Raw genomic sequence first — 144,179 nt, forward strand, 5'->3', positions numbered from 1 at the left:
CTTCTTCCTGCTGGCGGTGTGGTGGTAAAGTTGGGACATTGCTTCATGTTTTCTGGTCCTGTCCAGTGTTGATGTGGTGACCACTGGGAGTAAGATGTTATCTGTGCAGGGGCGTAGCTAGGGGTTCAGCCTAGGGGGGGCGAGTGAGTCTGAGTGGGCCCCCAACCATTGTTACCCATAGGGAACCTCAGCAGGTGACAAGGATTTCTGAATAATAATATAATAATAATAATAATAATATAGGGAATATTCTTTTACATTTCTTATAGTGAATAAGGATACAGAGCCGTGTAAGAGGTTTCTACATCTGGAATATAGAACCACAAAAAAAGTAAAAGGGCTTAACATTAGAAAAATATAGCTGCCTTCTTCCACAGACAGCACCACTCTTGTCCTCAGTTTGTGTGTGGTATTCGACTAAAGTGAATAGAGCCAAGTTGTGATACCACACACAACCTAAGAGCAGGGGTGGCGCTGTTTTTGGAACAAAACAATTATGGTTTTTTTTTTTAATTCTGGAGAACCCTTTTAACCAGATTATCTTTGCCTAAAAATAATAGTGGTATAGGTAATAGGCTTTTAGACATTAAAAGGGGTGAGCTGGTATGTACAATCCAAGATATGTGATGAGCTGCTAGATATCCATCTCCTATCTATCTATTATCTATCTATCTATTATCTATCTATCTATCTTTTATCTATCTATCTATCTATCTCCTATCTATCTATCTATCTCCTATCTATCTATCTATCTATCTCCTATCTATCTATCTCCTATCTATCTATCTATCCATCTTTTATCTATCTATCTATCTATCTCCTATCTATCTATCTATCTATCTCCTATCTATCTATCTATTATCTATCTATCTATTTTTCATCTATCTATCTATCTATCTATCTATCTATCTATCTATCTCCTATCTATCTCCTATCTATCTATCTATCTATCTATCTATCTATCTATCTTTTATCTATCTATATAGACCACCTCTTCATAGATGACCACCACTCTATACAGACCATTCCTCTATATATATATGGATATATATATCTGGCGGCTGTGTCTGGTCAGTGGTGTGGGTGGTTGTGTGTGTGTGTGTTGTCACTCCCCTCACTCCTCACTCCTCTCACAGTCCTCACCCCTCTCACAGTCCTCACCCCTCTCACAGTCCTCACCCCTCTCACTCCTCACAGTCCTCACTCCCCTCACTGCCCTCACTCCTCACCCCTCTCACAGTCCTCACCCCTCTCACAGTCCTCACCCCTCTCACTCCCCTCACTCCTCTCACAGTCCTCACCCCTCTCACAGTCCTCACTCCTCTCACAGTCCTCACTCCCCTCACTGTCCTCACCCCTCTCACTCCTCACTCCCCTCACTCCTCTCACAGTCCTCACTCCTCTCACAGTCCTCACTCCTCTCACAGTCCTCACCCCTCTCACAGTCCTCACCCCTCTCACAGTCCTCACTCCTCTCACAGTCCTCACTCCCCTCACTGTCCTCACCCCTCTCACTCCTCACTCCTCTCACAGTCCTCACTCCCCTCACTGTCCTCACCCCTCTCACTCCTCACTCCCCTCACAGTCCTTACTCCCCTCACTGTCCTCACCCCTCTCACTCCTCACTCCCCTCACTGTCCTCACCCCTCTCACTCCTCACTCCCCTCCTCTCACAGTCCTCACTCCTCTCTCCCCTCACAGTCCTCACCCCTCTCACAGTCCTCACCCCTCTCACAGTCCTCACCCCTCTCACAGTCCTCACCCCTCTCACAGTCCTCACCCCTCTCACAGTCCTCACCCCTCTCACAGTCCTCACTCCCCTCAGTCCCCTCACTGTCCTCACCCCTCTCACTCCCCTCACTCCTCTCACAGTCCTCACCCCTCTCACAGTCCTCACCCCTCTCACAGTCCCCACTCCCCTCACCCCACTCACAGTCCTCACCCCTCTCACAGTCCTCACCCCTCTCACAGTCCTCACTCCCCTCAGTCCTCACTCCCCTCACAGTCCTCACTCCTCACACAGTCCTCACTCCTCTCACAGTCCTCTCACAGTCCTCACTCCTCTCACAGTCCTCACTCCCCTCTCACAGTCCTCACTCCCCTCTCACAGTCCTCACTCCCCTCTCACAGTCCTCACTCCCCTCACACAGTCCTCACTCCCCTCTCACAGTCCTCTCAGTCCTCACACAGTCATCACTCCTCTCACAGTCCTCACTCAGTCCTCATTCTGTACCTGACAACTTCCAGAGCTGCTGCTGGACGTCTTCACAGTCCCCCCTGGCAGCCATAGACGGTGAGGATCACTCCAGCTGCCGTCCTCCCTCCTCATACGTTTTGCAGCCAGTGAGGGAGAGGAGGGGGAGGGGCCAGCAGCAGCAGCGTGTAGGAGGAAGAAGCAGGAAGAAGATCCAGCCCTGGCCGGGCTCGGCATCTGACAGCTGAGCGGGCCCCTCAGGAGCAGGGGCCCGCTATTCCCAGGTGCAGTTGCCCTCTTGGGGGCCACTACAGACATGTGTTAAGGCTGTCTGCAAAAGCAATAGCTTTTGCATACAGCGTTAACTGTCTGAGACCTCAGTGGGCCCCTGCCTGAGTGGGCCCGGGGGCGACCGCCCCCTTTGCCCCCGCCTATTTTCGCTACTGTATCTGTGGTATGATACAGCTCAGCCAAAGGTGGTAATGTCGTGATGCCAGTGCTAGTCCAGCACACAGGTATGGTGATAGTACCTGTTTTATAGAGTGGCTGGCTGAATCCCCCTGAAATGGTCGGTGACCTGCCGGGTTGTAGTGGGTCCCTTGGGCTCTTGTCACAGTAGTCCTGAGTGGCAATTAACCAACCCGGACTATCAGTACCACCACCCACAGAAAGGGGAAAAATAACCCAAGGTGTGTGGCAAAGGTGTATAGGTGCTGGTGCAAAGTAAAAGATGACTGAGTCGCGGTAATAAAAATAGAACAGCTTTACTGTGCAGTCCCTGGATAATACAAAACACTTTGGCAGCAAACAGCAAATTAATCTTTGTACAGACGTGAGTGCTCAGCTTGGTTTGTGCTACAGAGAAACTTAGAAGTGTTGAATATAGTAGAGGTAGTTGTAGCGGTGCTTGGAGAGTTTAGAGTGGAGTAGAGCAGCGTAGAGGAGTTTGTCAAGGAAGTCCCAACCCAAAGTAGTACTATGCTCTGCTGGAACATTTGAGGGATACTTGAGACTAGTGTCTGACCACCTTCTGCCCTACAGTGTCAAGGTACTCGTCCTACTAGGGTCATACAAGCTAAGTGTTTAAGCCTTCCTGGGTTTACTTGCACTGCGAGATAGAATATGTAGACCTTTTGGTATCTTTGTTCTATCCAGGCTAGTTCCTCTGTACATCAGGATACTGCCTTGCATGTTGTAAAGTGGTTCTCGGTGTGGGCTGGGTTTATCCCAGACTTTTCTCCCTCTTGAAGTGTCTAGCACTGCATAGTGGGAATAATGGATAGACTGGAGAAACTAAGTGTCTCTGGTTGCTTCATACACGTGTGTCTTAGACTCACTATCACACTCAACTGAACACTAAACACACTCTGCACTTGTCCCAGGCAGGGGTCCTGGCAGAGCCAGGCCCTGGCTTGGCTACAGCAGGGACGTCTGCTCGGTGTGTCCTCCTCCTCCGACGAGAAACTAAGACTGACGCTACACTTCCTCCCACCAAGTGGCTACTTACTACAGGGGTGTGTAAGAGACCCTGTGAGTGGTGGAAAGGAATGTGTGCAAAGAAAAGAGGAGAAATGATAGATCAGAAAAGAAGAGTATCTCCATTGGACAATAAAAGTGCATAATACGTAAGAAACACTAACCCTTTACTTACTTTAGATGTGCAACAGATAAGGGTTTATATAAAACACTGACATCTAGTGGTGAAACTAAAGAATGCTACCTTCATCACCACTTAACCTAGAGAAGAAGCATTTGCGACAGGTGTGAAACACAAAACACCCGTGGTGGGACACCACATTGAGATCATTCTGAGAGGATTTCCAATAAATACTCCAACCTTTTTCCTATTACACCTCTCGATATTACATTGGCCCATGGGATAGAACCCTTAGGGCCTGAGGGGAATGGGTAAGGTTTGTTTAATCATTTGGGTGTCTTGGCTCCTCCTCTTTCCCATTTTTTTTCTCTCTCGTCTATTGTTCTTTTCTCTCTTTTTTGGGTTACATACATGATATATTTATGACTTTTATCACATGCTGTATTATATGCTTCCTTCTTGTGTTTTTACAAAAAAAAAGAATATATTTATTATGTCATTTTAACCTCGCATGGGAAAAAATTTTATATGCAAAAAAATTGCATTTTTTTTTTTCATTATCCCTTCCCCCATAAAATGGTTAATCAAAATTAATCAATAGGTTATATGAGTCCCAAAATGGCGCCATTAAAAAAGTACATTTGTCCTGCAAAAAACAAGCCTACCTATAGCTACGTTGACAAAAAATGTTTAAAAAAAGCTGTGGCTCCTGGAAGCGATAAAGAAAACTGCTTGGTGATTAAGAAAATAGCGGTAGCAAGAGCACTGTGTTAAAGTGGAGAAAATACACCCCTTCCTGCGGGATATACAGCAGCTGATAAGTACTGAAAGACTTGAGATTTTTTTAAGTAGAAGTAACTTACAGGTCTCTATAACTTACTGACATTAAAAAAAAAATTCTCAAGAGTACCCCTCTCTGCTGCCACCTCTGTCTATACCAGGAACTGTCCAGAGCAGGAGAGGTTTTCTATGGGGATTTGCTTCTGCTCTGGACAGTTCCTGACACGGACAGAGGTGGCAGCAGAGAGCACTGTGTCAGGCTGAAAAGAATACACCACTTTCTGTAGGGCATACAGCAGCTGATAAATAACGGAAGACTTGAGATTTTTAAATAGAAGTAAATTACAAATCTATATATCTGTATATAGCGTTCGCACACCAGTTGATTTGAAAGAAAAAAAAAATTGAATGCCTGAGTTCCACTTTAAGTGAAAGGAGCTACATTGTAATACCACACAAAACCTGAGGACAGGGGAGGAGCTATTTTTGCAAAAAATAAAATAAAATACCAAATCCGACAACCTGCTATAGGAAACCATGATGTGCAAAAGGTTTAACGTAACCTGGAGATGTAGATGAAGCTGACTGTGTAATGTATGTCATCATCATGTAAGTATGGCGTGAATATACTCTGACTGCATCCTGAAATCCCATAGGGGAAGCAGAAAAACTGAATACGGAGAACATGTTTGCCCTTCTGAACTGCTATCCAGAGATATTTTCTGCCAGCTTGCGGTATGTGTGGTAAGACAGCTGCCCCCTTGATGGCTATAACAGAGCGGATGGTTCCCATTATGAAGCTCTTCTCTAAAAGAAAGATGTTTTGTAATGTTAACTGTATGATAAGGCTTTACTTCTCATCTAGGATAGGATAGACCCCTGCGCCTTTGAGATGACTCGGGGCTGCTTCCAATACACCTTTACGAATAAATTCTTGAACAAGATGATGAATAACAGAATTTCTTCAAACAGTCCGGAAGAACGACTGTGAATTCCCTGGAGAAACCCCTGCTGATGACTGAGGAAAGCCAGACATCTGAGGAGGAAGCCGAGCAGATGTGAGAGAATCTTCCTCCAACTAGGGGAAGGTGAGGCTGGTTTTCTGGGTTAGGGTACATGCACACTGAGTAAATGTAACGGATAACCCGCCCATCACATAGGCTCGGGTGGATTCCGTTGCCTGCCCAAAGACATGTCACTTATTTGGGCGGACAGCGGAATCCGCATGACCATATAATGGAGTCTATGTGATGGGCGGAAAAACAAGCGGGAGTAAGCAAGGACGAGTGGTGGAATCTGCACAGTTATCCACTACATTTCAGTGTTACTCAGTGTGCATATACTCAAACTTACGGCCAGGGCCGTATTTGCCACTAGGTACCCGTGGTCCAATGCCTAGGGCGGCGCCCTCCGCAGGGAACAAAATATTTATTTTTTTTTAGAAAAAAAATAAATTTTCAACCCCCGCCGTCACAGGCACCGGACCACAGGTGCCCAGTCGGACCCCGGGGGGGGGGGGGGGGGGACGTTGTTCAGCTTCGGGGCTGGCCGTGCTGAGCTTCCGGCACACACTGCCTCTATTACAAGCCGGAAGCTCATAGCTGCAGCCCCGTGGTCCCAGACTTCTCTCCCGCTCGGCGCGATGACGTCACGTATGCCGCCGAGTGGGAGAGAAGTCTGGGACCGCAGGGCTGCACTGTGCCGGAAGCTCAGCACGGCCGGCCCTGAAGCAGCATGAGAGGGGACCTGCCCAGCCTGCCCAGCCTGACCTGCAGTCATTAGTAACTGCACTGTAATCACTTCTATAGCGAGCAGAGCCTGTGTACAATTGGGGTCTAAATGGGTCAGTGTATTGTTTGCGGTAGTGTACTGACACAGCCCGGCTGTCATTACAGTACACTAGCGCAAACTTTTAAACTAGGACCCAACTACAAGAGCTGCAGGCAAAAAACGTTAGAAGCACTGTTGCGTCATCCGGCCCACCCCCTCCATCGATTATCATTAGAAGGGGCAGCAGTGCATCTAAGGGTGCTCTGGAGCAGAGTTTACTGCAACTAACAGTGTGGGACTGGCACCGAGGAGGAAGGTAACAGACACACTTTCCTCCTCTGTGTCCCCTGAGCTATAGGGGGATAGAAGCAGGTTAGTTCATCTAACCTGCTGATAGTTCTCCTTTAATCCTCTAAAATTGCTAACTAGAGATGAGCAAATTTCCTTTAAAAATTAAGCAAGGTGGTCGGCTTATAAGTCTGCTACCTTTGAACTTTGTGCCGCTTCGCCCCAGGAAAAGCTGGATCCAGTCCTGGGAAACTAGGAGAAGATTCTCAGAACTGGATCCTGCTTTTCCCAACCCCCAGAGCAGAGCGGCCACAAACTGTGCTACAAATTCTGACTCTCTTAGTACCTGCCATCTTCAAAGTTTTGATATTTCATAGAGACATGATATGTTATGCTTCTGTCTGCGGTGGGGGGGGGGGGGGGGGGGGGGGTGTTGCAAAACATTGCGGTTTCTTGTGGTGTCACCAGAATGAGGTAAAGGGCAGCAGGCTGCCTGGGAACCAGAAGCTGTAGCAGAGCAGGACAGGTAATAATACCGCACTGTTGTGTCCCCCAAAGCCCCAACAGAAACATTGTTTTGTAATTTAGGTCGGACGACCCCTTTAAGCTGTTGTTCATGAGATGATAACTGGCACCGATGAGCCTGCATATGTGCAGACATACTTGGTCTTCACACTTCATACAGTAACCCTGATAGTTTCAATTATAGATCTTCATACCTCAGAAGAAACTTGTGGCACTCACCAATCGGAAATTTCTCGCTCATATCAGTGGATAACACAGACACAGTGGGTATAGGCTGGTGCCACTAGGAGGTGACACTAAGCAAAGGAAAAAGTGTTGGCCCCTCCCACCAGGCTATACCCCGCCTACAGGCACTGAGCTAATCAGTTCTTCAATCCATCTCATCTACTTCAACCCATGATCCCTTGCAGTATCCTCCCTTGAAATACTAGGGCCCTGTTGTCTGGAGCCCTAGTTTTCTTTTGGCTTTGCATAACATGACAGAAATGTCCCTATTTGGTCCTGCTGTGCTAGAGGTCACACATTTCATTTAAAGTGAGCAACAAAAGAGGAACCCCTTCAAGTTCTTCTATGCTGACAGAATATCTGAGGGGTGTTGTTGCCTTTCTTTCCTACTGCAGACCACATGAGGTCCTGCTCGGGGAGATCAGTGAAAACATTTCAATGAAGTACTCAGTCAAGAGGATCCATAAAATTTAAATATGCAAAAAAGGAGTCTGTGGAGCCTCAGTTGCAAGTCTCAAAACACATGAATAGCCAGATATCCCTAGCCTGTTGCCAAGGGGTGCCTCCAGATGGGGAGAGCACCAAACCACCCTGGTAGGTAGCCCCTTAAGTCCCACTCGGTTGTGAGTATTGGAACATAAATAGGAAAACACCAAGATGGCCCCTTTTTGGCAAAGTCTTACTATGAGTACTTCATTTAAAGAGGGTGTACCACCAGGTACATCCTCTTTAAGCTGAACCCACGGATCTGTTTTTCGGACCGCGGCCCAGTTCCCATGCATGGCGCCGTATTATGCCCCGGAACCGGCTGGTGCTCAAGCACTGGAGGCGGACAGGGCCGCCACCAGTGGGAGGGAATTTCCTACCCTGTATGACGCGGCTCCCTTTGAATGGAGCCGCGTCATACAGGGGAGGGAATTCCCTCCCACTGGGGGCGGCCCGGCCTGGTTCCAGTGCATAGTACGGCGCCGTGCACGGGAATCGGCGTCGTTCGATCTATGTGTTCAGCTTAAAGAGGATGTACTTGATGGTACATCCTCTTTAAATTTTTTCACTGATTTCCCTGAGCTCAGTGATTGCCGTGTTTTGTCGGTCTATTTTTCATTGCTTCCGCTGCTTCACACTGACGAGGGGCAAATACCCTGAAACAGCTGTCTGTAGATGGATTGGTAAACCCTTGTCATGTCGCAGTACTCGCATCTACCAGACCCCACTCTCCCTCAATGTGTTCCTTCACTCCGTTTTTTTTTTTTTGTCTCTGGGTTTATTGAGACGGTGTAAAATCCCTCCTGGTGTCTTCCTCCTGCTCCATTTGGATGCGACCTGTCGCTTTGTTGTTTCGCTCAACATTTTACACATGGGTTTCCCTATCATCCTCCTGTGTTCCCTATGACTCCAGCCTAGGTCTGGCTCGGGTAGTCGTCCTGTCCTTAGGCTTTCTTTTCGCTATCTCTCTAATTTTCTGGATACATAGCTTTTGTTGGTTTTCTCCTCTCTGCAGTGGTGGTAGTTTTTTTTCCTACTGTTTTCATCTGGCTCCTGCCCTTTCTCCATGCACGTCCTTCCTGTCCCAGGCGATGTCCTCTTCCTCCTCTTGTGGTGCACTACAGTGGTAGAGTGGGGCGCCACTACTGTGGTGGTTGATTGAAATATAGCTCAGGCAGATGGTATACTGTCGTGACGCCAGTGCCAGTTGGGCACACAGGTATGGAGACACACCTGCTTTTATTTTATGGAAGTGAGCTATATCCTTTCCACTGTGGTCGGTGACCTGCCAGGCTGTGAGGGGGTCCCTTGGGTACTTATGGTGGTCCGGAGTGGAGCTGTGACCCACCCAAACTATCGGTACCGCCACCCACAGAAAGGGGAGAATACCCAAGGATGGTGTAGTGACTGTGTAGGTGCCAGAACAATAATCACTGAGTCCTGTTACCATAAATAAAATCTTTACTGTGAGAATACTTTGTACAATAGCTGATCATAGACTGTAGATGTGACTGAACAGAATCTGTGCTAAGAGCCTAGATTAGAAGAGTTGAGAGAAGGTTGTGCTGCAAGTTCAGAGTAGCGGAGAGGAGTTCTACCCAGGGTAGAAGTGTGCTCCGCCGGAACTTTGGAAGAAGAAGTATAATACTGAAGAATACTTGAAATAGAAGACTACTTGTGCCCATGTTTCGACCTTTGTTGTCGTGATACCACCTGTTCCCCTACAGTTTCGGGTGACCCGTCCTAACAGGGTGACACAAGCCCCAGGCCATGTCATCTGAGTTGAGTAGGGTGGCCAAATTACCTGGTTACATCCACGCTGCGAGATAGAGTACGTAGGCTTGTAGCAATTTTGCTCTATCCGGAACAGTTCCTCTTGTTTCAGGATACTATCCTGCACCTTTAGACGTGTGGGTTGGGGTGTTCTCTGACTTGTCCTCTCCTTAGTAGTTTAGCACTGCATACTGGTAATAGGTATAGCTTTGAAGAAGAAAAGAGTCTCTGCACTGTCCCTATGTCTGTCCACAACCACACAATAAACTAGACTACTCTGGATTTGTGGGGACCTGGCAGAGCCAGGGCCCAGCTGAGCTACAGCAGGAACCGTCTAGTCTTGCGTCCTCCCTCTAAGATTCACTAAGTGTAGGCATGTACTTCCTCTCCCCATGTGACAACTTCCTACAAGAGGTGTAATGTTCCCTGTGAGTGGTGGAGAAGAAAGTGCAAAGAGAAGAAGGAGAATACAGATAGGTGAAGAGGAGAGCTCTTATTGGTGCGCAGATCACAACAAACAATAACCTTTTGTTCACTACAGCTGTGCAATATACAAGTGCATATACAGATAATAGCGACATCTAGTGGTAAAACTTAAGTATCACTTTAATACCACTTTAACTTGGAGTACAGGCTTTTGCGAGGGGTGTATAGAATAGCAACAGAATATTAGATGCCTCCAACCGCTCCTTGATCTCTGTACACCTTACTTTGGTCGTAGATGCAGTCTTTCCATCTCTGTTGGCTTCCTGATCACCATTTTCTGCAGGTGTCAGTATGTTAGCTGGATGATTGGGTTATGTCTGTCTGTTCCCACCCTTGGGGACTGCTTTAGGACATCCCACTGTGTCTGTGTCCCCTAATGATATGAGCGAGAAAATGGGATTTTGTGAGTACTCACCATAAAATCCTTTTCTCAAGAAGTTCATTGGGTGACAGAGCTCCCACCCAGTTCTCTCTTTCTGGGCATTGAACGTTTGAAGGTTCTCCTGGATAGTGTCCTTTCTTCCTGCTGATCTGTCTGGACCACCCAAGCTTTATGTAACCACTGCCCCAACATCTGCTAACAGCTGGTTCAGAATGACCTAGATAAAGGCATCATGGAAACTCACAGTCTGTCAAGCGGGTAAAGTGCTAGACATGTTGCTACAATGCACTTTAAGACCAATTGGTACACTACCCATAAGTAGCCTCAGAGAGCCTTCTATGGAGCAGTGGGGGAAGCACTTTTATGCCCTCTTGTGGCAAGACCCGGTGTTACACCTGTAATCGTTTACATATCATGTTTGGAAGCAATCCGATATTTCTATCTGGGGGAATAAACGTGACAATTTCTAAATGAATACTTTGAATAATGTACAGGAAAACTCCTCATTCATTATCTATAGGGGTCATTCAAGTCACAGCACCATATTGGCTCGGGACAGTTCACAAGGAGATGGTACGAAGCAGAACAACATGCACCAGAAGAGTCAGGTACACAGGATTTTCTTCTGTTTATTGGACTTTCAGGTACGGCCTATGTGTAAATATCAACAATGAAGATACAATGTATATAGGAGGATTCCAATCTCAACTAACAGGTTATATATGAAGGATTCCTTACGTTAAATATCTCGGCAAATACATTCATTTACTTGGCTCCTTCTCCTGATATGCTGCTCTTTCTGTCCCATTGTTGACAGCTCGTTGCCTACGTTACCGACCACCACTCTGCTCTAAAAGCAGTGGTCTGACTGATCTCTCTATCTATACACGCACATTATATATATATATATATATATATATATATATATATATATATATATATATATTTAGAGAGAGAGAGAGAGATCAGTCAGACCACTGCTTTTAGAGCAGAGTGGTGGTCGGTAACCTAGACAACAAGCTGTCAACAATGAGATGGAAAGAGCAGCATATCAGGAGAAGGAGGCAAGTTTGCTATATGATTATTTTTGTAAGAATATATTACTTGGAGTCCGACAAGATTAAACGATATTACTTGAGATGGAAATATCTCTTTAAATAAGAAAATATATTGTTTCGCTGCACCCACAGACACATCTTTATATAGATAATTTTCTTTTTTTTATTAAATACACAGAGCTGTCCAATAAGAAAACAAAATGTAAGGATTCTCTCCTCCTTTTATGTTTGGATTAAAAATGTAAAAGTGACACACCGTATTTACTTTGGTCAAAAAAAGCAAAAAAACAAAAACAAAAAAAAAAACACTCTGTTAATAGATGGAAAGTGATATAATGGGTAATGCAAGCAAATGGGAGTGCTGAGAGGGATGGTTGCCAGTGCCGCCTATTCTTTTCCGATATCCAGGCGGCCGTAACAACAACTTAAACAGTAGCGTAAAGAAACCGCTAGAGAACGAACCAATATATATGGATGTATGAAGATTTACATCCCGCTATGTGTAAAGCTATAGCAGATAGACAGACAAAAACAAAAAAAAAACATGGCACTGTCCATTCACAACTCTGGTAAAGAACGGTATTATTTTCGTGTGTAAAAAAAAAAATCATAAAACAAATTTATTGATATAAACAAGGTCTTAATATCACTTAAAGGGGAGATTCCCGTCACGGTATCGACTATTAAAAACAAAAATATAGAATTCCGTTGTAAAGAACCATTGCACATGGGCTAGTGGCGTTCCTTAGAAAAATATCAGCGGCCACTTATACTGCGGGATGAGATACTTACCCGCGGACCGTGATGCGGGCATGCACGGCAGAGATTTACATCATCGGACTGAACTTTAATTCCATATACAAGAAGAAAAATCTACATTTTACACATCCGTGTTTGCAAGCTCTTCCGGGGGGGGGGGGGGGGGGTTTGCCTATTGCGTTATTCCACACACATTAAAGTAGTAGTTGACGCCTTTGTACAGATCTCGCTTTTGTTCTCTCGCTCTCGGAGCTTCATAAAACATAGTCAGAGGTAGGTCATTGTCATAAAGCTTTCCATCGGCCTCCGCGGTAAAGAAGCTTGCTAATACTGTCAGGTACACTCGCCTCCTGGTAGTGTCTATATAGGGTCTCCGTAACGTAGGAGCTGGAGGGTCAGAAGGCCGTGCTCGCCATTGCTCCAGGTGCAAAAAGTCGAGGCAGACTTCCCAGAGTTTCCTCCAAATGCCGGCAAGCGATTTTACCGTCTTCTCCTATGTTGAGATGCGAAACGACAACACATTGGAGCATGAAATACAACCGCTATAGACGGTAATGTAAACTTTAGATAGTTAAAAAAAAAAAAAATTCAGCAACAGCGCCACTCTGGTCCTCAGTTTGGGTGTGGTATTGTGGATCCCCATTGAAGTGAATGAAGTCATTGAAATACCACTCACAACCTGATGATAGGGGTGGCACTGTTTTTGGAAAAAAAGCCATTTTTTTCTAGTCCTGGATAACCCCTTTAAAGATTATGGGCACCTTCCTTATTGAAGATTCAATATTTAAATTTTGCAAGACTAGACTAGACTAGACCTGGAGTGACTAGTACAATAGGTTCATGTCACCGTTTGCTCCATGCGTTCTGTGTATACGTTATATATATGTTAAACAGGGATGCAGATGTATGCTGTGGCTTTTGGATAGTGGGACAACAAAGCTTAAAGGGGTTGGTCACTTTATAGTAAAAATAGCTCAATGTACAGTAGTAGTAACTATACTCACTGGGGGAGATTTATCAAACATGGTGTAAAGTGAAACTGGCTCAGTTGCCCCTAGCAACCAATCAGATTCCACCTTTCATTTTCCAAAAAGTCTGTGAGGAATGAAAAGTGGAATCTGATTGGTTGCTAGGGGCAACTGAGCCAGTTTCACTTTACACCATGTTTGATAAATCTCCCCCATTGTATATAATGACAGCAGCTCCCTGTGAACCTTAGAGCTAAAATCATACACCCCTCCTCCAAACTGTGCTGTCCTGCTCTGTGGTGAGTCTGTCCATAAGACCATGCCCCGCCCCCAGTGTCCACCACTGAGCCTGTATATGCCTATGGAGGACACTGGGGGTGGGGCATGGTCACATGCTCTTCCGTCTTATAGACAGACTCAACACAGAGCAGGACAGCACAGCCTGAAGGAGGGGAGTATGATTTTAGCTCTATGAGGTACACAGGGAGTAAGTACACTTACTAATACTATATACTAAACTATTTTACTATAAAGTGGCCAACCTCTTTAATGAGCTCAACATATTCAATTTGTGACATGTTCAACCAATTCATTAAATGTATAGGTTTATTTTGCAGGACTGAAATGCGTGGCTGCTTGCACTATTCAGTCCTGCCAAATACACGTACATGTTTGGAAAATAGGCTGAACATGTCACTATTTGACAACCTGAATCTAATGAATCTAGAGACTCCGGTCTTTGTCTGTGCTTTATAGCCTTCCAAACAACTCAACCAGTTGATCCCAAATTTGACAGGTAGGCGCATTGGGTGTCCAGGAAGGTTTATGTGAAGGTCCTGACCTTGCTGGACTTAACAGCACTCACCGTGGTTCTCTGTTATCAGCCATTATCACAGCCTGTCCTTATTATTGGATTATTTGAACCCAAATTTGGCAATTAGGTTTCAATAAAGATCCTGACCTTGCTGGAGGTATACAGCACTTGCTAACTTGTTCTCTGTTATCATCCAATATCATGGCCTGTTCTTTATAGGCACTATGGACGTTGTTTTTTTCATCCTTTAGATTCCTATCCTGCCATCATTAACTCTAGGCTACAAGGTGATTTCTTTTTGCATTACCGATTCAAGCTGCGACCTACAAGTGTCCTTGACCACGACCTAGCAGTTAGAAAAAATTTTTTTTTGCAGCAGCAGCCATTTGTGGTAACATAATTCCATTCACATCAGTCGTGTGACCAGGAATCACTGTGTAGCCCGATCCTAACCTCCACTGTGAATGAAAACTGGATCCACCTGCATTTAGTTTAGTTTAAATTATTGTGGAAAGCAAAAAAAAAAACTTACCAAAAAGTATCAGACTGTGTTTGGCCGCCTCCTTTACTTCCTCTTTGTCCGTTTGGCACAAGTAGACAAGCTGTTCTATACTTTCTTTCGCCTGTGGATGTAGAATAAAAAAAAAAGACATGTAAAATGTTGGGTAATGGGGATCTAGGGGGGCGGTGCAAACATAGCAAACCATTGCCCCTCAGAGGGGACCAGCGGGAGTTGGTATCTCCCAATTCCTGTGACATCATGGTCCTGCAGGAGCTGCCTGCTCAGCCAATCAGTACACAGCTGGACACCGGTGCCACCAATGATAGGCAGAGCAACAAAGAGACATGGGAGCGGCAGACTAGGACGTTTGGATACTTGTATTTTGCAAGAATTTTTTTTCGCTTTAATGGAAACCATTTTAGGATTCATATATTGTATAGAGTAGTTTTACAAATTCTTTTCTACCACATTTTTTTTGCTATTATTTAGGCCTCCTGCCCACGTCTTGTAATTGTATCCAGATTCTTATCAGGAAATCTGAATAAATTTCTGCACCTATGGTCTTCCATTGGGCATGGACACCCTTCAGTTTTATTTTTCCTGAAAGGTGTCCATTTCAGAAAACAGGTTAGGAAATTATATAACCTGTTCTATCTTTGTTAGGAATTCCAGCACACGTGGCCCCATAGAAGTCTATAGGAGCATCCGGAATTCTGGACAGCTCTGGATGAGTTGATAGGCACCCCGGACTAAGGTTAGCACTTAAAGTACCGCTGGATGCTGTGCCGTTTTCGCTTCTGATTAGAAGCATATAGAGTTAAATGGGGCTCTGTGATTGACAGTGTGAGGAACCATTGGCTACCCATCCTGTCAATCACTCCAGAGGCTGGAGATAGCATTATTCCTTCAGCCACAAGAGTGGAATCACTCGTATACTCACTAAGCAGGAAGGGAGAGAGAGAAGCCGGAAGAGAGCAACACTGCAGCAGGTAAGTATTGTTTTTTTTTTTTCTTTTTAGTTTTCACTGTCAAGGACCCCACCTGTGCTAAATTTATGTGAGCATTTCAGCAAGGATGCAACATTACATGCGCCTGGATTTACATTTACATTTACATTTTCAGTCCATTATCTGGACTTTTTTGTTTTATACTTTGTTTAGTCATTTTTTTGTTGGTACCTTTTTTATTCTTCATAGCGCGTGTTTTTTTTTTTTTTTTTTTTTTTGCAGGGTGACTGGTTTTTATTGGTATACATACAATTTATCGATACCATTTTATTAAAAAAAAATAAAAAAAAAGACGTGACTGTGCAATTTTAATGACACGTTAAAAGAAACAATTTTTTTTTTTCCGACTGTGCCTCTATAGGAAAGGGAAAACAAGAGGACAGGAATGTTTACTGCAGGGAGATATGAGAAGCCACAGGGGAGCTGAGCACAGGAGGAATCATATGTAAGGGTGTTAACCCTTTCCTTGCTCTCTACGTACAGTATATAAGGAATAGCACACAAGCTGGATGTGAAGGAGATGGAAAGGGTTAAAGGAAAGAGAAGATAAGGCGGTATGGATAATGGAGGGGAGGCATGGGGGCTATTACTGCAGGGGGAGGCACAGATAGGAGCTGGATTACACTATTATATCTCCTGCCATTCTGAGCCGGGAGACAAAGCTGCTTCTGACTCACCACTCTCTCCACACTTAGCTCATGTTCACACACATTTCTGTAGGTTAAATTGGACAGAAACCCTAACCAGCGCAACATAAGTTGGGTATGGCTGGGGTTCCTCTTTAGATCCTCTGTATATACTATTAAAGGCTCCATGTTCCTTTATATGGTGACTACTGGCCAATATATGGCATATGAATTATATCTATTCATCATTGTTCACAAAAAAAAAATTCTTTCAGATCAAGAGCCATAGATTTGTAATTTATTTCTATAAAAAAAATCTTAAGTCTTCCAGAACTTATCAGCTGCTGTATGTCCTGCAGGAAGTGATGTTTTCTTTCCTGTCTGGAGAGCAGGATAAGATTTGCTACTGCTCTGGACAGTTCCTGACATGGACAGAGGTGGCAGCAGAGAGCACTGTGTCAGACTAGAGAGAATGCACCACTTTCTGCAGGACATACAGCAGCTGATAAGTACTGGAAGACTGGAAATTTTATACTAGAAGTAAATTACAAGTCTCTGGCACCATTTAATTTAGAGAAAAAATGTTTTTGTGAACTATTGTTTAAAACAGTGTTTAAAAAAAAAAATAAAAAAAAAATCATATTTTAATACGTCCATGGACGCCCTGAGTTTTTTGGTTTTGTCAAGGTGTAAGGGCGTGGATTTTATTGGTGAGTGACCTATTGGTGTTATATTTCATCAATGTGTCAGACAATTTATTTGTTTTCATAAAATTTTTCTCACCTTCAAACATCCCAGTGCCGCACAACCCGCAACACGCACACTTACATCTTCATCTTCCAGCAGCTCCAAGTAAGACACGAGAGCCTGCAAGACACATATACATAATATGAGCACCTAACTATGGGGCTTTCTTTCCTTATGAAAGAAAAAAATATTTGAACAATCCCTTTAATTCCTATCAACAGTTCCTGACATGGACAGACGTGGCAGCAGAGAGCAGTGTGTCAGACTGGAAAGAACACACCACTTCCTGAAGGACATACAGCAGCTGATAAGTACTGGAAGACTTGAGATTTTTGAAGAGAATTAAATTACAAATCGCGTATATATATATATATATATATATATATATATATATATATATATATATTTAATTTATGTATGTGTGTGTATTTGTCAAGAAGGTTGACCTGTCGTTCAATTCATTATAACTGTGTGACATAAGCTGTATTATTATAATCAATAACTTTAACAGGAGTTTCTGTCTCCCCCCCCCCCCCCCTGTTAAAAGCTTGAGTGGAACAGTCCATGCAGTTCCATCATACAGTGGGTTAAGCTGGCTGAGATGAAGGACACAGAAACACATTTAATTTCTAGGGTGTCATCATAAGATCACATGACCTAACTGAAGGTAAAGGAATGTAAGATTTTTTTTTAGATGTAAAGTAATAACTACATGAGGTAATACTAGCTGAATTATATATAGCTGCATAATAAATCAAAAGTACCTTTTTTAAGCAAATAAATAACTTTATTGTTCTTACCCGTTCCCTAAAATGCTGTGTTTCAGAGAAGCTTCTGAGCAGTGAAGAAGCAGCTGCAATAACTCGGCTGTTCCCATTAGTCAGCAACAGGCTGAGCGTCTTAAAGCCTTCCTTTTGGATCTGGCTCTCAGATACTTTCTTCAAGGCTTTGAGAACCACATTCTGATCGTCTGAATTCAATCTCTGCACAAACAATACTGAAAAACATAGTTGGTTATAGTGAGAGCTGCAATGAAAGACATCCTCCACCCAAAGCTAAAGTGTTATAAGGAATACGCATCAAAATAGTCCCTTTATTGGGAACATCCTATTTTCTGACTTTTGTTTTGTACATTGTTTTGGGGGCTGCCATCTTGCCAGAGCTGTTTTTAACAGCATTTAGTGACATGCTTTACAACAAGACTCATGGACATAGATGACAATAGACACTGTCCCTTTGAGATGAATGTGAGACATTACTGGGCATGCTCTGTGACCTGTGAAGAGGTCATTCCACAGGGAGCTGCTATTGTCGCCTCTATCTACTGGTGTCACATGTTGCTGCAATGCTGTACAGATCACTTTACAGCAGCCTCCTCTTATCACCACAGAGACAACAGGAAGTCTCAGCTTAGTTTTAGCCCCAGTGGTGGGAATGAAAATTTCAAGATCTCAGGATTATTTTATAATATAGATAGAGAAATGGAAATTTAAAACAAAGTCACTATAAATTTTTAAGTTTTTTTAAAAATATTTATTCAATAAGTCATTTTCTGATGACACCTTCCCTTTAATAGGAAATACAAGGATTTGCTAATACTGACAAACCAGGAGTGACAACAGATTCCCTTCAAATTCTTTCATTGTCAAATACTTTGTGCATAACGCCCTAAAACGTGACTAACCCATTGAAATGTGATTTTACCTTCTTTGGACAAATCGGAAATCAAAGCATCCAAATTAGTAACCGAGACCGACTCAAAGTATCTCCAATACTGGAAGATTGTTAGCTGTTCACTGTAAGTGGTCCTGGACCTTCTGGGCAACTTCTGATCCAAAATGTCTTCAACAAGCTTTACGAACACTGAAAAAAAAAAGAGCAGAGTATGTAAAATATTTTTAAATGTAAGATGTTTAAAAGGGGCACTGTCACCCAAAATAAACAAACAAATTTTTTTTGACATGTTAGAGAGACAAATCAAAAGTTTTGATTGGTCAGGGTTTGAGTTTTCAGACCACGACCGATCGGAAGAAGAAGTCAGGAGAAGCCACACTCAGCACCTTCTTGTAATAAAAAGGGCCCTATTACACAGAGCAATAAATTGGTCGAATCGGCCCAAATCAGCCAGTTATCACACTCTGTAATAGAGACAACGATCAGCTGATGGAACGATCATCAGCTGATCATTTCTTTTGGTCTAGACCTAAAATCATTGGTCGCCGAAGTGTAATAGCAATACACAACCAACGGCTCAGGTTTGAACAAACAGTAAATATTTGTCTTCTCCTACGCTCTGTATGTGTTCCAGCACCACCTGCTGCAGTTTCAGAGCAGGCTGTCTCAGCTGACAGGCCGCTCAGCCAATCACTGACTAGGAACGCCCCTGTCAGCTGCTCTAAAGCTGCAGCTCATGGTGCTGGAACACTTACAGAGCGCAGGAGAAGATGGGGGCGTGGACAGGTGAAGTATTTACTGCTTGGGCAAGGGCTGCACAGATATCGCTAGCGATGTCCATGCAGCCCTATATAAACAATTATCGGGGCCGTGTAATAGGCTCAGTAAATGAGTGCCGACCTAGCAGATTGGCACTTGTTTACAATATTGATCGGGTGTTATAGTACCCAAAGTCTATGGGGCATGTCTATTGTCACTGACAGTTATCCTGGAGACATTCCTTCCCAGAACAATCCATTTTACCTGCTGCCTTATCCTGCATTAATGTTATACTCACCAGCATCAGAAAGGCCTTGGTGTTGAGAATTGATTTGTTCAGCATATCGCACACCCAGGGAATGCAGAACTGTCTCCACCGAGCATACAAACACATCTGAGACCTGGACACATTCATTCCAAAACTCCACAATTCCTTCTTTAGGTGTTGAAAATTTCAAAACTGAAAAAAAACAAAATTGGTGATGTATGGAGGTCTACTTCTCAAAAGATTAAGGTGGATGTGCACATTAGTATACATGTTGAACACCAGGTGGCAGCATACTAATAAATATATAAATAAATAAATACTAATAAATTAATGGGGTCACACATAGCTAAGGTCATCCCTAATTCCAGTGATGTCTTCCCTGATCTATCCTACCACCTCTATGGACGACAGATATAGGGAATTCTCCCTCGATACCAGTTATACTCTTCAATCACACCAATAAGAATTATGTTCACAGCTATTGAATTATGCCTTTATTTAATTTATACACAAAAATTGTTTTTTTGTTTTTTTTTTTATTTAAACATCAGATAAAGGGGTTAATTAGAGGTAAAACATGGCAGCTTTCTTCCATAAACAGTGCCACGCCTGTCTCCAGGTTGTGTGTGGTATTACAACACTGCTTTATTTTATTCAATAAAACTGAGCTGCAGTACTGTAAGCAAACTGAAGGACACGTGTGGCACTGTTTCTGGAGGAAGAAAATCCCTTTAAAAGCATTACTGTCAGTTTTTAAAATGTCAAACTTTTCACATGTCAAAGTTTTGGGCTATATGGTCAGACCACTATTGACCAGCTGAGCGCTTCACTCACTGGTTTGCTGCTCTCCCAGTCTCATTGAAGGAGTTGGGTTTTATAGTGGAAGTATAAAACTGCTCACAGATTCTCTCACCTTCTGCTGCGGTATGTGCTCTCCCGGACTTTTCCTCAGTTAGCGTGCAGACCATCTCTAAGATTTGGACTTCCCGCATTAATTTATCAAGTGCATATAATTCACGACATCGAAGGGGTCCGAATGTACCCAAATGCTGCGGGGAATTAAAGCATGTATCGATTAAAGGGGCAAATTAAAAGTTTTGTTTACATTTGCTAAAAGTCATACAAATTTGTAACGTTATTTCTAAAAAATTTTTTTCTTTTTTACACTAATTGGCAGTAGTAAGGGGTGACACAGACCCTTATGTTAGTATTAGAATAGACATTACAATGGGGGAAGCTGTATGTGTCACCAGAGCTGCAGCCTCCCCTGATGTCTATTCTAATACTATCATGTATTGTATACAAATTACACTGGGGGAAGCTGTCTGTGTCACTATTGCTACAGCCTCCCCTGGTGTGTATATTATACATGTTGGTATTAGAATAGACATTACACTGGGGGAAGCTGTATGTGTCACCAGAGCTGCAGCCTCCCCTGATGTCTATTCTAATACTATCATGTATTGTATACAAATTACACTGGGGGAAGCTGTCTGTGTCACTAGTGCTACAGCCTCCCCTGGTGTGTATATTATACATGTTGGTATTAGAATAGACATTACACTGGGGGAAGCTGTATGTGTCACCAGAGCTGCAGCCTCCCCTGATGTCTATTCTAATACTATCATGTATTGTATACAAATTACACTGGGGGAAGCTGTCTGTGTCACTAGTTCTGCAGCCTCCCCTGGTGTGTATATTATACATGTTGGTATTAGAATAGGCATTACACCGGGGAACACTGTATATGTCATTTAGGCTACAGCCACATCAGTATGTAGCAGAAATAATGGTAATTACTGCCACTCTGCAACTGCAGCACTAGTGACACAGACAGCTTTACCAAGAGTTATGCCTATTCCACTGCTGATATGTATTATATAGACACCCGGGGAGGCTCAGCAGGGCCGCCGATAGGGCAGTACAAGTGGTACTGCCGTATGGGGCCCGGACCCTAAGAGACATGGGGGGGGGCCGCCGCCCCCCGTCCGCTACGCTAGGGGGGCCCGCACGGCCCCCCTTGCCACCTGTTTAAGCATCCCGAGAAGCTGCGGCCGCGCAGCTTTTCGGGATGCACAGATCGCTTTGATGTTCCGCCCGCACAGTGAGCGGGCGGAACATTACAGCGATCAGAATACAGGAGCAGGACCTGTCAGCGTCCTCCTCCTGTATTCCCTCCCATAGGCTGCCGGCACTTCATACCAGCAGCCTATGGGAGGCCGGGCCGTGACCTCTGCGGCTCGCAAGATGGAGCCAGAAGAGGAGGAAGAGCTGCTGCCTGCAGCCACAGTGCGGATTAGGTGAGTAGGATGTTCGTTTTTTTACAGGCAGAGCAGGGGGCATTATTAGTTCATGGGGGGCACCTCTGGGGGCATTATTAGTGTATGGGGGCACCTCTGGGGGCATTATTAGTGTATGGGGGCACCTCTGGGGGCATTATTAGTGGATGGGGGCACCACTGGGGGCATTATTAGCTCATGGGGGTACCACTGGGGGCATTATTAGTATATGGGGGGCACCACTGGGGGCATTATTAGCTCATGGGGTTACCTCTAGGGGCATTATTAGCTCATGGGGGCACAGCAGGGAATCCTACATACAGGGGGCACAGCAGGGGATCCTACATACAGGGGGCACAGCAGGGGATCCTACATACAGGGGGCACAGTAGGGAATCCTACATACAGGGGGCATCCCACACAGCGCAGTTACTATGGGAGCCTACAGGAGGGAGGAAGGGAAGGAAGCTGCTAGAAATGTGCGGAGCCTAAATTGTTTGTCTCGCAGGTTCTGAAAAGATGAAACGTATCTGGAAGGACTCATCATGGAGGTCTGGGCCGGATGGAGAGGAAAAGGGAAAGTGACGCCTCAGATCAAAGAAGACCTCACCTGTGAGTCCCTGTATGACACTTTTCTTATTTTGTAGAACATCATTTAGTAGGGGCGCCCCGAGGTGACAGCTACTACATTATCTGTACTCAGAGATATCACTGTGTTATCTGTTGTGTTACATAGGACTGCAGGTGACTACTACATTATCTGTACTCAGAGATATCACTGTGTTATCTGTGGTGTTACATAGGACTGCAGGTGACTACTACATTATCTGTACTCAGAGATATCACTGTGTTATCTGTGGTGTTACATAGGACTGCAGGTGACAGCTACTGCATTATCTGTACTCAGAGATATCACTGTGTTATCTGTGGTGTTACATAGGACTGCAGGTGACTACTACATTATCTGTACTCAGAGGGATATCACTGTGTTATCTGTGCTGTTACATAGGACTGCAGGTGACTACTACATTATCTGTACTCAGAGATATCACTGTGTTATCTGTGCTGTTACATAGGACTGCAGGTGACATCTACTACATGATCTATACTCAGAGATATCACTGTGTTATCTGTGCTGTTACATAGGACTGCAGGTGAAATCTACTACATTATCTGTACTCAGAGATACCACTGTGTTATGTGGTGTTACATAGGACTGCAGGTGATATTAGGTGATTTCTCCAGGTTGCAGAAGTTCAAACTTCATCGTGCCCTGGTGTGCTGGTGTCTGTATGTGTGTATACATGTGTGCTGGTGCCTGTATGTGTGTATACATGTGTGCTGGTGCCTGTATGTGTGTATACATGTGTGCTGGTGCCTGTATGTGTGTATACATGTGTGCTGGTGTGTGTATACATGTGTGCTGGTGTGTGTATACATGTGTGCTGGTGTGTGTATACATGTGTGCTGGTGTGTGTATACATGTGTGCTGGTGTGTGTATACATGTGTGCTGGTGTGTGTATACATGTGTGCTGGTGTGTGTATACATGTGTGCTGGTGTCTGTATACATGTGTGCTGGTGTCTGTATACATGTGTGCTGGTGTCTGTATACATGTGTGCTGGTGTCTGTATACATGTGTGCTGGTGTCTGTATACATGTGTGCTGGTGTCTGTATACATGTGTGCTGGTGTGTGTATACATGTGTGCTGGTGTGTGTATACATGTGTGCTGGTGTCTGTATACATGTGTGCTGGTGTCTGTATACATGTGTGCTGGTGTCTGTATACATGTGTGCTGGTGTCTGTATACATGTGTGCTGGTGTCTGTATACATGTGTGCTGGTGTCTGTATACATGTGTGCTGGTGTCTGTATACATGTGTGCTGGTGTCTGTATACATGTGTGCTGGTGTCTGTATACATGTGTGCTGGTGTCTGTATACATGTGTGCTGGTGTCTGTATACATGTGTGCTGGTGTCTGTGTGTGAGATCAATTCTAGAGAACTGGCTCATATACCCCATTTTCCCCAGTGGCTTAAAATGTAACCTCTGTTATATAGTTATAAAATTGTAGAACCTAAATGTGAACAAGGTGCAATTCAAATAGACACTTACTTGTATAGCTGTCTCTTGGGCTCTGTATGCAGTGCATTATATTCACCCTTGCAACGTACAATTTATAGCGTGTCTACAAGCCCAGCCGGGCTCATTATGATGGAGACTAAAACTTATACAAGAGTGGGGTAGGGGTTCCCCTGTATTCCGAATGCTGTTGAGTGCTAGGCAATGCCCCATCTGGGATTATTGAATTTCGAGGGTCTATGCAGAGCAGGATAAAGACACCTCTGCTGCACAAACAGGTTCTCCTAGAAAGCGTTCTCACCGCCAAGTATTCGCTATCACTGTCTTGGGTGAGCTAAACCAGTCTGCCTGGGGGGGGATGATTTGTATATGCTCACTAACATGGAACAGCCTCATTATATTAGCCTTATCAACATATTCTATGTTAGTGAGCATACCGGGGGGGGGGGGGGGGGGATATTGGTGAACATATACAAATCAAACAGCCCCCCAGACCCTCGAAATTCAATAACCCCAAACGGGGCATTGCCTAGTACTCAACAGCATTCTGAATACAGGGGAACCCCTACCCCACTCTTGTATAAGTTTTAGTCTCCATCATAATGAGCCCCGCTGGGCTTGTAGACACGCTATAAATTGTACGTTGCAAGGGTGAGTATAATGCACTGCATACAGAGCACAAGAGGCAGCTATACAAGTAAGTGTCTGTATGGTGACATATAAATTGCACCTTGTTCACATTTAGTTTCTACAATTCTATAACTGTATAACAGAGGTTACATTTTAAGCCACTGGGGAAAATGGGGTATATGAGCCAGTTCTCTAGAATTGATCGGAACCAAATTATACCTCCCAGCAAGGCGTGGGGCGAACACACTATTATTTTTTTTTATTAATGTGGGGGGCCCAGACACTTTGGTTGTATGGGGCCCCGAAATTCCTGATGGCGGCCCTGAGGCTCAGTATCACTAGTTACATGTAACTGTGCTAGGACTAGGGCTTGAGCAACCCTGCAGTTCCTGACACAGCCAGTGGCAGCAGTAAGGCTGTGTCGCCCCTTACAGCAGCCACACAATGTAAAAATACAATCTCGTCCTTTTCTTTCTTGGCGGTCACATACGCATTTACAATTAATCTCTTACCAGCAGCAGCCTATTGCAGTTGTGCAGGTGCATAACCAGGGCCCTGTCCAGCTGTTCACTACCAGTGGTCAGAGGATTGGACAGTCCTTCAGAGGGACAGCACACCACATCCTCAATTTTAGTTTTTTTGTGTTCCGGCGTTGTCACAGGGACATCTTCACTGCTCTCCATCCTAAAAGAAAGGACAAGATTTGGTTATAAACAGTTTTCTGAATTCAGCATGTAGATTACTATAAGACGATTCCCATATAATGGTGGCACATTTTTTTAAGACTATGGACACATTGGATTTTTTTTTCTGAATACTTGCTAGGTACATTACGGTATAAAAAAAAAAAAAAAACATTTCCCCCATATGTCATTATTAAAAATTTTGCTCAGTTTCTCTTTTACAGCCTCCTACAGTGTCCCATTCAGAGCCCTTTTCTGATGGGTTTGTTATTGGTCCTTCGCTCCTTTCCTAAAGGAATTTTAGGAGCCATTAAAGTTGACATTAGATCTGGTCATCTATCAGTTGAGAAGTTCCTGAAGGACAGACCTGTAGGATCCCTGATGGCCTTTACTCTAAATAGGACAACAAGGGGCTATAGAAGAGAATGTAAACAAAATTGGTAATATAGGAAGAATTAGCCATAAAGGGCCTACCAAGAGAGTGAAAAACATATAGATAATTTTAATGAAACGCTTTAGTCTTGCCTTTCGCTTTTACCGCCTTCTTCCTCCGAGCATTCCGAGTCCTCCATGTCAGAAGTCGTATTTAAGAAGTCGAAACTTTCAAGGGCGTTCTCTACCGTGAGGCTTATGCTGGATGCTCTGCTTCTGAATACACCTTGCTTCTGCTGTAAAAATAAGAAAAGACAGGCGGGTCTGTCACCATTAGACTTGTGATTTAGTTTTATTCCCCCACAGGACACAGTAGGGCAGAAACAACTGTTCCAATGAGATAGAGGGATAGGCCATCCATATTAGAACCCTGGGGATTTCATGCCTTTATGGACCTTGCTAGGAGATAGATAGATAGATAGATAGATAGATAGAGAGATAGATAGATAGGAGATAGAGAGATAGATAGATAGATAGATGATAAATAGATAGATAGGCGATAGATAGGAGATAGATAGATAGATAGATAGATAGATAGATAGATAGGAGATAGATGATAAATAGATAGGAGATAGATAGGAGATCTTACAATCGTAATTACACTGGGTAGTTGTCTCACAGGGGCTTTAAACAAGGGAGAGGGCAAGCATATACCATGACCTTGCGGAAATCCTACTGAGCCTAGACCTAGTGACTACATTTGGTCCATGCAGGACTGTGTGATCTGCTTTGCTTTTAAATCCCGCAAAATAACCTGAATGTACGTGCTACCATGTTTCTCTAAAAATAAGACCTACCCCGAAAATAAGACCTAGCTTCATTTTGCAGGCTTTTTGGAGAAGGCTTGCAATATAAGCCCTAGTTACAGTCAGCTGACCAGTTCCCTTACACTGGGTGGCTGAGTATCAGCCAATCAGGGCCAGACTTTTATGCTCCACCCCCACCTGCTCAACATAAGCTGCAGGGGAGGCAGGAGGGGTTAGAAGATGTACAATAGGCGACATTGAATGTGGGGGTGACAGAGTGTATGTGGGACAACTACAGATGGGGAGGGAGGTATAATGTATGGGGGCCTTACTGCAAAGAGGGGTATGCATACAGTATGGGGGGGGATACACAGAATGGGGAAGGCCTAACTACAGTATAAGGAGCCTAAAAACAGTGCAACATACAATATGGTGGCTGACTAACGTATAGAGTGGGGGTACTGTGTATTTTTCCGATGACCTACCCAAAAAATAAGCCCTAGCCCTTTATCAGAGAAAAGAATAATATAAGACCCGGGCTTATTTTTGGAGAAAAACGGTAGTTGACCATCTCCACTGCAACACGCTCAAAGGGCCCACTGCCAGTAGGCCACAGTATATGTCCATACTACTAGAGCTAACTTACCAAGAGGACTTCTTCTAGATCCTTGATTTTATTCTCAAGTGCCTGAAGTTCAGGGAACTGCCCCCGATAGTCGTCCAGTGATGAACTCAAGGAATTAATCGCCTCATCCAAACCAGAGTCAACAATCTTCCTTTTTGTGGAGTCAGAGGTTAATACTTCACAGATGGGGCTCTCCCTCTCTTCGGGAACAGTGTCCAAACATGGAGCATTAATGGGAGAACAATGAATCGCCGGCCGCAGTGGTTCCGTCTCAACCACTTCCTCCAGCACAAGCTCCGGCTCCTCCGCACAAGGCACTACCTCCGCTACTGGAGTTTGTCCATTCGATGATTGACCGAAATCAATGATCTCCTGCTGTAGACCCGATTCTGGTTTTACGTGTAGCATTTCACTTTCCTCCTCTTGAACACCGGCCGACTGTACAGTGATCTGTAAATCATCGACTTTTTCACAACTAACAGGAACAGCAGCAGCAGTGTTTTCAGAGACTACGTCCGTGTCCGATGGTAGTGTTATCTGAGATTCATCCAAGGTGGGGAAGTCTGAACCCGAAGCGTCAAAGCTTACTTCACTGATATGGCTTAATGTCCTAGAGTATACTACATGACCATTGGCCACAGATTCTTTTGTCGATGCAACGTTTTCGTTAACCGATTTGCCACCGCTTTCCACCTCCTGGATGGAAGTATCAGCTGCAGTGTCCGTGCTCTCCTCTTTTTGTGTAAAGGATATTTCTATGTCTGGGGCGGATGCCTGAAGTTCGGGTTGGACAATGTTCTTGGGAGCGTGCCGGACACTGCTAGATAACTGTGGGCTGGAGGAATCATCGGAAGATTCAGAAGAAATCGACCAGGCGGCTCCATTTTCTAAGTCTTCCTGGCGTCGTATCATATTCTAGAAGTATGCAAATTAAAAAAAAAAAAGATTAAATTTCAATTATGTAAAGGTGATCTCTGGGACTTTATTGATAACCTTACTTAAAGGAGAAGTCTGGGGGTTGGGGGTAAAAATATCATTACGGGCAGTGAGAAAATTACAGGAAAAAAAAAAAGACACTATGCCTATCGCTTCCAGTGCCAGCGCGGTGCCACATCACTAAGCTCCCAGACCCTGTTGGCTGTCATCTTCTCCCAGGTAAGTCACAGCCCGCGTTTGACATCACAGATGGATGGGATTTAGCCTGCTCAGCCAATCAGCGACTGCAGCGGTGTCCCGCCCCAGTCCTTGTCTGGTTGAGCGGGACACTCGTCAGCAGAGTCCTGACATAGCCGGAAAGGAGCTCAGAAGACAGCCGGCAGCGTCTAGGAGTGGGACACGGCTCTGAGCTGGCACCAGGATTTCCCCTTTAAAAAAAAAAAAAAAAAAGGCCATCAATACCTGATCAGTGGGGGGGGGGGGGCGGGGTCAATACCTGGCACTCCCATGGATCAGTTGTTTGGTAGCGGTAGACAAAGTCAAAAGAGATGGAGGCAGATGGCTGTAGTGGTCATGCTGGATTGAGAGGCTCTAGTAACCAAGCACGCCCACTACAGATGCACAGACTAATGCACATTTCCATTATATTCTTTGTAGCAAGTGTGACTACCAGAGGCTTTCAAAGAGGATAAGCGGTGAACTATCCAGTAGCGATGAGTAAACGCGAGCGTGCAGAATATGATTACTGGTGGTTGAAGAAGTTGCATGCAGCCCTATAAAGTCTATGACTGTATCCATGTTTTCTGGGCAGACTTAGGGCTACATCCAACACTAATCCAATGCTGCACGCTCGAGTTTGGACGAACCACAGTGTGTTCAAGGTTTGCTCATCTCTACTATCCAACTATCCATTAAAGCTTCTACAAAGCAGAATATTTCTGGAGCAAACTTACATAGTAGTCCTGCTCATAAGTATTAATATGGACAGAGGAGACATCATTGCACGAACTGCAAGTCTGAGACAATTTGTCACTTAGCGTGTCTCGAAGCATGACAAGCATTGGCCAGCTGTGCTTTCCCAGATCTGGCAACAAGGAACTCTTTCCATGGGCATAAATAAAAAGAATAAGCATCATACAGGGGACAGAATAATAGCAGGTACATTACGGTGGGGGTGGGGTGGGTATGCATTTTGTTGGAACGGGTACCTTCAACAGTATTGGCATGAGCGGATATGGACCAACTTTGTATCCTAAGGATATTGTAACATGTGCAAAACACTCACAAAAGTACAGATAATAGCACTTCAAGGAAGTAAAACTTAAAGCATCAAAACTACTATTTGTATGCTAAAGGAGGTCATGTGAACACCAACCAGGTTGATCTGTTTCTGTCCTTTGTTTCACAGTGAATACAGGGGGCCGTTAATCATGTTTGGCATTGTTCTCTATTTTGTAACCAACTTTTATTGTATTCTTGTGTCATTTCTATGAAACAACAAGTACAGTGGTCCCTCAACTTACAATGGCCTCAGGTTAGAATATTTTCAACAAACAATGGCCCTTTCTGGACCATCGTTACTGGAGTCTAGTCTCAACATAGTACATACAATAGTACAGGCAGTCCGGATCTGCAACACGTGAATAACTGGATGATTGACCAATAAAAGTGGCCATTTTACTGGTAAAACCCCAGTATTAGTGAAGTGCATGCAGTGAATGGCCATCTAGTATCTTCTCTCTACAGTACAGTGTGATACTACATGTCCTGTACTGCTGTGTCTAGTATCTCCTCTCTACAGAACAGTGTGATACGTCATGTCCTGCACTGTTGTGTGTGTCTAGTATATGCTCTCTACAGTACAGTGTGATACTACATGTCCTGTACTGCTGTGTGTGTCTAGTAGGCCCCTCACTCCTCATGTACTGTATGGATAATTATATGTATATCTCTGTGATCTCTTCTCTACAGTACAGTGTGATACTACATGTCCTGTACTGCTGTGTGTGTCTAGTATCTCCTTTCTACAGTACAGTGTGATACTACATGTCCTGTACTGCTGTGTGTCTAGTATCTCCTCTCTACAGTACAGTGTGATACTACATGTCCTGTACTGCTGTGTGTCTAGTATCTGCTCTCTACAGTACAGTGTGATACTACATGTCCTGTACTGCTGTGTGTGTCTAGTAGGCCCCTCACTACTCATGTACTGTATGGATAATTATATGTATATCTCAGTGATCTCTTCTCTACAGTACAGTGTGATACTACATGTCCTGTACTGCTGTGTGTGTCTAGTATCTCCTTTCTACAGTACAGTGTGATACTACATGTCCTGTACTGCTGTGTGTCTAGTATCTCCTCTCTACAGTATAGTGGGATACTACATATCCTGTACTGCTTTGTGTGTCTAGTAGGCCCCTCACTCCTCATGTACTTATGGATAATTATATGTATATCTCTGTGATGTCTGATTTTTGTCTATGTATGTACCCCCAGAATTGTAAAGTGCTCCAGAATCTGTTGGCGCTATATTAACAAAAATTATTATTAACTATTATTATCTCTTCTCTACAGTATAGTGTGATACTACATGCCCTGTACTGCTGTGTGTGTCTAGCATGGGCGTAGCTAGGATTCATGGGGCCCCATAGCAAAAAACTGTACGGGGCCCCATGAATCCTGTACGCTCCCCCCCGCGCGCCAAACACAGACAATGACGCACATATACACACACAGAGGCACCATTAACATATATACAGATACGCCACTGACATACACACATATATATACGCTGTAATGTGATTACACTAGTGCTGATGTATACACCATGAATAGACTGTACACAGGGAAATCATCTCAGTGTAATACGAAATACTCAACCAGAAATAAAATAAAATGCAGCAGATATTAATGGTGGGTTCTTTTATTAGAGCCCAGCATTAATAGAAGCTGCTGCAGAACATCTTTGGGAGCAAACCTGTCAATCACTTGAGACACTACTGACATACACAAACACACATATACACCAGTGTTACAGACATATATATATATATATATATAATGTCTGTAACACTGGTGTATATGTGTGTGTATGTATCTGTGTCATATATATATATATATATATATATATATATATATATATATATATATATAGCCACAGATACATACACACACACACACACACACACACACCAGTGTTACAGACATTGCTGACATACACACACACATATAGCCACAGATACAGGCACATGCTGACATATAAATATACACACAGATACATATATACACACACTGATATATACATATACCCACAGACACATATATACACTCACTGATACACATACACAGCACTTACAGCTCCCAGGCTTCCCCTCCTCCTCCTGTAGTCCGGGCTGATCTTCACATAGGTATTGAGCACCTTTGGGTCATGTGACCCAAAGGTCCTTCATCCCTCTCCTGTGCAGTCTGGCAGGTCCTGCTCCTCTGTTCAGCCCACTCACCCGGCACTAGAGTCAGTGAGGGGGCTGAACAGTGCAGTGGGGGTCCCTCTTCCTCTCTGGACCCCTGGGGGAGCGGGGTACCTACCATGAAGGCAGGGCAGGCTTCCTCGGGCCCCCTTCATGCAGGGGCCCCATAGCAGTCGCCTTCCCTGCCTTCATAGTAGCTACGCCACTGGTGTCTAGTATCTCCTCTCTACAGTACAGTGTGATACTACATGTCCTGTGCTGCTGTGTGTATCTAGTATCTCCTCTCTATGGTATAGTGTGATACTATATGTCCTGTACTGCTGTGTGCGCCTAGTATCTCCTCTCTACGTACAGTGTGATACTACATGTCCTGTACAGTGTGATACTACATGTCCTGTACTGCTGTGTGTGTCTAGTATCTCCTCTCTACGTACAGTGTGATACTACATGTCCTGTACAGTGTGATACTACATGTCCTGTACTGCTGTGTTTGTCTAGTATCTCCTCTCTACAGAATAGTGTGATACTACATCTCAAGAGGTGCTGGTCCCAGAGGTGCGAGTATATGCCATCAATGTCCCTGAAGGGAATACCCCTTTAAAGAATGAGTAGTCTTCTGCAAGCTCACCCTTATATGTCCTATATAAAACCAGTCCCTGCCAAAAGGGCTACTTACATAAAATGCTTGTTCCCGCAAGGAGGGGGTATCTGGAGGACTAGGATTATATGTGGAAAACCGCTTGTTGACAGTAGAAGTTTTATTTACAGTACTGGCCGCCGAAGGTTGGTCTTCCTTGTCAAATGGACTGAAAAATAAAATCATACATGAACATTTACAAAAATAACGCAAAATATAAAAATTACAAAAATATTAAATACACGTATTTAAAAGTATTAACTTTAATAAATAAATAATTAAATATTAATTATTAAATGTTATTAATTAAATATTATTATTATTATCATCATCATTGTTATTAAGCCCTGAATGTCTGAGCAAGAGCTACTACTTCCCAAACTATTGATCTATATGTTAACGTTACATTTAAAGGGGTTATCCAGTGCTACAAAAACATGGTCACTTTCTTTCAGAGACAGCACGACTCTTGTATCCAGTTCAGGTGCGGTTTGCAATTAAGCTCCATTCACTTCAATGGAACTGAGCAGCAAAACCTCACCCAAGCTGGAGACAAGAGTGGTGCTGTCTATGGAAGTAAGCGGCCATGTTTTTGTCTGCTGGATAACCCCTTTAAAAAAAAATAGTTTCAGAATATATTGGATATATTTCTGCAAATTTATTCAGTCTTCCACCATTATGGTATATTAGACTGCTGTTGCTGTTTTAAGCAAAATCGTGGTGCAGAATAAAAAAAATTGATAATAATTAAAAAAAAAATTATAATTATATATATATATATATATATATATATATATATATTATACTATATATATATATATATATATACATACATATATATATATATATATATATATACACACATATATATACATATACATACATATATATATATATATATATACACACACATATATATATACATACATATATATATACATATACATATATATATACACATATATATACACATATGCATATATATATATATATATATATATACACACACACATATTATACACATATATATACACACACACACACACACATACATACATACATACATACATACATACATACACAGCCTTATCAATCAGCAGCCCTTGTATGTGTCTTAGCTATTCTCTGCCCACCTCACCATCTGGTCTTTTTAGCTCAGAAATCCCCTTTATGTCCGCTATTGTTCGCACAGGCTGATCCATCATGACACTAAAACCACTGACAGGTGCAGTAAATTACATGGATTACCAGGTGACAATGGCGCCTGTCATGGGGAGGGATATGTAAAGCAATAAGTGACCGCTCAGTGTTCAAAGCTTAAAAATGGCTGAATGGGTCTACCCAGCTCCAACACTCTTATATCTTCTCTTTATGTAGATTTGTTTAAATCAACACAGAAGCAGGAGCAGACTCTCTTATGTTAATACTTAAAAGGGTAATCAACTGGTGGCAGAAAGTTATACTAAATCATTCAGGTCTTCCAGTACTTATCAGCTGCTGTATGTCCTGCAGGAAGTGGTGTAATCTCTCCAGTCTGACACAGTGCTCTCTGCTGCCACCTCTGTCCATGTCAGGAACTGTCCAGAGCAGGAGAGGTTTTCTATGGGGATTTGCTACTGCTCTGGACAGTTCTTGACATGGACAGAGGTGGCAGCAGAGAGCACTGTGTCAGACTGAAAAGAATACACCACTTCCTGCAGGACATACAGCAGCTCGCACCAGTTGTTTTGAAAACATTTTTCTCTGGAGGGCCCCTTTAACGCTTTGGTCACCTGACCTTTAACAAAAGCATATCCCTGTTCTGAGCAAAAGTGGTCACAGGTGGGACAACGGGTGAACTAGTGACGGGAGCATAGGCTTCTCTATTCATTCTGATCGAAAAGAAGAGCTTCAGTATCAAAAGTCTGCTAATGTTCCAAAAAAAAACCAAAAAAAACAATGATAATGACAATAGTCACAGTCGACTCTGCTGCCTTCACTTACTTCCAGTTGACCTCCAAATTTAGTTTGATTGTTCCCAAATCGTTAATATCCACCGCTACCACCTGGGGAAGGGCTGCAAAGAGATCTTTCGTTTCACACGAGACACTGCCCACAATGACATGGTTTGCTAGGCTCTTCAATTCAGTGACCTGTAATAAGAGCACAGTCCGTTATGCTTAGAATTGGACTTTATTAGTGACAGATCATCTTCATTGATTAGGCGTTGACTCCCAGTTTGCAGCATCACCCTATTTACAGTGAACAGAACTGGGAGTAGACAGCGCCATACATTGTGTAGTGGCCGTGCTGGGTTACTGCAGCTCAGCTCCTACTGAAGTGAATAGAGGCCAAATTGCAGTAACTCAGCATGGCCACTATACAATGTATGGAGCTGTCTGCTTCTGGCTTAAAGCGAATGTATCGTCAGGAAATGACATTTTTTAAATAAAATATTTACATTGAATATATTTAAGAATTTTTGGTGCCGTTTTTTCTCATTTTCCATTTCCCTATCTATTTTGTAGTTTTTATTCTCATGACTGGGACTAAAACTAAGCTGAGACTTCCTGTTTTGTCTGTGGTGATAAGAGGAGGCTGCTGTAAAGTGATCTGTACAGCATTGCAGCATCATGTGACACCAGTAGATAGAGGAGACAATAGCAGCAGCTCGCTGTAAAATGACCTTTTCAAAGGTCACAGAGCAGGCTCGATGAACTTTCACATTTATCTCAAGGGCACAGACTATTGTCGTCTATGTCTATGAGTCTTGCTGTGAAACGTGTCACTAAATGCTGTTAACGTTACAAATGTACCATGTACAAAAACCGAAGTAAATCGGATTGGGTATAACATCTTCAGATGGGAATACCCCTTTAAGATCATATTATTTCCTAGTCTTTTACCATCCCCATTGTAACTGTGTAAGCAATAAAGCAAGAAATGACTTTTAAGGGAAAATTTATTCACAGCAAAAATGATCTCGTATAAACGCTGCACTTTATGGCATGTGCTGAATTTATACAGAAACGAATCATAAAAATGCCTGAACCCAGCAGGCGGCCGTGAGTGACCGAGGCCAAGAGAGTCTCCATACCTTTATAGAGAGGAACTCTGTGATTAGAGGAAGAAACACCATGTCCTCGCTGTCCCAAACCTGCTTGCCATTTACTTCTATGCGTCCCTTTAATTTCCAGCGTTGTCGGCCATACTTCATAAAAATCTACACAACATAAATCAAAGATTCAATTAAAAGACTGCAGCAACAACGAGGAACTGTTGTGTGTCTAACACCAGGGTCTGGAGGGTTCCAGGTAACTGAACTACAGAAGCGAGAGGTGCCTGTACACCTTCACTATCTCTCCCATCCTCACATACATGACCATTAAGGCACTGCCCATAGAGAAAGGTAAGTCACAGCCAGAACATTCTAGTGCTGGCTTGTCTGTCCGAGAACAAAGGGGTCAGTTGGGCTCTATTCAACAATTCTATTTTTATCTTCCGTTAAGTGGTCATGTCCCTCACATAAGCACGGCAGGTCATGGGGGGGGGGGTTAGGGCATAAGGCCAGCGGAGATGCTGGAGGATGACTTCTGCACCGAGACACTCACTGTCTGGGTGGAGATAGCGGGATAGATGGGGAGGCAATGGTAACTTGCTGTTTGAGAGCTGTTGAGTCAATCATGGTAGAAGCGGGGGATGGCTGTCTCTGTCTGGGGGAGGGGAGAAGTACAGGTCGAAGATGGTGCCAGCGGCTGCAGCATCGGGACACAGTCACTGCTGGGGGGCAGGGGTTAGGTCGCTGCCTCTGTCCGTGGTGTGTGGGGGGTACATAGTGCCGCGCTGAAGCACGTTCATTGTCGGGAAGGGGGGGGGGGGGCGTAGCTTGCATCAGAGTACCATGGCAGCAGGCCACGTGTTTTGCAGTGTGGTCTGTCTCCATGGTAGCTACACCACTGCTCCCAGCTATAATTCCATGCAGCAGTGACAGGTCCACCTTACCTCATACTGGTCTCCAGCACACAACCTTGCAAATCCTGCCAGTCCTAAATATGAGAACAAGAGGTAGTAAGTACAAGAGAAAAAACTCTTTTTCCCTCCTGTCCTTTATTTGAGCTAATGTGGAAACCCACCACCACTCTGCTATCTAACACTCAGAGTTCTTTTAACACACACAGATTATCTTACAGATTATTGAAGCCAAAGCCAGGAATGGAGTTGAAAAGAGGAAAAAAATCACAGTCTTTCCTTTATGACCTGTTCTCTGCTTATAGTCTGTTTTTGACTTTGGCTTCAAAAACTGTCATTGTAAAAAGGCACTGAGAGAACAGAAAGTCTGTCTGACCAAAGCAGCTAAATGGTAGGGAATTTTTAATAAAGATCTGAAAGGTTACTTTATTTTGCATTTAGGAACAAAACAATATATATATATATATATATATATATATATACATATATATATATATAGTATAAATGATGTCCTTTAAGAAGAACATGTGCAAGGGAATACTTACCCTTCATTTTAATGCGAAACTCCCCCAGCTGATTCTCTAAATCATTCTCCAAAACACACATATTCTGTAACGGAGCATGAGGATAAGAATTAACAACAAAATGGGCTAAAATTACACACACACACACACACACACACACACACATTATATATATATATATATATATATATATATATATATAACAGGGTTATCAAGGGTCAGGGCAGGGGCCAGGCTTACATCACCGCAATGGGGGATCACGGGGAAGGGGCAAGAAGTAAGCCGGGTCCCGCTTGGTGAGGAATATTTAAAAGGGTTGGTATGGTGCTAGTTCCCATCAGGTTATGAAACCATGTTACCTACAGGATATATGCATATTAAATTAAAGGGGTACAAAAAAAAAAATATTTTTTATCAAATCAACTGGTGTGAAAAATCCCCATAGAAAACCTCTCCTGCTCTGGACAGTCCTTGATATGGACAGAGGCTGCAGCAGAGAGCACTGTGCCAGACTCAAAAGAATACACCACATACAGCAGCTGATAAGTCCTGGTAGAATGGAGATTTTTTTTTAAAAATAGATTACAAATAGATTACATTTTTTTAAGTAAATTACAAATCTATATAATTTTCTGACACCAGTTGAATTAAATAAAATGTCAAAGTACTCCTTTAAAACATGCTTTCCTCTGTAGGCCTCGAGTTATTGGCGAGTCCTATAGTCTCAGTGTTCTGTATTCATCTATCACATCCCATTGGTTTTGCAGTTACAGATATAGTTATGCAGTACGTCACCTCTGTGTACTCTTTGTATCCTTTTCCAGCCTCGGTCATGCTCTCACGGGCCTCCTTGCTACTTGGAGAGGCTGAATAAGCCCTCACCATGTTATGTGCGCCATCTCTCAGTCTACGCTGGATACAGTAAGCTTCATATACTTCATCTATCTAAAGGGAAAAAAATAAATGTAATGTTCAATCTACCATACAACGTGTTGATTCCAATGAGGCTCACCAAACCTCAGTCACTTACAGTCACGGTCAAAAGTTTTGATTGGTCAAGGTCTGGATGTTCCAACCCCCACCAACTGCTGAACAGGGAGAAGTGCTCAGCTGAGTGCTTCATTGCCCAATCACTACTCTGACTCCTTGTAAGAGATGGGTTTCATAGCCTTGTACAGAACCAGACAGCGTTGGACTGGCCCACCAGAGGATTGGAGGATCCTCCGGTGGGCCCCCAGTTTTAGAACCTGCACTAACACTGACTGACAAGTCTTTTCTCCCTGGTTCTTCATTGGTGGGCCCCCAGGATCATTTCCTCTAGTGGGCCCCAGATACCCCAGTCCGACACTGGAATCAGTCTTCTGCAATGAGATGGATAGAGTAGCGAGCCAGTAAGAGAAGCTCTAAACCGTGTGCTTCTCCCTGCTCTATTTAGTGATTGGCTGAGGTATGAATACCCAGACCCAGATAGTTATTCCCCATCTTTAAAAGATGGAACGACCCCTTTACAGGGCAGAGCATTGACATGCTACCTCCAATAGGTGGCAGGAGAGAGCAAGCTCTTTAGGAGGAGGGCCACTTTGCATATTTCTTTTTCCCCAGTGGAGCATTGCATGGCCTAAAAGACACCCAATGCCTCAAAGAGAAAAGTACACCTCATTAGTCCAAACATCACACGGACGTTCTGAAAGGGAATAGAAAGACCACCAGGGGGCACCATAACAAGTATCCAGGCACAGAAACAATGACTCAATTTGAAACATTCCAATCAGAGATTGAGTAAGGCTGGGTTCACACTGCGTTTTTAGCATACGTTTAACGGATCAGTTTTTTTAACGGACAAAAAAATAGTGTCAGCAACGTTTTTGTGTCTGTCAAAAAAAAAACCGGATCCGCTTTGATCCGTTTTTTTATTATGAAGTCAATAAAAAAACGGATCAAAACGGATGCACACAAATGCACACAAAAAAAACGGCCTAAATCAATAGACATTTCTCTGTTTTGAAAACAAAATCAGCCGCGTGAAATCAAATATTCAAACAAAATTTTTATTAAAAAATTAAAAAAATTCTGGAATTAAGCAAATATTTTATAGAAAACTATAGTTCTTTTATACAAGAAATAAGTAACAAAAGTACTAACCTTACTTGTGTGGAATTCTAATTTTCGGATAAATCTTTCAATAGACTTTACTTGCTTTGTTAAAAAAGAGAACAGATGTATTTTTAGGTTTACAATGTAGACTGGAAAAATGATTTCCCATGCTTCTGTTTGTATGGGCAATCCACAGCATGATTCAACTAAACCAGACCCATAACCAAAGCTTAGTACTGAAACCCTCTGCGCTGCAGCCAACACTAAACAAGACCCATAACCAGAGCTTAGTACTGAAAACCTCTGCGCTGCAGCCAACACTAAACAAGACCCATAACTAGAGCTTAGTACTGAAACCCTCTGCGCTGCAGCCAACACTTATCAAGACCCATAACTAGAGCTTATAACTGAAACCCTCTGCGCTGCAGCCAACACTAAACAAGACCCATAACTAGAGCTTAGTACTGAAACCCTCTGCGCTGCAGCCAACACTTATCAAGACCCATAACTAGAGCTTATAACTGAAACCCTCTGCGCTGCAGCCAACACTAAAGCAGACCTGTAAAGCGTGTTGGGCTATGACAATATATGTGCCCCATATACACGGTGTGAACATATTCACTATTGCATTGTGTTTGAACCTCTCTACTTTTGTTACTACTAGGTCAATATAACAGAATACATGTTCTGTATGTCCAAGCCACAAACTGATCAACTTACCTTGTCCAAGTCATATAAAAAACCCTAAAAAAAAACAAAAAAACCCCTATTAATTAAATTATAATAAACTATAAATGTAACCTTGTTACACACAAACACAGCTGCCAAAGATCTGAAGCCAAAGCCAGAAACAGACTATAGACAGAGATAAGGTCATATAGGAAAGCCTGAGATTTCTCCTCTTTTCAAATCCACTCCTAGCTTTGGCTTCAAATCTTTGGCAGATAATCTGTCAGATAATCTTTCTGTGTAAATGGACCCTTAGGGTGCATTTACACAGAAAGATTTATCTGACAGATTTTGAAAGCCAAAGCCAGGAATGGATTTAAAAAGAGGATATGACCTGATCCCTGTTTATAGTCTGCTCCTTGTTTTGGCTTCAAAGATCTGTCAGATAAATCTGTCTGTGTAAACGCACCATTAGCCTTCCAGTCATCCAGCTGCTGTATGTCCTGCAGAAAGTGGTGTATTCTTTCCAGTTGAGAGAGCAGGAGAAGTTTTCTATGGGGATTTGCTACTTGCTCTGGACAGTTCCTGACATGGACAGAGGTGGCAGCAGAGAGCACTGTGTCAGACTGGAAAGAATACACCACTTTCTGCAGGGCATACAGCAGTTGATAAGTACTGGAAGACTAGAGATGTTTTAATAGAAGTAAATTACAAATCTCTGACACTAGTTGATTTAAAAATAAAAAACTTTTTTTTTTTCCGCTGGAGTACCCCTTTAAAATCACAGCTTATTGTAATGAGGGAATCGGTGCGGCTTCATGTTGCCCATTATTTTAGAGGGGTTGTCCAGCGAAAATCTTTTTCCTTCAAATCAACTGATATCAGAAAGTTATATAGATTTGTAGTTTACTTCTATTAAAAAATCTCAAGTTTTCCCATACTTATCAGCTGCTGTATGTCCTGCAGGAAATGGCGTTTTATTTTCAGTGCTCTCTGCTGACCTCTCTGGCCGAGACAGGAACTCTGTCTTGGTTTTCTATAAATCCCCATAGAAAACTTCTCCTACTCAGGACAGTTCCTGTCTTGGCCAGAGATGTCAGCAGAGAGCACTGTGTCAAGACTGAAAATAAAACACCACTTCATGCAGGACATACAGCAGCTGATAAGTATGGGAAGACTTGAGATTTTTTAATAGAAGTAAATTACAAATCTATAGAACTTTCTGATATCAGTTGATTTAAAAGAAAAAGATTTTTGCTGGAGTACTCCTTTAATCTCTCTACATCTAAACATACGACTGGTCCACTTAGTAAGGGTGTGAGTATAATAGACTATGAACAAAGAGAATGGCTTAATGCAGGAAAGTAATCTAGAACTTACCAGTCTGGAGTTCCTTTTGGATTCTTTGATCTGGATTGTCAGCTTATCCTGTTCGATTTGGTGAACTTCTAAGTATGCACTAAAAATAAAAAAAATTAAAATAGTATAGTATAGTCTATTGTCTCTGTTTACAGACCCTGGAGGAGCAGAAATACTGGCCCCAATCTCTCAACCAAAATATTTTTGCTGATTTTTTTTTTCAAATTCTCCATTTTACTATCTATATTATAAAAAAAAAAAAAAAAACTGAAATCCTGCAGTTTTAATTCTGACCACTAGGCCTAAAACTAAGCTGAGACTTCCTGTTCCGTCTGTGATAAGGAGGAGGGTGCTGAAAAGTGACCTATATACCCTTAGGGTACTATTACACAAATCGATTTTTCGAGAATCAACGATTAACGATAAACAAACGCTATGGCGAACGACCTGTAATCGTTCACCCAATTACAAGGAACGATGATCGTTACTTATGATCGTTCTTGCTCTCGTCCTGTTGTCGCCACTGCATTTGCCGCTACTGAAAAACGTCTTATTACATGCAAACAATGAACAATAAAAATATGTCCAAATTCTATTAAACGAAAAACGATTTCTCGGTTGTTTAATCGTTGTCTGCTATTATGCGATTTGAACGATAATCTGCGATTATCGTTCAAATCCGGTGATTTAACGATTTTTTTGAACGATAATTGTTCTGTGTAATACCACCCTTAGGCTGGGCTCACACTATTCACTGTTCACACTATTTTTGCAATCCGTTTTTTTTTTTAAAAACAGATGGAAAAAAACAGATTCATGTGTGTGCATCCGTTTTTCCATTGAACCCCATTCTAAAAAAAAATAAAAAATAACGGATCCGTTTTTTTAACGTACACAAAAACGTAGTTAGCTTATTTTTGTGTCCGTTAAAAAAAAAACAGATCCGTTTTGATCCTTTCCTTTATAACGGAATTCAACGAAAAAACGGATCAAAACGGATGCACACACATAAATCCGTTTTTCCCCATCCATAGTGTGAACCCAGCATTACAGTGAAACAAGAAGACAATAGAAGAGGATCATAGCTCAGTCTTCCCTTTTTTTAAAAGTCACTCAGTAATGTTAGCCATTCATGTTAATGGGATAGGCCCTGTCCGTTGTTGTTTATGCTCATGGGGCTCACTGTAAAGCAGGGATTAGTGAACCTCTTCAGGCACAATGGGAATTGTAGTTTTGCAACAGCTGGAGGGCCGAAGGCTCCCCATCCCTGCTGTAAAGCACATTACTAAATACTGTTTAAAAAAACAACACTAGCAATATGGCGGCCTCTAAAATAATGTACCAAAAAATTTAATTAAAAAAATATACTGTTCTGTCAATAAATCCCACTAACATAGTGAGAACATACCCTTAGCTCCAAAGCGATGCTACACACTTTCTTTTCTCTTAAGTTTTCTTACCCCAGTCCCTTCTTTAAAGCATTATAGACCTCATCCACTCTGTCAGGCTGAGGCACCTTAGGAGGAGGGGACTTGTGCGACATAGAGAACATTCTACGAACTTTGGATCCAGACCTTCGAGAAACTGTGGGTGTATGGAAGGGCTGACGGTGTCTAAAAGAAGAAATACTTAAAGTTAGATGTAATACTTGACTGTGGACTAATGTAAATTTCTTAAAAACAACTACATGAATATCTCTAGCCAACACGAGACATAACATAACGCCTACTGGGACTTTTAGGGGGAATAAGGTGTATTTACAGCATGCTGCCTTGTGACGGATTATGTTACAGAGACAGGGAGTGAAAGCAGCAGGTGCTGCAATCTCACTGTTCAATAGTCTGCAGCAAAAGGAGTTCTGCAATAGCTTTGGGCCGGTAACTGACAGGAGTGCTGGGGGAGGGGAGTAGGCAGGGTGGGAAGATTGTGATGGAGAGCTTAGGGAAAGCAATGCATTCTGGGAATTGTAGTACTGAGCAACTGCTCAACCAGTAAGTACAGGACTAAGATGCCAAACATTATTTTTTTTTGCTTCAAGCCCACTCCTCAAAAATTGCAAGCATGTACTAGCAGGGTCCTCTTTCCTCTAGTTTCAGTAATTAGTATCTAATTTGCCCCAAATGCATTAAAACAACAAACAAGCAAGTACTCACCTGGCCTATTCTGCTCCGGACAGCACACAGGTCTTCCTTCTGGAGTGGACGTCACACAACCACTGCATGACTGAGTTTGCGGACCATAATTCTGCCAGCATGGTACCCATCGCTGAGCGGTAATGCCAGGAGTACAGCCTGTTCTGATGTCACATGACCGCTGCAACCACTCCAGAAGGAAGAAGAATCCTATTCTCCTGCATATTAGGAGAACGGCTAAACAGAATGAAGTAAGTAATCCATCTGTTCAGCATTTCTGTCACTAGTTTATTCCGGCCTCATTTAGGACTGAATAAACCTAGTGACAGATACCCTTTAAAGAACATGAGTAGTCCCTCTAAAGTCCTAGGACATGCTTACAATCGCCTAGAGGTGCCTTAAAAAGTGCAGTGTGCCACACAAGTAGTACACAAGATATGGTCTATTGCCGGTCCTAAAAGAAATGGGGCCACACAAGCCATTCCCTTTGGGACATGCAAGAATTTAGGACTGATGGCTTCCAACTTGCTCTTGGCTTCCACTTGGCCAGTGTCCACCAAGGAGCCAGGTAAGTGGTTCCTCCTCCTTACAGAGAGGCGAAGAACTAGTATACAGATATAAATACATTTCTACAACAACAACAACAAGCCTCCATCAAACAGGATCTTACTCGGATGCCAAGAGCCAACAAATGTTATTATGACTCAGGAGACTCGTGCTGTGTCGGAGACATGAGGAATCTGAGGTCTTTAGTCGGCCTACCAGCAATGGTTGCCAAATAACACAGGGCAATTAGCCTTCATTGCCTGGATACTGTTGCTTCGATAGAGACTTGACTGTGCAAATCGATTTCCAGATTGACTTCAAACAAGCCCTACATGTCCCCGAGGATCTGTGTTGCCTCTGGTGGATACTCGTACTGTCAGTATACATTTGATCTTCATGATATAAGGAGATGTTTGCATAGTATGCCATGTGATATTTATCCAACTTTATGTTTATATGTTTACATATTTGTAAATTTATAAAATTTTACCAAAAATAACCCTAAAGAAAAAAAACAAACTACATTTTGCCCCTAGGTGTCTCTTTTCCCCTTTACCTTCCTGTTCACTGGCTGTTAGGATAAGTTTGTCTCTAGTAACAGCTAAGTCAGGACAGAACAAGTGGAGGCGGGGCTTAGATTGTGCTATGTGCAGTAGAGGGAGAGCTCCAGATTATCCACTCTGTTCCTGAAAGGTAAATTCAGGCTTCCCTGCCATTTGTAACCACATATTCTGGACAGCTGTGCCTTATGTAAATACCAGTGTATCTAGTGCTGTATGTCCACAGTGCTCTTCCTCTCCCTCCTCCCCTTAGCTTGTCAGATGTATTTTAGGGCTCAGTGTAATCCCTTACTTGCTGTAACACACAGCAGAGAAGAAGTAGGTGCTATGTTGTGCTGTAATTGGCCCGAGAAGTAAGGAAAAGAAAGACCTGTGTGTGCACTACTGGCAACAGCCCAGCTCTGTGCACAGAAATATCTGAGCACCATGGAGAAGCTATCTATATATCTACCTATAAACCTCTATATAGAAAAAAAACAACAACACAAAATATACACAGGAAAGAGCAAAATCCCATAACACAAATCAGTTAAAGACTATAGAGATTAATAAGACATGGTGACAATGGACAAACCTTGTCTTATCGTAGTTTGAGTTAACACCTGCAAACGATTGACTTCTAGTAATGGACGTGGATATGACCCTCGAAGACTGCACGGAGAGGGACATGGTGGAGTGGGCCTTGTGGGTGCTCCCTAAAAGAGAGAGGGGAAAAAAAAAAACACATTAACACGTCTTCCAATGAAACAATTATGGAACAGAAATACTTAACTTGAAGACAATGGGGGAATTTATCAAACATGGTGTAAAGTGAAACTGTCTCAGTTGCCCCTAGCAACCAATCAGATTCCACCTTTCATTTTCCAAAGAGTCTGTGAGGGATGAAAGGTGGAATCTGATTGGTTGCTAGGGGCAACTGAGGCAGTGTCACTTTACACCATGTTTGATAAATCTCCCCCAATGTGTTATGAGGAAATAATTTTTTGAAGAATTTGTTCTATATTTTTTTTCTGTTATCTAGATTGTAAAATAATCCTGAAATTCTGCAGTTTTCATTCTCACTACTAAGCCTAAACCTAAGCTAAGGCTTCCTGTTCTGACTTTGATGATAAGAAGGAGGCTGCTGTAAAGCGATCTGTACAGTAAAAGGGGACACCACTAGAAAAAGAAGACAATAGATGAAATTCCACTGCAGTACTAGCTGTATGATCTTTGCAGCCGCATCCGTGCACGCCTGCATCAGAACTCCCCACTGCACACTATGGAGCGTACGGCTGCAGCTGCTCGCTCCATAGTGTGCACTAACAGGGTTTTCTGCGGCCGCTATTCAATGAATAGCGGCCGCAGAAAACTGACGTCAGTTGTTTGCGGCACCGCTAGGGATCCTGGCCAGAGCGTACGCTATGGGGGGATTTACAAAGCGTACGCCTCCCGTGCGCCCCACTTGCCCGATGGGCGGGCTGGCAGAGCTTGCGGGAGCGTGATGAGGCGGGGAGGAGGCGTGGCCTCCTCCCGTGCCTCATTTATCATGATTTACGCCTGCTCGCAGGCGCAAATCTACCCCATGCTGGAAGGTGTAAATTTGGTACGCCGGGCAAAGATTCGGGCACCTAGCCGGCCGGATTCACTAAGAGGCGTACGCCTCTTAGTGAATCCTGCCATGAAAAAGGGACGGGGCTTAATATAAGACCGGCGTACTTGTACGCCGGTCTTCATTAATCCCCCCCCTACGTGTATATGTTCCGGCCAGGATTCCTAGGCCGCAATGGCACATATAATTCTGTATAAATCACGGCCGTGGTTTTACGAAAATATACGGTCTCTGAACATAGCCTAATAATGTACAATAATTTAATAAAAAAAAAAAAAATCTGAAAAATAATCAGAATAAAATAAGATAGAGAAGAAAGTCAAACGTTCCAGTAAAAAAAAAAAAATAAAATAAAAATTACGACATCTAACATGCATGTGGGGGTTGCTGACTTTCCAATGAGAACAGGGGAGAAGGATCAGGCATCTTAGTTTTCAGCATCCCTTATAATACAGTCTTTACATTATATTATAGTCTTTTGCATATTTTAAAAATGTGCCATCTAGGCCATGGAGAGAAATGCCTAAAAGTGATGAAGAAAAAGAATTAAAAAAAGGAATAGCTGGCACTTCTGTAGATTAGTGAAGCTGTCCCATTATAATGCAGCCCTCAATGATGCCAAGAATGATGCAAGCCTCCAATGTATTCTAATCTCCAAACTCTAATTTACATAGATAGATTTCTCAACGTCGCCCTGCAGAGCTTCCCTTACATTAAGAAATGTGCTCTCTGTTCTATAAATGACCCGGCAATTACATATCATAAATCAAGATATAAATATAGCCGCCTAATAATTCATATGTCTGCAATAATTAAAAGGTTTCTTTATTCTGCATATCATTCAAGATGCATCATAGTGTATATACCAAGGAACTTATATCAATAGGATACATAAAGCTTACATGTTAAGAAAATGTAGCAAGTGCTCTCTGCTGCCACCTCTGTCCGTGTCAGGAACTGTCCAGAGCAGTAACGAATCCCCATAGAAATCCTCTCCTGCTCTGGACAGTTCCTGACACGGACAGAGGTGGCAGCAGAGAGCACTGTGTCAGACTGGAAATAATACACCACCAGCTGCAGGGCATACAGCAGCTGATAAATAATGAAAAACTTGAGATTATTAAGTAGAAGTTACAAATCCATATAACTTTCTGATACAACTTGGACTACAGCAACGCAGCCACGTCATTGTATGGGGCTCTAGCGGGTTCATATGAAGGGCTGGCGAATTCGCTGTACAGATATAAAAAGCCGGGTGATGCCCCCCTGCTTCCGGTAAGAACGGTGGTGGTGGCGTGGGCTCATTCCCAGAGGAAATTGACTGATGCTACCGTTTGGCTGTCACAAAAAACTCCTCTGTGGCTGAATCCCCATCTGCCTCGCTTAGCCGGACATCCAGCGATGAGATATTGGACGGATAGGGGATTAAAATATTTGGGACAACTATTCTCTGGGTCATCTGGGCTCCTGTCGGCTCGGGATCTGCAGACCTCGCTGGACTGCCCTCCAATTCATCCATTTAGGTACCTGCAGTTGGGACAGTTGGTGCAGGCTGAGTTTGGGACAGGTGCTGTCACCCTAGCGGAGTCTACTCTGGAGACCCTGTTGCGAACGGAAGATCTGGACAAACCCCTGACTAATATTTACACCCTTCTTCAGTCTGTGAGCCAGAAACCATACGATAAAGCGTATACTAAATGGCTAGTGGATATCCCTGAACTCACGGCTGATGACTGGGAAGATGTTACGGATTACTTTCTGTCCTCTGTTGTGAGTGCCCGTGACATTCTGATACAGTTTAGATTTTTGCACCGGGTCTATTACACCCCGGCCCGCTTGAAACTGTTGGGAATGGCATCTGATGACAACTGTTTCCGTTGCCGGAGCGACACGGGAACTTTCTTACATTCAGTGTTTTCGTGCCCTAGGGTGCTACCTTTCTGGTATTCGGTACTATTGTTTTTGAATCAGCATTTTGAGTTTCCTAGGATTCTATCTCCCCAGGTATGTTTACTGGGTGTTATAGATACCGTGGTTTTTGGAACGTACCGGCGTCTCTTTTTCCGGATTTTGTTATTTTGTGCCAGGAAGGTGGTGATTATGGCATGGAAGTCTCCTGAAACCCCGTCGCTCTCGCAATGGAAAACACTAGTGAATTCCTATGTTCCCTTATATAGGGTGCTGTATCAAAAGAGGAACTGCCCTAAAAAATTCGATAACATCTGGATGCAGTGGTTGGCGGTACCTGATACTGCTTCACCGGTGCAGGTTTAATTGGAGGAGACTGGTACCCCCGCGGGGGTTGGGGTGGGGGGACGGGAAGGTTGCAGTGTATGGATGACGAATGAATGTGTTTATGGGTGTGATTGTTTTATTTGTAGTGAGGCTTAGGATTTGGGTCGCCCCAGTTCTGCTAAACTCAGTTGATTGGGCTGCTACGAAGAACAGAGTTTAGTCCTGGACTTGACTATCCTGTTATATATACAGACTGTCGGCTAACAGGTTATGTTTTCTCTTTCAATCTGGTGCATACCCTCTGTGCAAAGCTGTAATGCCCACGTGTACAATGCGTGACCCCAGGTTTATGGGCAGCCTCTAGATGGATGTCTGAAGTGTACTTTGTTATGAGATTGGTATTCATTAAAATTGCAAAAATAAAACCTTTTAAAAAAACTTTCTGATACCAGTTGATTTCTTAAAAAGAACATTTTTGCCAGAGTTCCCCTTTAAGTCCAGTGTTGGATTGGGGTATCTGGGGCTCACCAGAGGAAATTATCCTGGGGGCCCACCAATGAACAACCAGTGAGAAACGACATGTCAGTCAATGTTTGTGCAGCTTCTAAAGCTAAAGGCCTCTGGTAATGTATATATATATATACATACACACACACACACAAATATATGTGTGTAGACCTTGGTACACAATCGTCGAACTGTCCAATAGGCTCAGTAAGCAAACGACTAGCAGGTCGGCGCTTACACTGCTCATTGGGCTGTGTAATACGGCCTTTAATCTGTAGCTAATGACTGTATTGACTCATCTACTATATCACTGCACCCCTGGTTTCTTATGGTGTGTTAACACAGGCAGATGTATCTGACAGATTTTGGAAGCCAAAACCAGGAATAGATTTGAAAAGAGGATAGATCCCAGTCTTTCCTTTATGACCCATTCCCTGTTTATGGCCTGTTCCTGGCTTTGGCTTCAAAAATCTGTCAGATAAATCTGTCTGTGTAAATGCACCATTAGGCATCAGCCATAACTTAGTGGGAGGTTAAACTGTTCAGAATATATATATGTATATATATATATATATATATATATATATATATGCGCAACTGGTTATAAAAAAATTAAATCCTTGAATACTAATCAGAATTTCTAATACTAATTGAAGTGCAAGCTCACGTAGCTCATGTATCTAGCAGGTAAGGTGTGCAGAATCTGATGCTGAACTAAGCAGGAGCCGCTCTATAGTTTTAGTGAAATGAACTTCATGTAAGCGGATTAGCGGACTCGCAGCTGCTAACCTGGTGCTCTAAGGGACTGAAGACAGATGGCTTTTCTCTTATCTGCCCTGAAGCCTGCGTATTACACCCTTATCTTGTGACAGCTAATTATCGCCATTTACAAAGCCGCAAAAAACTAGTCTTTGTTGCCCATAACTGTACTGGTGAATGGGGAATCTTTAATGGAAATACTGGGAACTCCTATTCTGTACAATTGTTGGTGCCTTTAGTAAAAACCTTGGACTTGTTTGTTATAATATATGAATATATTGCATCGGGTCTCAGTCCTGATCGTATATTAGAGCAGGGTGAAGCACGCGGCTGTGAGCTTCACTCTCTGGCTGGCTGCCCAATCCAACTGAGGAGTCTCCTGTACGGAGTCATATTGGCCAGCGTCCGCCCTAGAGTTCTTAGAGGGGTGTTCCCAGCTCAATGAAAATTGTTAAAGTTCTAGGATCTCTCAAGTTAAATATCTTTGCAAATACAAATACATTCACTTAGCAAACTTGTCTCCTACTCCTGATATGCTGCTCTTACCCTGCCGTTGTTGACAGCTCGTTGTCTAGGTTACCGGCCACCAATCTGCTCTAAAAGCAGTGGTCAGAAGGAGTGTGCGTGTGTTATATATATATATATATATATATATATATATATATATATATATATATATAAATACACACATACATATATATATATATATATATATATATACACACACACACATATATATATATATATATATATATATATATACACACACATATATATATATATATATATATATATCTATATATATATATATATCTATATATCTATCTATCTATATAAACACACACACACACACATACACTATAGCTATATATACACCAGCCAGATCACTGCTTTTAGAGCAGAGTGGTGGTCTGTAACCTAGACAACGAGCTGTCAGCAATAGGAGGAAAGAGAAGCATATGAGGGAAGGCGACGAGCTTGTTAAATCATAGTACAGTGGCGCCTTGGTTTAAGAGTAAATTGGATTAAGAGCTTTTTGCAAGAAGAGCTCACAGTTTTTCAAAATTGTGACTTGGTTTAAGAGCATTGCTTTGGTTTAAGAGCTCCCTGTACTGGATGGGAGTGGGGGAGGGGCATGGTCTGCATAACGGGGTCTACAGCCCTGTACTCTGACCCAGGAAGTCTCCCTCATCCTCAAAATTATAGCAGATCCACTTCAGGCTGGGGCTCACATCAGGGGACAGGACTGTGGAGGTAATCTCTTCATAGCTGTAACCCCTCTCTCCCCGGTCAGAGATCGCTGCTATACTATGCCCACATCTGCCCTGCTCATTCCTTCCTGCAGTCTCTGTCAGTCCTTGTGTTTCCCATCCTTTCCATTCCTGCTATAATGTGCCTGCACTTACACTCAGCTGCTATAATGTACCTGCACTCACACTCAGCCATTCACACTGCTGTATAGAGAAGTTTCTGTCACTGTCCTCCTGCACAGCTCTGTGATTCTCACTCTCTCATTGGTCCATGCTGAACACACCCCCTTTCCCATTGCTGTCATGTGACCACACAGACCTCTGACAGCAGCCCTGCTTCTCTATTCTAGCCTGTTGTACTATACTACTGCATTATGGGGATCTGCAGTTCCATCCTGTATCTACAAACTGTTGCTGTGTTATCAGGTTTATGCAGTTACTATACATTATACTCCACATGCTGATTGCTATACTGTACCGTAACTTATATATCACATATTCAGCTGTTTCTCATTGTTTGTTTCCTCTGTTCTACATGTAAGGCCCCGTTCCCACTGAGGAAAGGTAGCGGAATTCCGCGACGGAAATGTCCGCCGCGGAATGCCGTTAGCCTCCCGCTCATAATGGGAGTCTATGGGAGGCGCGCGCTCCTGCTCTGTACGCGCTGAAGAATGAACATGTTCATTCTTCAGCGCAGACAGGACAGGAGCGCGCGCCTCCCATAGACTCCCATTATGAGCGGGAGGCTAACGGCATTCCGCGGCGGACATTTCCGTCGCGGAATTCCGCTACCTTTCCTCAGTGGGAACGGGGCCTTATTCAGAATAGAAAATCTTTTTTTTTTTTTTTTGGGGGGGGGGGGTGGAACCAATTGCCTGCATATCAGTGATTTCTTATGGGAAAATTTGCTTTGGTTTAAGAGTGATTTGGATTACAAGCGCGGCCCTGGAACGAAAATATTTTGCTTGATGATTCTTACAAGTATAACTATATTAGCTAAGGTGGGAATACCCCTTTAGAGACTCCGATCTGAAATTGTTGCCTATTGATGGATCAGTGTAACAAATTCCTCCTAACAGGAGGAGATGTTCCTGATGTTTAAAGAATGGCCAATGTTATACCTATCCATCCCTCTAAGAGAGTCTGTTCAAAGGGGTATTCCCACCTTGAAAAGTCAGGGGGCTGGTCATACCTAAGAGCATGTGTGTGTGTGTGTGTGTGTGGGTGTGTGTGTGGGGGGGGGGCTGTCTGACTGCTGTGGCCCTCTAGTAGCTCAAGTATGGGGACCCCAAAATCCCAGTTGGATGGAGCTGCGGGCTCCTTGCTGGAGATAGATGAACACAGTGTTCGGCCACCCTCTGTAGAGAGAGTAACTGGAGGGAGTGGCTGCTACTTCATTCTCAAGGCAGGAAACATCATCCTCTGCTGTCTCAGGACGACTTGGCTAGAATTTGCCTCTGAGTTCACATCCCACCCCAAGTGATGTCACCACCTCTAGCCACCATCTACAGCATACATATATACCATTATTGGGTCATTTGGGAAAAAATTAAGTTTCTCTATACTCTGCTACTAAGTGCTGAACAATGCCATAAGCAGAGGAGCAGACGAGGAAAGGAATACGACAGCTTCCGCAGAACGTTCTTCAGTTTTAAGCAATGTTCTGCAGGAAGTCTGGGTGGGGAACTGGCAGAAGTGCTGTGGAGAGGTGTGCTTTACAGCTGAGGGAAAGTAATGCATTCTGGGAATTGTAGTACTGAGCAAGTCAATGATTATCTGGAAAAGTATTTTCATTTTTTTCCCACCCAATGTCAGAAGACCCCTTTAGGGTGCGTTCACACCTACAGGTCAGCAGCAGATTTGATGGTGCAGATTTGATGCTGTGTTCAGTTATTTAAATGAAATCAGCTGCGGATCCGGTAAGTGTGAACGTACCCTTAAGCATCTTTATTGGTCACCATAGAATATTATGGAGCCTGGGTGAGGTAGATTTCTACTGCTTCAGTCAAGGAATTAGCATCTGTATTAGTGCAAAAGTGATAAAAATGTGACTTGTGACTTATATCTGTCTATCCCTCAGTATTTTAGCTATATTATATGCAAAGAGGGGGGTCCTATCAATTATTAATATAAAAGGAGCTATCCAGGCTTAAAAAAACATGGCTTTCTTCCAGAAACAGCACCTCTCTCTTATCCTTAGTTTGGGTGTGGTTTTGTGGCTTGGTTCAATTAAACGTGAATAGCGCTGAGTTGTAATACCTCACCCAACCACACAGGACAAGGATGGCGCTGTTTTTGCAGGAAAGTAGCTGTGTTTTTTTTTTTCTAAGCCTGGATAGCCCCTGTAGTAGGTGTTCTCGTTATGTCCGAGCCGTGTATGTACTACAGCTATGTGAAACAGCACCAACAAACACTGTAATGTTGCACCCAGTTAGTCCACAGAGGAGGAATGCTTAAGTAGGCACAAGTACCATTACATTGCATTATTTCTTGGCGAATAGATATTAAAAAAAAAAAATTCCAGGCACATTCAGGCTATGTTCCCAAACACTGTATTTTGCTCAGTATTTTTCAACCAAAACCAGGAGTGGATTGAAAACGCAGACAGGCTATGTTCACACACTTTAGTGGATGGCCGCCATTGGTTTGAAATAAAGGCAATTATTTGCCATTAAATGACAGGCATCCACTAAATTTTAACAGTGTGTGAACATAGCCTGTGTTTTTAGTTCACTCGAGGTTTGGGTTGCCAAATACAGAGTAAAAATACTGCGTGAGAACATAGCCTCCAAATGTAAAATACTGCCCTTTTTTATAATAAAGGTAAGCTGTAATATGACAGAATCTAAACAACAATCAACAATAACAACAAAACAACAACAAACAACATCTACCACAACAACCACCAACAACTACCACCACAACAACCAACAACTACCACCACCACAACACCCACCACCACCACAAACAACAACCACCACCACAACAACCACCAACAACTACCACCACCACAACCAACAACAACTACCACCACCACAACCAACAACAACTACCACAACAACGAACTACCACCACCACCACCACCACAACAACCAACAACTACCCCCACAACAACCACCAACTACTACTACCACCACCACAACAACAATAACAACAACAACAACCAACAACTACCACTACCACAACCAACTACCACCACAACAACCAACAACTACCACCACCACCACAACCACCAACAACTACCACAACCAACAACAACTACCACCACAACGAACAACTACCACCACCACAACAACCAACAACTACCCCCACAACAACCACCAACTACTACTACCACCACCACCACAACAATAACAACAACAACCAACAACTACCACCACCACAACCAACAACTACCACCACAACAACCAACAACTACCACCACCACCACAACAACCACAACCACCACCACCACCACCAACTAACAACTACCACCACCACCACAACAACCACCAACAACTACCACCACCACCACCAACTACCACAACAACCAACAACTACCACCACCACAACAACAACCACCAACTACCACCAACAACTACCACCACAACAACCAACAACTACCACCACCACAACAACCACCAACAACTACCACCACAACAACCACCGTGTCGCAGCCATCTCTCATCCGCTCTGTGCAGCAGTTTCCCCCTGACTCATGTTTAACCCACTATATTCTACAATATGTTGGTGAAAGCAAGTATCAAAATCCATAAAGACGTCAGCACCCTCCCCTGAGAGCAGTGCCTTACCCATAACAAGTGACAACTCATCCCAGAGCGCCTTCTCCTCCTATGGCAGATCCATCCCAGTGCGCACAAAGCAACTGAAGAAGAAGGAGATTCTCGGAGGAGCTTTAATCCGACTTACAAAGCAGATAAGAGATCTCACTCCCATTCTCCTTACAAACCTCACTCACATTCCTCACATTCCTGCTCTGTAGTGGTCGGAATCACTAACTGGTACTAAACTGATTACAAGTCCATGCTATTCATATATATATAGCGCCAACATAGACTGTGACGCTGTACAACTCGGGAAGAAACAAAATGATAAACAATAGAACAAATGGAGAAATAATAAAAAGAAAAGACATAGGGAGCAGGTCCGGGACGGAGGGTCGTCATAGGAGCTTACAATCTACATGGAATGGGAGGAGGGACATATCAGGGAAACCAGGGGGGCAGCTCTTGTGTGGGAATAGAAATAAAATCTATGGGGGGGGATTTATCAAACATGCAGTAAAGTGAAACTGGCTCAGTTGCCCCTAGCAACCAATCAGATTCCACCTTTCATTTTCCAAAGAGTCTGTGAGGAATAAAAAGTGGAATCTGATTGGTTGCTAGGGGCAACTGATAGCCCTATTTCACGGAACGATTATCGTTCATAGACTCGCTCCAACGACCGCTCGTTAACGAGCACTTAATGATTTTTTTAAGCGAACGATAACACATAATACATGTGGGAACGTTAACGATATCTGTAGTGTAACGATTTTTTGCGATCGTTACATGGTCGTTTAAAACGTGGGGAAATGTAGGTAGACATTTCAAGAACGACTGAAAGATTTTTTATTCAACGAAAAGATTAGCAAATTATTGTTGAAAGACCAACGATTTTTTTTCGACATGTTGAAAAAAAATAGTGAACGACTCAACGACGATTTCGCTGTTGTCGTTCGCTCGTTTACAGCTATTCCACAGAACGAATATCGTTAACGAGCGGTCGTTTGAACGATTTTATGAACGATAATCATTCGAAAAAGTTCCGTGGAATAGGGCCTTGAGCCAGTTTCACTTTACACCATGTTTGATAAATCTCCCCCGATGAGTTTTTAAAAAAATTTTTTTCAGTGTAATAGTTTTACAGAGTCTCCGCAAATGATCTGGGACTCCTCAAAGCCATTTACACCATGTTTGAGAAGTCTCCCCCGATGAGTTTACTGCGACAAGATGAGGACTAAAGCTGTGGGGAATGCTCAGGACTGTGCTTGCAGCTCAAGTACCTTAGAAAAAAATAAAGGGTTCCACTAGATATACCATGAAAGTTTTATAAATGTGAGGCCCGCTTCCTAGTGGTCACATAAGTTGGGGAAAAAAATAAAAAAATAAATATATATATCTATATATAAATATATCTATCTATCTATCTATATATATATATATCTATATCTATATATATCTATATATATATATCTATATCTATATCTATATCTATATCTATATCTATATATATATCTATATATATATATATATATTACTCCCCCTCCCCTTTCTCCCCTGCTGCACAGCACTTTGTGTCACACAAGGACCTTCCCACTCAGCCAATTGGTTGCCTCTGTGGTGCCCCACATCAGCTACTGATTGGCTGTGCAGGAAGGTCCTTGGGCCAACACACAGAGGGAAGTGTACAGCAAGGGACCAAGCGGGGCAAGAAGAGTTGGATAAATAATGTATTTCCTCTGGAATACCCCTGTAATAGATCTTACATAAGCTATGTAGCACTGCTCAGTAAATATAACATGGGATTACCCCTTTAAATTTGTAGGTTAACAGACCAGGGCAGTAGGTTGCACAGAATGGGTGCAGCATGGGAAAAGCCGTGTGTGTGTTTGGGGGGGGGGGGGGGGGGGGTGATGGGAAATGGTGAGTCACTGTGGGGAGAGTACAGATATTTCCTATAGCTTTAGGCTTCACACATTACAACAATATTTGTTTCCAGTATCCTGTTGAACTGCAAAGCAGAGTCATCGAGTTATCGAGGCATAAAATAGCCTAACCAATGTAAACTGCTAAGATGGTGTTTACAGTGTAAGAGTGGATACCTCCCACACATGTGCACTGAACATAGTCAGCGACCACAACGCCATGTAAACAGAGATCAGCACCACAATTAATGACGTTCAGGATTTCTGCTTAGTCAGTCGGCTATTCTAGCTCACAACCGTGAACAGTGAGATGTTAGAAGAGTCATAGACCGACTGTGATCCAATGAACAACTGGTAGCTTTGACTCTTCCCTCCAGTATAATTATCTCTGGTGCCAGTTATACTTTGGTACCTCCTGCTTACAAATTTGGGGTCTGATGGTGTGTGCACCATACATAAGCCGCCATTACTTCATTCATTATAGTGTTTGAAAAAGCCCTATATTGTAATCCCTTTTCTTTGTTTCTCCTGATTTTCTGCAATTAATACAGCCAGAGACTCTGTTCAAACTGCGTTTCAAAGCCCTCGGCAATGACAGGTGTGCTAAGTATTTTCGGTTTACATTACATTTAAAAACCAAAAAATTCCCCATAGAAATGAATGGTTGAATGCTCTAATTTGGTGGGCTGGTTCCAATTTTGCTCCAAAGGGGCCGGCACCAAAGTCGCTCTTAGAGGGTTCATAAAAAAAGTTGTTAAAAGTGTTAAAGTCTCTCTTAAAGGTCTCTTAAAGGGGTGTTCTTTTCACACGAATGTATTTTCTCCGGGAAATACACATTTAGTTCTCTATTTGGCTTCCAAACGAATGAATGGAGCACTGGCCACACATGCACTGTGCACTGTGTCTATTCAAGGGGCAATGTTGTTCTTGGGGTCGGTGGTGGTCCCCACGGTTTGGATTATTATCCCATATCCTAAGCAAAGGGAATAACTTCATGAGATGGGAATACTCCTTGTCATAGCAACATATCAAAAGCTTAAGTGATCAGACCCCAACCCTGATCAGGAGAACGGGCCAAGAGAAGAACACGCTTGTATCATGTGATGGCCACATAATGTAAGTCTATAGGGTAGTCTTGCTAATTATACAGAATCATCTTAAAGGGGTACTCCAGCAAAAATCTTTTTCTTTCAAATCAACTGGTTTCAGAAAGTTATATAGATTAGTAATTTACTTCTATTTAAAAATCCACAGTCTTCCCATACTTATTAGCTGCAGTATGTCCTGCAGCCCAGAGTAGTACAGGTTTTCTATGGGGATTTGCTACTGCTCTGGACAGTTCCTGTGTCAGACCACTTCCTGCAGGACATACAGCAGCTGATAAGTATGGGAACACTTGAGATTTTTAAAGTGAAGTAAATTACAAATCTATATAACTTTCTAAAACCAGTTGATTTGAAAGAAAAAGATTCTCGCTGGAGTACCCCTTTAATATTAATATGTTTTATCCACACATAAGAGATTGAGGGACTTACAAAATCCAGTCCATTCCTCTATATAACAAAAACATGAAGATGTAGCAATAAAAGAACAAAAAGAACCACTCATTGCATTCCTATGGGCACTCAGCTAGTCGTGTGCACCCAGGCCGCCGTCTCCGGAAGACAAAAGAATGTTTCATCCACTGGGGGCCATGAAACTAGTAATGAATCGGGGCACAAGAGTACAATACATTGCTAAAAAGTCCAGTTACACGTTATACAATGAACTTTATTTGCATAAAACAGGAAACCCCGGGAAAACCAGACAGAAAGGCTTAATCTCCATCTAGAGAAGCTGATGTGCACTACAGCCGCCCCCCGAAAACACTACATAACAAGACAGCCCCCCCCCAAAACACTACATAACAAGACAGCCCCCCCAAAACACTACATAACAAGACCCCCCCCCGAAAACACTACATAACAAGACAGCCCCCCCCCCAAAACACTACATAACAAGACAGCCCCCCCCCCAAAACACTACATAACAAGACAGCCCCCCCACAAAACACTACATACCAAGACCCCCCCCCCCCCGAAAACACTACATAACAAGACAGCCCCCCCCCAAAACACTACATAACAAGACACCCCCCCCCCGAAAACACTACATAACAAGACAGCCCCCCCCGAATACTACATAACAAGACAGCCCCCCCAAAAAAACACTACATAAGACCCCCCAAAAAAAACACTACATAAGACAGCTGCCCCCAAAAACACTACATAAGACAGCCGCCCCCCGAAAACACTGCATAAGACATCTGCCCCGAAAACACTACATAACAAGACAGTCGCCCCCAAAAACACTAAAGACAGCCGCCCCAAAAACACTACATAACAAGACAGCCCCCCCCGAAAACACTACATAAGACAGCTGCCCCAAAAACACTACATAAAACACCCCCCCCCCAAAAAAAACACTACATAACACAGCTTCCCCGCGAAAACACTACATAAGATTGCCGCCCCCAAAAACACTAAGACAGCCACCCCAAAAACACTACATAAAAGACAGTCGCCCCCAAAAACACTAAAGACAGACGCCCCAAAAACACTACATAAGACAGCTGCCCCAAAATCACTACACAAAACACCCCCCAAAAAAACACTACATAAGACAGCCGCCCCCTGAAAACACTACATAACAAGACAGCTGTCCCCAAAAACACTAAGACAGCCACCCCAAAAACACTGCATAAGACAGCCATCCCCACCCCCAAAAAAACACTTCATAACAAGACAGCTGCCCCCGAAAACCCTACATAACCAGACAGTCACCCCTAAAAACACTACATTAGACAGCCGCCCCCCGAAAACACTACATAACATGACAGCCGCCCCCACTACATAATAAGAAACCAAGGCAGAGTAACTGCTAAGGGACAGGAAAGGGAAAAGGTTGGGCCGAGCACTACAAAGAATACACGGAAACACTCTGTTTTCCCGCAGGAGCATCTTAAATAATAATCTGACAGATAAAGTACAATTCCCATAAAGCCAAGAAGAAAATATACGAGGTCAGGACAAAAAGGTAAATTCAAAAACACTATGGAATAAAATTGGTAAAAAATTCTCCTGGAAAAGGTTATAACTAGAGATGAGCGAACCTGGAGCACGCTCAAGTCGATCCGAACCCGATCGTTCGGTATTTGATTAGCTGGGGCTGCTGAAGTTGGATAAAGCTCTAAGTTTGTCTGGAAAACATGGATACAGCCAATGACTATATCCATGTTTTCCACATAGCCTTAGGGCTTTATCCAACTTCAGCAGCCGCCGCTAATCAAATGCCGAAAATTCGGGTTCGGATGGACTCGAGCATGCTCAAGGTTCGCTCATCTCTAGCTATATCCCATGTCATGCAGCCTCTGGCCGGGTTCACACTACATTTAACATCAGCCGTTCTGTGACCCGACCGGGTCACAGAACGGGCGAGGTTACTAAAGATCATCCCGGCTACTACTGCAGTACCGGCCTGATGATCTTCATTTCTGATGAATTGGGATACGGACGCACCAGTGTGCGCCCAACATCCCAATTCACCGCAGCACACAATGGAGTGCTCCATTGTGTGGCTTGTCAGGATTGAGCGGCCGCTATTCAATAAACAACGGCCGCACAAAACCGACATGTCATTTTTTTGCACATCCGGAGCCTATACTATGTGTATAGGCTCCGGACGGGATTCCATTTATTCCAATACAATATATGTTTTGCATAAATCACGGCTGTTTTTGCAAATTGCATAACATTGTGTGAACATGGCCGCGGGTTTATCAATACAGAATGAATTATAAAAAATGTGTAGGTGTTATAAGGAGACTAAACACTGATTCTTAACAAGAAAGTCTTTTACCTTCCTCCTCTCCGCGCCATTCCCGTGCTGTTTGTTGTAAAATCCTCTGCCCAATAAGACTGTTAGAAGCATTGGGGGTGGGGCTACTGCCCCCGCACTCCGATCCGGCCCACTCCATTGATAATCATTAGAAAGGACGGGCTGGCTGGCCGGAAGCTATCAACAGGTTAGATTAGTCTACCCTGCTGATAGTTCTACTTTAAGTTTACAGTCAACTTACTCCAGAGAAAATTTTGGTTTTTAGGAACAGTCCAACTTCCGGTACTTATCAGCTGCTGTATGTCCTGCAGGAAGTGGTGTATTCTTTCCAGCCTGGAGACTATTAGAGGATTTCTATGGGGATTTTCTACTGTTCTAGACAGTTCCTGACTAAGACAGAGGTGGCAGCAGGGAGCACTGTGTCAGACTGGAAAGAATACACCACTTCCTGCAGGACATACAGCAGCTGGTAAGTACTGGAAGACTAGAGATTTGTAAACAGAAGTAAATTACACATCTGTATAATTTTCTGACACGAAATTCTATGGAATACCCCTTTAAATCTGTCACCCCCCCCCCCAATGGTAATCCCGGCAACATGGCGCAGCTATAGAGGAGATACAGCACAGCCGTTTCCACCATATTCAGAACGTATTATGAGCATATAAGCTTAACCTGTATGGCCACACATCTACCACCACCACCCAGCTGGATACAGGGTATAAGAGGCCCCAAGCCATGGCGGAGGAGGCAAAAATCATGTTAGACAATCCACATCCGTACCATCTTCTGGGGTGTGCGCTGATGTGGGGGCTCGGCTTGCTGTTATATTCCATATTCCTACAAATGCTGCATTTATTTTATCCGTTTTTTTGTTTTTTTTTATGCTGCGGCCAGATGTTAGCTAGTAGTCCATAAGGAAGTCTCCCCCCCCCCTCTACTAACAATGCTTTTTTTGTAGCATTTTCCCACAGTCTTTATGAGAAATTCTTGAATCAAGCCAAAAAGATTTAATTAAAACACACAAAAAAATATATTTAAAATACGACAAATGAAGCCTAAGGGTAGAAGCTTTTACAGATGAAGCAGAACACCATATACAGTCCTGATAACCTTAAAGGGGTTTTCTACTCAAATTGGCGACATGCGATGAGATGTGTTGGAATTTTTCCAGCAGCCACTACGTGTATAAAAAAAAAAAAAAAAAACACCATGTGATTCTGAAAAACTCTTATGTCCCATCTATGTGCTGCCGCTACATTCACTCTAGGGACAAGGAATCCCCAGTCTTGTTATCAGTGGGGGTCCTGGTGGTTGGAGGGTACCAGGAGTCCTGTGCATGGCATTCTGGGAGTTGTAGTACCACAATAGATAATGAGTGATAATCTTGAGATCGCAGAGGGTCCCAGTAGTCAAACCCCCCCCCCCTCGATCGCTTAGTTATTCCTTATCCTGTGCATACAGTAACTACTCCAGGTGGGTATACCCCATCTAAGTGCAATTATTACCTTGATCTGTTTAACGGGCGCAGTAATTACAGCAATTAGTAAAATGCTTTACAGCAAGCTTCATCGACCTAGACACAACGTACATCTCTATTCTCTGTATGGAGCACATTTGTAAGGTACGCTCTGTGACATGAACACTAGTCTTTTCACAAGGAGGGGGGAGGCTGAGCTGTGAGCTTCATCTATTGTTTTGCCCCTATCTACTGGTGTCATCTTTCACTGTACAGATCACTTTCCAGCAGCCTCCTCCTTATCATCACAGGCAGAACAGGAAGTCTAAGCGCAATTGTTAAGCCAAGTTGCTGGAATGAAAACTAAACTGCGAGATTTTAGGATTATCTTATCATATAGACAGTGAAATTAGATTCAGATCAGCGCCATCTGTGTCCAACATCATAAAGGGCACATATAACTTTAATAGCTCGGCCCTCTCTCCCAATCACTTTATATACATAAACCTTCAGAAGATCTAGCGGCAGCTTATCTTCCTGAAAACAAGATTTCTATGGGGATTTGCTACTACTTAGAACAGTTCCTGAGATGGACAGAGGTGGCAGCAGCGAGCACTGTGTCAGACTGGAAAAAATACACCACTTCCTGCAGGGCATACAGCAGCTGATAAGTACTGGAGGACTGGAGATTTTAAAACAGAAGTAAATTACAAATCTATATAACTTTCTGACTCCAGTTAATCTGAAAGAAAAAAAAAAAAAGTTTCACCGGAGTACCCCTTTAAGACAAACAGGCCATTGACTTTAATGAAGATGGTGATACTGGGCAAATATCCCATCGCCTGTCTCCCCTCCACTTCTGTGTAAATTGCTCAATTTCCTATCATCTCCTCCCGAGCTTTCACATAATTCTAGAATTTAATCTACATCCGACATCTGTTTAAACTGGGAATTTCTGCAGACCACTCCCTTGAGAAAGTTAACATTAACACAGCTCAAGTAGATGTGCATCCCCCTCGGTACGACAAGGAGACATACATGGCGGATAAGTATTTGCTTTTCTTATCAACTATGGGTAACACTTATGATGAGAACATGCCCGCCTACCGAAAGGGAATGAAAAAAACTTATCGCTCAAGGCGTAATAGGATACCAAAATATAGGAAGCATCCTCTATTTTGCTGCTGAAAACTAGACTAAAATATAAAAAGCAACAAGGCCTTTGGCCAGTTCCTGTCATGGACAAAGGTGGCAGCAGAGAGCACTGTGTCAGACTGGAAAGACTACACCACTGCAGGACATACAGCAGATGATAAGTACTGGAAGATGACATTTTTTTAATAGAAGTAAATTACAAATCTATATAACTTTCTGACACCTGTTGATTTGAAAGAAAACATTTTCAATAGAGTTCTCCTTTCAGGATGTAAAATTAAGTGGACACTGTCACTTTAAAAGACACTTTAAATAGACAAATGTTTAGACCAGCTGGCATGTGGGTGTTCAGACTTCAAGGGAATGTATCATCTAAACATGTTCCTCAGTTCTAATCTATCTTTAATTTCTGACTGTAATTTTTTTTTTAGTTTTTGTACATTGTTATGGAGGCTACTATCTTGCCTTAAGTGTTTTTAACAGCATTCAGTGATATGCTTTACTGCAAGCCCAGTCTCAGGTTAGATTTAGACCTAGTGGTGAGAATAAAAACTGCAAGATTTCCAGATTAGTTTGTAATATAAATGGGAAAATTGTAAAAAAAAACACACCCTACCCTGGGATACAGCGTGGGATAGTTACCCTCTCCTGGTGGTCCTGCTCCTGATGCCGCTCCCGCCGTGTAGAAATCACTGGATTTCTGTGTGATTTCTACGTGACGGGATCGGCATCCAAAGCGGGACCACCAGGAGAGGGTAACTATCCCACGCTGTATCCCAGACTAGAGTGGCTTCTGGCAGGTTCCCTTTAAACAATGGGTCATGTTCTGATGACACATTCCCTTTAAGTGCTCCCCAAGTGTTGCAAAAACTACAACTACCTGCATGCCCTGTACTTCTGCACCAGCTAGAGAGCCGCAGGTTATAAGCAACAGAGACACTCTTGATATTTCTAAAACAAGTGGGGAGAGAAGAGCGTGGCTGAGTGCTTCTCTCCTCACTCTCTGTACATGTCCCATAGGCTTACATTAAGAGTCTATATTGGTCATGAGACAATGCTGGGTTGGAACACTCAGACCCCAATCAAGTCAAACTTTTTTTTTTTTTTTTTTTTTTTTTTTTAAAGTGACAGTGCCCATTTAACAGCATGTGGGAGATTTATCAAACATGGTGTAAAGTAAAAATTGGCTCAGTTGCCCCTAGCAACCAATCAGATTCCACTTTTCATTCCTCACAGATTGTTTGAAAAATGAAAGGTGGAATCTGATTGGTAGAGATGATCGGACAGGGCCGAGGTTCAGGTTCGTACGAACCCGAACCATGGGCATTTGACTCCCGTTGCCTTCCCGTTCCGTGGGAGATAGGCCTTATCCCTGTTTTCAAGCCGGTACTCGGGCTGTCTCCACCTTTCCCACGGAACGGGACGGCAGCGGGAGTCAAAAGCCGATGGTTCGGGGTCGTATGAACCTGAACCTCGGTCCTGTTCCATCATCTCTACTGATTGGTTGCTAGGGGCAACTGGGACAATTCTACTTTACACCATGTTTGATAACTCTCCCTCCTTGCTGTATCCTGTCAGGACGAGTCCTCCGCTCTTGTTTTGCTGCTGCTCAATGTAAATGGAGCGATATGAGTAATAATTATACACCAGGGAGCCGCAGTAAACCTAATGACCTCAATTATTCCTGTTAATAACGCCATAACAAGACCTCCGCCACTACTTAGTGGAGGAGTTCTCCTTTAAGACTTATTATTAGGGTCAATGTAAAAAATGAGTAACAGACAGGACTAAAAGTCCACATCATGAGGTAACGAATCCAGCAAGTAAGAGCTGCTCTCATTGGCTGGCACACTTACAGCAATTCTCAACAAGCCTGGATAACATTACCTAATAAGAACAGTACTGTATAATATCACACCATCAAAGACTACAGAGAGGATAACACCACCTATACCAATCCTGACCCCATTATGGATCTCCTACATGGACGCTGCCCATGTGTACAAGCGGACATTACCTTGAAGGCTGCCGATCATGTTGTTGGCTTCAGACAGGGATCACTATGCCCGCCAGTGGCCTCATCTGCTCCGGTGATCCGTGCAGCTTGTGAATCCCAAACTTTCAGATACGCCGGAGAGCCGGGTCCAGCAAGTCCAAGACAGGAAAGGGCCAGGCAGGTTTCCTCCCTGTACTTCCCCTGCCAAACCATCTGACATCACCCTTCTCCTCATGATGAGTCAAATCCTGATGTGTAACAAACAATGACAGCCAGCCTGTCTCTATTACAATGTGATGGCTGGTAAAGCACCACGCTTAAAATAGGAACTATTTTCGGAGGCGCAAAAAAAAAAAAAAGAATGGAGTCTGTAATGTGCTTTACAATGTTAGCCAGTAATGAGGGTATGGAAAAGTACCTGTAAAAGGGCTATTCCGGGATTGTCCAGGCTTAGAAAAACATGGCCGCTTTCCTTCAGAAACAGCGCCACTCCTGTCTTCAGTTTGGGCGCGGTATTGCAGCTCGGTTCCATTGAAGTAAATGCAGCTGAACTGCAATACCGCATTTGGCCTGAGGATGGGGTGGAGCTGTTTTTGTAAGAGAGTAGCTGCCTGGATAACCCCTCTAAAGTGTACCTTAACTTCATGGTGTGCGGTCATGTGTGTGTATGTGAGGATGAGCACTATATCTGGCCATCGTATATCTTATATTATTTTTTTTTTTTTCTTCAAGGTGAATCAGCAATTTTCAGTTCTCCCAGAGCTGGAGAAGCCTAATGTCTATAAAGCCTGCATGTTACTGTCTTGGTTCTTGTGGGCCCAGACCATGACTATACCTAACCACCCTCCGTAAACACACACACGTTTTTAATGGCATCACTTACAGCAGCCATTGACGTCTGGCTCTTTAACTGCAAGCAATCCTGATGAGCACTCGCAGTTAAAAACAGTGCTGTGATTGACAGTCCTAGGAGCTGTCTGCTCCCCATCCTGCCAATCACTCTTGTGGCCAGAGGCAGCAATATAGAAGCATTTTTGGATCCAATGGGGATTGCATGCATTAGTGGCTCATTGCGTATTGTAATCCATGGAGACTCACCGCTGATCCGGCAACAGGTGTCATGGCAGGTATACTTTAACCCCTGAGCTACTAACACTGTAGCAGCCATAGCAGCTGCTATGGGGCCCACCACATCAGGGGGCCCCATTGCCTGCTCCCGCAATATGCAGAGCCCCCTGAGCTGTCATTATTTGGAGCACCAGGTGGCCAAGCAGGCCTCCCGGGTTCTTCAAATATCCCTTTAACTGCAAGCACTTCTGATGAGCGCTTGCAGTTATGACTAGACTTGACAGCTTAGTGGTCAGTCAGGAAGCGGGAGCCCTATTAAAGGTTTGCTGAGGGGCCCAGCCAATTCTAGTTCCGCCCCGATTGAGCTGATTCTTCATAACGAAAAAAACCTTTAGCATAAAGGGGTAGAATATGAGAATGAAGCACTTTTATCTGATAAGATATATTACAAAGTTCCTTATAGCCACTTGTGCTATGCACTGAAACACTAGTGCCTATTAAAATTATTAATTTACATAATACTTGGGCTGCTTTAAAAATACACAAATGGTCATATGGTCATATCACCTACCCTATTTCCCTGCAGATGTCACAGTAGTTCCTTCTGATCCTCCACTGCTCAATTCTAAGCTCTGGAGTAGAACCTGCCTGCTAAACCAATCACTGGCTGAGACAGGACACCAATGTGGTCAGCGATTGGCCTAGAGGGCATGTTCAGTTTCAGCCATATAAAACTGATGGCCTATCTTGCCTGATTGGTTATTATTAACATTCACAGGAAGCCTCACGTTCATGCACAATAGACAGGAGCTGTCACACTGACATGAATGGGAAACATTACTATGCATGCTCAGTGACCTTTGCAAAAGGTCATTCCCTGGGGATGGATAGGCCGAGATGCAAGCTATTGTCCTTTTACTGTAATACTGCAGACAATATTTGTCACCCTCCTCCTTATCATCACATACAGAACAGGAAGTCTCAGCTTTGTTTTAGGCCTAGTGGCCAGAATGGAAACTGCATATTTCAGGAATATGGGTTGTTCAGCAAGCTTTTCCCCCATATATCCTGTGCATATCTAAATAGACATAACACATATAAAGGAGCCTCCCTCGCGCCTGAGTAATCCTTTTGGGAGTTCACATCTCCCAGTGGCTGCAATCTATATAGAACAGAATGGGTGGTGCACTGTGTGTTCTCTATGACCGCTGTGTGATTGTAGGAAACTACAGTTCCTAGAAGCTTCCTGCCTCTCTCCCTGTCCTCTATGTGTGCTGCAAACCTTGGCACTCCTCTAAAAATTAGGTAAAGTCTTAGCTCTTAGCTTCACGAACAACGTATGCCGTACAACAAAGCCAGTATAAAGTGTATGGGGCTCTCCCAAGAATCCACAGACAGATTACATCAGTTAGGATAGTGGGTTGGGTGTGAGGGAGTTGGAGGAGTCGGAGAAAGAAGCTGCCGCCGCCACCACAGCTGTTGGAATGTTTGGCCTAAAATATAATAGACTAAAGATACTATATCATTCATGTGGTGCAAATCTGATCAAATGCAGAACACAATTTTAATTCCTCCATAAAGATATTAATGATGTCCATATATTCCTCCATATAAATTAATGCTGACAATGCTGTCCTATGCCAAGAGCAGGAGCAGTTTTTTCCCCTCCTCCCTTCTGAGACAGCTGATGTAAACAAGTCCCTGTCTGTATCTGCAACTTGTAACTTCCTTGTAATGCTGGGAGGGTTAATCTGAGGTCAAGTTGCTCATGAACTCACTGTGATTAACCCTCCCGGCATTACAAGAAGCTACAATGTTGCAGATAAAGCCTGCCAGGGACTTGTTTACATCAGTTGCCACAGAAGGGAAGGGGGGGGAGGAGGGAGAGACAAGCTCACACACAGTTTTTCGTGTCTTCAGCAGAAAGCAGCAGCTCAGGAATGGGGGAAGGAGACTGAATAGATAATAACAAGTATGGAAGGAATTGTTAGTCTCACCATGGGCAGCAACATATCAAAAAGTGTTTGAGTGAAATAACACTTTGAAGGGAAGCCCCTTCTCATTGCCGCTAGCCATTCACTCAGCAAAGCTCAATGTATCTGCATCCTCCTCCGGAAACAGATACAGTTAGGTCTAGTACCCGCTCCGCCATTCCTTCTCATAGACTGCAGGATCCTCTGCCCTGCAGCCTATGAGACACATGTACACGATCCAAGAGTTCTGGCCGGCACGATGATATGACGTCATCATGTCTGAGGATGACATCACTGCAGCCAGATTGGACAGCGCTGGAGAGGAGCTGTGAGGAAGAGATTGGTCAGTTAATATACTTCCCCTTTAAGGACTACTCCAATAACCCTGCAGAATAAGGCAAGGGTTTATTTCCGGGTTAGGGCTTATTTTTATAGCAGCCAAGATGTCCTATACTAGAGCTTTCTCAATGAATGCGACTAAACACTGGGCTGGATGACTGGAGATTTTATTTTTAATAGATGAAAATTACAAATCTCTGACACTAGTTGATTTAAAAGAATTTTTCCTTTCCGCTGGAGTGCCCCTTTAATGAATTTATTCGCAAAAATATTTAACTTGACCAGATTAGAAGACTAATGGAGTATTTGCTGATTGTTAACCTGACTACACAGGGCCATATCGGCCACTTTTATGGCCAGGAGTCATAGCAGTTGCCATGTGATCAATGCCAGTACAGTGTTCTAAAAAAAGAAAAAAAAAAATTTTCATTCATAATAATGAATAAAAATAAGTGAAAATACTACTATCGGCGCCCCCTTAAAACCTTCCCCTCACAAAGCATATTTAATAAAAGCCACACATGCTGGCCTGCAGCCAGGCGGTGTAAAGGGAATGAGTATAAATCAGTGAAAATGCTCTGGACGCCCCTTTACAGAGGCCAGAATTCCTATTACAGCCTTCAGTCCTGACCTGTATGATGACATCAGGAGGCTGTGCTGTAGTGGATACATGAAGCAGGCTCCCCCTGGTGGCCACTGCCGGCAATTGTTGTCAGAATGCACATGCTTTTTATGTGTAAAAAAAATAAATAAATAATTAAGAGCACTATTTAAAAGAAAAAAAAAAAATAACTCACAATTTTGATCTTAGAAATATTAAGAAATTAAATAAAAACGTAAATTAGAATTGTTAGAATAAAATAAATAGAACATGGCTCGGTTTATAGGCCGTGTCAATTAACCAGCCTGTTATAAGGAGTTAATCCTCAGTTGCTCTGTCAATCCAGCCTGGTGTACAGGATCCATTCACCTGTCTAGAACATGTCTGCTGGCGGAAGTGATCAGTGGTGACTAGAGATGAGCGAACCTTGAACATGCTCGAGTCGATCCGAACCTGAACGTTCTGCATTTGATTAGCGGTGGCTGCTGAACTTGGATAAAGCCCTAAGGCTATGTGGAAATCATGGATATAGTCATTGGCTGTATCCATGTTTTCCAGACAACCTTAGAGCTTTATCCAAGTTCAGCAGCCACCGATAATCATATACCGATCGTTCGGGTTCGGAACGACTCGAACCCAAACCTGGTTCGCTCATCTCTAGTGGTGACATGACAGGGCCCTTTTGCAGAACAACAATGCAATAATACTGGATTCCCTATGGGTGATATAAGTTTTTCCTTCCATAATTTTTTTTTAAGCAGGAAAAATTATCAAATAATAATAATAATAATAATAATAATAATAATAATAATAAATCACAAGGCTAGGTTATCAATGTGTGGGTTTATGGGGACAGTACAATAAGTTTCCCCCAATGTGATTCTTTGAATGTGATGAAGACACCTCTGATATCTCTTACCCGACGGGTTTCTTTATTTTGTAATACTGACCAGACGGCGCAGATATTACATCAAGGGAAGTAGTATAAATAGCCTGAGCTCCATTTATGGCCGGAGCAGAAAGAGGAAATGTCTCATAGTGACTCAGGAGAACATGTTCTACCATTCATTGTGGGACCAGAGAAAGTCTGACTACCTGCAGGCTATTACCAGCTTCATAAAGGTCCAAAAATAGAAGTGTCAACCCGTGAACCCTGCGCCTTTCTTTTTTTCTATGAAGGCCACAAATGCAAGTCGTGCCCTGACCAATGCCAGTTCAGGTCATCAGGCTGGGGCAGCGACCATAAGGAAACTTTAAAAACGTGCAAATAAACAAGCAGCACGGCCATCTGAGAACCTGAACCAATACCTACAATGTTGTTGGCTCAGGTCATCAATCTCTAGGGATGAATATGTCAGTAAATAACTAACTAGAGAGTCGTACAGTCTCTAGGTGCATAGCTAAAAGGGGGGGGGGGGGGGGAGAAAAAAAATTATATATATATATATATATATATATATATATATATATATATTCCCTCTGGAAACTAAACCATTAGAGCATATACAGCCCTTAGTATCATTCAAGAATAATTACTCAAGCAATTCCAGTCTGGTGAGCAGAAGAGGTTTTCTATGGGGATTTGCTGCTGCTCTGGACAGTTCCTGACATGGACAGAGGTGGCAGCAGAGAGCACTGTGTCAGACTGGAGAGAATACACCACTTCCTGCAGGACATACAGCAGCTGACAAGTACTGGAAGACAATAGTAAGTTTCGGATCTCTGGCACTTTCTGACACCAGTTGATTTAAAAGAAAAAAAAAAATTCTCTGGAGTAATGCAACAGCCACCTAGCAGCCAGGGATCAGTTGTTTGGCAGAGCTGCAGCTCCAGCATATACACAATGAAGCAGATGATTCCACAAGGCATCTGTACTGCCATCCCTTAAAGGGATATTCTGGTGTGAAAAAAAAAATTACAACCGAACTGACTGACAACTGACTGACAACCGAACTGCTAATAACCTTTCCAGCAGCCACAAGGACAGAGGAAACTGGTATGTGGAGACGACTCACTGAGTTCTATAGTGGTGCTAAGGAAAGACCCCAAACATTTCTGTCACTGTCACTGAGTAGACACCATCCTACAGAACTGCTCCCGCTTTTACAAAGCATGCCAAAAAGTCCCACATTTTTTAAACTGACTTCAATAGGGGAACGTTTTATAATCTTACTGTGGAAATTTCCACGTTTCAAGTTTTTTTTCAAATAGTAACAGGTTCATAATAAAGGGGCACTCCAGCAAAAAATCTTTTTCTTTCTAATCAATTGGTTTCAGAAAGTTATAAGGATTAGTAGCTTCCTTCTATTTAAAATATCTACAGTCTTCCAGTACTTATCAGCTGCTGTATGTTATGCAGGAAGTGGTGTATTTTTGACCAGTCTGACACAGTGCTCTCTGCTGCCACCTCTGTCCATGTCGTGAACTGTCCAGAGCAGGAGAGGTTTTCTATGGGTTTTATTTACTTTATTATAATAAAACAAAACAAAAACTATCCAAACATAGCTGGAACTGTATGGACCGAAAGAATAAAACACAAGAGTAAATAATAAAAAATAATAATAATAATAATGAATGTCAGTGAAAGATGCAGCATGGAAGAGTTTGGGGAGAGGAAATGCCTGAAGGACAGGAAAGCAGAAGCTGGAAGATTAGTTAGTATTCTGCTGAGGACAGGGACTTACATAGAGTGAGAATAGCCATTATAGCATAGGCAGCTCCTCTCCTCCCCCATCTCCATCAGTCTCTTATTTACTTTATGTTTATTGTTGATTTTATGTTGTTGTTTTTTTTAACACCTTATCATACGTTCTGCTCCGCAGTCACACTAGTTTTCGGGTGAGGGTGGTTACTGGCTGCTGGTGTCTCCATACACTACATACATCTATAGCACACCCTCAGAAACTGTAACAGCATGGACAGTATAGAGCAGCAGTAAGCAGTCCAAGCTGTGAATTAAGCACTGGATAAGATCTACTAAAAAAAAGGACTGCACACCAGCATTCCGGTCTGTTTAGGTAAAAAACACAAAGCGATGTACCTAGTCGTACATTTGGTGCCATTTATATTAATGGAACGGAGTGGCAAAACCTGCATCCAAACTGGAGACAAGAGTGGTGCTGTCTCTGGAAGAAAGTGGCCATGTTTTTCTAACGCTGGATAAACCCTTTAAGAAGGAGCTGTTGAGGGATAGAAGCATATTTGTCTGATAAGATATATTGCAAAGTTTCTTATATTCACTTCAATGTCGTAATGGTCGATTATCGTTCCATGTAATAAACACAATGATCAGCTGATGACAACGATCATCGGCTGATCGTTGATATAGGTTAGAACTATAATTGTTGGGCACAAGTAATAGCGGTGCACGGTCGACGGCTGACGATTTGTATAGTGCATACATTACCTATCAATGCTGCAGGGCTCCTCCTGCCCTCTGCTTCTCCCCGGGTCCCGCGCTCCACATCCGCTCAGCCAATCACTGGCCGGGACCACCGTAGCCAGTGATTGTCTGAGCGGTCTGTCAGCTGAGACAGGTCGCTCTGAAGCTGCAGCGCACAAGACCCGGGGAGAAGTGGGCCGCAAGAGGAGCCCTGGACCATGATAATGGTAATGTATGCAGTTTAAAGGGGGGTACTCCAGCGTGGAAGATATTTTGGGATCTGGCCAGGGAGGAGGTTGCTGAGAGAAAAGACGTCCACTCACCTCCCCGGATCCTGGTGTCTGACGCGGGCCTCAGACGTGACGTCTCAAGTCCGCTCAGCCAGTCAGTGACAGAGGCGGGATCCGTTTCAAGTCCGCTCAGATCCCAGCTCTGTCACTGACTGGCTGAGCGGACTTGAGCCGTCACGTCTCGAGCCCGCGTCAGACACCAGGAAGCGGCCGGGGACCGGAGCTCCTCAATACGGGACCCGCCGCTGGGTTCGGGGAGGTGAGTGGACGTCTTTTCTCTCAGCCACCTCCTCCCCAGCCAGATCCCAAAATAGCCCCCACGCTGGAGTACCCCTTTAAGAAAGTGCTGCAAGGACATCGGTAACAATGTCCATGCAGCCCTTGTTAAACGATTATTGGGCCATGGAATAGGCCCAGTAAACGAGCGCCGATCCAGCAGATTGGCGCTCATTTACAGATATTATCGGGTCGTCATCCGTCGATGTAATAGGACCCTAAGAATAGAATAAAATTGCTAATTCTTGCGCAAGTTAACAAAACCCTCCCAAAATCCATTGATACCCCCGCTATGCTTGTTTTTGGGTTACTAAACGTATAACCTTACGCTTGTCAACACTTACACTAATCTGCCAGTTTGCTGCCGTTTCATCCAGAACAGTCGTCTATGAGAACAGCTGTTCATGTGACAGCCAGCATACATGGCATCTACAGGGAGAAGTAAACTCACTTCTCCTGAGGGTCCCCCCCCCCCCCCCATCCTGTATACTGAAGCATAACTGCCCTGTATACAGAGTACAGCAGTCTGTACTGGGACTCGGCAGGGTTAAGCCAAAGTCTAATGAGTAACAGCGTTACGGAACATATGGGAACAAGATGAGGAATGTATGACAGCTGCATCCGAGGCAGCGAGAACCAAATGATTCTGTTTATAACAAAAAAAGAAAAAAAAATTAAATAAAAAAATAAAAACGTCTCCTCTGACAAAGTAGAAAAAAAAACAAAAAACATTTAGGTAAAAGAACAGAACAGAACCATGAAGATTCACGTAATTATACCATAGCAATTCCATTTTTGTAGGTTTACAATACAGGAAGGCCAGTTAGTGATCTCTCCCATCCTCCCCATAACACAAGCACGTCCGGCTTGCCAAATGTTCATGTGTTCCCTATGGAGAGGGGTAAGCTGCAGGCAAATAGCTCCAGTGCTGGCTTATCTCTCCAAGAACAACAGGGTTGGGCTGCAGAAATCCAGCAGACACGACCCCTCTCTCTACTGAAATCATCTCTCAGTGTTGACTCCCATACACCTTAGACCAGCGGGTTCCTAACAAGTTTGGTATAAAGTGTATGGGCATCTTATGGCGTTGTTACTCAGCATATTTCAAGGTTCAAAATCATGTTTCAGCATAAAAAATTCAAATCAACAGGCAACAGTAAGTGTAAGAGATTTGTAATTTACTTTTTAAAAATCTCAAGTCTTCCAGTACTTATCAGCTGCTGTATGTCCTGTAGGAAGTGGTGTATTTTCTCCAGTCTGACACAGTGCTCTCTGCTGCCACCTCTGTCCTGGTCAGGAACTGTCCAGTGCAGGAGAAGTTTTCTATGGGGATTTGCTCCTGCTGACATGGCAGCAGAGACCACTGTGTCAGACTGGAGAAAATACACCACTTCCTGCAGGACATATAGCAGTTGATAAGTACTGGAAGACTGGAGATTAAGTAAATTACAAATATTTGGCACTTTATGGCACCAGTTCATTTGAAAACAATACAAATAAAAATAGTTTAACTAGCTACGTATGTCAAAGTGTACACAACAAGGCATATATACTCAGAGTGCACCGATATGATGTACGTCCTCAAAACACGATCGCAAAGAGAACATTTATCTAGTTCGTCTCTCCAGGAAACGTAGCAGAATGGCCGCCAGGGTCTAATTTCCACAGCAAAAAGTTAGATACATACAACCAATCGTCTTCTAATTTTGGTTGAATAAAACATCTGATCTGAATGCAAGTTAAAAAAAGAAAAAAAAAGAAAAAAATAAATAAATATATTTACACACCCACCAGCTGACCACTTTAGGGCCCTTGTGGTTTAGCCGTGTGACTAGACGATCACAGCAGTAATTTATATAGACATTAGGATAGGATACAGTAATGGGGCTTTTTTTTTTTTTGCTTTTTAGAAATACCTTTTTGGAGGGATTTTTTTCATTTTTTTTTTTCCATTTTTTTTTTTCATTTTTTCACCTTTTTTTATGGACATTTTCACGCAAATCAGGTCTTTGCTTGCAGGTATGAAATATTTTACTACAGTTACAGGCAAAGAATGCATCAAATAACTCACATAAAGATAAGTGCACGGGTCTGCCATAGTGCACACTGGTATAATAGCAGACGGCCGCAGATGCACATCAGTAGTGCTGTCCAGAGCTGCAGGTCCACAGCTACGGACATGTGAACCAGGCCTAAGGATGCTCGGCTGAACAGTTTTTACTGCCTGCGAGTGTTACATAGAATAGAACAGCGGCTTTTCTTTCAGAAACAGCGCCACTCTTGTCCTCAGTTTGTGCCCGATACTGCAGCTCAGTTTAATTTAAGTGAATGGATCAGAGTTGTAATACTCCATACAACCTGAAGACAAGTATGGCGCTTTTTTTTTTTTTTTTTTTTTTTAATAGCAGATAACCACTCTAAGGCCACGTTCACACGCTGTATTTTTACAATAGACAACGGCCATTGTTGCAGGTTTTTGAATAGTAGATAACCACTTTAAGGCCACATTAACACACACTGGGGGAGATTTATCCAACATGGTGTAAAGTGAAACTGGCTCAGTTGCCCCTAGCAACCAATCAGATTCCACTTTTCATTTTTCAAAGAGTCTGTGAGGAATGAAAGGTGGACTCTGATTGGTTGCTAGGGGCAACTGAGCCAGTTTCACTTTACACCATGTTGGATAAATCTCCCCCATTAACTGTATTCTAGCCGCATACGCCTTCTCACATCTCACAAACTGTTTTATAGATAAGAACAGATTGGTGCCACATGTATAAAGATTTTAGCCGATGCCATACTGTGTAGTGTTGTATTAACAGTTTGTGTCTTTTTAAATTTCACGTATGTTGCAGATACTGTATAGCAGGGATGGGGAACCTTTGACCCTCCAGCTGTTGCAAAACTACAATTCCCATCATGCCTGGACAGCCAAAGCAAAGCTTTGAATGTTGTCGGCCATGTTGTGTACTGCACCCTCTTCATCGCTAGGCCTCTTGAAATCCTATCCTTATAGGGGGGATAAAGGAGGTCATTCAGCTTTATAAAAATTACATAGATTTGCAAGGGCTCATGTCCCCCTCATTGATCAGCCGCTTGATGGGGCTACTTCAGTGTATACCAGCATCACTGTAGTATTAGTGGCGGTTGTGCAAGGTACTGCAACGCTGCTCCATTCAATTGAATGGGGCAAGAGTGCAGCAAAAATCTTATAGTGCAGCGATGCAGGTAGGAGTGCAGGTAATATAGAAGCCATAGGCTATAGCCATGTTTTCCTGGCAGGCCTAGTCAAAAGTTCGCTCATCACTAATCATAATCCCTTTAAAGTGAATGTACCATCAGGCCCAGGCTGAAGCACTGGAGGCTGGCCGACCCACCCCCAGTGGGAGTAAACCCTAGCCCCTCTATGATATGGCTCCATTGATTCTAATGGAGCCGCATCATAGAGGGGTGGGGGGTTCCTCCCACTGGCGGTGCTTCGGCCTGCCTCCAGTGCTTCAGCCTGGGCCTGATGTACATTAATTTTCAAGACATATTCTAGTATTGCAAAATGTTTTTATAGGTCCCACAGGCTGGTGTAAAGATAAAATAATAACATGATACTCATCTCCGCTGACCCCACACAGCCCCAGTTATAGCGGCATCTGGTTCCCGAGATGGCACACCACTGCGTCCAGTGACTGGTAGAATGGTAAGTCACAGAAGCAAGAGGAAGCAATAACCAACAGACCAGAAGGCAATGAAACAAGCAGTGGCGTAGCTACCATGGAGGCAGACCATGCAACTGCTACAGGACCCATGCGGCAGGGGGCCCAGATCCCACCAGCGAAACGTGGTCTACCTCTCCGGTAGCTACAGCTCACAGCACCCGCTTGAAGGGCTCCCTGCCCTGCCAACCTCAAGAGGTCCCCCAATGCACACACTCACAGCGCAGTCCCTCTGTGTTTCATTCTACCAGCTCCCTGACGTCACTCATGCACCATGGATCTGGGGGAATGGATCTCCGCCGGATTGTGCCGTGTCAGGTGAGTATGGGGGGGAGGGGGCTGTGCATGATTCACGGGGTCCCATGGATCAAATCAAAAAAACATTTAAAAAAAAATATTGAAATATTAGAATACCACTTAATATAAAGTGGAACAAGTGGATCAGATTACAACGGCAACCGCACAACGAATGATGGGGGGTTAGGGTCCATTTACACAGAGAGATTATCTAACAAATTATCTGCAAAAGATTTGAAGCCTAAGCCAGGAACAGACTAGAAACAGAGGTCATCAGGTCATAAAGGAAAGATAATCTGACAACTTTTATGTTTATAGCCATCAGAGTTCCCCTTTAGGTCACATGAGTCTTTAGTATTGTAATTCTTTAGGCCACAAGAGTCAACTTAGCCCTCCAGCTATCGCAGAACTACAATTCCCATCTTCCCAGCTTTGGCTGTCCAGGCATGACGGAAATTGTAGTTTTGCAATAGCTGGAGAGCCGTGAGGTTCGTGCTCGCTGTTTCAGATAGATAGCAACCATCCCGATATGTTGGTAACACCACTGTGTATATACACATCAGGCTGTTATTACTGGCGGTGATGCAAGACAGAGGTCTCCTTTCAACGTGGGGCCTGGGTCTACAGAGGCTGGAACCTTCACCGCTGGATAATCACAATGTAGAAGGTAACAACAACACAGTAACTATTACTGTAACATAGACACAAAAATAATGATGATAGAATAGAACACACACATAATATTTGGATCATTGTCTGTGTTTATGTTACATTCTATTCTCTTATGATTGTTACATCCCATTTTATTTGGTTACATTCTATTTTGAATATTTTTGTCTTCATGTTACATTTTATTTGCATTATTTTTGTGTTTATGTTACATAATATTTGGATAATTGTATGTCTGTGTTTGTGTTACATTCTGTTATGATTATTTATTACATCCTTTTTTTATTTTGCTATTTTCTCACATTTTGATTATTTTGGTCCCCACCTTACATTTTATTTGCATTATTTTTGCGTTTGTCTTATATAATATTCGGATAGTTGTTTGCGCGTAACACAAACACAAAAATAGTCCCAATAAAATGTAACATGAAGACAAAAAAAAATATATAAAAATCATAATAGAATGTCAGAAAATAAACCAAAAACACAACTGTAATAAATGATCATTCTAGAATTTAAGATAAACATTATAGAATGTAACAGTCACAAACATTGATGATAGACTGTAAAAAACACACAATTATTCAGAAAGTGTGTAACATAGTATGACCCAAAAATAATCTTAATATAAGACCATCAAAAATCATAATAGAATGTAAAAAAGATAAATAAAACTGAATAATCATAATAAAATCTAAGATAAACATAACAGAAAAAGATAAACATAATAGAAAAAAAAAACATAAGAACATAATAGAAATAGAAAAAGAAACATAATAGAAAAAAAAAACATAAGAACATAATAGAAATAGAAAAAGATAAACATAATAGAATGGAACAATGAGATAAATATTGATAATAGACTATAACAATTACATAAATAATCCTAATAGAATGGAACAATGAGATAAATATTGATAATAGAATATAACAATTACATAAATAATCCTAATAGAATGGAACAATGAGATAAATATTGATAGTAGAATGGAACAATCCCAGGACAATGCAGCCCATGGCCTAGTGTGGGGAGACACAGAGCTGCCTCCTGATACCCACGCACATTCACCACAGCCGCTACCCCATGGCCCAATCTCTGTATATATGTATACAGTATATATGTATGTCAGCCTATGGAGCCTGGCACACAGCGCACACACTGATCCTGCCCAAAGCTTCTTAACCCCAATCCATAGGAGACCAGCAATTCCCCCAATGCAAGGAGATCAGTGCAACTTACATGGCTGCTCCGGGATCAGCTGCAGGAAGGGCAGGGTCGTGGAATCCCACTCTGGAAGTCACATCACCGTCCTTCCCCCCCACAGCCTGCCGTTCTCCCCCACTGTCCTCAGTAATCTGCCCTGTGTCCTCCTCTCCTGTCAGGCATTGCTCATAGCCTAGATGTGATCCAGAGAAGGAGGATAACACTCAGCAGCAGCAGCAGCTCCACCACTATGTGCAGGGAGGGAGAAGAGGAGGAGAAGAAGGGTGGGGGAGGGGCGCAGTGTGGAGTCACTGCCTTCCTGTGATTTCTTCTTCCCTCTCCTGCTATCTCTATCACTGGGGACTGAGAGGGACATGAGTGTCCCCTGCAGCAGGGACTGACACACAGGGGAGGGAGCAGGGACATGTGGCTGCTGACATCACTTATTGTCATCACCTCCTTCTCTATAAAGGGAATCACCTATTGGTTTTGTATGTTAAACATATATATATATTTTAATCTTTTATCTATGTCATAAAATAATCTTAAAAATTAGGAATTTTTAGTCTGGTCACTAGGTCTCTTCCTCCCAGTCTCCTTCTTATCATCACAGTCAGGATTACAATAAATAGATAAGACGAAATCAGACCATTCACAATCTGCAGAGACGTAAAAGCTAATGGGCTAAAATCTGGGGGCTTCATTTATAGTGAAAAAGACAAGTTTGGTCAGCTCTCTTAGAACACCGTTCACACTAGGCAGGTGAGCTGTTGCATTTTTGTATGTTTTTGTGTGTTTGCTTCATTTATAGCACTGGGCGCTAGAGAAGAGCATGCTCCAGTTTGATCCTTCTGCATTTGAGTACCGGTGGCTGAAGAAGTTGGAGGCAGACCGATGGCTGTATCCATGTTTTCCAGGTAGCCTTAGCAATTTCTTGAGCCACCGGTAATCAAATGCCAGAATGCTCACTTAAAGGGGTTATCCAGCGCTACAAAAACATGGCCACTTGCTTGCAGAGACAGCACCGCTCTTGTCTCCAGATCAGGTGTGGTTTGCAATTAGGCTCCATTCACTTCAATGGAACTGATTTACAAAACCTGCGCCCAAGCTGGAGACAAAAGTGGTGCTGTCTCTGGAAGAAAGCGGCCATGTTTTTGCAGCGCCGGATAACCCCTTTAATTTGTGTTCATCTCTATTGGCCTGCTCATACGGGGAAGAGAGACTTTATGGGCCTCCTCAGGCTCCGGGACAAGGTGCACCCTCTGCACTCCCTATAGCTATGTCCATGGTCAGAGGTCATCCTCTTCACCTTCCTGTACACTGACACCTGCATAGGTCATAGTGCACACCTAGAAAACTCTACCCAATGCTGGCTTCACACAAGCATATGAGTGTTTTCCTCTTGCTTTTCCAGATCTTATCTTGACTTCAACAGTTTCCTTTCTACATGACATTTGGTGCAGATGAAATCCCGGGCAGGAAGCTTTTACATGTCTTTTTATAGCTTTTTCCTGCTTTGTGTGACTACAAACAATATATGTGCACGTGTGTGTATGTAGACAATGCAAGGAGCGCATGCCGACCCACCGCTCGGGGGGAGTCACAGTCAGTTCCAGAGTTCGGACCCTCAAAAGCTATCCCCTATCCATAAGTTTTAGAGACTGGAAAACCCCCTGTAAATCTCCAAATTGGAATGTCCAAGTGACTGCAGGGGGTCCCAGCCCTCAGGACCCCCTCTAGGGGACGTTACAATGCAATTTCCTGTGCAAAAACCACTTGTACCTTCGGATAGCTGCTTTTAATCAAAGATCTGTCCTGGAGTCCGTTTGGCAGGTGATGCAGCTATTGTCCTAAAAAACTACTTTTAAACTTGCAGCCCCGTGCCCAACGGCCATGGCCTAGATTGTGTATGTATTAGACTGGCACAACCTCTCTGTCCCTCTTCCCCACCCTCCTCATCATTAGGAATGCTCCAGGCAGATTGTCTCCTATTCATCAGCTGTGTGAATACTGAACATTGGCTGGATCGTTAAGGCACCTGTGCAATGTTCAGACAGGAGAAAATGTTCCAGTGGCATTCCTAATGATGAAGAGGGTGGGGAGGAGGGACGGAGGGGTGGTGCAAAGTTAGGGCACAGATTTTCTAAGCCCTGGCCGTAGGGCACAGGGCTGCAAGTGAAAAAGTTGTTTTTTAGGACAATAACTGCATCACCTGCCGAACGGACCCCAGGACAGATCTTGGATTAAAAGCAGCTATCCGAAGGTACAAGTGGTTTGGGGTGGGGGGGGGTCAGATTGTGGGTACAGAGTCGCTTTAACTGCTGGAATATGACAAATTTTCCTGGTAGTTGCAGGAAAGATGTTAAAGGGATATTCCACTCCTAACTTTTCATATGTTGCTGCCCATGGTGAGACTAATGGTGCGTTTACACAGACAGATTTATCTGACAGATCTTTGAAGCCAAAGCCAGGAACAGACTATAAACAGGCATCCGGTCATAAAGGAAAGACTGGGATCTATCCTCTTTTCAAATCCATTACTGACTTTGGCTTCCAAAATCTGTCAGATAAATCTCTCTGTGTAAACGCACCCTAACAATTCCTTCCATACTTATTATTATCTATTCAGTCTCCTTCTCCAAGTTCTGAGCTGCTGCTTTCTGAAGCTTTGCTGAAGACACAAAAATCTCTGTGTGAGCTTTTCTCTCCGTCTCCCCCTCCTCCCCCCCTCCCTTCCGAGATGGCTGATGTAAAAAAGTCCCTATCTGCAGCTTTGTAGCTTCTTTGTAATACCAGTAGGATTAATCACAGTGAGTTCATCAGCAAGGTGACCTCAGATGAACCCTCCCAGCATTGCAAAGAATCTACAAAGTTGCAGATACAGCCTGCCAGGGACTTGTTTACATCAACCGTCTCGGAAGGGAGGGGGGAGGAGGAGATGGAGACAGATTTTTGTGTCTTCAGCAGTAAGCAGCAGCTCAGAACTGGGGGAAGGAGACTGAATAGATGATAACAAGTATGGAAGGAATTGTTAGTAACACCATGGGCAGCAACATATTAAAAGTTATGTTTAAGTGGAATACCCCTTTAAAGCTTTATTGTCATGCAGACATGTCAAAAGCTCTGATTAGTTGGGGTCTTAACACTGCGACCAGGACCAGAAAAAGGTGTAAGCACTCACCAGGGATGTGATTGCTGGGGATTTTAAGGACTGGGCATGTGGCAGCTGAAAGCTTACCATGTAGGTAGCCAGGAAAAGCACACCATCTGTGCCTCATCCCCAATTCAGGTGCCATCATCATCATCATCGTGTCTGCACTTCCAGTCTAGAGAGCGGACCGGACCGCAAGAGAGCAATGGGCAAAGAAGTGTAAAGTAATTGCCGCGGGGGTAACTACCTCCAGGGAGGAAGGGGCACTTACTGGTCTCTGTATACTGGAATTGGTCATTACCAGTATGATGGTAACATGTATTAAGTAGTATATCTGTCCCATGTATACTGGTAGTATTAAGTAGCTGTAGGACTATTACTTACAGTACAAAAACACTGGGGGGGGGGGGGGGGGATTTATTAAACTGGTGTAAAGTGAAACTGGCTCAGTTGCCCCTAGCAACCAATCAGATTCCACCTTTCATTCCTCACAGACTCTTTGGAAAATGAAAGGTGGAATCTGATTGGTTGCTAGGGGCAACTGAGCCAGTTTCACTTTACAGCATGTTTGATAAATCTAACCCTGGGTCTTTAAGGGGTTAATCCACTGGTTTTAGTGTCATTTGGCAACCGTGTATTATCAAAAAATCATTAAACATCTGTTGTTTCCCAAACCGTTTACTTTCCCATAAAAGATGAATTGTTCTGGGTGTGAAATGAACATATGGTTTCTGCGGGATCACAACAACAATCCTGATGGCAATGACGTGTGTGTGTGTGAAGGCGAGAGGAATGGCGGAGCGATCCCTGGCTGACTGGTGGACACGTAACGTCACTGTTATCATCCTGGAAAAAAGGGAAGAGGAAAAGGGAAAAGAAAAGGGAAAGGGAGGATATCCTGGGGGCAGTTATCTACGTTTCACATAACTTGCAAATTCACCGAAACCCAAACTGTTCCAATATATCATAGAAGCAAAAATATAACAGAAAGTTATATACATTTGTAATTTACCTCTATTTTAAAATCTCAGGTCTTCCAGTACTTATCAGCTGCTGTACGTCCTGCAGGAAGTGGGGTATTCTTTTTCGGTCTGACACAGTGCTCTCTGTTGCCACCTCTATCCACGCAGGAGAGGTTTTCTATGGGGATTTGCTACAGCTCTGGACAGTTCCTGACATGGACAGAGGAGGCAGCAGAGAGCACTGTGTCAGGCTGAAAAGAAAAGAACATTTCCTGCAGGGTATACAGCATGTAAGTATGTGATGACTTGAGATTACAATCTACAAATCTATATAACTTTCTGAAACAAGTTGGTTTGTAAGAAAAAAAAATTCACTGGAGTTGCCCTTTAAAGTGTCACTGTCGTTTTATTTTTTATTTTTGCAGAAATCAATAGTACAGGCAATTTTAAAGGCCCTGTTCCATGGAACGATTATCGGCCGTTATGGCCGATAATGGTCCCGTGGAATAGAAGGCAACATGAACGATGTCGGCTGATCGGTGCAGTCGTGGGAGATTAGTCGGCAGCAGAGAGCAGAGAACAATGGATTACACAGTGGGACCCATGTGAAAGCCGGTATTCAGAGGTCAGAGAGGTCAGTGCTGACCTCAGAGGAAATAGCTGGTGATGTAGCTGTAAATTAACTCCTTCTTGTCCTGTTTTGGTTCCTCATCTCCCTCCACCCCTCCCCTCTCCCTAGAAAATATTAAAGACAGGGGGGGAGAGCTTCAAACAGCTTTTTCATGATAAAAAATGCATTTTTCGGCTAATAAACCCAATTACAACGTTTCTTAAAATCGCCTGTACTATTGATTTCTGCAAAAAAAAAAATGTAAACGACAGTGACACTTTAGGATTCTCCTTCACTGCAACCCCATAGCGTTATTTCTCTTTCACCAGCTGCCGCAATGCAGTCAGGCCAGTAACGTTCTCCTGGCATCACCAAACCCAGTCTCATCCATCAGACAGAGAAGTGTGATCCATCACTACACAGAACACATCTCCTCTGCTCCAGAGTCCAGTAGTGGCGGCCTTACACCTCTCCATCTGACACTTGGTATGTTGCTTGGTGATGTAAGGCTTGCATGCAGCTGCTCAGCTATACCATAAAGCTTCCTTAAGGCACAGTCTTTGTGATGATGAGGTCTGGTCTCTGCAGTTACTGAGTCAGCAGAGCGTTGGCGACTTTCCTGCTCCTCAGCACCCAGTAACCTTATGCGGTCTCCACTTCATTGTGGTGACTAAAAGCTTCCACTTCTCGATAATACTTCTCACAGCTGATGGGGGAGGATCTAAGAGGGGAGAGATCAGGAACGGAGTTGTTGCAGTGGTGGCTCCTATTACAGTACCAGGCTGAGATCAGGGAGCGACCCATAGAACGACCCATTCTCACTAATGTTTGTAAAGGGGATAGAGCTAAATTAAATTTCTGTGGGAAATGGGACTGAATGAAACATTAGAACTCAATACTTTTGTCCATATAAACATGCTGTACTCCTGTCTGTGATGATAAGGAGGAGACTGCTGGCATGTGATCTGTACAGAACAGGAAGTGTTTGCATACTATACAGGCCTGCATCGTCTTGGAGGCTAGTGATTGGCTGCAGCAGTCACGTGACTGTACGGCACATTATTGCTGGAGGAAAAGTAAGGAAAGACTTTTACTGACTGTGTCGGACACCCCCTTTAAATATACTATAGGTATCCCATTTGTTGTGATATATAAAGAGGCGGTTTATAGCCTGACAGCTGAGTATTTGCGAGCGTCCGGCAGCTGGTAGACACGCCTAAAGATTTCACTGACAACTATTTTAGGACATATTTGTCCTCAAAGTCTTAAAGTCCTATGTACACGGAGTCCCCACGGTTCTGTGCCCTATGGAGCCTTTGTATGGCAACATACTACAGAGGTTCTTAGGCCATGTTCACCCAGCATCTAAACAGTTCTGTCTGCTGTCATTGGTGGCGTAATGACCCGCAGCTCCGATCATTCTGTATTTCAATAACAGTGGCTGAAGAAGTTGGATGTCACCCTAGGGAGTCCTGGAAAACATGGATATGGCCTATGGCCTATGGTTTTATCTATGTTATCCTGGACTCCTTAGTTTCTTAATGCCAATTTCCTATCCTGGATGCATCCAACTTCTTCAGCCACCGGTCATCAAATGCCAAGGGATCGGGCTCAAGCATGCGGGAGTCACGCTCATCTCTACTAGTTATAATAGGTCCTTAGAGGAATTCTAGACTCTGGTCTCGCTACATCCTGAACTTTTATATTACCGCCTTACAGCATTAAAACTTATCAAAGTCACATCAAAAGGTCCCGACAAGAACCACAGATCTCAAGGAAAGAGAAAATGCAAGTCACATAAGTGGCTTTTCAGCTGTTTTCGGCTTCCTGACCACCTAAAGTGGCCACAAACAGGTCACAGAAGAAGCCTTATTTATGTGATGAGAGTACCCCTTTAAGGCCCAGAATGGGAGTTTAAGGGTTATTTTTAGAGGGGTTGCTTACTAGAAGAAAATAGACTAGATTCTACAAGGATGTGGGAAGTAAATAAATATTCCCTTAAATAACATGACATGTGATATATATATATATATATATATATATATATATATATATGTTAATTAAAACTATCAGATAAGAAATACATTTTTATTCCGGGGGTAAGAGCCCCATCCCCCCAGTGAGTCGCGCTCTGTCGTATATTTGTATCTGATGGGAAGTTCCTCTCTCTAACTTTGCTGACCTGCGGTCACGAAAAGGAAATCTCTAAACGCCATTTTCCTATTGTTTAGCACATTATCTAGAATGGCATCATCATGATTCTCAGTATACAGGGAGTCAGGATACTTATTTCATGTCAGACTTCTACTTACAGCCCATAGGCCTAATGTTGGGTTATCCAAGATTAGAAAAACACAGCTACTTTCTTTGAAAACAGCGCCACCCCTGTCCTCAGGTTGTGTGTGGTATTACAACTTAGCTCACTTCACTTCAGTAGAAGTGATCTGCAATACCACAAACAAACTAAGAACAAGAGTGGTGCTGTTTTTGGAGAAAGCCACCATTTTTTTTATTGAAATTTTTGTGCAAACGATGCTAACATACCAGCAATATTCCTGCAGTGTTATCTGTTTCATCCCAGCTCAGTTGGTTCTTTAAATTGTGAATCCTTTAATCATTGAAGTTGGGTCATGTGATCCCCACTAAGGCCAACAGATCTATACATGCACTCTGCGTAGGCAGGAGATCAGACTCTTCTTAGGGCATTGACTATGAATTACATGATGAGTACATGATCAGCCTTGGCAGCTCTCAGACCCATATCTACCTGGCTCTGGCCTCCTTGTTTATCTGTATACAAGTGTTGTTCTTGGGATGGGTGGATATGCCAATAATGTTTGGGATGGGAATACCGATTTAATACAGGGGGTCTACTAGATTTACTGTCCATGAACAAGGACGTTCATCGGTTGATATACATTGGTTGCAATACTCACCTATCCCAATCCCCTGCAGCTCCCATGCTGCCGATCCTAATGGCTACTTCCTTGTCCCTCATAATACTTTTCTATTTTCCTACAGGACAGTGGACACCACTACAGCATGAGTGGGGCAGCCCCTGCAGAGACAACAGGTTTCCAAGGAAAAGAAGAGTGTCGGCACGGCAGCTGCTCGGGATCGGGGTGGGTGAGTATAAATATAAAAGTAATGTAAACTAATGGCGATGGTTCTTAACATAATTTTCCATAAGGACTACTGATAAAATACAAGACTGAAACTATAGTTTGACTTATGGTTATTGTAACCTGTATAATCAGTGCTGGACTCTAAAGAAGAAGGGATGGGCAACCTTTTGCTTTCCAGCTGTTGCAAAACTACAATTCCCATCATGCCTGGACAGCCAAAGCGTAGCTTTGGCTGTCCAGGCATGATGGGAATTGTAGTTTTGCAACAGCTGTAGGGCCGAAGGTTCCCCATCCCTGCTTTAAAGGGTGTTCAGAGCTTTAGAAGAATATAAGCTGCGGTGTCGTCTGGTGATGACTCATTTATGACATTTCCTGTTCACAAGCAGAACTAGCGAGGAGAGAATCATGTCGCAGATGTGAGCCTCATGCATAAACATCCCTCCAAGTAAACGTGTCAGTGCTGCCCATAGTAACCAACCATGGTGTACCAGGACAATGCAGGGATGAAAATGAGCTGGGTTTATGCATGAGGCCCAATGTGACTTCATCCTCTTACATCGCCTCATATAGTTTCCTATTATTCAGTAGGAATGAATGCTGGATATTAAGCAGGGCTGGAAAAGTGCCCGATTTGGGTCATGTATGTGCCGCCATATAGTACTTCGCTGGATGACTCTCTAAATTTATATGGCGGCCCCCTGACTCTCCACCGACAGAGAAAAGCGATGGACATGATGGATATTTAATGTCCGACCCTATTTTCCTGGGAGAGATAAGCCGCTGCCAGAGCTGTGTGGCAGCGGCTTTCCCTCCCCATAGAGGACTGGGAAGTCAGTAGACCTAACCATCCATCCTTTATGTGCCATTCTCTATTAATGTCCAAAGCAGCAGCAAATCCCCATAGAAAACCTCTCCTGCTCTGGACAGTTCCTGACATGGACAGAGGTGGCAGCAGAGAGCACTGTGTCAGACTGCAAAGAATACACCACTTCCGGCAGGACATACAGCAGCTGATAAGTACTGGAAGACTTGAGATTTTTAAATAGAAGAAAATTACAAATCTATATAACTTTCTGAAATCAGTTGATTTGAAAGAAAAATATTTTGACTGGATAACCCCTTTAAGAATGAATTTGCTTGAACTTTGCTTCGTTTAGCTTTCCCCCAACCCTAACCACTCTCCCTGTCCCTTTCATTTACATCCCCACAGCCGCCATGTTTCCCCATGGACGTGGACATTGGGGGGGATTTATCAAACATGGTGTAAAGTGAAACTGGCTCAGTTGCCCCTAGCAACCAATCAGATTCCACCTTTCATTCCTCACAGACTCTTTGGAAAATGAAAGGTGGAATCTGATTGGTTGCTAGGGGCAACTGAGCCAGTTTCATTTTACACTATGGGGGAGATTTATCAGAAATGGTGTAAAGTGAAACTGGCTCAGTTGCCCCTAGCAACCAATCAGATTTCACCTTTAATTTTCCAAAGAGTCTGTGAGGAATGAAAGGTGGAATCTGATTGGTTGCTAGGGGCAACTGGGCCAGTTTCACTTTACACCATGTTTGATAAATCTCCCCCTAGGTTTGATAAATCTCCCCTATTGTGCACACTCTCTTTTCATAGACGCCTGCCTGACTTCTGTACGGGTTACGCAGCTATTTGCTGTACATACGTTTGTATAGATACCGGTTCTCCCTGTATGCTGAGCGTCCGCCATGAATTGATTATGTAAACTGATTGCTCACAGATGTGTCCACAGCCAGAGGATGTTACAGTGCGTACTGTGCATATCATCCGCCGAATGCCCTGATGTATTAGTTATACACGCATTACTTACTGTATACATGAGTGATGGTATTTATAGGTGTATATATATATATATATATATATATATATATATATATATATATATATATATAGATGAATTGTTTAATTATGAAATGGTTAATTATTTATACATATGCATTACCACTGCTTAAAGGGGTTATCCAGCATTAATAAAACATGGTCACTTTCTTCCAGAGACAGCACAACTCTTGTCTACAGTTTCAGGTGTGGTTTTATAGTTAATCTCCATTCACATCAATGGAACTGATTTGCAAAACCTGGAGACGAGACTAAATGGTGATTAAAAAAAAATTCCCTTTTAGAGTGTTATTTCTTATTGGTTGGAATACAAAATACAGGAAGTGCTCCACTGCCTGTGTACAAGAGGATTCAGCTACTGAGCATGTGCGACCACTGACATGGGACACCTTAAAGGGGTACTCCAGTGGGGGGGCTATTTTGGGATCTGGCCGGGGAGGAGGTGGCTGAGAGAAAAGACGTCCACTCACCTCCCCGGTTCCAGTGGCGGGTCCCGTATCGCGGCGCTCCGGTCCCCGGTTCCCGGACGCTTCCTGGTGTCTGACGCGGGCCAGAGACGTGATGTCTCAAGTCTGCTCAGCCAGTCAGTAACAGAGGCGGGATCCGTTTCAAGTCCACTCAGATTCCGCCTCTGTCACTGATTGGCTGAGCAGACTTGAGACGTCACATCTCGAGCATGCGTCAGACACCAGGAAGCAGCCGGAACTGGGGACCGGAGCACCGCGATACAGGACCTGCCGCTGGATCCGGGGAGTTGAGTGGATGTCTTTTCTCTCAGCCACTTTCTCCCCGGCCAGATCCCAAAATAGCCCGCCCGCTGGAGTACCCCTTTAAGTAGAGGGAATAAAAAGAACAAGTATCTAACTGCAGTATGAGCACCGGGGAAATCGAACATTCAGCCCTCCGGCTGTTGCACAACTACAGTCAGGGCAGTTTCCAGGCTTTTTGTCGCCTGAGGCAAACCTGGGCTACAGCCGCCCCCCGCTGAACAGACATCATAGGTGCAGGGACATTGCTGTGTGATAGCAGTGTCCCGGCACTTACCAGAGCGCTGGGCAACACTCCAGGTGACGTCGGACAGGGAACCCGGCAGTGCATGGGGATGCCGGGGAGCGCAGGCGGCAAGATGTGTGGTGGGGCTGCGACTGCTGCTGTCATTTTAGCTAAGTTAAACTTAACTAAAATGACAGCGGTGAAGATCTTGCCGCCCCTGCAGGTGCGCAAAATCTGCCGCCGGAGGCGGAATACTCATCCGCCTCATGGCAGAAACGGCCCTGACTACAGTTACCATCATGCCTGGACAGCCGAAGCATGATGGGAATTGTAGTTCTGCAACAGCTGGAGGGCCGCAGGTTTCCCATCCCTGATCTAGACCAATAAGAATTTTTTAAAGGTTTCTAATTAAAAAAAAAAATAGTATTTTTGAGTGTTGTCACAGATTAATATTTATTCATGGGGCAGTCAGTCCCTTTAAGAAATATTTAAATATGGCTACTAAGGACACATTAGTGGAAAATGAGGTGCAATGGAGAAAGAGGCAAGTTGTACTCCATGTACTCCACTATTGCTTCCTCCTCTTGTCTCCTGCAGCAGTATGATTTCTGTGCTGCAGCACACATTGCAAGGATATTCAAAACCATTAGTGGAGAGTCACCTGCCAAATCCTTCCAGTTTATAAGCCAGCGAAAATCTTTCTTGCAAATTAACTGGTTTCAGAAAGTTATATAGATTTAAAAAAGTTATATAGGTTTACAAAATCTCCAGTCTTCCTATACTTAGCTGCTGTATGCTCTGCAGGAAGTGGCGTTTTCTTTCCAGCCCGACGAGTGCTCTCTGCTGCCTCCTCTGTCCATGTCAGGAACTGTCCAGAGCAGGAGAGATTTTCTATAGGGATTTGCTGCTGCTCTGGACAGTTCCTGACATGGACAGAGATGGCAGCAGAGAGAACTGTGTCAGACTGGAGAGAGTACACCACTTCCTGCAGGACATACAGCAGCTGATAAGTACTGGAAGACAGGAGATTTTTAAATAGAAATAAATTACAAACTTCCTAAAACGATTTGATTTGAAAGAGAAAGATTTTCGCTGGTTAACCCCTTTAAGGTCCCCATACACCTTGTACGTTTTATCTCTTACTAGTACTCTCCATGTTATCCTTCTCTCCTTATCTTGTACAAACCTGCACATTTTATAAAATGCTCAGTGATATTTGATACGATGATTCCGTCCTTACGTGTGTTTATTTAGGCGCCAACACAAGCGAATGTATGCTTGTATAGTTCAGCTCCAGTGCAAATAGTCCACATGAAGCTGGTCAGATCAGTGCACACTGAAACCATATCCAATATATATATATATATATATATATATATATATATATATATATATATATATATTAGAGGGCAAACCCATAGCCAAGTATTATTTTCTTCCTATTTAGAGAGCGCCATCCATTCCCATTATAAACCTGTGAGCGAGTGGTAACACAATGCACAGTGGATCATCACAATTCCTCTATTTATATAGAGCTGTACATAGCTTGTACTCCTATCCATCTCTATCCACGATCACAATATAGATTCACCTATCTATATATTACACTGAGCGATTTTTAACGATTAACGACTAACAATCGCAAACGAGATTATTTATCGTTAACCTGAAATCGTTCACCATATTACACAGAACGATAATCGTATCATCGTTTCTTCCTTCTGACACCAGAAAAACAATGAACAATGTGCAATTACGATTAGTGAACAAATGCGGAACTTGAGCAAACGAACGTGGAATAACAGCGAACGGATAGCGAACGATTAACGATAATTTTAGGTTCAGATCTATATCAACGATCAACGACATACGAATGATTTTTTCGATCGTTGCCTGCAATTACACAGAACGTTTAAATTCAAACGATTTAACGATTTTTCGCACGATAATCGTTCCGTGTAATAGGGCCCTTACATCAGATTCATCAATCCAGGGAGAGAGCTATGAGCACAGCGCCCAATGGGTATATCACTATATAACAGAGCTCCCCCTATAATGTTTATAGAGTACACTGCAATACTATAGTATTGCAATGTACTGTCAGATTGGTGATCTACTAATACAAGCTGTAGTAGTCGGTTTTACATGACAGTCATGGAGGCTGTATCACTATTAAAGAGACAAGACGCCACATTCTTGATATAGAATTGTCCAAATCACGGAGGGAAACAACCTAAATGTCTCCTCACTCACATAAATGGAATGAGTGATCAGTCAGAGGTATCTCCCAGTAATGGATAACTGGCGATGTAGCGAGTCGTATTCGGTTATAGCAGGTTCGTTGTCTATGTATTTAGGACATTCTCTATTTGTGTAATGCAGCTCGTGTTACAACTTGTTCGCTCAGTCTCGTAAGTGAAGAATCTCGCCGGAGATAAACTTTCATTTTGACGTATAGTTTTCCAGTAATGTAACCATCATAGCGCGAAGAGCGTCAGTATCCACATGTAACCCACATCTGCACCTAACATAGACTTCTCATTGTTCCCAATAATGGAATATCTGTATTTACTATAGGAACAATACAATGAGCCAGGATGTCCCTTGTTCATCAGTCAGGACTGAATGTCAGCTATTCTGACATCTAGTGGCAGAAATGAAGAACTACAATATAGGGGATATGTCAATGGGGAATGTGATAAGCAAGACATTAACCCCTTGGAGACTAAAAAAAAGTTGTCCCCCCTCCTCTAAAAGTTGTGAACCTTTTCTTTTTTTCTTCTAGAGAGCCATATAGGGTCTTATTTTTATTTTTTATAGTATATATTTACTGTAAAATACACAATAAAATGATATTAAACAAATATAGGGTGAAACTGAAATTCAAATTTAGAGGGTTTCGGTCATACACCATTCACCGCGTGGTAAAACTATCCTACACTTGGTACAATTACAACACCACCTATTTTTATAGTTTTTGTTATGTTTTACAAATTTTTTGGAAAGTAAAATTTAAAGGGATACTCCAGCAAAAATCTTTTTTCTTTCAAATCAACTGGTGTCAGAAAGTGATATAAATTTGTAAATTACTTCTATTTTAAAATCTCAAGTCTCCCAGTACTTAGCAGCTGCTGTATGTCCTGCAGGAAGTGGTGTATTCTTTCCAGTCTGACACAGTGCTCTCTGCTGCCACCTCTGTCCATATAATGAGAGTTGCGGCAGGTCCCCGGCTATCAGTGATAGCCACAACGGATGACACAGGCGCAGCTTCTACACCTGTGTCATCCTGCAGTGTAAATTCTCAGCTGCTGTATGTCCTGCAGGAAATGGTGTATTCTTTCAGGAACCTTTAGGAACTGTCCAGAGCAGTAGCAAATCAACATAAAAAACCTCACCTGCCCTGGACAGAGGTGGCAGCCGAGAGCACTGTGTCAGACTGGAAAGAATACTCCACTTCCTGCAGGACATACAGCAGCTGATAAATACTGAAAGACTGGAGATTTGTAAATAGAAATAAATTACAAATCTGTATAACTTTTTGAAACCAGCTGATTTGAAAGAAAAATAGTTTGGTCGGAGTACCAGTTTAAGAAACACCATGCATAGAACTCCGTCTATTCCTGGTATAACAATGCGTGGGACGACGTCAGCCCTTTAATTAATCTGACAGACAGAGAAGCTGTTGTGCTGCAGCTGTGTGCACCGAAAACGTGTCCTGACAGAAGGGACGGTGGAGGAGCGATCACAACTATTAAGTAGTAACACAAGATATGAAACATCTGCTGGGCTTATATTCATATATATATGGTACAAGGTCTTAGTTATATACAGAATTGTAGCTTCCTGCTGTAATATGACGGATTTCTTGTCTGTAAGGGTCCTTTTACGCAGACAGATTGTTAAAGACAAAGCCAGGATGGGATTTGAAAAGAGGAAAAATCTTAAATCTTTTCATTATGACCTGATCTCTGTTTAGGCTGTTCCTGGCTTTGGCTTCAAAAATCTGTCAGATAATCTGTCTGTGTATAAGAATTTAAAGAGGTAAAGGGACTGCAGCAGGGATATAGCTAAAGGTTTATAGGCCCCAGTGTAAAAGCATGCAGATGAACTACAGAGTCCAGCAAGTACTTACACAGGTGCAAACTTTTACCTGTAGAAACTTCTTAAAGGCACAGTACAAGGGGCTGCACAGTTTCAATACAGATAGTTTGGAGACACTTACTGAGATCCCTTGCAGTGAGCTGGGAACTTGAATACCTGATATCACTGCCACACGCAGCTATACTGTATAAAAGACGAGATTACTTCAAGGACATTGAAACACTGTTTACTTGAGATAAATTTGACTTAAATGACGTGGGCTACATGAGGGAAGGGGGACCTATCCAGACTGTGAAGTTCTCAACTGGAGGGGCGATGAAACAGTTCCTGCATTTTCGGTTTCAAGGATCCGCCTCTTGCTGTCCATGGGAATCAAGTGACACAAATCCAGGGACGCAGGCTGCACTTTTGGATAAAGCTAGCTGTTGGGGTGACTCCCAAGGAAAAAAAGCACATTGCAGCAGAGTTCTTGGCTTTAGTTGCTCTTATCTAAATGCTGTCAGAGACTGCTTTTAAGTTCTCAGGGTGAGAAGAAAAGATAGCCCTCCTGTGTGAATAGGAGTTCCATATTTTCCCTGCCTACAGCAGCCTCACCATGTGGTTCACTAGCAGGTTAGGTTAGGAGTCACTTGAGCTAAAGGGTAAGCTCTAGATAGGAAGCTCCACACATGGTTCCTGGCCTCCAGGCCAGGCCCTTTAAAAAATCTTGCAGCAGGAATACACCTTTGTACACTCTCTCTAGAAAACCACCAGAAATCTGCCCCAACTAGTTCCACCTCACACTAAATATCCCAATCATATAGGTCACCACTTGCATCAGAAGTAATGCATATTAGACTAGGTTCACATCTATCAGACATGAATTAGTGTGCTATACATTGCAACCCAGGTGAATTGGCACAACGTGTCCCCATTGGGCCCATCCATCTCTCTGAACAGTTAATAACAGGATGTGGAAAAAGGGAGAACTACACAATATGGTGGTGTCTCCAGCTCCTCCCTGTCTCCCGAGACAACACATCTTCCTCGGGCTGTATCCACCTTCTACATGGAACGGGCAGATGGTGGGGTTCTAAAGTTCAGGTTCGTACAGCAGGTTTGCTCATCTCTAGTTGGTGGGTTCAGTATAGGTGCAGACAGGTAAGCAATGCTATATGCCTCTGCAATATATTTGTTCTCACCTGACATCGGAGTACCCCTTTAAAGCCTACGCTTTATCATGAAGCATGTTAGGAATGATAGCTATTCGGTATATACTTGCGAGTTGCGTGCCCATGTTCACCACTGTTGTGTCTAGCACTGCTATGCCGTATACCTTGTACATTACATTTCCTTGTGACTTCTGCCACCTAATGGCCAACAAGGTTTACAGCCAATTATAGCGTATGAGCTCGTATAGGAAAACATAGATGCAGTGTTTTCTGGAGAGCAGGAGAGGTTTTCTATGAGGATTTGCTACTGCTCTGGACAGTTCCTGACATAGACAGAGGTGGCAGCAGAGAGCACTGTCTCAGACTGGAAAGAATACACCACTTCCTGCAGGACATACAGCAGCTGGTAAGTACTGGGACACTTTTTAAATTCTTTAAATAGAAGTGTATTACAAATCTATATAACTTTTTGAAACCAGTTGATTTGAAAGAAAAAGATAACCCCTTTAAGTTACGTTCATACGGTGTACAAACAATGGCCGTTCTTCTCATGATAATTAATCCTGGTCATAAATAGCATTAAACAACAGAAGCTCACGGCGGAACGGCCTTTGTTTGTACAGCGTGTGAACACAGCCTAAAAGTGCAAACACATTCCACCTAATCAACAGCACCAACACATACAGTGGCATTCTATTTCCAATATTCTGTCCAATTCAAGTAAATGGAACAATGCTGCAGTTCCATGAACCACTGCTTAAAGGGGTAGTTCAGCAAAAAAAAAAATAATAATAATAATTCTTTGCAATCAACTGGTGCAATAAAGTGCCAGAGATTTATAAGTATAGCAGCACTCTCTGTCCCGGGAGAGAGGGGTTACAGCTATGGAGAGATTACCAACACAGTCCTGTCCTCTGATGTAAGCCCCAGCCTGAAGTGGATCTGCTATGATTTGGAAGGTGAAGGAGACTTTCTGGAACAGGCTATAAACAGAGAACAGGTCATAAAGGGAACACTGAGAATTTGCCTCTTTTCGAAATCATTCCTGGCTTTGGCTTCAAAAATCTGTCAGATAAATCTCTCTGTGTAAAGGCACCCTAATAGGGCCCTTATGGTGCGTTTACACAGGCAGATTTATCTGACGAATTTTGGAAGCCAAAGTCAGGAATGGACTTGAAAAGACGGAATCTCAGTCTTTCCTTTATGACCTGCACCCTGTTTATAGTCTGTTCCTAGCTTTGGCTTCAAAAATCTGTCAGATAAATCTCTCTGTGTAAACGCACCATTATTCTCCTGATCAGTGGGGGTCACAACAATGAGACCCCTGAGCAATCCAAACTTTTGACATGTCAATTTTTTTTTTTAGAGTAGAAACTTGCTCTGGTATTAAAAAAAAAAAAAAAGTATATAAAGCTGAACAACAAACAGAACAGAACACAACTAACTCGATCCGTTTAATAAAAATAGGAAAACTAGGCATCACCCTCTGGATTTCCCTGAATGTCGCCTGGCACTGTTCCCTCAGGCCGAGCAGAAGAGGAAAAACACTTTCTATCAGCCCTGACCAGTTGGAGTGTTTCTGGCCGTTCACCAACGAATAACAATGTCAGAACTCAGAGACAAGAGGTGGGATCGGCTTCCTCGCTCGGTTTATCGATGAGCGGTGATGTTTCAGCTCGGGTAACATCATAAACCAGGAAACCATCACTGCTCCAAAGAAAACAGCGAGAACGTGTGAGAGGAGTCTGTGCTAGGTGTCCAAACCAAAATGTCGCTGCAGATGTAGGCCTATCCGATGGGGGAGAATAATCAAACATGGTGTAAAGTAAAACTCCTAGCAACCAATCAGATTCCACCTTTCATTCCTCACAGACTCTTTGGAAAATGAAAGGTGGAATCTGATTGGTTGCTAGGGGCAACTGAGCCAGTTTCACTTTACACCATGTTGATAAATCTCCCCCATCATTTTCTATAGAGAAGAAGATGCTTAGATAGAAGAGAGAGAAGATGCTTGGAGAAGTGGGCGAAGAGCATAAGACAAGGCGGATATGAGATCCTTGCTGTGTTGTGGTTGGATCCTCCTTAGCTGACCTCTAATACTCAGACACTTCAATTACATGTTACTATGGTCAGCAAGGTTATAGGACCGTGTAATTACTGGAAGTGGCCTGAAGAAGACTTATTAGGCCTATGACCTCTAATGCTCTTAGCTGGAGTGCGTTAGTCACAGCCCTAATGATGGATTGCTCCTAGTAAGTCTCCATTATCGGGAAATATAGTCCTTTTAATTTACTTAGATAGTGAAAACATATTTTGCAATGGAGTATAGGAAATGTCTTCACTCACATCAATCCTCTACCCAGTGTCTATCTCAGACACGTATACAAATCTTTTTTCTTTCAGAAAGTTATACAGATTTGTAATTTACTTCTATTTTAAAACGTCCCAGTACTTATCAGCTGCTGTATGTCCTGCAGGAAGCGGTGTGTTCTTTCCAGTCTGACACAGTGATCTGTGCTGCCACCTCTGTCCATATCAGGAACTGTCCAGAGCAGCAGTAAAAATTAAAAAAACTAAACAAAACACTCATGCTCAGTACAGTTCCTGACATGGCCAGAGGTGGTAGCAGAAAGCACTGTGTCAGAATGAAAAGAACACACGGCTTCCTGCAGGACATACAGCAGTTGATAAGTACTGGAAGACTGGAGATTTTTTTTTTTTTTTTTTAAATAGAAGTCATTTACAGATCTATATAACTTTCTGACATCAGTTGATTTGAAAAAAAACAACAAAACAAAAAAACAACACCGGAGTTCCCCTTTAAACCCAGGTGCTATAAACTGACCTGCCCATATTATACCCATGATCAATTTTTTCAACAGGACACACTGCCTGCATTTAGTCAGCCATTGGCGGCATGTTATTAAACAGTTATTAAACAGGGCGACAAACGACAGCAACGATCAGCCGACATCGTTCATGTCGGCTGATCGTTGCCTTCTATTACACGAGACGATTAACGGCCTGATTTCACAGATGATCATCCCATGTAGTAGGCCTTTATGGTGGTTTTACACGGAGCGATAATTCGCCCGATCGCACGATTAACGATTTTGAATGAACGATGTTTTTTTTTTTTTATAACGATCAGCATTTAGGCGGAATGATACATTGTACGGAAAAATCGTTTTGCGATAGTTTAAGCCTATCTCACACATAGGTGGAATCGTTGAAAGACGCTGCGTTTACACGTATGATTATCGTTCGAATTCGATCGTTATCGTGCAAATTCGAACGATAAATCGTTCCGTGTAAAACCACCATTAGGGTCCTTTTACATAGGTCAATCAGCAGCAGGTAGGAACCTGCCTTACTGAGATGAGCATGCACGTCTCTTTCTTCTCTTTAAATGATTGACCTATAGGGCTATGTCTCCAGCCCTGTATGTCAGTTAGCCAAAGGCAGAAAGAGAGGGAAGAGAAGGCATGCATGCTGTGGCTCAGCATCACTTCAGTTTTCCAACCCTGCAAATGGCCATCAGCAAAAACGAAGGCATAACTTGTTTCATCTCCCAGTCATCTCTCTGCCTGTGTCTACAGCTCTGTACCTGACAGATTCTCTTTAAGAGAAGGCTGGGCCTCTTAGGGTTAGAGAACCTTGGCTCTCCAGCTGTTGCAAATCGACAACTCCCATAGGGAGTCAACGCTGGTATCTACTGAAGGTCGAAAAGAGATTAAAAGTGGAAATTCGATTTCCTGTTTTTTATTAGCTTCTATGAACAACCATATCACACAATTGTCAGCATCAGGTGTGAGTGAATGGAAACAAAAGAAATCTCACTGCAGATGGAACATTGAATTATCGGCCATAGTCATTGTTATATATCAAGACGACCAGAGACACACCCCTAGATGCGTGGGGAGAACAATCATCGTAAAGAGATGGGTACAGAAATGTGTCATATAGTTTGTGACTATGTACAGACAAACTGATGTGGAGACACATGTACTGCCCTTACATAAGTGACATTACAGCTGAACAATACTGCCGCGCTGTACGGTAAAAGATTAGAACAACTATGAGATTCCAAAATAAGGAGTTTAAAGGAAGTCTTTTTGCTAAATTGTAAAATCATGTTTTCCTTCAAAGCTCAAATGTCAAAGAGGCTGGGCTGAGCTGCAGCATGCACACTCTTTTCCCTCCTCCACCTCTTCCTGCCCTGTATTAATGATGTATAGGGTTTGGCTTCCAGCGTTGAGCCCTGCACATCCATCATACAGGGCATGGAGTGGTTGGTGCATGCAGCAGCTCAGTTAGACCTTGTTGACCCTTCAAGCTTGGAAAGAAAACATGATTTTATAACTTTGCAATCAGCTTGTTTTACTTATCAGCAGTTCTGAACATGACATAACTTCCTCCTGTGTATGTGAGTGTATTCCGCCACTTCATAGGAACACATTGTCATGTCTACAAACAGATTGTTACGGTACCACCCACCGCTATAAACTACTGCACCATTTATACAGTGTAAATTACAACCATAGTGGCAATGCTATAACATATTCGTGATCTTTCCCCCTGTTAACAAGCAAACATTGATATAGCATTTTCTTATATTACGGTACTATACTTTAGCTGCGGATAAAGATTTTCTAGAACTATTTTTGGAACAGAAACCACAGCGATCATATGATTTACAGATACAAGATCTTAGCAGCTACCGCCCTGTGTAGATCAGGGACATGTGATTCCTGTATAAAGCAGATTATCATTCAATGACAATGCACATAACATCACGTATATATGTCATATACAGGAACATTGTGCTGAAGGGTCCCACTAATATAGTTAGCCTGTCTCTAAATCATTTGCTGCATTCCCATCATGTGGATAAATAGACGGACTGGCACATACCACAAAATGACAGCAGACGTCCGCCACAGCAATCTCTGGTCAAAAAAGATGTTTACAGCGCCTGTAATGGTGTCCTTGGCTGAATGCAGGGTGGGGAGGCTCCAGTGTCAGGTTTCCTTCCCTTCAGAGGACCTGCTGCCTCATCCTGCCTGCTCTCTCCGGACACTGCTGCTGACCTGCCTCCCATCACCACCGCCCAGCCAGGGTTTACACACGCTGCTCTCTTATTGGTGCTATATAGAGCTAGGGGGTTTTTGTTGTTGTTGCACTTGTTAGATATATTAGGTATATGGTCATTATAGTAGGCGGAGTGGTCGCAGGTTGTTACTATTTTTAAATCTACTTTAAGCATTTTATAATAAACTACTAAATAGCATAATAGTAACTAGTATATAGTATAATAAACTAGTAAATAGTATAATAGTAACCAGTATATAGTATAATAGTAACTAGTAAATAGTATAATAGTAACTAGTAAATAGTATAATAGTAACTAGTAAATAGTATAACAAACTAGTAGTAAATAGTATATATAGTATAGTATAGTATAATAGTAACTAGTATATAGTATAATAGTAACTAGTAAATAGTATAAAAGTAACTAGTATATAGTATAATAGTAACTAGTATATAGTATAATAAACTAGTAAATAGTATAATAGTAACTAGTAAATAGTATAATAAACTAGTAAATAGTATAATAGTAACTAGTAAATAGTATAATAAACTAGTATATAGTATAATAGTAACTAGTAAATAGTATAATAAACTAGTAAATAGTATAATAAACTAGTAAATAGTAAAATAAACTAGTATATAGTATAATAGTAACTAGTAAATAGCATAATGAACTAGTAAGTAGTATAATAGTAACTAGTAAATAGCATAATGAACTAGTAAATAGTATAATAAACTAGTAAATAGTATAATAAACTAGTAAGTAGTATAATAAACTAGTAAGTAGTATAATAGTAACTAGTAAATAGCATAATGAACTAGTAAATAGTATAATAAACTAGTAAATAGTATAATAAACTAGTATATAGTATAATAGTAACTAGTAAATAGTATAATAGTAACTAGTAAATAGTATAACAAACTAGTAGTAAATAGTATATATAGTATAGTATAGTATAATAGTAACTAGTATATAGTATAATAGTAACTAGTAAATAGTATAAAAGTAACTAGTATATAGTATAATAGTAACTAGTATATAGTATAATAAACTAGTAAATAGTATAATAGTAACTAGTAAATAGTATAATAAACTAGTAAATAGTATAATAGTAACTAGTAAATAGTATAATAAACTAGTATATAGTATAATAGTAACTAGTAAATAGTATAATAAACTAGTAAATAGTATAATAAACTAGTAAATAGTAAAATAAACTAGTATATAGTATAATAGTAACTAGTAAATAGCATAATGAACTAGTAAGTAGTATAATAGTAACTAGTAAATAGCATAATGAACTAGTAAATAGTATAATAAACTAGTAAATAGTATAATAAACTAGTAAGTAGTATAATAAACTAGTAAGTAGTATAATAGTAACTAGTAAATAGCATAATGAACTAGTAAATAGTATAATAAACTAGTAAATAGTATAATAAACTAGTAAATAGTAAAATAAACTAGTATATAGTATAATAGTAACTAGTAAATAGCATAATGAACTAGTAAGTAGTATAATAGTAACAAGTAAATAGTATAATAGTAACTAGTAAATAGTATAATAAACTAGTAAATAGCATAATGAACTAGTAAATAGTATAATAGTAACTAGTAAATAGCATAATGAACTAGTAAATAGTATAATAGTAACTATACTATAGTAACTAGTAAATAGCGCATCCCAGCATGGTGACTGTAATAGAAAACACATGCACTTAAAGGGAGAGTTCTGCAATCTATTAATCTATGCTCATAAAAATTACTTAGTGGAATTAGGACTAAGGACCCTATTACACAGGACGATTATCGTGCGAAAAATTGTTGTATCGTTCAAATTTAAACAATAATCATTCTGTGTAATTGCAGGCAACGATCTAAAAATCGTTCTTATGTCGTTGATTTAGATCTGAGCCTAAAATTATCGCTAATCGTTCGCTGTAATTCCACGTTCATTCGCTCAGTTTCCACATTTGCTCACTAATCGTTCAGTGTACTCGCACACTGTTCACTGTTTTGCCGGATGGAGTAAACAATCATAGTAACGATCACAGTAACCATCGTAACTAACGATTATCGTTCTGTGTAATATGAACAATTTCAGCTTAACGATAATCTCGTTTGCGATCGTTTATCGCTAGTCGTTCAAAAAACGCTCCGTAAAATAGGACCCTAAGCAATCGGGTGTCAAGCCCCACATATCTAAATGCCTTTGCATGTTATACAATCATCCAACTACACGGTGGCAATTTGTGTCACCAGTTGATTTGAAAGAAAATTTTTTTGCTGGACAACCCCTTTAACTACAGCACTCATTTATTATGAGCACAGAGCAGCACTATATACTGTACAGGACATTACAGAGCAGCACTATATACTGTACAGTACATTACAGAACACTATACTGTACAGGACATTATACACAAGAAATATTCAACAAAACCAGCAATTATAGTACAGTAGTCACTAACTGCTCACTCTTTCTTTACTGTATAGAGCCCCCCCCCATCCCAGCACTGTAACAGATGGGAAATGGTGGTGCACTGCCTGTACTACTACTGTACTGTATATACACCCCAGCAGTCTTATACAGTACAGGATGGGAGATGGTGGTGCACTGCCTGTACTACTACTGTACTGTATATACACCCCAGCAGTCTTATACAGTACAGGATGGGAGATGGTGGTGCACTGACTGTACTGTATATGCACTCCAGCAGTCAGTACAGGATGGGAGATGGTGGTGCACTGACTGTACTACTACTGTACTGTATATGCACTCCAGCAGTCTTATACAGTACTGTACAGGATGGGAGATGGTGGTGCACTGCCTGTACTACTACTGTACTGTATATGCACTCCAGCAGTCTTATACAGTACTGTACAGGATGGGAGATGGTGGTTCACTGACTGTACTACTACTGTACTGTATATGCACTCCAGCAGTTTTATACAGTACAGGATGGGAGATAGCGGTGCACTGACTGTACTACTACTGTACTGTATATGCACTCCAGCAGTCTTATACAGTACAGGATGGGAGATAGCGGTGCACTGACTGTACTACTACTGTACTGTATATGCACTCCAGCAGTCTTATACAGTACAGCATGGGAGATGGTGGTGCACTGACTGTACTACTACTGTACTGTATATGCACTCCAGCAGTCTTATACAGTACTGTACAGGATGGGAGATGGTGGTTCACTGCCTGTACTACTACTGTACTGTATATGCACTCCAGCAGTCTTATACAGTACAGCATGGGAGATGGTGGAGCACTGACTGTACTGTATATGCACTCCAGCAGTCAGTACAGGATGGGAGATGGTGGTGCACTGACTGTACTACTACTGTACTGTATATGCACTCCAGCAGTCTTATACAGTACAGGATGGGAGATGGTGGAGCACTGACTGTACTACTACTGTACTGTATATGCACTCCAGCAGTCTTATACAGTACAGGATGGGAGATGGTGGTGCACTGACTGTACTACTACTGTACTGTATATGCACTCCAGCAGTCTTATACAGTACAGGATGGGAGATGGTGGTGCACTGACTGTACTACTACTGTACTGTATATGCACTCCAGCAGTCTTATACAGTACAGCATGGGAGATGGTGGTGCACTGACTGCACTACTACTGTACTGTATATGCACTCCAGCAGTCTTATACAGTACAGGATGGGAGATGGTGGTGCACTGACTGTACTACTACTGTACTGTATATGCACTCCAGCAGTCTTATACAGTACAGGATGGGAGATGGTGGTGCACTGACTGTACTACTACTGTACTGTATATGCACTCCAGCAGTCTTATACAGTACAGGATGGGAGATGGTGGTGCACTGACTGTACTACTACTGTACTGTATATGCACTCCAGCAGTCTTATACAGTACAGGATGGGAGATGGTGGTGCACTGACTGTACTACTACTGTACTGTATATGCACTCCAGCAGTCTTATACAGTACAGGATGGGAGATGGTGGTGCACTGACTGTACTACTACTGTACTGTATATGCACTCCAGCAGTCTTATACAGTACAGTACAGGATGGGAGATGGTGGTGCACTGACTGTACTACTACTGTACTGTATATGCACTCCAGCAGTCTTATATAGTGCTGTACTGTATGTGAAGCCTCACCAGTTCTAAACTCACCACGTACAACCCACCATCCATGCTCAGAGTACCTTTGAGTTCGAATACTTCAGAGTTCAAACTGTTCAGTATCTGAATAAAAATATGATATACATATATATATATATATATATATATATTTTTTTTTTTTTTTTTAAGTTGTAGATGGCTACAGATGAGCGAACCTACACTGACTCCCGCAGCCTGGAGAGAACCCGAACTTACTTTTCACTGATCCCTATACATAGCACTGATCAGATTTTCAAATATAACTATGAATTGGAGCGTGTAAGGAGCCATATTGATACAACATGTACATTATTTTTACTTCTTTTATCCTGGGCCAGCAGATATATACTATATATAGTCTGAGAATGACGACTTGCTTGGCTCATGTATAAAGCCATTTTCTACATCAAAAAGCTGTCAGCCATCTACTGACAGTCAGACTTGGCGCACATTGTGGAAGGATAAAGGCTTGGATGGCGGCACGGTAAGGTGGGGCGGTTCAGTTATTGTAGCTTCAAATAGGACTGAGAAGTCGTGTGCGTGGAGGTTGTAAGGCTGTAGGGCTCCCTGGCTTTTATTCTCACACAGAATAATAAGGGCCCTATTACGCGGGACGATTATCATGCGAAAAATCGTTATATCGTTCGAATTTAAACGATAATCGTTCTGTGTAATTGCAGGTAATGGTCGAAAAATCTTTCGTATGTCGTTGAGCGTTGATTTAGATCAAAACCTAAAATTATCGTTAATCGTTCGCTGTAATTCCACGTACGTTCGCTTAAGTTCCGCATTTCTTCACTAATCGTTCAGTGTAATTGCACATTGTTCATTGTTTTGCTGGGATCAGAAGGAATAACGATCATAGTAACGATCACAATACCGATCCTAATACCGATTGTATCTAACGATATAGTGAACGATTTCAGGTTAACGACAAACAATATAATTTGCGATCGTTTAGTCGTTAAAAATCATAAGCCCCATCCAGTATAGATGAAAACATTACGTGTAAGGCCAGAGGTCACAGGTACCCTTATATTTGGCTATATTTAGGGACGGTGACCACCATATGCAGTGAGAAAGTTTCACTGTTGGGAAACTCGATTCCCATCATGCCTGGATAGCCAAAGCTAAAGCCGGGCATGATGGGAGCAGCTGGAGGGCCACATGTTTAAAACCTGTGCTATATACAATCCTACAAATTTCCAACAGTGCATTACCACCCATATATACAGTATATCCAATCCCAAGAAAAATCATCAGGTTCCTCAGGGGAGGTCCTTAGGCTGGGTTCACACTACGTTTTTGCAATCCGTTTTTTTCATAATTTTTTTGTAAAAAGGAACGGGTGAAAAATGGATGGAAAAAAACACATGCATGTGGGTACATCCGCTTTTCCATTGAATTCCATCATAAAAAACGTTGGATGAAGCTTCCAACTCCCACATATTGTTTTTTTTTTTGCGCCAAAGCGGTGAAGTTAATCGTCTTTATTAGTTAACCTGCTATGTAACAGTGTACACCATGGGTAGGGAACCTTGGCTCTCCAGCTGTCGCAAAACTACAACTCCCATCATGTCTGGACAGCCAAAGCTTTAGCTTTGGCTGTCCAGGCATGATGGGAGTTGTAGTTTTGCGACAGCTGGAGAGCCAAGGTTCCCTACCGCTGGTGTAGACAATGGCAGATTAAAAATTTTATACACAGTATTCTGAGGCTGGGTTCACACATTGTAAAATAATGTTAACACGTAATATAAAACGATACATCATAGAAAGGTCAAAGCTTTATTTTAAAATGAACACAGTAAAATATATATCTTTTTTTTTTACAAGAAAAAACAAGAAGTGAGTTACAATTTATAATAAGAGCTCATGAATTTTTTCTACCGGATTGGTTACATTAATAACAGAATAGCAAAAGGTCATATTAAATGGGGTATTCCAGCAAACAAAACTTTATTTATTTATTTTTTTTTTAAACAAAGTTATATAAAAGAAGAAAATTTAATTTTTTTATTTTTATTTTACAATTGCAGCAACAGGGGCAGCATGATCCCTCTGCTTCTACCAATGGCCGTGTTTGGAAATAAAAGGCAGTCTTGGTCCCAGCACAGTTACATATTGCTAACTCATATACTGAGCCTCCCTTATGTCTATTCTACTACATATTAACAATAGAATAGACAATAGATTTGAGGAAGCTGTCCGTGTCAATGGTGCTGCAGCCTGTAGATTGACAGTTATACCTGCTTGCTCTTTTACAAGGTGCCACATTTGCAGCTTCCCCCTGTGTAATGTCTATTCTAATACTAACATGTATTAAATAGCCATCAGGGGAAGCTGCAGCACTACTGACACACACAGCTTCCCCCAGTGTAATGTCTATTCTAATACTAACATACATTACATAGGCATCAGAGGAGGCTGCAGCTCTACTGACACACACAGCTTCCCCAAGTGTAATTTCTAGTCTAATACTAACATATATTACATAGGCATCAGGGAAGGCTGCAGCACTACTGACACACACAGCTTCCCCAAGTGTAATGTCTTTTCTAACACTAACATATATTACATAGGCATCAGGGGAGGCTGCAGGGCTACTGACACACACAGCTTCCCCAAGTGTAATGTCTAGTCTAATACTAACATATATTACATAGGTATCAGGGAAGGCTGCAGCACTACTGACACACACAGCTTCCCCAAGTGTAATGTCTTTTCTAACACTAACATATATTACATAGACATCAGGGGAGGCTGCAGCGCTACTGACACACACAGCTTCCCCAAGTGTAATTTCTAGTCTAATACTAACCTGTATTATATAGGCATCAGGGGAGGCTGCAGCACTAGTGACACAGACAGCTTTCCCCAGTGTAATGTCTATTCTAATACTAACATGCATTATAGAGGCATCAAGGAGGCTCATTACCTGCATGCAGCCCTTCTAAATTTATAGAACTGTAGCAGCACTAGGGTTTGAACGGCCCTGCAGTCCCACACACAGCCACTGGTGGCAGCAGAGAGGCCATGTCACCCCTTACTGCTGCCACTCATATATAAACACTTGAAAAACTAATTCACCAATCTATAGACTAATAACTTACCCTCTTAAACAAAGTTAAATTACATTTTTTGTTTTTTTTTGTATTTCTTGTACCAATAATATTCTTACAGCATTCGTCACAGCTTTCTGATATCTTATTGGAAATTTTACTTTTCTTCAGTGTTCACAACAGTAGTACCCATATTATTACTATAGCAGAACAGCAAATTCCTCTTTAAAGCAAATCTGTCACCCCCAAAATATAGACCAAACCACCGACACTGTACATAGCACTGAATCATACTTCCATACAAACTGCTTTTGTATTACTGGTTCAAGTGTCAAGGAGGCGGGGCCTACAGTTTTTTACGTTCTTGTCTGCAGTGCCACTGTGGTCTGAATGCCCGGCCCCTGCTCAGACCCTATGCAGGCACTATTAATAATAACTGCAAAATGATGGCACAAAGAGAACATATGTCAGCACAGGGGGTGAGAGTGATGCAATCGGTATACATAGCGTCTGTACAGGATCTGAGGAGGGATTAGTAGTGTACACCAAGCTATCACACAGAAAGAGGGGCAGCCATTCAGACCAAAAAGTCACTGCGACCCTAAAGCACAGAAGACCCTAGGCCCCGCCTCCTTGACACTTGAACTAGACACATACAGAACGCTTAGAGGCATGATGGTAATGCAATATTGAGAGTACAGCGCAGTTCCCTTTTTTCACAGAAAAAGCAGTAAAGCGATAAACATCACTTATAAGTGAACGTCCAAAAATTAAAACACAGCAATAAAATTCTAATAAAAGTTTATATATACACTAAGTAAAATAGAAATTCAGTAGGGTACTTAAAATGCTCACAGTGTGAAGGTGATCAGTATAATAAGAATCTAGACTCAAGTCAACATTAAAATCCAGCGTATACCACGGTGGTAAGATTTTGTACCATAAAGAAATGAGATGACGTCTCTCCTGAGAAACTACTATCCCAGTAGAAAAAGCACTTCACTTTGTGTTTAGTAAAATGATGGACGCAGCCGCCATAACTTCACAATCTGCAGAGGTAAAAAAAGAAAAGAAAAAAAAAAAGCCATAATTGTAGAAAAAAAAATGACCCATAATAAAAAAACAACGCCAGCAACCACAATAAACTTGTTAACGTTTACAGAAAGGACACCGATATTATATTTCAGAGTGAATAGCAGCCATTCTTGGGAACAGCGTTTTTGTCTATTAAAACCCACAACTTAAAGGGGTTATCCAGGATAAGAAAAAAAAATGCAGCTTCTTTCTTGCGAAAACAGCGCCATCTGTGGCCTCAGGTTGTGTGTGGTATTACAATTCAGCTTTGTTTACTTCAATAAAACCGAGCTGCAAAATCCCATACCCAACCAAGGTCAAGAGTGACATTGTTTAAGGGAAAGACTATCTCCAATCCCAGCTGCAGCTAGTGGGTGCCACCTGTAACATATAGCTGGCACCTGCTATGTATGCAGCGAGCTTAATAAGGGCCCCTTTCTGAGCGGAATCCCCGCCGTAGACTTCACCTGCCTCAATGTTAAGTATAGGGCGCTCTCCACAGCTCTCTGCTGAAAGAACTGACATGTCAATTCTTTGAGCGGAGGCACCCTATACTTAACACTGAGGCAGTGAGGCAGGCAGAATTCCGAGCAAAGTCCATGGCGGGGATTCCGCTCAGAATTTCCACCTGTTTTCCGCAGATTGTAAAGTTATGTCAGATCTCAGCTAGGGGTATATAATAATAAGTTGAGGGATCACTGTAATAGAGTTCTATAAACTTAAATGATTAAATATGTTACAATATAGGAGGCTCCCCTTATCATTCTAATGCTAGGATTTGTATTACAGTGAATCTTTACAAGGGTCTGTGGCCAAACTTTATTCAAGAGAATTAGTCATTAGAGAAAGTAAAAAACAAAAAAAATAAATAGAAATTTCTAGAGGAACTGCCTGTCACTCATCTCAGGAATAGCGTTAGACAGATGTGTCAAACTGTTTGGGTTATTCTAACCTGAATGCTCGGCATTTGATTCCCTCCCAGCTGCAGAAGTTGGATGCCACCCTAGGAAAACATGGATACAGTCCTGGAAAACATGGATACAGTCCTGGAAAACATGGATACAGCCACCGACTTCTGCAGCGGCGAAGTACTCAAACGCTGAGCACTTGTGTCTGGATAACATTGCAGAAACCCAAATTTATGATCGGCTTTAATATTTACCTTCGTTACAGTTTCACAGGGTCATAGGGCCCAACGTGCGCTTTCTGCAGAACATCTGACAGATAATTTCGGATTTTATTGTAATCCGGCTTCTCTTCGTAGTTCAAGCCAATCACTGTTTCCAGGTACTGCTTGGCCACATCTAGATTGGGAAGCGTTTGTAACAAAAGTCTATTAAGTTCATCTTATATTACTGGGTTTAAGTAAAAAAACTCCTTTAGCTAGTGCGTATGTCAGTTACTGAGGGAAGGAGGGCTATGCAGACGCCCAGAAACATTCATTGGTGTTGACCCCTTTATGATATAATGATCAGGCACAGAGCTCTAATCCAATCATAGTGATCTGTGATTGATGGGGATTCTTCACTCTGATTGGACATTGGGGAAATGTTCTGCCGTCAGCCCCGGAGACCTAGCAAGGACCAAGCAGGGACACCTCCAGCAGAAAAGCAGAAGACAAGTGTTTCATAAAAAAACATTCTATTATCGAAGCAAGAAAAGGAATTTCAAAAAGTGCCTACCTGCGATTTTCCTTCTATTGAAGCACTCTTTAAGGAGTCCTGGAAGATCTGTCCTATGTCTGGTAATAAATAAAGACATACGAATAACTATTTACCTCTTCATTTATAAACACTAGGGGCCACATGTATCGAAGACTGTCAAAAAGCCACACATTGTTGCCCAAAGCCCGGGTAAGTTATGCCTAAAATCCATGCCTGCTCGGAGCTTGCATAGATGTCTGAGGCAGCTGCGCGGCAGCCGATATATCAGGAGGCATGCGCTGCTCTTTATATATTCCTCCTAGCTGTCTTAGGTTATGGTTATACGGTAAAAATCCATATGAATATTCATGTAGACACCACAACAATTTCTGTGTCAAAACCATGCAGTCACCTTAGAAAACCTCAATCCCATAAACTCCAATGGGAGATGGAATCTGAAGTGACAGGTCACATCTTTTCAGTGCAGTTATGCTCCAGAGCTCCCACTGAAATCCATGACAGCTTCAGGACCTGACTGCCCACACTGACCACAGCTCAGGAAATGGTGCACAAGGGTTTCGCCTGTTTAAAGGTACCCCCCCCCCCCCCCGTTGGCTGTGACTATATCACATTTGTTATGTATGTTTAGGCTATGTTCACACCTTGACGTTCTGTGGCCTTGCTTGGTCACGGAACGGGCCTTATTCCACCGGACGATTATCGTTTGCATAATCCATAACAATTAATCTCAAACGACCGCTATTGCGAAAGACCTGAAAACATTCACTCATTTCCATGGAACGATAATCGTTACTTATGATCGTAATTGCGATCGTTTTTTCTTCGCTATTGCGTTCGTATCTATTGTGAACGACCGAATGATGTCTTATTCAATGCGAACGATTTGCGAACGAGCAACGATAAAAATAGGTCCAGGTCTTATAAAGCGATCAACGATTTCTTGTTCGGTCGTTAATCGTTAACTGCATTTCAACCGAACGATTATTGTTTAGATTAGAACGATTTAACGATAATCGTCCGGTGGAATAGGGCCCTTAGAAAAGATCATCCCGGCCGGTACTGCAGTACCGGCCAGACGATCTTTAGCGCAGCTTAGTTCTGATGCAGGCGCATCTGTGCGCACCCGCATCGGAACTCTCCACTGCACACAATGGAGCGTGTGGCCGGAGCTGCACTCTCCACAGTGTGCACTCACAGGGTTTTCTGAGGCCGCTATTCACTGAATAGCGGCCGCAGACAACTGACATTTCAGTTTCTTGCGGCGCCGCTAGGGATCCCAACCGAAGTGTATACACTCCGGTCGGGATACCCTCAGCCTGCAGCACAATGTAAGCTCTGTACTAATCCAGGCCGTTGCAACAATGGCGGTCATTACGGCGGAACTTATGTTGTGTGAACATAGCCTTAATGTGTATGCCTGGATAGGTCCTGATATACATGCGCTACTGCAGCATCCTCTCTCCGAATCCCCATGTTATGTCAGGGGATTATGGGGATTGTATAGGATCAGTGCTGCACACCTCTGCCTTAAATTTTAAAGCCGGTGCTCAGTGGTAACTGAGTTCTTCAACCATAAGTCTTGTATAGGAGAAAACCACGGCACTCGATGTTGCAAGAATAAGTGAGGGTTTTTTTATTTAGCAAATAGATACAAGGTATTTACTCCGACCGTACATAAGAAATGCAAGAGATGAGACCAAATAACATATGGTGCGACGTTTCGGTCCGCTATGGACCTTTCTCAGGCAATGGGGTCTCTTATGAGCTGTATGCAGGGAGAAGGGTCGGTGGAGAGACCTTTCTCCCTGCATACAGCTCATAAGAGACCCCATTGCCTGAGGAAGGTCCATAGCGGACCGAAACGTCGCACCATATGTTATTTGGTCTCATCTCTTGCATTTCTTATGTACGGTCGGAGTAAATACCTTGTATCTATTTGCTAAATAAAAAAACCCTCACTTATTCTTGCAACATCGAGTGCCGTGGTTTTCTCCTATACAAGGGGATTATGGGGAGGCTGGATTTATATAGTAAATACACAATTCTCACAAATATGTGGTTGTACTATATGTGGTTCCAAAATATGTGGCTGTGGTTATTAAAACACCACTCCGGGAAAGATTTATTTTTTTGCATTTCCCAGTCCTAAAAGTCAATAGTTAGACAGCCGCCCTGTTCCCGCTCCTTTTAATAACTGACCTCTTTTTATGTTCCATTATAGAGCATACATCATCTACATCGCTCCATGGTAAGGATCCGCACAGCCATTTCAGCATGCAATATCCCAAGGACTCCAAGTCACTGCGGCGGGTTGGTCCTAAGAAAAGAGAACTCCACAGAATAAATAAATATGCCTTAAAGGGTTGTTCCCATCTTCTATAAAAAAAAAATAAGAGGTGCTGATCTTTCATGTATCCTACTGGCAACTCAGCTCATCCCATACAGTATAATAAGCTGCACTACCCCCTGCAGCACTTGTCTGGCACATATGGTACAGTGAAGCAATGAGGCCGGCTGCAGATTCTTGGTCGTGGTGACCATTCTGACTGCCATCTGGCGCACTGTGTCGTATGCAATGTTTTTTCTTCAAAGCAAAAAAGTCACATAGACAGCAAACACAACGAGCGAATAAAGATGGGAATACATACTAGCGCCTTTGTGCAGATCCAGGCTAATGAACTCCACTGTGCCTTCATGGCATGTTGTGATGCCCTCCCTGTATGGCACATGACTTCCATTAGGGCAATAGCGAAAGGCATTATAATATCCTGCGAGATACACCTAGGACGAGATAAACCATTTACGGCTTCAGCAATTTGTATTGATAACAGAGACGTCTCATCTCAAATCAATAATCCATATAATGGATATTTACGGAAGGCTTACACCTAAGTGAGCGTAATTGGAGCCACCATATTGTCATGATCATTATTGATGGCCATCATTATCAAACAACGGCGTTATTTTGCATAAAAAAGTGTTGTGTGAACATAGCCTAAGGCTGTATAATACTTAAAGGGATTGGCCACTTTATCGTAAAATACTTCTGTATACAGTATTAGTAGGTGTACTCACTGTATATACTGAAAGCAGATCCCTGTGTACCTCACAGAGCTAATATCAGACGCCCCTCCTCCAGGCTGTGCTGTCCTGCTCTGTGGTGAGTCTGTCCATAAGATGGCCGACATGGAGGAGCATGTGACCATGCTCCGCCCCCCAGTGTCCACCGAGCCTATAAATGCTATGGAGGACACTGGAGGTCACATGCTCCTCCTTGTCAGCCATTTTATGGACAGACTCACCACAGAGCAGGACAGCACAGCCTGGAGGAGGGGAGTCTGATTTTAGCTCTATAGGGTACACAGGGAGCTGCTGTCAGTATATACAGTCAGTACACTTACTAATATTCTACACTAAACTATTTTACTATAGAGTGGCCAACCCCTTTCATGTCTTGTTTAGAAAAAATAATTCTGCTTTCAAAGTCCTACAATTTAGAGACAAAATATTTTTTCCTTAGTATTTTTGGTACTCAACAGTGTGTTGCAACGTACAACATATATATTTAAATATGATTAAACCTAAAAGAACTGTCTCAATAACCAAGTAGTTACTTACCTCCCGATAATCAGGGTTTACATATAAATTCTCAGCTGTGATGTCACCATGGACATACTCATTCTCATGAATATATTCCAGTACATCAATCTGCAGAAATATAAATATAACTCTATTAAAGGGGTACTCCAGGGGAATTAATTAACTGGTGTCAGAAAGTTAAGTTATACAGATCTGTAAATTATTTAAAAAACTCAAGTCTTCCAGTACTTATCAGATGCTGAATGTCCTGCAGGAAGTGGCTTATTCTTTCCAATATGCTGCCACCTCTGTCCATGTCAGGAACTGTCCTGAGCACCATGTAAGACTGGAAAGAATAAGCCACTTCCTGCAGGACATACAGCAGCTGATAAGTAATGGAAAACTTGAGATGTAATTTCAAACAGATGTTATTTACACAATTTATACAATTTTGCTCTGAGGTTAAAAAAAAATGATGATGTCTGGTGAGTCTGCAAATTGCATCGCATAGACGTTCTTGAACATCCTTACAGAGTCTGCAGCTATAAGGCTACCTACTTCCTTTCCTGGCAGTCATGTGATTGCTGAAGGAGCTGCTGGGTCTTAGTGCACCCAGAATATCCCTTGTGTGAGTGTCAGGGTGTTGTGTTCCCCTCAGTATGGCCAATGACTGGCTGCAGGATCCCATGCACAGTGTACAAGGACACAGGGCCTGCAGACTAGTGCAGAGAGAGGTTTTGGGGGTTCAGGACAATTACCAATCTTTAAATTACATACAATCATTCTTATATAAGCAGATTATGGAAAAAATAAAATAATGCTCACATACCAGCCTATATACAATTTGGTAGACCGCTATATCAGACAACCGACCTCCGACTTCATCGATAACAGTCTGAAGATTTTTCCCAAGTGCAGAAAACACTAAAAACCTGCAGAAAACAGATTAATACAGTAGTACAGTATAATAATGGTTTTAGTCAAGGACTGATACGTCTTATTTAGAGAAACATTCAGAAAAATAAAGTGATGCCAAACAGGAGATCACTATAGTGCTGAGAACAAAAGGCCTACGTTACTTTTAAATGGTCACTGTTGTTTCTAACCACTTCCCTCCATATGATAGACTAAGATTTAATAAAAACAAATCTTCACTTTAGAAAAAAATAAACTCTGAAGTCTTGGTCACTGAATGTCCCACTTCCCTGCTATCCACTGTCCACTGCCTGTTGTCAGGGCGATTCTGTCTCTAGCAACAAAGACACTAAGAAGGAATGTAGAAAGTAGGGGGTGGTGCTTAGCTTGTGCTATGTACATCCTACACTGGACATGGTCCATGCTGTCCCTGAAAGGTAAACAAGGATTTCTTCTTACATCTGACAACCGATAGCAGCTGCTTGTGTAACTTGTCATCATCCGTTGCAAACCCAGTGGATAAGTAGCCTCCTTCACCCACCCCACGTGTCATGTATAATAGTGTACTGTATAAATGTTCCCTAACACAGTGCGGCCTGTTCCATCCAGAGCACTTAATCCAGCACTATGTCATGGCATAGCAGACACGAATAGGTGCTAGTAATATTGAGCCTCCCCAGATGTCTATATAATACATGTTAGCAGTAGATTAGACATATACAATACAAGGACATTTAATAAATGATGGCAATGAAGCCTCCAAAGACCTACTATAGAACCCTACAGCGAGATGGGGAGAGCAGCGCTCAGCCACAAGCTTCTCCTGGCTTATTCTAGTGATTGGTGCCGATCTGAACACCTAGACCTCAATCGATAAAAAACTTTTGAAATGTGTATGTAATATGTTAAAAGTTTTTTAAAGGGACAGAAAACACTTCAAGTGTTATATCAGTGTATATATATATATATATATATATATATATATATATATATATATACATATATATATATACAGCAAATCAAAGCTAGTTGTTACCTGTAATCATTATGTACTCCAAAACCGATACAACTTGGTATCCCCAGCGCAGGGCAGTCATGAGACCTTTTCCACTGATCAACTGATGGGACAGACATAACAATAGGTTAGTTACAGAGGTTATTTTCTTACTAAACCTTGGTAGTCAGAATTTTTACATTACATGTCATTATGTAGTGGCCGTTCTTGGTACAGTGGCAGTGACAGTGATTTGCAAAATATACACATACCCACACACCAGTAGGTATGTACGCTTTGAACGCTGCCCACGTACCTGTCTTTTTCTTAGCTGCCCTTTGGAAAAAGTTTTGTTCGTTGAAAATCTTCCCTTCTTTCGCATCCTGCAGGTTCCAAAAGAAGAATAGCTGTAAAAATGGCCACAATAACAAAACTATGCCATGGGCTGTCATTTCTGGCCTGGTTAAAGGGGTTCTCCTTTTTGTTTCAAATCAACTGGTGTGAGAAAGTTATATAGATTTGTAATTTACTTCTATGAAAAATTCTAAAGTCTTCCCATACTTACTAGCTGCTGTATGTGCTGCAGGACGTGTTGTTTTATTTTCAGTCTGACACAGTGCTCTCTGGTGACATCTCTGTCCATGTCAGGAACTGTCCGGAGCAGGAGAGGTTTTCCATGGGGATTCATAGAAAACAGACAGAATTCCTGTCTCGGCCAGAAATGTCAGCAGAGAGTACAATGTCAGACTGAAAATAAAATATTATATAGTAGCTAATAAGTATGGGAAGACTTGAGAATTTTGAATAGAAGTAAATTACAAATCTATATAACTTTCTTACACCAGTTGATTTGAAAGACAAAGATTTTCGCTGGACAACCCCTTTAATCTAATTGCAAGCTGCAGGGCCCTAACAGTAACAATGATCAGAGTGAGCAGTGATCACCAACGCTGGGATCTGAAGGGATCCACTGTTTATACCAGGGATATTACAGCGCAGCTCTTGAACCATCAGGTGCCATGGTCCATTTTATGAAATGCTGCCTGGTTCCCTGGCTTAGCGCCAGTCTTTTCCCGAGCAGCGGCCAAGCTTGGAGCACTGGGGGCAGGCCCACCGCCCCCTAGTGTGACCATATCCCCCTCCCTCTGTGACGCAGGCCCATAGGTCAAACGTTTAGATGTAACGCTCTCTACTCCTTATCCAGCTACCAAATCTGACTCATCTCCATTACAGTCTATGGAGTGGATAAGTTGGGTTTTGTGGCCGGGTGGGGAGTGTGCGGTCATGTGCTTCACCCCCTTATAACTAGCAACAGCAGCAGGTCTCATGTCTAAACATTTGACATGTCTGGATTATAATATACTTTTCATTGCTAGTTTACGTCAGTAATTTACTTACCAATTTTAACACAGCATGCTCTGTGCCCTTTTTGGATTGTGTTTGTACTTGTACCCAAAAAAAAAAAAAAAAAAAATTAAAATAAATTAGATATAAACAATTTGTATTAACAAAGCACCAACATTGTATAAGAGAAGGGAAGGAGGCAAGCTGTGACTATTACATACTGAGAACGGACATATCCCTTCTTTTCTATATATTATTGCCATGTTTACTGTTATCCTGCCTGTGATGATAGTGAGGAGACTGCTAACAGGTTTTCTCTAAGGAACAGGAAGTGTCAACTTATTATTAGGCTTAGTGGCCAGACTGGAAATTATAGAAAAACTAACATAAAAAAAAAGTGACCAAAATTCCTAACATAAAAACTTGATTTAGAACATTACTGCATTTTCTGATGACACAATCCCTTCAAGTAAAGGAGAGAAAAAAAAAGGCAGAGTTCGATATCACTGACACAGCAGCAGCTATTAAATGGCGTAATAATGAACACGGGAGGCATAAAGCTTTTACAATGTAAACATCAGTAACAAATATGACAAATATGACTCTCACAGCTTAGCCAATGTAATGTAATAGAAATGTTTAAGCTATAAAACATATACTAAAGTCACCATTATAATAAAGCCCGTTCCTCTCCTTCAAGAGTTCGACAAGCAGCCATTCTGTGTTGTTCTGTGTGTCGGTCAAAGTCTCTCTTTCTGGGAGCGGCTCCACCTGTACGTTCCGAGATTTTTTACTCCTGGGGCTTTTCGAACCTTAAAAGCAGAAAAACACGGTCACACATTAGAGCACAAAATAAACCATCTCTAATTTATACATTTATAGAGACGACATACACAGCTTATATACCAAGATCCCTCAAGCTCTAAGTGCTGAATGTATACGGCAGACGTTGGAGACAGCACATAAAAGTAAGAAGCTTATTAGGCCTTAGGATTCATTTTCAAGAAACTTTGTAATTGGGTTTATTAGGCAAATATATAATTATCTGCATTCAAAAAGACTTTCCCCAAGTCCCCACCCTCCCTCCTCTCTCTCATCCACCGCTCATTATCAGGAAATCTCGACTCTTTTACAGCAGTCGGGCCCTGTGTAACCTATGGAGAGGGGAGGAGGGAGATTAGTCGCAGCAGAGAACAAAGGATTACACAGCGGGACCTGTGTGAAAGCTGTATTCAGAGGTCAGTGCTGACTTCAGAGAAGATAGCCCGGTGATGTAGCTGTTAATTAACTCTTTGTTGTCCTGTTTTGGTGCCTCATCTTCCTTCACCCCTCCCCTTTTTATATGAGAACCATGAAGACGGGGGGAGAGCTTCAAACTGCTTTTTCATGATACAAATGCATTTTTCGGCTAACAAACCCAGTTACAAAGTTTCTTAAAATCGCCTGTACTATTGATTTCTGCAAAAAAAAAAAAAATGTGAACGACAGGAATAATTTAAGTGCAAATACCACTCGCATATATGGGTGAATATATCACGATAGTTATAGTGGAAAGTGAACGTTCTAGGGCTTGGAGGGAGAGTCAGTAAAATTGTACTCCCCCACCGTCATATAGACAATAGAGATGTAAGATGAAAGAGAAAAACTGAAAAATGTTGAAAAAAAAAAAGAAAAAGGTTTTATCACAGACACCGTATGCTGAATTCTCTTGGCCACATAATGTGCCATAAGAGTCTGGGATGAACACAGGGCTGGTCTTCTGACATAACGTTGGTGAGCCTACACCAAGATATTGTCATGGCTCCAGTAGAAGACCTGAGAAAGAACCAGCAGGAGACCACAGGTGCGAAAATGTCATGAGGCAGACAGTAGTATAAAGGGAAGTTATCCACATAGGGCAAAGCCCACACCCTTGCAGGCACCAATGTGACCTATGGTGCAGCAACAAGAGATGTATTGTGTGGACATGCAAATGACCTACCTGTGGAAGTGGGCAGCCGCGCAGCTGTGTCAGTACACTAACACAAACTTTTAAACAGTACTGGAGCACCCGACATCATAATTAATCATGATTCTTAGCCCTTAAGGTGAAGAAATATCCTCATTTTTATAGCAGGAAACAAATAGATAAAAGGTAAGGGAACTGTAGTAAGTTCCCTGAAACACTAGAGGGCGCAGGAGTATCATGCATATACTCCTAACACTGATGTAAGGGTGGTAAGGTGCGGAGCTGCATATGTGCACACGGCCAGTGCTGGTGCCAATGGCAGCGGAAAAAGCACGCCAACTTGTCACTGGCGCCAAATAAAAAACCACGCCCCTTGGGAAAAGGCCTATGTTAGGAATAGGGTCGACAAAGCGTTGAGGTCAAAGCAAGGGGCAAAGAATAAACGGCTGCACGCAGTACATCCCCAACCTGAGAGAGAGGAATCAGAAAGATGGACTACTTCTACTTCTTCTGCGGGTGCATCCGTGCACGCCTGCATCATAACTCCCCACTGCACACAATGGAGCGTACAGCCGGAGTCGCTCGCTCCATAGAGTGCACTGACAGGGTTTTCTGTGGCTGCTATTCAATGAATAGCGGCCGCAGAAAACTGACATGTCAGTTTCTTGCGGCACTGCTAGGGATCCCGGCCGGAGTATATACTATGTGTATACACTCCGGTCGGGATTCCCTCAGCCTGCAGCACTACGTAAGTTCTGCAGGAATCACAGCCGTTATTACAACGGCCCTGATTCCTACGGAACTTACGTAATGTGAACATAGCCTTAGGCTGGGTTCACACTACGTATATTTCAGTCAGTATTGTGGTCCTCATATTGCAACCAAAACCAGGAGTGGATTGAAAGCACAGAAAGGCTCTGTTCACACAATGTTGAAATTGAGTGGATGGCCGCCATTTAATGGCAAATATTTGCTGCTATTTTAAAACAACGGCTGTTATATTGAAATAATGGCCGTTATTTACTGTTATATGGCGGCCATCCACTCAATTTCAACATTGTGTGAACATGGCCTTTCTGTGTTTTTAATCCACTCCTGGTTTTGGTTGCAATACTGACTGAAATATACGTAGTGTGAACACAGCCTGAAACTGTAAGCGTCCTGTTTAATGGCAGACTGGAAATTTAAAGGGGAACTCCGGGTAGGGGTAAAAAATAAATGAACCTTCTGCAGAAGCATATAACAATACTTACCTATCTATCCCAGTTTTGAAACTACCAAAAATCCATTTGTTTTGGGGGGTTTGTTCTGTTTTGTGTTTCTGTATTTCCTGGTTGAACTTCACTCAGAAAGGCATCACCACAGCTACTCACCCTTCGCTTCAGCTTTTGCTGGTGAAGCCGTATTTCTTTTCGCTGGCTCCTTTTCTGGAGTGATGTTTAATTTTCTCTTCAAAGGAGAGCTCGGAGAACCTACCGAACTTCTTAGGTTTCCCGTTCCAGCTGTAAAACAAGACAACAGTCTAAAAAATCGGGACATACTGTGAACCGTTTATGGAGCAAAACACATGCCACAATACAGGCGAAAAAAGAAAAACACAAACACAGCCCAAAACTTAAAAATGACAGATGTAAAATAAACGTGTGTCTAAAAAAACAGCAGTTTTGCTATTTAGGGGGAAAACACTGCGGCCATGGAAGGTCTTTGTGCCTTTCAATGACATAGGGAATAGTGATTAGAAGGGGTAGCAAGGCAGAACAGAAAGTTGTGTCGGTGGAACAGGGGCAGCCAGGAGGAAATAAAACGATATAAGGGGCAGCTACTGTATGCTGATACCCATGCTGTTTTTTTTTTTTGCAAGTATGGTACCTTTTAAAGTGTCACTGTTGTTTTTTATGTGTGTTGTTTTTCAATAGTCGAGACGATTTTTAGAAACTTTGTAATTGGGTTGATTAGGCAAATATGCCATTATCTGCATTCAAAAAGACTTTCCCCAGGTCCCCCCCACCCCCACCTCCTCTCTCTCATCCACTGCTCATTATCAGGAAATCTCAAATCTTTTACATCAGTCGAGCCCTGTGTAACCTATGGAGAGGGGAGGAGGGAGATTAGTCGGCAGCAGAGAACAAAGGATTACAAAGCAGGACCTGTGTGAAAGCCGGTATGCAGAGGTCAGAGGGGTCAGTGCTGGCTTCAGAGGAGATAGCCCGGTGATGTAGCTGTAAATTAACTCTTTGTTGTCCTGTTTTGGTGCCTCATCATCCTCAACCCCTCCCCTCTCCATAGAGAACCATGAAGAGAGGGGGGAGAGCTTCAAACTGAAACTGCTTTCTCATGATAAAAATGCATTTTTCGGCTAATAAACTTAACTACAAAGTTTCTTAAAATCGCCTGTACTCTAGATTAGGGATGGTCCGAACCTGGTTCGGACGGGGTTCGTACGAACCCAAACCCTCCGCAATGATTACCGTTGTCTGCCCGCTCCGTGCAACGCCTGGAAAACTGGGATACAGCTATAGCCATAGGCTGTATCCCAGTTCTCCAGGCGGTCCTCCCGCTGTATTCACCCGCTGTACGGAGCGGACAGACAGCGGGAATCCAATGCCGAGCGTTCGGGTTCAGCCGAACCCGAACCTCGGCGGGTTCGGACCATATAGCTTGACAATATAGCTTTATAAATAAAAAACAAAAAAGGCATTATCCAGAAAGCACAAAAGCTCCTACCTGGGCGAGAGGAGGACGGCTTCATGTCATAAGCATTGTGTGAAGACGAAACCACCTCGGCACACAATGTCCAATAGCTGCCAGACTACTGACTACAGTGTGCAGGTGTGTACACAACGCTCTTGACATGCACCCACTCCCCTTCTCTCAGAAAGTATACTTCCAAGACAGAGTAAGGAAGCAAAGCACTGGGGAGGAGCAGGGAGGACCTTGGGATAACCCCTTCATAAAAGAAGTGATCCTTACCTGCTTCAGGAGAGATCCTGCATCCTGCTCTTCTGCGTGTTACTTGAGTTGAAGAACTGCAGCCGGCTTCATTCTGGACAGGAACATCTTGAGAATATTTAACTGGTGATGTGTGAACTATATGGAAGTAAAAATAAAATTATAATGCTGATATTCTGTATAACGCTATGCTTTTAATCACAGCAAAGCCAGGATGGGAAACTTTCGGCCCTCCAGCTGTTGCAAAACTACAATTCCCATCATGCCTGGACAGCCAAAGCGCAGCTTTGGCTGTCCAGGCATGGTGGGAATTGTAGTTCTGCAACAGCTGAAGGTTCCCCATCCCTGTAGTAAAGTTTTAATATCTATTTTAGTCTCTTGTGGTCACGTAATGGCATTTCTAGTTACTGACGAAGCTTTTATATAACCATGTAATGGGTGCGGTAACACCAACAACAATCTATGGAAGAGGAAGAGCTTTGATGAACACAAGTAACCAAAATGTCGCGGTCACTTGGTAAATTATTGGTGATGTAAGAATATTACACAAACGTACCTGTACAACCACTGTCTACGACATCCTCACGCTCTTCTCTAGGAAGTTTTAATCCACAATTTGGGCAAAACGTGAATTCGTCTTTCGCTTTCGTTCCACACTGAGGGCAAAAATGTACAATCATCCTGCAAATAGAAAAAATAAAAAAGTGTTATATATACTGACAGAATACTGATAATATATACCAGACACCTTATATAACTGTCCATCTCTCCCATCCTCCCCATACACAAGAATCTCTATGGGGAGGAATAAGCTGCGGCCAGAGAGCTCTGCTGGCTGCTCAACTCTCATGCTCGACCCCTATATCCACTTGCATCATCTGTCTGTGAAGTGACGGGAGAGAAGCATATGCATTAAAATTTTTAAATGGCCAAAGAACTGGACAACATGCACGTCCACTCCGATGGCTGACGTGTAATAACAGAGTGGCAAATTCATAATGCAACTTAATAGCATAACACTAAGTAGTATAAGCAATCGGATAATGGTTTGTACAAGACACAATAGGGAATTAGGGAGAAAAAAAAACTAAATGAAATTCTTTTTACGCATTTTCTATCGCCATATGCACAAATATCCAAACTATTAAATTACTACACAGCTCTAATATAAGTTTCATATTATTATCGTCCCTGTATGATGAATGATGTGAAAAAATAAATAAATAAAACAACACTGGTATTGATATTTGATAGATTTTTTGTCATATCACATCCCCCCCCCAAATGAAATAAAAAGTATAAACCTTTAAAGGAGCGTGTCATCAGAAAATCAAGAGAGATGGACAAAGCACTATCCTGCTCGCCTCTGTCCCCTCACTTCTCCCCTGTGTCTCTCTTCTCACCGCTCCCACATGTCTCCTCCCTAATCCCCTCTCTTCTTATTGCTCCTTCGTGTCTCCTCGCAGGTCCCCTACGTCTCCTCGCAGGTCCTCTACGTCTCCTCGCAGGTCCCCTACGTCTCCTCGCAGGTCCCCTACGTCTCCTCGCAGGTCCCCTACGTCTCCTCGCAGGTCCCCTACGTCTCCTCGCAGGTCCCCTCCGTCTCCTCGCAGGTCCCCTACGTCTCCTCGCAGGTCCCCTACGTCTCCTCGCAGGTCCCCTACGTCTCCTCGCAGGTCCCCTACGTCTCCTCGCAGGTCCCCTCCGTCTCCACACCGATCCTGCTCCTGTGTGTCTCCTCACCGCTACCCTCTGTGTTCTCATCACTCCCCTCACCGCTCCCGTGTCTCCTCAACCCTCCTGCCTCTCTCCTAATCGCTTCCCTGTGTTTCTCTTCTTCACCTGTGACTCCTCGCCACTCCCCTCTGTCTCCTCGCTAATCCCGCGTCTCCTCACCGCTTCCCTGTGTTTCTCTCCTCCCCGCATCTCTCACCTCCCCTGTGTCTCCCTCATCACCACTCCCATATCTCTCACCTCCCCTGTGTCTCCTCACTGCTCCCGTCTCCCTCCTCACTACTCCCGTGTCTCCCTCCCCACTGCTCCCCTGTGTCTCCCTCCTCACTGCTCCCCTGTGTCTCCTCACCGCTCCCTTCTGTCTCCCTCGTCACAGCTTCCCCGTGTCTCCCTCCCCACTGCTCCCCTGTGTCTCCCTCCTCACTGCTCCCCTGTGTCTCCCTCCTCACTGCTCCCCTGTGTCTCCCTCCTCACTGCTCCCCTGTGTCTCCTCACCGCTCCCTTCTGTCTCCCTCGTCACAGCTTCCCTGTGTCTCCCTCCTCACTGCTCCCCTGTGTCCCCCTCCTCACTTCTCCCCTGTGTCCCCCTCCTCACTGCTTCCCTGGCTCCTCATTGCTCCCGTGTCCCCCTCCTCACTGCTCCCCTCTGTCTCCCTCCTCACTGCTCCCCTCTGTCTCCCTCCTCACTGCTCCCCTCTGTCTCCCTCCTCACTGCTCCCCTCTGTCCCCCTCCTCACTGCTCCCCTCTGTCCCCCTCCTCACCGCTCCCCTGTGTCTTTCTCCTCACCGCTCCCCCGTGTCTCCCTCCTCACCGCTCCCCCGTGTCTCCCTCCTCACCGCTCCCCCGTGTCTCCCTCCTCACCGCTCCCCCGTGTCTCCCTCCTCACCGCTCCCCCGTGTCTCCCTCCTCACCGCTCCCCCGTGTCTCCCTCCTCACCGCTCCCCCGTGTCTCCCTCCTCACCGCTCCCCCGTGTCTCCCTCCTCACCGCTCCCCTCTGTCTCCCTCCTCACTGCTCCCCTCTGTCTGCTCCCCTCTGTCTTCCTCCTCACTGCTCCCCTCTGTCTCCCACCTCATTGCTCCCCTCTGTCTCCCTCCTCACTGCTCCCCTCTGTCTCCCTCCTCACCGCTCCCCTCTGTCCCCCTCCTCACCGCTCCCCTCTGTCTCCCTCCTCACCGCTCCCCTCTGTCCCCCTCCTCACTGCTCCCCTCTGTCTCCCTCCTCACTGCTCCCCTCTGTCTCCCTCCTCACCGCTCCCCTCTGTCTCCCTCCTCACCGCTCCCCTCTGTCCCCCTTCTCACCGCTCCCCTCTGTCTCCCTCCTCACTGCTCCCCTCTGTGCCCCTCCTCACTGCTCCCCTCTGTCTCCCTCCTCACTGCTCCCCTCTGTCCCCCTCCTCACTGCTCCCCTCTGTCCCCCTCCTCACTGCTCCCCTCTGTCTCCCACCTCACTGCTCCCCTGTGTCCCCCTCCTCACTGCTCCCCTCTGTCCCCCTCCTCACTGCTCCCCTCTGTCTCCCTCCTCATTGCTCCCCTCTGTCTCCCTCCTCATTGCTCCCCTCTGTCTCCCTCCTCATTGCTCCCCTCTGTCTCCCTCCTCACTGCTCCCCTCTGTCTCCCTCCTCATTGCTCCCCTCTGTCTCCCTCCTCATTGCTCCCCTCTGTCTCCTCACTGCTCCCCTGTGTCGGTCCTCTCAGTGACTGACACAGGGTAGCAGTGACGTGTCGGCCAGAGGACACAATACCCATGACAGCCATCACACACTGCACTGTACCTCTTAGCTTTGCCTACTCCACGGATCGCAGCCCAGCAATAAACAAGAAGACGGTCAGCTTCCTTACCACGTGACCTGAGAGAAGGAAAGCGAAACCGAGCAGGAACTGCAACTAACGGAAGCAGAGAACCCTAGCGCGCCCTCTGCTGGCGATTCTGAGCAAATACAAGTAAACTGCTCGGGGGAGAGAATAACACTGGCGGCATTGGTGTGGAGCGGATCACAATGATAACACGGCTTCATGATGCACTACATGAGGTTTATTCTCAAAAACAGTGTGTACTAGTACATACCACGCTGACATAACCATACTGGAAGGGTTTGCAGAACAAGACAAATATTTTAGGATTTACTTGGTCTCCAAATTCCCCAGATTAACCAATGAGGAGCAACATGGCCTCTCTGCTGCCACCAATGGCTGTGTCAGGAACTGCAGGGCTGCATAAGCTGTGCCAGGAACTGCAGGGCTGCATAAGCTGTGTGAGGAACTGCAGGGCTGCAGAAGGCATTTTTTGTACAAATAGGCATCATCAACTAAGGATTGATGTCTATCTAATCAATAAAGGGGTACTGCGGAGACTGGCACAATTTTTTTTTGCTCATACAGTGGTTTTATAACATTGTTTTACCTTAGTTTTTGTTTCCCCGTGTACTATATATTCTTATATACAGCACTTAGGGCGGGGAGGCACAGGCACGTCTGCTTCCCTGACGTCCCTTTTGGCGACTGATATTCCCTCCTGGATGTGCCGCTGAGGATCCAGGAGCCACCGCAACTGCTGGGTACCGGAGCTCCTGAAGGAAGAAGACTTAGCTGGGGAGCAATATTTGAGGTGAGCATATATTTTTTTCCCCACATGGGGCTGCACAGCACAAGGTTAGGGGGTCGGGGGGAGGGGGATGCGGGAACTTGATCTTGGGTCGGGGGGCCCAGTTCACAGCTGTGCCCAGGGGCCCACAGTTTTGTTAAGACGGCCCTGCCTGCATGTTCACCACTTCACAGGAAGAGGCAAATAGCAGCGGACTGGGAGCCAATGGGACGGCATGGGATCAGGGCATGTTAGTAAGATTACTTTTTTTAGACGACACCTTTCTATATTTCACATATTGAGGTAATTTCATTCAGCTTATCCAAACCCAACAACAGTGTCCTGGCAGGTCCAAACATTATCAGGAGATTTTCTTGATTCCTACAATGGCCGGACCTGCTAAAGGGTCTTTTACACAGTCCAGTTATTAGCCAGGCCGGCCCATATAAAAGTGATGGTGATCACCTGTGATCCTCGGCTCATCGTGTCTCTAGAGCCGACTTTAAAATAGTTATCGGCTGCACATGTTCCTGAAATAAATGGAGCTTAAAGGGGTTATCCAGCGCTACAAAAACATGGCCACTTTCCCCCTCTCTTGTCTCCAGATTGGGTAGGGTTTCAAACTCAGTTCCATTGAAGTAAATGGAGCTTAAAGAGTCACTGTCGTATTTTTTTTTTTTGCAGAAATCAATAGTCCAGGCGATTTTAAGAAACTTTGTAATTGGGTTTATTAGCCAAATCTGCCATTATCTGCATGTAAAAAGCCTTTTCCCAGGTCCCCCCCTCCTTCCTCTTTTTCATCCACTCTGAAAAATCTGAAAATTGTGACTTGTTGCAGGAGACGTACCCTGTCTGCTCTAGGGAGAGGGGAGGGGGGAGGAGGAAGGAGGGAGTTAGCCGGCAGCAGAAAGCAGATAACAGAGGATTACAGGCACAGAGCTGGGTGACAGCTGTAATCCGAGCTCAGACAGGTCACTAGTGATGGTCAGAACAGATAAGGGGTGAGGGATTTGTAGATTAACTCTTTGTTGTCCTGTTTTGGTCTTCTCTTTAGCTCTCTCCATAGGAGAACAATGAAGACAGGGGGGAGAGCTTCAAACTGCTTTTTCATGATAAAAATGCATTTTTCGGATAATAAACCCAATTACAAAGTTTCTTAAAATCGCCTGGACTATTGATTTCTGCAAAAAAAAATTTCACGACAGTGACACTTTAATTGCAAACCACACCAGAACTGGAGACAAGAGAGCGGGGAAAGTGGCCATGTTTTTGTAGCGCTGGATAACCCCTTTAATTCTTCCATGAATTGTAATAGCGATCATGTTTCTTATGTTTTTTTTTTTGTTCTTTTTGTAGTAAAACATACATAGGATGTACAACAAGAAAGCTAAAGACTCGAATAGCTGGGCATATAAATCAGGGATGGGGAACCTTCGGCCCTCCAGCTGTTGCAAAACTACAATTCCCATCATGCCTGGACAGCCAAAGCGCAGCTTTGGCTGTCCAGGCATGATGGGAATTGTAGTTTTGCAACAGCTGGAAGGCTGAAGGTTCCCCATCCCTGTAGTAAAGCTTTAATATCTATTTTAGTCTCTTGTGGTCAGGTAATGGCATTTCTAGTTACCGACGAAGCTTTTATATAACCATGTAATGGGTGCGGTAACACCAACAACAATCTATGGAAGAGGAAGAGCTTTGATGAACACAAGTAACCAAAATATCGCGGTCACTTGGTAAATTATTGGGGATGTAAGAATATTACACAAACGTACCTGTACAACCACTGTCTACGACATCCTCACGCTCTTCTCTAGGAAGTTTTAATCCACAATTTGGGCAAAACTTGAATTTATCTTTCGCTTTCGTTCCACACTGAGGGCAAAAATGTACAATCATCCTGCATGGCTGTCCAGGCATGATGGGAATTGTAGTTTTGCAACAGCTGTTAGGGCTGAAGGTTCCCCATCCCTCATGTAATGTCAGGAGCGGGAAGACACTTCATTGAGACACATGACAGTCATTTGCAATATTTTTCTTTCTACGGTTTAGAAAAAGTAAGAAAGGATTGTAGAAGGGGCAGAAAATCCTTAAAGGGATTATTCAGCCCCCCAAAAATTCTTTCAAATCAACCGGTGTCAGAAAGTTATATAGATTTGTAATTTACTTCTATTTTAAAATCTCAAGTCTTTCCATACTTATCAGCTGCTGTATGTCCTGCAGGAAGTGGTATTTTATTTACATTCAGAAACAGTGCTTGCTGCTGCCACATCTGTCTACGTCAGGAACTGTCCAGAGCAGTAGCAAATCCCCATAGAAAACCTCTCCTGCTAAGGACAGTTCCTGTGCAAAACAAGAGTCCGTGGAGCCTCAGTTACGAGTCTCAAAACACGGGATAGCCAGATATCTCTAGCCTGTTGCCAACGGGGTGCCTCCATGATGGGGAGAGCACCACACCACCCTGATAAATAACCCCTTAAGTCCCACTCGGTTGCGAGTATTGGAACATAGACAGGGAAACAACAAGGTGGCCCCTTTTGTCAATGTCTAACTCAAGGTGCGAGTATTGCGATCATGACAAGGGCTTGCAAAGGCAGGCTTCCACCCACAGACAGCCGTTTCGGGGTTTTTGCCCCTCGTCAGTGTGGGGTAGGATTCTGGCTAGTTGGGGCAATGAAAAATCAACCAACAAAACACAGTGATCACTGAACTCAAGGAGAACAGCGAAAAAAATTCCAATGAAGTACTCAATCAAGAGTCTCCACTGATGCCCCCAAAAATTTAAATATGCAAAACAAGAGTCCGTGGAGCCTCAGTTACGAGTCTCAAAACACGGGATAGCCAGATATCTCTAGCCTGTTGCCAACGGGGTGCCTCCATGATGGGGAGAGCACCACACCACCCTGATAAATAACCCCTTAAGTCCCACTCGGTTGCGAGTATTGGAACATAGACAGGGAAACAACAGGGTGGCCCCTTTTGTCAATGTCTAACTCAAGGTGCGAGTATTGCGATCATGACAAGGGCTTGCAAAGGCAGGCTTCCACCCACAGACAGCCGTTTCGGGGTTTTTGCCCCTCGTCAGTGTGGGGTAGGATTCTGGCTAGTTGGGGCAATGAAAAATCAACCAACAAAACACAGTGATCCCTGAACTCAAGGAGAACAGCGAAAAAAATTCCAATGAAGTACTCAATCAAGAGTCTCCACTGATGCCCCCAAAAATTTAAATATGCAAAACAAGAGTCCGTGGAGCCTCAGTTACGAGTCTCAAAACACGGGATAGCCAGATATCTCTAGCCTGTTGCCAACGGGGTGCCTCCATGATGGGGAGAGCACCACACCACCCTGATAAATAACCCCTTAAGTCCCACTCGGTTGCGAGTATTGGAACATAGACAGGGAAACAACAGGGTGGCCCCTTTTGTCAATGTCTAACTCAAGGTGCGAGTATTGCGATCATGACAAGGGCTTGCAAAGGCAGGCTTCCACCCACAGACAGCCGTTTCGGGGTTTTTGCCCCTCGTCAGTGTGGGGTAGGATTCTGGCTAGTTGGGGCAATGAAAAATCAACCAACAAAACACAGTGATCACTGAACTCAAGGAGAACAGCGAAAAAAATTCCAATGAAGTACTCAATCAAGAGTCTCCACATGTCAGTCTTCCTGACATGAACAGAGGTGGCAGCAGAGAGCGGTGTGTCTGAATGCAAATAAAACACCACTTCCTGCAGAACATACAGAAGCTGATAAGTATGGGAAGACTTGAGATTTTTTTTTTATAGAAGTAAATTACAGATCTATATAACTTTCTGACACCAATTGATTTGAAAGTAAGAAAAAAAATCACTGGAGAACCCCTTTAATCGTGAAGCTTTTTGGTTTCCCAAAAGGACTAAATTATAGGACAGACTTGATGTATATATATATATATATATATATATATATATATATATATATATATATATATAGACTTATGTGTTTGTAGCTATTACTTTATGTAGTTACTTTTTGAGGCAGCATTTACTCCGACCACTACGGCATCACAATCGCATGTTTGATTAGACACATGCACAATACAATTTTACCTGGATACCATGAGGGGTAAGTGCTGATAGTTCTTGTTTTACTTTATATATATATATATATATATATATATATATATATATATGCGGTTTTACATTATTCAGTGTATATGCTGTGATGAAGACGGACACGTTGAAACGCCCTTTGATGTGGACTGTATTGTCCTTGTGATTAGTAAAGGACCTTGATTTTATGGAGTGCTACAGATATTCCTTGGATTTGTTTACCTGACCCCCAGCGGAGACCAAACCAGGTCAGGTATGCACATTTCATAATAGGATGTATAATTATGGTTGAACGGTGTAACCATTTTTTCCAAAGTGATCTAGGAGGAAGTGAGGTTCTTAGCGCACAATTGATCACATTGTACGAGCCCATCTGCCACGTCACGGCGACCTCATTCAGATGGGTCCCTACACTAACACTATTATTCTTCTTATCCTCCAATTCCTCTAACCTGTCTGCTAGGGGCTTCTCTACAGGGACTGACTATACATTGCAGGTGATAAAGCTTTTACACCACATGGATCCTGGGCTACATATACAGTGTTAGTGTAGGGACCACCTGAGGGCAGAAGTGCTGCCGGTGGGATCATAAAATAGATGGAAACTGGATATAATAATCTGCAATATTGGGGGAAATTGTTAAGAATCAATTGTTTGTATTCACTATAGGGAAATATATTTTAGTTATGGGGCTTTGGGGGTGCAGGCCGAGCTTTATTATCTCTATATAGAAGCAGTTATAAGTAATACATTTTCTCCTTACTGTGGGACATTGCACGGTTATGGATACTATATGGGGACTGTATAGAGAGACCTATACTATATGGGGACTGTACAAAGAGGCCTAATACTATATGGGGACTGTGCAGAGGACTTTTACAAGGACTGCACAGAGGGGCCTATACTATATATAGACCTTAGGGTGAGACTAAGGGCCCTATTCCACCGGGCGATTATCGTTCAGATTATCGTTAAATCGTTCGAATCTAAACGATAATCATTCGGTTGAAATGCAGTTAACAATTAACGACCGAACGAGAAATCGTTGATCGCTTTATAAGACCTGGACCTATTTTTATCGTCGCTCGTTCGCAAAACGTTCGCAAATCGTTCGCATTGAATAAGACATCGTTCGGTCGTTCGCAATAGATACGAACGCAATAGCGAATAAATAGCGAAGAAAAAACTATCGCAATTACGATCATAAGTAACGATTATCGTTCCATGGAAATGAGTCAGGTCTTTCGCAATAGCGGTCGTTTGAGATTGTTAATCGTTAACGATTATGCAAACAATAATCGTCCGGTGGAATACGGCCCTTAGAATAAAAGTCTCTCAGCTATACCTGGGTCTTGACAAATTGGTAAAGTAGTGTGGCAGCTGCAGCCTGCCGCGAGTATCAACCAAACACATAAGACCAAGCCAGTGTTCAAGCTGATTCTGTTTATTATGGGAACAACCCTTAGTTTATATCTTAACAATAAAACTTCAAAATGTAGAAGGAGGAGGAGGACGCATGTGTGTTCCCTAGAGATGAGCGAACCTGGAGCATGCTCGAGTCCATCCGAACCCGAACTTTCGGCATTTGATTAGTGGTGGCTGCTGAAGTTGGATAAAGCCCTAAGGCTATGTGGAAATCATGGATATAGTCATTGGCTGTATCCATGTTTTCCAGACAACCTTAGAGCTTTATCCAAGTTCAGCAGCCCCAGCTAATCAAATACCGAACGTTCGGGTTCGGATGGACTCGAACCCGAACCCGGTTTCGTTCATCTCTAGTGTTCACGCATTCTACATAGGAAGTCATTGTTTTAGTCTCCAACCTCTCTAGCTGTTATCTATTGGCGAATACTCCCAGTCCAGATCTTGAATTAAAGCAGAGAGTATAAAATCACAAAATTCCCATAGCCATTGAACATAGTAACAGAGCGGCAGGGGCTGCTTATAGAGCGTTACACAAAGCAAGTATACATTTTAAGAATATAACATAAAATAGACTCTCAACTCCACACTACTATATAGGGGCACATAGGGTCCTGATACTATATATATATATAGACCTTACTACTAAATAGGGGCACAGAGGGGCCTAACTACTATATAGGGGCCCAGGGTATCCAGGGCGCCAAAAGCAAATTACTTGCAGGGTGCCATCTAGCCTAAGGCCGGCCCAGCTTTCACGGATGTGAAGAAATCTGTTTACAGGTATAAAAATCTCACACCTGCCTATAGAGATACAGTACGGAAGGTGTGATGCTTCTTACCTATAGAGGTGGTGCAGCCTATGACCCTGATGCCTCCTTGTTCTTCTTCTTGACATGGTGTCCCCTTCCTTCTAGGTTCCTGCAAGTGACTGTGGTAGATGCTGGAGACATTCTGAAACTTGATGACACTTGGAATCCGCTTTCTTTTAACCCCTGAACACATTATGACATCCTGGTGTGACTGAAGCCCCCTCTGTACTGTGCAGCTCCCGGCTGCTATCAGATCAGTTTGTTCCGGCTAATCAACCATTTAACCCCTTGACAACTCAGAGTGTCCTGGGTGAGTAGGAGGGGACCGCAGCATCTAGCGGGCACGATCCGATCGCCATGGCCAACTAATTAGCCATTTAAATGCAGCTGTCAAAACTGACAACTGCATTTAAATGGCCTGTGTCCCCCCATCCTTGATGGTCTAGTGGTGGAATTGGCCTCTCGCAATGCAATTGTGGTGCACTGTGGTCGACCGGTCACTTACCAGATGGTGCTGTGGTGTGCTGTGACACTACTGTGGTGATTGATCCCTGACTTGTCCTCTCTTGAGTGGTTTAGCATTGCATAGTTAGAAGAAGGGTTGCTTTTAAGAAAAGAGCCTATGTGTCTCCCATGTGTGTCCGTCCACTACCAAACTCCAGACTAGACTACACTGGACTGACTAAGTGTGGGTGTGTGCACTTCCTCTTTCCATGTGACAACTTCCTACAGGGTATGTAATAACTCCTGTGAGTGGTGGAGAAGAAAGTGTAGAAAAAAAAAGAGGATACAGATAGGTGGAGAAAAGAAAGATCTCTCATTGGTGCACAGATCACAAATAAACAATAACCCCTTACTCACTACAGCTGTGCAATATACAAGTACAGAGATACAAACTAGAGACATCTAGTGGCAAAACTTAAGCATAACTTCATTACCAGTCCACTCTGAGGACAGGCTTTTGAGAGTGGTGTACAGACTAGCAACTCCCATGGTGGGACACCACAAAATGCTTGTTGCTGGGCTGGGGCTTTGCGCCGTAATTGCGATGATCTTGCCTAAGCACTCCATTGCTCTGAACTCTAGCAGCCCAAAGCAATGAATCACTGATCTCAAGGATCTATGCAGTACATATGTATTGCATAGATTTCAATTTAGCCTGTTTTTTGGGGGGTTTGTTTTTGGTTTCCCATATACTGTCCTTTTTGTAAGGACCTTACAGTTAGGGCAATACAGGTGGCGTGTACAGCACAGATAAGCATTGTAAACCACACCAGTCCCGCAAAATGTAGACCCCGTAATGTTACCCCAGCATATTACAGCCCCCAGTCCCAGTATATTTCAGACCCCACTATCTGGCCCCTAGCATATTATAGACCACAGTCCAAATGACTTCCAAATAAGCCAAATGATCTCTTTTATAGCAGCCTTGGGACATGGGTGGAGTGCAGGCTGCTATAAAAGAGATCATTTGGCTCCTATCTGCCCAGTTGTTGGCTTATTCAGCCCAGGAGAGGCCATTGCTAGTGTGAATATGCTAGAGTAGGGTCCATGTCTCGAGGACGCCTTAACGTTGGCAACATGGTACACTCTGTTTGATCAAATAGTTTGCTAAGATCCTCACTTCTCTAAAAAAAATTATATTTTAATTTTTAATATCTACAGAGTAGGTGTTTACCGTGTGTACGCTGGGAGGAGTATATACGGTGGGTCCTTACTCCAGCTGTTGCACCCTTTGTTTTTTGTCTAGCCTAATATAGACCCCAGTATGAGGCCCCCAGCCTATTATATACCCCAGTCTAAGGCCCCCAGCATATTATAGACCCTCAGCGTATTAAATACCCACACCAACAAGGAAGTAGTGGCTGGCACACCAGTCAATGTATAAGGCAAGCCCGGGCTGTGTACTGAAGCTGGAACCGCTGTTATACCATCGGGTGGTGCTCTGCCGGAGACATGATCAATATCTTCTACGTAGAAACAGAGTAGCGGCACTCTCCCATAGGTAAAATTGCTTTATTTCTTAGGCAAGAACATAGGACAAACAGTGCGATCCACAGGAAAAGCTACGAATCGTTTCGCGCTACACGCGCATCAACAGGCTCATAATCCCATACGTCACTGGCGCAAAACAGAAGTTAAAGCTAAAAAACGCAACAAATTTCTAAGAGACAAATCAGATTATGATTCTAATCGCGTGTTCCAGTGGAACAAAGGAAAGCGTGGCGCCAGAAGAGGAAAGCCTAAAAAACGGAGTCAGGATTACTGGACTACGGACTCTGACTCCAGTGGCTCCGAGGAGATCCACCAAATCAGTGTTAATCCTAACCCCCACCCGGAACCTGCTGCCCGTCCACAGACCCCTTTAGGAAAACCAGAAGGGGGAGACGGAAGAAATCAAAGAGGCCAGTATGGCCAGAAAAGGAAACAGGTGTCTTGGAGACGCTAAACCATCAGAGTGATGATGTGGTGGGTAATGTGATTAATCTTTCTGACGTTACCCTTTCCCCTGAATGTCTGTCTGCCCTGTCAAAAGGACTTAATTTTTGCCTTGTTGAAAATTTTGATTTTGTGAAATTTGAGGCTGATTTATTCAGGTCTGTTCGTAAAATGAGTCTTCATAAATTCTTTGCAAAAAAGCCGAGTGATTACCGACCCGTCCTTCCAGGTGAGAGTCCTGCAGTTATCGGCCCACTCGGTTTTAGTGCAATGATGGATGTCCCTAGTGATGTTACAGAAGGTGCATTGTTACTTACCAGCTTAACCCATGACACAGATTTACAGGTACCCTCTACTGTTGAAACAGATGTGTTTTTAGGGGGGGTTAAATCATCTTTTTGCCCCCCTATTCAACCAGGAGGTGCATTGGATGTGTTTTCAAAACTAGTAACAAAGGATGTTCAGGCACTCATTTACCCCAAGGATAAACCTAATTTGTCTCCAACAGAGCTATCGGCCCTGAAATGGCTAAGCCACCATCCCCACCTTATTTGTAGGAAGGCGGATAAAGGTGGTAATATAGTTATTATGTCTAAGGAGTATTATTTGGAGGAGGCTGATAGACTCCTTGGAGACACTGAGGTTTATCATCGTTTACAACTAGACCCCACCAACAAGTTTTCCAACCAGCTGCAGTCATTGTTACGTAGACATGTTGAAAAAGGTACTATACTTAAAAAGACAGCCGAAAGATTGCTTCCCCCTCACCCTAAGAAGCCATCCTGGTATTTTCTCCCTAAGGTGCACAAGTCGCTGAGCCGCCCCCCTGGCCGCCCCATTGTGGCGGGGATCGGCTCAGTGACTGAGTGCCTTTCTAAGTATGTGGACTGGCTGTTGCGCCCATTGTTATGTACCATTCCCACTTATTTGAAGGACACTGGAGAATTTTTGGAAGCTATCCAAGATATAGTTTGGCAGGAAGGATTTTCCCTAGCCTCCGTGGATGTGGAGAGCCTGTACACCCGCATCCCTCAAGATGCGGGTGTGCAGGCGATCCAGGAGGTTTTGTCTAGTACAGACAAACCAGAGTCCTTCAGACAATTCATGGGTGAAGCTCTATCCTTTATATTGTCCCACAATGCATTCAAGTTTGGGGATTGTTGGTACCAACAAGTGTCAGGAGTGGCCATGGGGACCCCGGTGGCATGTTCATTAGCAAATTTATTTTTGGCCATCTTTGAGAAAAAATATATTTTCACTTTAAATAATCATTTTATACAGTACATTGTCACATTTTTACGTTTCATGGATGACATTTTTATTGTTTGGTCGGGCACAAAAATCCAATTTGAGCAATTTGTGGAATACCTAAATGAGGGGACAAAAATGAACATGAAATTCACTTCCATCTTTGGGGATCAGAAACTGGATTTTCTTGACGTGAGGGTGGAAATTGTAGATGGTAAACTGATCACTTCTGGTTTCCGTAAGGAGACAGCTACTAACTCTTTACTCCATTTTGATAGTTACCATCCCCCTCACGTCAAGAGATCCTTGCCCTATAGCCAATTTCTTCGCCTTAGACGGCTCAATTCGACAGAAGAGAAATTTCTCACACAGTCACAGGAGCTTACTGAACGGCTTAGAGAGAGAGGCTATTCAGCTGGTATAATATTTGAAGCCTTTGAAAGAGCTAAGAGACAGAATAGGGAAAGAATCCTGGGCAATAAAAAGAAGCGAAAAAATAATAATGATAAACGTTTTGTATTTACATTTACACATACTTCTATGGACAGAACGATTCAGTCAGCTATTAGAAAGCATTGGCATCTAATTGAACAGGACCAGGACTTGGGAGAAGTGGCACACAGACAGCCGTTGTTTGCGTACAGAAGAACACATACAATAGGAGACCATTTATCTAAACCTATTCACACAGAGGGTAAGAAAAATCGCACTTGGTTGGATAGGGACCTTCCCAAGGGAAACTTTAGATGCGGTCATTGTTCCTATTGTAGGTACAATGCCGAGTCTAAATTCATTTCCCTGGGAGGTGTCAGCTGGGAAGTGAGGCAGTTCATTACTTGCCGGTCCGGTTTTGTGATATACGTGTTAGTATGTCCCTGTGGTATGTTTTACATAGGGAGAACCATCCGTAACTTACAAATCCGTTTCAGGGAACACTTGCGCTCTGTAGCCACAGGAGTAGGAGCAACCAGATTAATAGCACACATTAGGGAAAAACATAACAGTGATCCCACTGTGCTTAAATTTTCAGGATTAGAACTGATCCGTAATAATCCAGATGGAGGGGATCGGCAGAAAGCATTAGCCAGAAAAGAGGCGACATGGATCATCCGGACTGGAGCCATGGGTCCTCTGGGACTAAATGATAGAAATGAAATGTCAGCTTTTCTGTAATGCCCTTTCTGGATATTGTGCTTGTGATAACTTCCTTGTGGCTTTTTGGTTACTTTGTGATCTTATTATGTATAATTATGTGTGTTTTTATTACTTTTTGCACTGTTTTATACTATATATTATCTTCGTATGCTGACGTATTTAAGATGCGCCAGTGACGTATGGGATTATTAGCCTGTTGATGCGCGTGTAGCGCGAAACGATTCGTAGCTTTTCCTGTGGATCGCACTGTTTGTCCTATGTTCTTGCCTAAGAAATAAAGCAATTTTACCTATGGGAGAGTGCCGCTACTCTGTTTCTACGTAGAAGGTATTAAATACCCCACTTTTACACCTCAGCAGATTATTGACCCCAGTATCGGGCCCCCAGCAGTGGTCGTAGTCGGTCAGTAAGGAAATAATTCCATAAGAAATAACACCGGAGACGTTTTTGTTTAGAAGAAGCAACGCTTCCTTTATTAAACATATTTGTTAGTATTTTATTGGGGGGTCTTACAGGGGTATTAGCCGCATTGCACCTGGACTTGGACCATATAACAGGGACAAATCCAGCTGAAACTTACAGGTGCAAACTATGGCGGCTAACCCCCCTGTAAGAGCCCCCAGCGATAGGCAGAGGTTCCATATTCTATTACATAATGCGGCTGGCGGCTCTTCTGGCTCCAGTGGAGTGTGAACCCGAAGAGTCACCGCCGAGTGATCCAGAGGAAGGCGAAGAAAAACCCCCGAGATTTCAATCTCAGGGGAAAAAATAATTCCTTCCTGACCCCACAAGTGGCGATCGGATATCACCCTGGATCACGGCTATCCTCTGCCTACCGCTGCCGACCCTCACCTATTTATGGGGGGATTCTAGGGGCAACGCCGTCAGGTGGTCTTCCTGAGGTAGACATCCTTTCTTCCCACAAGGCGTTCTTCCTCCCTTGTGCAGGCGGTCTCTTCCTCCCACAGGCGGTCTCTTCCTCCCACAGGCGGTCTCTTCCTCTAACGGGCGGTCACTTCCTCCCACGGGCGTTCTCTTCCACCCACAGGCGGTCTCTTCCTCCCACGGGCGGTCTCTTCCTCCCACGGGCGGTCTCTTCCTCCCACGGGCGGTCTCTTCCTCCCACGGGCGGTCTCTTCCTCCCACAGGCGATGGTCTTTAGCTCCTCTTCTAGGCGTTCCAAGCTTTAAATGCTGAAAAAGAAAAGTAAAAAAAAAAAGGGGGGGGGGAAGAGACTCTCACCTTGTATGTATATGCAGGAGGTCGTCTTCGGTTCCGCTTTGGTTCCCTTCCCAGGCTTTACTAGCTGCAAATGCTGAAAAAAACAAGCAAAAAGGGGCGGGGGGTGGACAGACACTCACCTTGTATGTATAAACTCTTTCTACCTGTTTTGTGCAGATAGTCTTCTTGATGCAGATATCCATCCTACCACAGGTGGTCTCTCTCCCACAGGCGGCGGTCTCTCTCCCACAGGCGGCGGTCTTTCTCCCACAGGCGGCGGTCTCTCTCCCACAGGCGGCGGTCTCTCTCCCACAGGCGTCTCTTCGTCTTCTTTCAGGCTTTTCCAGATGCAAATGCTGCAAAATACAAGCAGGAAGAATAGGGAGGGGGAGAGACACTCACCTGTATAAATGAGGAGCCGGACTGCTCAGCCAGGAGGAAGCTGCAACTGAGCCGCCCAGCAGTGTGAGATTCCTTCTATGTATATACCTCATTGTGATGTCATAATAGAAGGATGTGATGTCACATGGGCGTGTCCGGTCATGCTTCTTCCCAGTAAGCCTCAGTGACATCACACCATCTAGTTACATCCAGCTGCTCCTTGTTAGTGCGCGGTTACTAGGCAACAGTCAGACTGTCCATAGGATTGTCCCATTACCACCCTGTAAGCTGTATCTGTCATATAAAACATCTGTGCGGCAGTCAGTAGTACAAGTCATTATAAGAAACTGTGTAATAGGTTTTATTAGGCAGAAAAGCCTCTTTCTGTGCTCAAAAATCTTACTTCTTATCTGTTCATTATCAGGCAAACTCCTCTACATCAGTGTTTCTCATCCAGTAGTACACTGGGCAAGGTACAGGGAGGTGTTTAAAAAAAAAAAAAACAATAAAAAAAAACTTTTGCTCTGGGTGTCGGGACACTGATATGATAGAGAAATGTCCTGACATCAATCACGGCCGCTGCTCTCACCTTCCTCCCCCAGCAGCAGCCGCTCATCAGCCGCCCCCAGCGTTCTGTGTGTGTGTGAGCCCGCCCTCCTCTAGCTCCTCCCACAAGCCGCCTCCTTCCTAGTACAGTTCCCAGCGTGCAGCGTCTGATCGCGGGGGAAGTATCTGTCTGTATAGGGGGAAGAGGTATATGATTACATGGGGACATATTTGGCTACATTGGGGGAAGGTATATGATGCTGAAGTTGGTTTCTTATTTGGCAGTTTTCTATTAACAGAATTTTACGTTTTTATTTTTCAACCATATTCCTTTAGGAAAATTTATAACAATCATAATAACCTTTAATAATGAACACACGGGAAACACCGAAACACAAAAATGTGATTTGAGCCACTTATATCACACTGATAATACACACAGAGAGGAGGGTGCCCTCATCACACCCCAAACAGGTCATCCCGGCCTAAAATAGTTCTAGGTGTCAGAAATGGCATCAAAGTGGGCAGACGGGCCAGTTTTTACACCCACTTTTGGGCCAGGCTGGACTCCTCTGGGTGTGATGTGGGGCATCCCTCTCTGTGTGTTGGCAGTGTGACATCCGTCCCCCAAAGTCAATGTTGTGTGTTCGCTTTGATGCCCGTTTTTGTGCCAAGCACTGGCTAAATTATGATTGATACAAATTTTCTGTAACAAAAATAAATTAAAAAGAGAAAAAAATCCTTTGGTTAAGAAACCAACTTCAGCATTGTGGGACATATCAGGTTAGGCTGGGTTCACACTACGTTTATGCAATCCGTTTTTTTTTTTTTTGCAAAAAATGGATGAAAAAAATTATGCCTTTGACTTCCATTTTAAAAAAACGGATCAAAACGAATCCATTTTTTTTAAGGATACGAAAATGAGGTTGACCACGTTTTTGTTTAATGTAAAAAAAAAACGGATTCGTTTTGATCCTTTTTTTTATAATGGAAGTCAATAGAAAAACGGATCAAAACTGATGCACACAGAGGCATACTTTTTTTTCATCCATTTTTTTATTAGTTTTTGGCAAAAAAAAAAAACGCATGACAAAAACGGATTGCTAAAACGTAGTGTGAACCCAGCCTTGCATAGAACGAGGTATCTGGCTACAAAGGGGGCGGGGAGGTATCTGATCACAGGAGGACATATGTGGCAGCAAGAGGCCAGGACACACATCCGGTTCATAGGAGTATTCCTCCCAAAATCTTTTTTTACACCATGTAATATCCCACCCATAGCTGTACATATTGGTCAATGCATGTAAGTAGGTGTTTTGCCCCCTTTTGGTGCTTTTTCTGCTGCCTGACCCCCTCTGGGCGTAGAAAATGAGCTAACTGGTGACCTTCTTGCTCCTGGCCCCCACCCACCATGTCGGAGATCACATGTCCTCCGTCTCTTCAATGGGCCGGGTTAGTGACTATAACCCTGCCCACTGAAGTGAAGGAAGACCTGTTAGCCTCCAGTAAGCAACGTGTGTCTTTCTCAGCGTTCCCCCTCTCCCTCTCCCCTCTGCCACTGATCACTATGCGGCTATATGTGTCAGTTTCCTGTCAAATGACTTGAGGCACTCACCATCTTCGTATCAACACTTTATTCCAACCATAGATATGGGATGTGGATAGAGCGAGGGCGACGATCCGTTTCCCGCACCTCTTTGCGCTTCCTCTCAGCCCTTCCAAGAGAAAGCGCATGGAGATGCGGAAAACGGACCGTCTCCCTCGCTCTATCCACATCCCATATCTATGGTTAGAATAACAAATAATGTGGCGATGAGGCGGCACTCCAGATATAGTGAATAAAGCAAGTAAATTTATTCACCCATTATGTTCAATACAACGTTTTAGTTTCTTAGCAAGAATTATTGGAGGTGGAACAAAGACTGGAAATAAGCGAGGGCGCATTAAGTGGAGTGATGGATGCAGATGAATTAAGTGTATGTTCACATTGAGTATGGAAATGCCAACCATTTTGTGCAGCATGGAAGACCCCGGTCTAGGCGGTATGGATCGCCGGAATGACTGGAGATTAACCAGTCCGTAGGCGACACCGATAAAGGGCGGGGACCATGATAGGACGCCACTTTCCTTATGATGGATCGGCACCCACATGTATTGTATATACTATACCAGAGCATTCTGCATATTATGGGCAGTTTGACCTTAAACAAGATGGCTCTGGTTGATGCCCGATGCCTGAAGCGCATGCACGGCCCTATGACACTGACCTATCCACACAAGTCCTCTGATCTGCGCCCCTCACTTGTGAATGTGTTGCTTGAAAAAGGTTTCATTGAGAAACTGAAACGTTGTATTGCACATAATGGGTGAATAAATTCACTTGCTTTATTCACTATATCTGGAGTGCCGCCTCATCGATACATTGTCTACGAAGTCTAACTCCTATAGGGCTGTGCACCTACCTGAGCATGTGCCGCACAGTGACGTCTACACTCGTCATCTTATGGTCGGAATAAAGTGTTTATACAAAGGTGGTGAGTGCCGTAAGTCATTTCTTCTTTCTTGCTGTGATAATGTGTTCCATGAGTATATTGCCAGAAGGTGTTGCAGGAGTATAATGCCAGGAGGTGTTGTCTGAGTATAATGCCAGGAGGTGTTGTCTGAGTATAATCCCAGGAGGTGTTGCAGGAGTATAATTCCAGGAGGTGTTGCAAGAGTATAATGCCAGGAAGTGTTGAAGGAGTATTCTGCCAGGAGGTCTTCCATGAGTATAATGCCAGGAGGTATTCCATGAGTATAATGCCAGGAGGTGTTGCAGGAGTATAATGCCAGGAGGTGTTGCAGGAGTATAATGCCAGGAGGTGTTCCATGAGTATAATGCCAGGAGGTGTTCCATGAGTATAATGCCAGGAAGGGTTGAAGGAGTATACTGCCAGGAGGTGTTCCATGAGTATAATGCCAGGTGTTCCATGAGTATAATGCCAGCAGGTGTTGCCTGAGTGTAATGCCAGGAGGTGTTGCCTGAGTATAATGCCAGCAGGTGGTGCAGGAGTATAATGCCAGGAGGTGTTCCTTGAGTATAATGCCAGGAGGTGTTCCATGAGTATAATGCCAGCAGGTGTTGCAGGAGTATAATGCCAGCAGGTGTTGCAGGAGTATAATGCCAGGAAGTGTTGAAGGAGTATAATGCCAGGAGGTATTCCATGAGTATAATGCTAGGAGGTGTTGCAGGAGTATAATGCCAGGATGTGTTGCAGGAGTATAATGCCAGGAGGTGTTGCAGGAGTATAATGCCAGGAGGTGTTGCAGGAGTATAATGCCAGGAGGTGTTGAAGGAGTATAATGCCAGGAAGTGTTGAAGGAGTATGCCTGAGTATAATGCTAGGAGGTGTTGCAGGAGTATAATGCCAGGAAGTGTTGAAGGAGTATAATGCCAGGAAGTGTTGAAGGAGTATGTCTGAGTATAATGCCAGGAGGTTTTCCATGAGTATAATGCTAGCAGGTGTTGCCTAAGTATAATGCCAGCAGATGTTGCCTGAGTATAATGCCAGGAGGTGTTGCAGGAGTATAATGACAGGAGATGTTGCAGGAGTACAATGCCAGGAGGTGTTTGAAGGCATATAATACTATATTTTATAATGATTTCACTAATACCTATTGTCAGGGATTGATCTGCTCTGTCAGGGCTGCTTGTAACTCAGGAATGGCAGCAGCTAGAAAGAAGGGGGAAGACTCAAAATACTCCACCAAGGGGGACTTGGTGAGTAAGACCGGCTAGGTTTGAGAGCATAGCATTTCATTTTTTTTTTACTTTTGGGGACAATACCTCTTTAACCCCTAGACGACCCTGGGCGTACCTGTACATCCTGGGCTGTCTAGGGGAGCTCTGAACCGTCACGGTCCGGGGTGCCGCATGTAGCCCAGGACCGTGGCTATTAGCGGGCACGGTCCTATCGCTGTGCCCTCCCGGTGACATTGTTGCGGATGAGCAATCTCCGTGTCCGGTACCTGCCGGGGTCTGGGCCGTAATGGCGCAGATCCCGGCTCGGGACTAGATTGCTTTTGGCTACAGCAGCCAAAAGCAATCCAGTGCCTATTTCATTGATCTATGCAGTATAACTATACTGCATAGATCTCTATGAGAGATCAATGTGGCTATACTAGAAGTCCCCCAGGGGGAATAACCCTAACCACAGGGGGAATAACCCTAATCCCAGGGGAAATAACCCTAACCCCAGGGGGGAATAACCCTAACCCCAGGGGGAATAACCCTAACCCCAGGGGAAATAACCCTAACCCCAGGAGGAATAACCCTAACCCCAGGGGGGGAATAACCCTAACCCCAGGGGGAATAACCCTAACCCCAGGGGGGAATAACCCTAACCCCAGGGGGAATAACCCTAACCCCAGGGGGGCTTCTAGTATATGTGTAAAAAAAAAAAAAAAAAAAGGTGTTGTTTTAATAAAAAGCCCCCTCCCCTAATAAAAGTTTGAATCACCCCCCCCCCTTTTCCCAGGTTATAAATAATAATAAATAAATAAACATATTTGCTATCGCTGTGCACGTAATCGCCCGAACTATTAATCACGTTCCTGATCTCGTACGGTAAACGGCGTAAGCGCAAAAAAATCCCAAAGTGCAAAATTTCGCATTTTTTGTCACATCAAATCCAGAAAAATTGTAATAAAAAGTGATCAAAAAGTCGTATATGCGCAATCAAGGTACCGATAGAAAGAACACATCATGGCGCAAAAAATGACACCTGACACAGCCCCATAGACCAAAGGATAAAAGCGCTATAAGCCTGGGAATGGGGCAATTTTAAGGAACATATATTTGTTAGCAATGGTTTGAATTTTTACAGGCCATCAGATACAATATAAGTTATACATGTTATATATCGTTGTAATCATAACGACTTGAGGAACATATATAACAAGTCAGTTTTACCCCAGGGCAAAAAGCGTTAAAACAAGAACCCTCCAAATAAAAAAAAAATCGTTTTTTTTTTCAATTTCACCAATCATTACATTTATTTTTGCTTTTGCAGTGTACTTTATGAAAAAATTCAGCCTGTCATTGCAAAGTACAATTAGTGACGCAAAAAATAAGGGTTCATGTGGGTCTCTAGGGGAAAAATGCAAATGCTATGGCCTTTTGAGCACAAGGAGGAAAAACGAAAATGAAAAAATTTAAATTGGCCGGATCCTCTAAGGGTTAAATAAACATATCTGTCTCCAGGATGTATACCTGACTAGGGGCATATACAGCTTCAGGGGTAATTCCTGGCGTGGGGCACATCTGGCTCCCTTGGACATATCTGGCTGCAATAAAGGGCACATCTAGTGACAGGCAGCATATGTGGCTGCAAGGGGGGTATATGGCTCCAGGGGGCATACCTAGCTGAAAGGGGCATATCTGAGTACAATAGGCATACCTGGCTGCAGGGGGTATAT

General features: G+C 43.2%; 2 protein-coding genes and 1 long non-coding RNA gene across 5 annotated transcripts; all 3 read right to left on the bottom strand.

The window, feature by feature from the left end:
- Nucleotides 1-12,485: 12,485 nt before the first annotated feature.
- Nucleotides 12,486-78,604, bottom strand: RIPOR1 (RHO family interacting cell polarization regulator 1). 3 transcript variants are annotated; one of them, XM_069965220.1, is made up of 22 exons: nucleotides 78,398-78,604; nucleotides 44,616-44,736; nucleotides 42,264-42,416; nucleotides 40,825-40,903; nucleotides 39,496-39,519; nucleotides 38,824-38,877; nucleotides 37,477-37,626; nucleotides 36,703-36,766; nucleotides 36,191-36,234; nucleotides 35,286-35,411; nucleotides 34,193-34,341; nucleotides 32,249-32,378; nucleotides 27,188-28,081; nucleotides 25,889-26,031; nucleotides 25,193-25,364; nucleotides 20,602-20,737; nucleotides 19,719-19,880; nucleotides 18,692-18,850; nucleotides 17,788-17,984; nucleotides 17,024-17,107; nucleotides 14,638-14,728; nucleotides 12,486-12,816 (listed from the first exon to the last, which is right to left on the bottom strand). In XM_069965220.1, the coding sequence occupies exons 2-22, from the start codon at nucleotides 44,708-44,710 to the stop codon at nucleotides 12,719-12,721; spliced, it is 3,204 nt and encodes a 1,067-aa protein (XP_069821321.1). In that variant the 5' UTR covers nucleotides 44,711-44,736; nucleotides 78,398-78,604; the 3' UTR covers nucleotides 12,486-12,718. The 3 variants fall into 3 exon arrangements, with proteins under 3 accessions (XP_069821321.1, XP_069821319.1, XP_069821320.1); XM_069965218.1 differs by lacking the exon at nucleotides 78,398-78,604 and adding an exon at nucleotides 64,577-64,676; XM_069965219.1 differs by lacking the exon at nucleotides 78,398-78,604 and adding an exon at nucleotides 54,175-54,230.
- A 27,907-nt stretch (nucleotides 78,605-106,511) lies between these two features.
- VRK3 (VRK serine/threonine kinase 3) lies at nucleotides 106,512-124,714 on the bottom strand. Its single transcript, XM_069968138.1, has 15 exons — nucleotides 124,606-124,714; nucleotides 121,654-121,778; nucleotides 121,119-121,235; nucleotides 119,522-119,650; nucleotides 116,869-117,012; nucleotides 116,255-116,301; nucleotides 115,173-115,239; nucleotides 114,899-114,980; nucleotides 113,777-113,879; nucleotides 112,987-113,076; nucleotides 112,017-112,149; nucleotides 111,568-111,685; nucleotides 109,387-109,445; nucleotides 108,867-109,008; nucleotides 106,512-107,679 (listed from the first exon to the last, which is right to left on the bottom strand). The coding sequence occupies exons 2-14, from the start codon at nucleotides 121,775-121,777 to the stop codon at nucleotides 108,872-108,874; spliced, it is 1,350 nt and encodes a 449-aa protein (XP_069824239.1). The 5' UTR covers nucleotide 121,778; nucleotides 124,606-124,714; the 3' UTR covers nucleotides 106,512-107,679; nucleotides 108,867-108,871.
- Nucleotides 124,715-137,040: 12,326 nt separating this feature from the next.
- On the bottom strand, nucleotides 137,041-138,752 carry LOC138789477 (uncharacterized). Its single transcript, XR_011362725.1, has 3 exons — nucleotides 138,580-138,752; nucleotides 138,285-138,486; nucleotides 137,041-138,151 (listed from the first exon to the last, which is right to left on the bottom strand). It is a non-coding gene; the product is annotated as an uncharacterized lncRNA (long non-coding RNA).
- Nucleotides 138,753-144,179: the final 5,427 nt, after the last annotated feature.

This window comes from Dendropsophus ebraccatus, chromosome 4, assembly GCF_027789765.1.
Source record: "Dendropsophus ebraccatus isolate aDenEbr1 chromosome 4, aDenEbr1.pat, whole genome shotgun sequence".
In the NCBI taxonomy this organism is placed as follows: Eukaryota; Metazoa; Chordata; class Amphibia; order Anura; family Hylidae; genus Dendropsophus; species Dendropsophus ebraccatus.

What these genes read in the sequence shown, in the direction of transcription:
- RIPOR1 (XM_069965218.1), bottom strand. An exon ending in TGCGGGAACAAGCATTTTAT is followed by an intron (nt 28,082 to 32,248) that starts GTAAGTAGCCCT and finishes GCATACTTCTAG; the next exon opens with AATATGATACGACGCCAGGA. An exon ending in ACACAGTCTGATACTTTTTG is followed by an intron (nt 12,817 to 14,637) that starts GTAAGTTTTTTT and finishes ATCTCAACATAG; the next exon opens with GAGAAGACGGTAAAATCGCT.
- VRK3 (XM_069968138.1), bottom strand. Translation starts at nt 121,777, where the DNA reads ATGATTGTACATTTTTGCCCTCAGTGTGGAACGAAAGCGAAAGACGAA. An exon ending in CGTAGACAGTGGTTGTACAG is followed by an intron (nt 121,236 to 121,653) that starts GTACGTTTGTGT and finishes ACTTCCATATAG; the next exon opens with TTCACACATCACCAGTTAAA. An exon ending in GGCAGCTAAGAAAAAGACAG is followed by an intron (nt 114,981 to 115,172) that starts GTACGTGGGCAG and finishes CTGTCCCATCAG; the next exon opens with TTGATCAGTGGAAAAGGTCT.